The following is a 144,179-nucleotide window of genomic DNA, read 5'->3' on the forward strand; positions in this document are numbered from 1 at the left end:
GATATGAATATTTTTTTTGAATTTAACAGTTATGATGGAGTAGTAAGAGTTGGTAAAAAAGCACCATAAACTATTAAGGGAAAATTATCTATTACACTTGATGGTAAATCTAACACTAAATATGTCTATTTTGTTGATGGATTGAAATGTAACTTGTTGAGTGTTGGGAATCTTGTTGATAAGGTATATATTTTGCAATTCATTGAGAAGACATGCATAATCAAGGATACTGATGGTAAACTAATAGGAATAGGTAGAAGGACTAAAGGTAATCTTTTTCAATTGAATCCTACTGAGATGACATATTTGTTGCTAAAGTGGATGAAAATTAGTTGTGGCATAAAATATTATGTCATATAAACTTGATAATATTGTGTAGATTAGTACTACAAATGCATGAAGAGATCTACCTAAGATTATGAAACCATCTAACATGGTTTTTAAGGAATGTGTAATGGAAAAATAGAAGAACTCTTTTGCAAGAATGGTATTCATTACATTAGGTAAATTGGAGATTATGCACACAAATTTATGTGGTCCTATAAGAATAAGAGCATTCTATGGTGAAAGTTACTTTATTCTCTTTATTGATGATTTTACAAGAATGATGTGAGTAGTGTTAGAAATGTTTAGAATAACTGGTGGGGGGGGGGGGGGTGTGAATCAGTTACTCAAGGTCCAAAAGTACCATTTGAACAATTAAACATGAAACATTCACTGTTATGCTTATCTTGTTGTTGCTCAATCTCTACTGTATTGATTTAAAAAATTATTGTATCAAACATAACATACTTTGTTGAATGTAAACATTATCAAATGTAAAACATATAAAGAATTTAACATAAATTTGAAACTAGGATTTTATGTGGAAACCCAATTTGGGAAAAACTACCAGCAAGATGTTGTTAGAATCTGAAAAGATTAACAACCCATAAAACTAGTGCAAAGAGTAAATATCTAAACTATGAATGCAAATGATACAAAATCAAAATAGCAACACAGAGTTAGTCTCTAAGAGAGTAATGCAAATGCTAGAAGCAAAATAGCATTACGAGGATGTAAAAATAAGAGATGCAAATACAAGCCAGGTAGCATGCTTATATAGGCTAGGAAGAGGGAGGAGGTGGCGACACCAACCAATGAGGAGCAACCATCTATCAGACTAAAGATAGCAAAGTATCTTCCTAAGATAGCTAATGGATGCTCACATGTAGGAAGGTGACACAACCATTCACCTAATAAGACATGCTTTATTAAACTAAGTGAGATTAATAAAAGTGTAGGAAAAACCTAGCAAAATAGGAAAAATAAAAAACTACACTAACACGCCCCCATAAGCGAAGCTTAGGTGGATGTAGAAATGGGTCCCAACAAGTCAAGATTGATGAGGTACCCATGTACATAAGATTTCCCAAAAGAGAGAGAAAAGAGACCCCCCCACACAAAAAAATTCAAGACTCCGAGTGAGAGGAAGAGGCCCCCCCAAAAGATGAAGCATCTCGCACCCCCAACAAAGCTTGCAAATGAAGGAACTTGCTCTCAGTGAAGGGTTTGGTGAAGATATCAACAAATTTCTTGAAAGTCAGAAAATAGTGAAGGTCAATGACATGACCATGGATGAGCTCCTGGATGTAGTGCATGTGGACCTCTATGTGTTTGGTCCGCTGATGATGAACTGGATTTTGTGAGATCTGAATGGCACTCTAGTTGTCACAAAATATGACTGATGGCCGTTTGATCTGGATACCAAAATCAGTGAGAAGATGTTGAAGCCAAATGGCCTCAGTGGCAGCATTTACAGCCCCCCAATACTCAGCCTCAATAAAAGACAGAGCAATAGCAGACTGCTTTTTGCTCGACCAACAAACAGGACCTGACCCAAGTGAGAAGCTATACCCTAAAGTAGACTTGCGATCCTCAGAATCACCTGCCCAATTTGAATCTGTGTAGCCCACCAAATCAAGCTCAATACCTACTGCGTAGTTAATCCCACAACTATGAGAACCCTGAATGTAGTGAAGGATCTACTTGGCTACTTTCCAGTGTAACTCATGGGGCTCCTGCATGAATCAAGAGACCATGCCTACAACATAGGAGATGTCAGGTCTCGTATGAGTCAGATAAATGAGACTCCCAACAAGTTGGAGGTACAAAGTGCCATCAACAAGTGGAGAAGAACATTGAGCCTCAAGTTTGACTCCAGAAAGGAAGGGAGTCAAAGCAGGCTTACAGTCAGCCATATGAAACCTCGAGAGTAAATCTAGAGCATACTTGGATTCTGTGATGGTGATCCAAGAAGGAGACTAAAGGATCTCAATCCCGAGAAAGTAATGCAACAAGCCCAAGTCAGTCATCAAAAAACTGTCCTGAAGGGCCACTTTGACAGCCTTAATGGTGGGTGAAGAACTTCCTGTGATTAGCAAGTCATCAACATACAAAACCAAAAATAGAAGTGAATCACCCTGTTGTAAAATGTAGACATTAGGATCAGAATGGCACCGAGTGAACCCAACTGATAGAAGGAAGGAGTCCATCTTGGCATACCAGGCTCGAGGAGCCTATTTGAGGCCATAGAGAGACTTTTGAAGATGACACACAAGTGAAGAATCCTGAAGGAAGCCCTGTGGCTGCTCCATGTAGATCTCCTCATGAAGGTCACCATGAAGAAAAGCACTCTTCACATCCATTTGATGTACTTGCCAACGATTAGCTACAGCAATGGCAAGAACAATTCGAATAGAATTCATTCGAGCAACTGGCGCAAAAGTCTCAAAGTAGTCAATCCTCGAAACTTGGGAGAATCCTTTGGCGACCAAGCGAGCCTTGTGTTTGTCAACTGACCCATCTACTGCAAATTTTGTTTGATAGATCCACTTACATCGAACAAGTTTTCTTCCTTTACGAAGAGGGACAAGATCCCAAGTGTGGTTCCTCATCAAGGAACTATACTCTTCCTGCATAGTTGTATCCCACTCAAAAATACCAGAAGCCTCATGAAAGGACTGTGCATCTGAGGCAGTAGCAATGAAGACATGTGGAGCATCCTGGAATTGTGAACGAGTTCGCCTGGTGTCTGATGGATCCCCAACCCAATCAGCTGCAGACTGCAAGTTTTGTCTAGCCCAAAGTGGGCAAGAAGACGGAGAATCTGGAGGGGAATCATTAACCTCTAAATGATGACTAGGAGAGGAAGGAGGTGAGTTCTCTGAATCACTTTCTGCATCAGAAGTAGGGGTAGAAGACTGTTCAGGTGAATCTAACTCATCAAAAGATTTGTCATGTATTCCAAGTGACTCTAATGTCAAGGTAGAAGGAGTTGGAGAAGTGATAGAAAGTGAGCTTGAAGATCCCTCCTCAAACTGAACACTCCTCTCAATGAATAACTCATGTGTAGTAGGGTGGAGCAACCGATAACCCTTCACACCATCAGGATAACCTACAAATATGCAAGGTCTGCTTTGCGGATCCAAGGCCTTATGTTTCTCTATAGGAATGTGGGCCCATGCAAGGGAGCCAAAAACTCAAAAGTGCTTAACTGATGGTTTTCGACCGCTCCAAGCTTCAAAATGAGTAACTCCCTCCAAGGCTCGATGAGGAACACGGTTCAGGATATAACAAGCACAGTTAATGGCTTCTGCCCAATACTATGGTGCAAGAGATCTAGAGTGAATCATAAAGTTTTCCATTTCCTTCAAGGATCTATTCTTCCATTCTGCAACACCATTTTGCTGAGGATTGTATGGAATTGAATGCTGTAAATCAATCCCCTCTAAAGTGCAAAATATTTCAAACTGATGGTTGACATACTCACCACCATTGTCTGTGCGCAAAACCTTGATGGCTTTCCCAGATTGCTTTTCTACAAAATTTTTGAAGTCTTGAAAATGATCAAATACCTCTGACTTCTATTTGAGAAAGTACACCCATGTATATCGAGAAAGGTCATCAATGAATGTGAGGACATATCGGGCCCTGTTGAAAGAAGGATGTTGAAATGGACCAGCCAAATCACTGTGAACTAACTCTAGTATCTATGAAGCTCTCCATGCCTTACTTTTGTTAAACTTTTCCTTAGGATGCTTACCAAGAATGCAACCTTGGTAAACACCTCCTGAGAATTGAACCGAAGGCAATCCTATGACCATGCTCTGTTGGTTGAGCTGATGCAAATAGCGGAAGTTAAGATGGCCAAACCGCTCATGCCATAATTTACTCACATCATTAGAGTGAGTGAGCAAAAAAAATGAAGGAGGATCAAGAACAAAGTGAGAAAATAGATAGAGCCATGACTGATGATCTGCTCTCCCAACTACAACTATAGAATCACTATGCAACTCACGTATCTCCACTGAATCAGGAGTGAACTCAACTCGCTTGCCTAAACCTGTGTGAGTGATTTGTTATATTGATAGGAGATTAGTTGATAATGAGGGTACATAAAGAACATCATGGAATGTGCCATCCCCCACATCAACAAACCCTCTCCCACACACCTCAATAGGAGTGTCATCACCCAGCAAAATAGAAGGCATAGTACATGGCTCCAAGGATGCAAGTTCTTCCTTAGATGAAGCCATGTGGTGCGAAGCACCCGAATCAAGAACCCGAGTGGATGGTGAGGAAGCAACTGCAACAAGAGCTTTGCCCTTTCCTTTCCCCTTGTTGTTTTCTTTTTCCTTGTTAGACTCTTCATTAGAACTTTGTTTGATAGACTCAAGAACACTAATATTATTCTTCTCAAGAATGTATTTCAAGTGATCAATTTGTTTCTTCAAACATTTATGTTCATCATGACCGGGTCTTTTTTAATAAGCACATTTAACCTTTTCTTTCTTAGGTTTATCGCCCTTAGAGGATGAGGTATCAATAGTTGCTTTTGAAGCAATTGGTATCTAATCCTTCTTTTCCTCACTATTATTTTGTTTCTCATCCTTACTATTTTTGTTACTACTTTGTCCTTTTTGTTCTTTTGTGCCTTGGTTGGTTGCTAAGGCATGTGACTTAGAGGACTTAAGAGTGCCCATTTGGATTAGCTTGTCCTGTTCTTGAGTGAGATTGATAGCAAAATCATCTAGAGATGGCATGGTGAATTGAGTACCAAGTGCACCCTTAGTAGCATAGAAGGTAGAGACAAACACAGAATATTCTGAACTTAGCTTAAAGAGAATATTGAGAATCAGTTGTTCATCTTTCTTTTCAATTCCACATTGTTTTAACTGCAGCCTTAGTGATTTCAATTTGGTGAAGAAATCTTGGATTGTGTTGAAATTGCCTGGACTCAAACTAATTAATTCATTTTCCAACATATGACCCCTCATTGAATCTTGTGTGCCAAATAATATTTCTAGCTTTGTCCATACTTTATTTGGTGTATCCAAAGACTCAATGTGAAATAGCAAGTCAGGAGAAATAGACAAACACAATGTTCCATATGCCTCATCACATTTGTTAAACCACTTAGGCTTGTCTTCATCTTTAGTAGGTTCAGTTTCAAGTACCATAGTTATCCTATTTAATCCAGCTTTTCTTAAGTGAATTATCATGCATGATTTCCACTCAAAGTAATTGTATGGAGTTAGGATGGGCATATTTGTTTGATCCATGATGAAGAAATGCAAAGAAATGCCTCATCACATTTGTTAAACCACTTAGGCTTGTCTTCATCTTTAGTAGGTTCAGTTTCAAGTCCCATAGTTATCCTATTTAATCCAGCTTTCCTTAAGTGAATTATCATGCATGATTTCCACTCAAAGTAATTGTATGGAGTTAGGATGGACATATTTGTTTAATCCATGATGAAGAAATGCAAAGAAATGACTCAAACTAATTAATTCATTTTCCAACATATGACCCCTCATTGAATCTTGTGTGCCAAATAATGTTTCTAGCTTTGTCCATACTTCATTTGGTGTATCCAAAGACTCAATGTGAAATAGCAAGTCAGGAGAAACAGACAAACACAATGTTCCATATGCCTCATCACATTTGTTAAACCACTTAGGCTTGTCTTCATCTTTAGTAGGTTTAGTTTCAAGTCCCATAGTTATCCTATTTAATCCAGCTTTCCTTAAGTGAATTATCATACATGATTTCCACTCAAAGTAATTGTATGGAGTTAGGATGGGCATATTTGTTTGATCCATGATGAAGAAATGCAAAGAAATGCTAAAAAGAAGAGAACCCAACCACGATAATGCCCCCCCCCCCCCTTTTTACTCAATCAAAGAACCCCCCCCCCCCCCCCCCCCCAAAGAAATATTATTTGGCACTTTATTTTAGTGCATTTACAACTACCACTAGAAAGAAATACTTAGTGGTCTTGATTTCAATGCATTACAAACCCTCATGAAGAGCATATGCTAAAAGTGAAACTTGGGCACAATAATCAAGGAAAAAAATAGCACCACTGTGATCTACCCAAAAAATCATGCACTTTCAAAAAAAGAATCGCCTCGATACGAGGTTGTATGAGAAAGTTATGATCCTCCGAAGTTTCCAAAACGAGAACTGTGCACAGTCATAACTGAGAATCTGTAATTTCTGAAGAATTCATGCATGAAAATCAAAAAACAACTCCACTAGTGGATAAAGCACAAAAAAATAGCCAAGTTCATAACAAGAATCATCAAAATCGGAGTCCGTATGAGGAAGAATGAGACATTTGAAAACTACATTCAAATCTGCGACTGCCAACGGAGAGGGGAATGGTTGTAGCCTTTCATGCTCGATTCTGCAAAATATACATCTTGCATGCAAAATCTAAAAGATACCTAGATGGTTTTTCAGGGCTGCGAACAAAACCCAAAAAGCGTTTTCCTTGCTGATGTACAAAAGATGTTGTTGTAGTGTAAATCAGACGCCTTTAACAGTAAAAAAATGGCTCCAAAAATCAAGAAACAACCCCAGCAAACAAAATATGACATGCAAATGCTGGATCAGCTTCCTAAGTCCATTAATGGCATGCTGGAACCTGCAATATTGATTGAAAATTCCAAATATGCAAGTTGGTTGTCAGATTTGAGATTGAAACCCTAGAAAAAAAATCGTTTTTGTCAAAACTTTTCTGATTCTCAAGATCATCCAAAGATGCAAGAGAAGAGCATACTTCATTTTTTAAAAACTACAATAAAATTTATTAACCCCCCCCGAATCTCTCAAATAAGGAAACTAAAATCTACTCTTGCACATAGAAAAGCTCTGATACCATGTTAGAATCTAAAAAGATTAACAATCCAGAAAACTAGTGCAAAGAGTAAATATCTAAACTATGAATGCAAATGATACAAAATCAAACTAGCAACACAAAGTTAGTCTCCAAGAGAGTAATGCAAATGCTAGAAGCAAAATAGCATTACGAGGATGCAAAAATAAGAGATGAAAATACAAGCCAGGTAGCATGCTTATATAGGTTAGGAAGAGGGAGGAGGTGGCAACACCAACCAATGAGGAGCAACCATCTATCAGACTAAAGATAGCAAAGTATCTTCCCAAGATAGCTAATGGATGCTCACATGTAGGAAGGTGACACCTCACAACCATTCACCTAATAAGACATGCTTTATTAACCTAAGCGAGATTATTAAAAGTGTAGGAAAAACCTAGCAAAATAGGAAAAATAAAAAACTACACTAACAGATGTCACCACTTTTTCACTCTTTCAAAGTAAGCTCTATTAGGGGACAACCCTGTTAAAGGTTTACAATACACACTATTAAATGCGATCTAGTTAGAGGATTTAATCACCATATTAGGAGTGGCCTTGTCAAAGGACATTGATCATTCCATTTAGAATGTCACCTTGTAAAAGGATTTACATAGACTATTAAGTCTTTCAAATGACTGTTAGGTCAACCTCTATTAAAAGGATTTCAATACAAACTGTTTATTGTGATTAGAAAAAAAATAGTAGGTTAATTTGATCTATATGATTGCAACTCACTTTTTAAGTTTAGATCATTGTGGTCCATGTGTTGATTCACTGATACACTTCCCATTGTCATTTCTATTCTTGATTTGCTTGGCAAATCTTCGAGCATTCAAACTTCTTCTTTCAACAAACTTAAGCTACCTACTCATATTCACTTATCAATATCAACAATATCTGTGCAAGAAATCTCCTTGTGCTTCACTTTCACTCTCACTCACTTGTGTTCACCCTTGTGCATCTTTGATCCACCTTTCTCTCTATGTCTCTTCCTTCACCTCTTCCTTGTTCATCTCTCTGTCTCTTTAAATAGGCAATTCTTGCTTTACCATTTTCCATGATCACCATAGATCTTTGAGTTTTTGATCAGGTTGAACATGATTCATTGTATCTATCCATCTTCTTGATCATCCTCTAAAAACTTCTTTGGAATCCATCTATTAGGTCTTTACCTAATCCTCACCTCGAATTTAATGATCCAACTCATCAATCTTATCTTCAACACATTTTACATCTCCCAAGAAATCAACTGAGTTAGCTAGATTTCATGATTTCCTCAAATTCATTCTCAATACTATTTCTCAGCAATCACTAAATTTTGACACTTGACTAAATTAATTGATCACTGTAAAAATTTTGGCTTGGCATCAACGATCTTTCTCGATCAATACTAATGCTCGGTCAACACTAGATTTGGTCAATGCTTGTTGTGGCTTGGTTGACACTAGCATCACTCGACATTCCTTAACCTTTTACTCTATTTCTCAACTTAGCTTAAATTTCTTGATATAAAGAATCACTTTTCTTTATCAAAGTCTAGCTAATCAAATGTCCATTGTAGCTTCCTTTTCATAACTCAACCTTTCCTCTAGATTCTATTGTTATGAACAATTTCTCAAATCCTCTTCATCAATCAAATAGATATGACATTTAAATAAGGTAGCAATATGTCTTATCATTAGATTTGACATCAATGACAAAACAATAATTGTTCGAATTGTAAGTTTTTGACAAGCATTTCTTAGAGAAAAATCAGAAGCTTTTGAGAAATTCAGGTTATTCAAGAATAGAGTAGAGAATGGATCAAGATTAAAGATAAAATGTTTAAGATCAAATAGAGGAGAATTTACATAAATCAATTCAATAACTATTGTGACAACAATAGGATTAAAAGGAAAGTTTCAGATCCTAGAAAACCACAATAGAATGTGATAGAAGAAGTAATGAATAGATTGGTGAGTGAAGAAGCTAGAGTTGTCATGCTTGAAGTTAATGTATCACATCTGTATTATAGAGAAGTAGTAAACATTATAGTATACACCATGACCATAGTATAGATCAGACAAGATATTGGTAAGGAACTTTATGAACTTTGGTTTGGACATACACCTATGGTCACAGGTTGCAAATTGTCAAGAAAAGATGAATCTCCTAGTGCAATGCAAACAAAGTACATATCAATGATAAGAGGACTATAATATATATTACATACAAAATTTTATATAGCTAATGTAGTTGGTATTGTGGAAAGAACCCAAGTAGATCCTAAAGAGACACACTTAACACTACTAAAGAGTATTTTTAGATATTCAAAGGGCACATTGAATTATGGATTATGGTATGACAAATCATACGATTTTATCTTACATGCATACACTTATGTAGATTAGGAAAGAAATGTGGATGATAGAAATAACACTAGTGATGGAGCATTCTTCTTGGGAGGAAGATTGGTTTCATGGCTAAAAAAGAAATAAGTTTATATATCACAATCTACAATAGAGGTAGATATGTAGTAGAAACAAAAAATAGTAATCAGATAATTTTGATGAAGTAGGTGTTGAAGGACATAGGTGTTGAGTTTCCAAAATCTATTATCATTCATTATAATAACACAAGAATAGTAGTATGTGAAATATTCCAATACTACATTCAAAGAATAAACACATTGCTATAAAGTTTCACTTTTTGAGAGAGAAGGTAACAGAAAAGAAAATTAGATTGGAGCATGATAGCAAAAAGGAATAGATAGAAAATATTTTTACAAAACCATTTACTAAGAATATTTTTGAGTATCTTATAGGCATGATTGGGGTAATTCCCCAACCTTATTCATAGTAATTGATGGAATATTGATCTAGGGGATAAAAATCCGTGGAATTTGAAGTGTCCTCAATGCTCCAAGAATCAACACCATTACAAAGTATTTAAAATTCTGACTCCAACATAACTTAAATAGGTGAAATAAGAGTTCAGATGCCACAATTATGGCTGGTCAAACTTTGGTCAAAATATGTATAAAGGCCAATTAGAAAAGGAAAAAAAAATTCATCATCTCAAAATTGATCAAAACCAATACCAAATTCAAGAGCTAGGGGAGAGCTTTCCAATGATGTTCATTTCATCCGTATGTGGAAGTTTTGGCAGTTTGAAGTTTGAGGTGAAAATGGTGGTCCTAATGATATTAGCATGACATCATCATGTTGACATGGTAGATAACAATGACATGGATCCCATATGACATGTGGATAAAATAATATATGACACATGGCAAGTTGGTGATGTGGAAAACTAGTTAATCATTTCCAATCATTGGTGGACACGTGATAATTTTGTCATCAAATATTTCATAGCATGTGACATCAACAAACATTGACACATGGAAAATCAAAGGATAAGCTTGAGTTTACAAAAAAAATCCATACATAGTGGGATTCAAACCCATATCCATCTTGCAACTGGCCACCCACCTTAGTTGCTTGACCATACACCCTCATTTGGTATATTTGGGCATTGCTTATTTAAATTATATTGCAACCACTTGTGTCATTAATGAAACCCATATCCATCTTCCAATTGGCCACCCACCTTAGCCACTTGACCATACACCCTTGTTTTCTATATTTGGGTGCCGCTTATTTAAATTTCGTTACAACTACTTGTGCTATTAAAAAGTAGTGATCAATGGGAGTTGAACTCTTGACCAACAACCTAGTAAAATCACTCTTGACCAGTGCATTATTAATATCACTTGGGATACTTTTGGAGGAGTTTTTATTTAACCTTTACCTATTCTACCTATCCTTAGTTAAATAAGGATATGGGTTAAAAAAAACCCCTTAAATTACATGATGGAAAATAAATTAGAATTTGTAAAAGGAATATTGATGAGATTATGTGTTTTAAAGAGGCATTTTCTAGTTTTGGGGGTTTTAACTTAATCATGGCTAATTTTATGTATAAAAGGGGGTACTAGGCCTCTGAAAAAGTATTTAGGTGATGAGAAGGAGATTATGATCTTGAAGACTTGTTGATTATTCTCGCACATTGGAGAACTATTCTTCTATTGTGCTTGAAGGGAAGATATTGTAAATACCTTTAATTATTTCCTTGGAGCTAATTAGATTTGTCATCTTATTGGAGAGGGACCTAGAGATGTAGTTGGACACCTGGGAAAATTCTATTATCAATTATGTTTTGTCTTCTATCTCTCTACTCTCTTTCTTTTAGTTCATTATCTTATTATTCTTTATTCATGTAATTCAACAGGATCTTGGATCTAACTTTGGAGATAAAACAAAGATTGTTTCTACTAGGATCCAGGGTAAAGGAAAAGGTATATCTCTTTCTTTAACTACAAATTCCTCGATTATATGTACAAGTACAAGTAAAGAATGTTCTTCTAAAAATTATAAGCAAATGAATGAATTAGTTCATATTTGGGTTGTTATCAAACATACTAAGGTTGATACTTTGTTTAATATGGGTTCTCAAGTTAATTTGATATATGAAGAAGTTGTGAAATTTTTTAACTTGAATACAATGCCTCATTGAGAACCATATCCTCTTAGATGGGTTTGCAATGTTGCACAATTATAGGTAACTAAGAAATGCAAATTAAGATTTGCTATCACTACAAACTTTGTAGATGAGGTAGAAGATGATATAGTCCCTTTAGATATTTGTGGTCTTGTTCTTGGGAGTCCGTATCTATATGATCGACAATATATATTTTATAGGGGGGAGAACAAGTATCATATTTTTAAAGATAAGATTGAATACATTATATGAGCACATAAGATAAAGACTAATCTTGCACTATATAATGCTATTCAAATGCAAAGTTTAGTCAATTTCAGTGAGAACTTTGTATTAATTCTTGTAAAAGCCAAAGAAGATGAAACATCTGAGGTATTTGGGGGGTGTAATTCTAAACATAAGTCTAAAATGGTCAAGGTTGTTTCCACTTATTATGACTTGTTTCAGGAACTAGAAGGATTGCCTCCTAAGTGAGAGATACAACATGAAATTTAGTTACAATAGGATGTGTCACTTCCTAATATTGGCATGTACCATTTATCAGTTCTGCAAAATGGAAAAATTAAAAAGTATGTTCAAGAGCTAGTTGAGAAAGAAGTTATTCATCCAAGTACTTCTTATTTTGGTTTTCCTATTATGTTTATTCCAAACAATATGGGACTTGGAGAATGTGCATTGACTATAGCGCTCTGGACAAGATAATGGTAAAGAATAGGCATCCTCTTCCAAGAATAGATGATTTACTTGATCAGTTGAAACATGCAATTTATTTTACTAAGTTAGACTTGTGTAGTGGATATCATCAAATTCAAATTGCAGATAATGATAATTGGAAAACTACTTTTAAGAAAAAACAAGAACTATTTGAGTGGTTGGTCATGCCCTTTGGGCTTTGTAATGCACTGAATACATTTATGAGATTCATGAATGATGTCTTTCACCCCATTATTGATGGTTGTGTCATAGTATATTTAGATGATATTGTTGTATTTAGTAAGTCTTGGGATGATCATGTAATTCATGTAAAAAGAGTCTTGGATGTATTTAGAAAAGAAAAAAATTATGTAAAGAAGTATGAATGCGAATTCATGAAGACATCATTAGTGTACTTAGGCTATATTGTAAGGGGTGGTTAATTGAAAGTAAACCATTCAAAGGTTGAATCTATTGTAAAATGGTCTAATCCACGTGTAATTACATAAATTAGGAGTTTCTTAGATGTAGTTTTGTACTGGAGAAAGTTCATTGTAAACTTATCTTATATTGCATCACAATTGCATGCATTAACTAGTATGAAGGCAAATTTTTAGTGGGGAGTTCCATAGAAGAAGGCTTTCAATACTTTGAAGGAAAAGTTGAGCACAATATTGGTCTTGTCTTTATCATATTTACTTCAACCATTTGAGATTGATATGGATGCAAGTGGATTTTCCATGGGAGTTGTACTAATGAAAGGAGGTAAACTAGTCTGCTACCACTCTAAAATTTTTTTAGGAGTAGTAACTAACTATCCCACTTATGATAACAAACTTTATTCTTTAGTTCAGAGTGTCAAGAAATGGAAACACTACTTAATGGGGAAAGAAACTACAATCCATACTGATCACCAACCACTTCAATATTTGCACTCACAATCTAAGTTGCAACAAAGTACACACTTTAGGTGGATAGGAGTTTTAAAAAATTTTCATTTGGTAATTAAGTATAAGAAGGGAACCCATAAGAAAGTAGTATATATGTTCTCTAGGTCTCCTATTAAGAATGCTTTGATAATCCTTTAGAATAGTTCTATGGTTCATGAAATTTTTCACAAACAATATGATAATGATGAGAACTATAAGGATATCTATGCAAATTTAATCCATGGTAAACATGTTGAAGAGAAAGATTACTATGTGTGGAATCACTTGGTGTACCACTTGGAAAACTGTGCATTCCTAAAGATGAACAAGCACATGCAATCCAAGAAGCACATACCCCTTTGATTGTAGGAAATTTTGGGGTAAGTAAGATATTGGCTCAATTGCACAAATAATGTTACTAACCTTGTATGCAAGAAACTATCCCTAAGTATATAAAAGGATGTGTACTGTGTGCAACTATCAAACCAAGTAACATAAAATTGGGTTTGTACACACCTTTACCTGTACCATCCCGTCCATGGGAAAGTATGTATATGGGCTTTGTGGGGGGCTTACCTATGTCTAATAAGGTTCATGATTATTTATATGTAGTAGTTGATTGGTTCACAAAATGTGTATTTCAATGCCTTGTAAAAAGTAGATCATTGTTGAATTGACAACTCATTTGTACTTTCAATTTTTATGGGTTTATTTTGTGTTACCTACTTCTATTATATCATATCAAGATTCTTGATTCTTGGGGAAATTTTAGTCATCTTTGTGGGGACTCGTGGTCACCAAGTTGAAGAAGAGTACAAACTTCCATCTGTAGACTGACGGTCACAGATACGTAGTCAACATGACAATTGTTCACCTACTCAGAGGTTATTGCTATTAAGCATCCTAATTTATGGGATAAAAATCTTCACTATATGCAACATTCTTATAACCATGTGACACACTCTTATATAAAGTGGTCTTCTTTTGAGACTAATGTAGGAGCATCTCGGGTCTATGAGCAATCTTGCATCAACCAAAAATATATCTTGTTTTCTACACCAATTTGTTGTTCATGAAGTAGTTGTTGCTACTATCAATGACATGTTATGTGTAGTTAACATAATGACAAGGACATATCCTTGATCCTTCTGTTAAGAGTGCAATCTTTGATTGTTTGTATTTATTAAGTTGTGAACCATTCTTTGTGGTCTCTATTTTGGTGTATTTCCTTCTTGCAAGGCATGTTATTTCATTTGGTTTGGTTTCTTATGTTAACGTGATGTGTTGCAAAGTTAGGAGCCAAATCCTAGGACATGTATGGATTTTTCCTCAAGTGCACATTGTCTTATATTTTTTTTAGCAATAGTTTTGGTTTTCTCTTCTTAGGTTGGACCTATAATGTAATTAAATGCTTGACTAACCGACTTGTGGCTTAGTTGGCTATATAAGAAGCTTGGTTAGAGAAAGAAGGATATGAGGGAGAATGAGATAAGATATTAAGAAGTAGGATAGGATGAAAACTTGGATTCTAACTTTGAAAACTCCTTGTATATGGCCGAAACCCAAAAGGCCTCACAGCCGGGCATGTTAACAAACTTCTTTTAATTATTACACCAGTGTGGCGGCCAATTAATGAGCCTTATGTTCAATGTATTTCTTATTAATTACACTCAAGTAAAAGTCTAAAATATTGCCTTCTGTAGATTGGTTTTTATGTTTCTTTTGTGTGTAACTATAAGCAAGGTTGTTTGCAAGATTAAGTTGACTTGATTTTGCTTGAGTTTTCCCTCTCCCTATATTAGAGACTTACTTTAGATACTTGCCTAAGACACCAATAGATTTTTCTTTTGGAAGGACAATGTTGTAAAAAGGGCTTTAAAGTTCATCCATAAGCTCCAAGCTATTCACTAGGTAGTAGAAGCATAGTTAGAGTAGAGCCAAGAAAAATACAAGGCTTGTCATGACAAGCATTGCATTGATCACCTTGGTGATAGATTTTGGTTACATATTGTCAAGGAAAGAATGCAAGGTGAAGGAAGGAAGCTCAAGCCTATTAGGTATGGTCCTTTTGAGATCTTAGAGAAGATCAGTACTAATGCCTTGCACCTTAATCTTTCTCCATGCATATAGATTTACTCGGTTGTCAATGTTGAGAATCTGAAGTTGTATGAGCCTCCATTGATCTTGGATGAAGACACTAACATTTAGGTTCCATCTATTGATGATATTTCATTAGAGTACATGTCATAGTTTCCTGAAAGTGTTATCCTTGATAGGAATGTTAGAAGCTCATGAAGAGGACTAGTTGAATACCTTCGAGTGGGAGGGGGATGCATCCAAGAAAGGCAAGATGGATGGATATTAGTAAAGTGAGGTAAATTTACCCTCACTTACTTTCTAAGTAATCAAAATTTTAGAGGTCTAAAATTTCTCTAGTGAGAGGCTTGATTGAAGGGATAAAAATTAGTAAAATTTGAAGTGTCCCCAATGCTCCAAGAATCAACATCATTACAAAGTTTTTGAAATGTTGACTCCAACACAACTTGAACAATGAAAATCAAATTTTAGATGCCAAAGTTATGGATGGTCAAAATTTGGTCAAACTAAGTACAAAGGCCAATCAAAAAAGGAAAAAAATTCATCATCTCCAAAGTGATCAGAACCATTACCAAATTCAAGAGCTAGGTGAGAGCTTTCCAAAGACATTCATTTCGTTAGTATGTTGAATTTATGGTAGTTTTAAGTTTGAGGAGAAAATGGCGGTCTTAATGATATCAACATGACATCATTATGCTAACATAATAGATAATGATGATGTGGAGTCCATATGACATGTGGATAAAAGAATGTATGACATATGAAAAATTGGTGATGTGGCAAACTGGTTGATCATTTCTAATCATTGGTGAACATGTGGCAACCTTGTCATCAAATATGTTGTGCCATGTGGCACCACCAGATAATGCCACATGGCAACTGAGAGGATAAGCTTAAGGTTATAGAAAAATTCATACATAGTCAAATTTAAACCCATATCCATCTTGCAACTAGCCACCCAACTTAGCTGCTTGACCACACACCCTCATTCACTATATTTGGGTGCTGCCTACTAAAAACACTCTTGACTAATGCACTATTAATATTGCTTGGGATATTTTTAGTGGAGTTGCTATTTTTGGTTGATGCAAGATTGCTTAAAGACCCAAGATGCTCCTCTATTAGACACTTGGGGTAAGAAAAGAATTAATGTGCACATCAAGAATCAAGAGCATTCTGACCTGAATTATAAAGATCTAGTTCAATCTGTGATATCCATGAACTATCTTCAACTGGTTCTCCTTTCTACTAAACAAGGTATTCCATGTGATTCTTTCCTATGGTGCTTCTTCTTAGTCTAGTATTCAATATCTATTCAATGTCCTCCTCTTTCTTCTTTGGATAATCTAGGTTATTAGTTAACTTACTTTCATGTCCATGGTACTAAAAGATATCATAAATGTTGAATATGGGTGAAATATCCATATCTTCAGGAAATTCAACTTCAAAAGAATTTCCACTTTCAAACTTTTTGAGAATTTTACAAGGTCTAAATTTCTTCATTTTCAATTTTTTGTATGTTCCAACTCAAAATATGTGTTTCTTCAAATGAATCATTACCTAATCAACTTCATTAAAATATTTATGTTTTCTCCTCTTATCAACTGGCAGTTTGTATTTCTGAGTAATGTTCAACAAAGTGTTTCTTACATCATCATGCAAATCTTTAATGAAACTTACAAAATCTTTAGTGCCAACACTACTATTTTATTCCTTACTCAAGTTTCTTAGCTCTATAGTTCCTCTAGGGTGTAACCCTTTTATGATCTCAAAATATATCTTCTTAATACCTCTATTTATAGAGTTATATGCAAATTCAAACTGTGTCAAGACCAAGTCCTAATTTGTAGGCTTACTTCCAACTAAGAATCTCAACAAGTTACCCAAGCTTCTATTCACAACTTCAGTTTGTTCATCATTCTAACGGTGAAATGTAGAACTAAACTTAAGTTCAATATCCAACTTCTTCCAAAGTGGTTTCAAAAAGTATCCAGTGCACTTAGTATCTCTGTCTAAAATAATTGTCTTTGACAATCCATGTAACCTCACTATCTCTTTGAAAAATAGTTCTGCTATGTGTACTGCATTAGATGTCTACTTGCAAGGTATGAAATGTGTAATTTTATAAAAAAATTCTACTACCACAAAGAAAGAATCGAAACCTCTTTAATTTTTAGGCAATCCAAGTAGAAAATCTATGCTTATGTCTTCCCAAGGTCTCCTAGGAATAGGAAAAGGGGAATACAAACCCAAATTCTGACTAGTTCCTTTTGCTACTTGGCAAAATCCACAACTTCTCACAAATTTTTGAACATCCTTATATAGCTATGACCAATTGTACCTTTCAACAACCAACTTTAGTGTCTTATCAATTCTAAAATGCCTAGAAATTCCACTACTATGTTTCTCTTTAATGATGTTACTTGTCGTAGATCCTTTAGGTATGAAAAATTGAATTCCTATAAACAACATGTTGTCCTGAATAAAATAATCAATCCACTTATCTTGTTCAACTGTCAAATGATACATACAAGTTTTCCAAGGTTCTAGAATCTCAAGATAAGTTCATACAAGGTCTTTAAATCATCAAAACCAAGCACTTCAACCTTCATTTTTGTTAGCTAAGTCCTTCTACTCAAAGCATAAACTTTTTTGTTTGATTGTCCACTTCTATGTTTCAATAAAAGGATGAAATTATGCAAATATTCTATGCATTTCATATGTCTTTGATTGAGTTTTTTCTAACTTCCAATGTAGTTCAAGGCCTTATGATCTGTTTATAAGAAAAAATCATTAGGCATCAAACAATGTCTCCATTTCTCCAAGGCTTGAACAATAGCATAGAATTATTGATCATAAACTGAGTATTTCTTTCTAGCACCATTCAATTACTCACTAAATAAAGCTATAGGTCTTCCTTCTTGACTTGAAATAACTCCAATTGCACTCCCACTAGCATCACAATCTTCTTGAAAAACCTTAGTGAAATCCTTTTTTATCCCCTCTCATAGTCTATGTCATAGCATCACATATTGAACTAAAATTTCTAATAATTTTTTTGTAGAAACTTGCCAAACCATGGAATTATCTAACTTGTCCAACAGTTGTAGGTGTAGGCCATTCCAATATAGATTTTACCTTCTTAGGATCCATCTTCAAACCTTCAACTAAAATTACAAAACCAAGATATAGTCTTTGTAACACTTGTCTAATATGTTCAAGATGTTCCTTTTTAGTATTACTGAAAATAAATATGTCATCATGGTATTCAAACACAAATTTTCCCAAAAATCTCTTCAAAACTTCATTCAACAATCTCATGAAAGTACTAGGTGTATTAGTTAAAACAAAAGGAATAATCAACCATTTATATAGGCCTTCATTAGTCTTAAAAGAAGTTCTCAATTCATCACCTTTTTTGATTCTGATATGATAATATACACTTTTCAATCAATTTTGGTAAAGTATCTAGCTCCAGTCAAACAATCCATGAAGCCATCAATCCTAGGCATAGGCAAAGGAAGCATATACTTTACTATGATATTATTCATAGCTTTAGAATCATTCTCCATTCTCCATTCTCCATTCTTCTTAGATGCTAATACAATAGGCACTACACAAGGACTCAAAATTTCTCTTATCAAACCTCTCTCAAGAAACTCTTGTAGTTGTCTATTCAATTCAACATTCTCCATAGGGGTTAGTCTATGTGGTGGTTTATTCAGTAGGCTAGCTCCTTATAAAATCCATAGAGTGACTAATACTTCTCATAGAAGGAATTCCTCTAGGTACATCCTTAGAAACAACATCTTGAAATTCATCTAACAAAGTTCTTATCTTAGGTTCATGTTCAATTTCATCTTATTTTTTAGTCTTCCTAGGAATCAAGGCAAGAAATATATTTTGTTCCTTCATATCTTTAACAAATTTATTTCTATTTACTAAACAAACTCTTACTGTAGTATAATGTTTCTCATCACGTTTCTCAATCAAAGGTAACAAAATATGCTTCTTCCCATTTTCTCAAAGAAGTATACTGATTCAATCTACTATCATGCAAATCTTGTCTATCATATTGCCAAGGTCTACCCAAAAAAATGTGACAACAATCCATAGGCATAAATATCACACAAGACTTCATCATATTAATTCTCAATTTTGAATTTCACAAGGATTTATTCACTTACTAGTAATTTATGTTCATCTTTAATCCAAGTAACATGATAATCTTGGAAGGAACCCACCCTAATTCTTTATGGATTTGGGCTCTCCCCCATCTCTGGCTGGGGGTGTGGAAGGAGAGAAACAACCACATCTTTAGGGACAAAGAGGCGAACGAGCTGGTTGTTTTCCAAAAATGCTTCCACTCCCTTATGGAAAACCACACCATTTCCAAGGGCCCCTCCCCTCCCCCTCTCAAGATCAAGAATAACAGAGAGAATTGTTGCTGGTCCTTCCCCCCTGCTGGTTGGATCAAGACCAACTTTGATGGGGCTGCTAAAGGCAACCCAGGCAGGGCTAGAGTTGGGGGGAATTATTAGGAATGAACATGGCAAAGGCATTGCGGCTTTCACTACTCCCATTGGGTGACAAACTAATCACTTTGTCGAGGCCCTATCTACTCACCAAATTATCAAGTTGGCCAAAGATGTGGGAGTCAAATGTCTCTAGTTAGAGGGAGACTCCAAAAACATTATTGACTTCCTTAAGGGGAAAACTAAACCAACCTGGACTACGGAAAATATTATTGGGGAGAGCATCAAAGACCTTCAAACCTTTGATAAAATTCACATGGCACATGAATTTTGTGAAGCCAACAAGGTGGTGGATAGGCTAGCAAACTGGGGGATAAAAAATGTTGAGGTGGCTAGATGGACGGATGGAAGTGACATTCTGTCAAAAATTAATGAAACCATCGATATGGATCGAATCCCAGGCAGATTGGGTATTATTAATGATAATAATGAATATTAGTCACCCGCAAGTTGATTTCAGTACACACGTGTGTTCTCAAAAGGGTAATCACTTTCTTTTCGAGAATGCACATATCTATGAAGTGAAAGCTCACATCATCAAAATCTTTCACCACAAGTCGAGCATCCATTATGACAAGGAAAGTGCTAGAAACATGAAAAATAGAGGAGTCTATAGTTGGAAAATTTTGTAGGTTTTGGCTCTCAGAGGTAAAGGAAAGAAGAGAGTCATGGTGGGAAAATGACACAGACGGGAGTAAGAGGATGAGGCCTTGAAATGGAAAAAAAGAACTGAAGTCTGGAAGATCCTAAAGAAAGGGGAGATCACCAATTACATTAAGCATCTCCATGGCTGGAAACCTTTGGTCACCAAAGCTATGGTGAAACACTGGAATGAGGGAAATGTGGAGATTGATGGGGTGGACTTCACTATCATGGAGGAAATTATTTCTCATGTAACTGGCATCCCCATTATTGGGAAATTTTTTTTCAGAGACCGCAAAATCTCAGGGCAAGCGGTGATGGAGTTCACCAAAGATTTGGAGGAGAAGAAAAAGTTGGCAAAAAGTGGAACCCACTATCTCCCGATGTCTATCAAGCCCATTTGGAGGTTTGTGCTGAGAGATATTATCAAATACATAACTCTGGACACTAGGTTTGATCGCCCATCTGCACCTACCACTTCGTACTGCTAAACCACTTTAGGTACGAAGCTAAAATCTCCATTCTTGTTTACCTCTATTTGTCAATGAATGATAATATCCAAGAATTTCAAGATAAGAAAATGAGGAACCCTGCTTTCCACGAAGGGCTGCTCTTACTATTATATGAATATTTCAAGTCTAAAACAATAAGGAAGCAAATTAAGGGAAAGAAAGAGGATAAAAGGGTTAAAAGGGATTCTGGTGATACTGATGTAATTTACTCCCCCTCTAAGACTAAGGAGGTGGAGTTGTACACAGATTTAGAAGATTATGAATCCCCTCAGACATGTCTCCCTATTTTAGCAAGGAGGTTTCCACTCCCCTTGAGACTGGGAGAGATAGCTCTTTAGACAAAGGGTATAATGAATAGGATGATGGCATGGAGACTGGGGGTGACAGTGCTGATGGTGAGGAGATGACTAAGGCTAAAAAAGGAAAAGATAGCAGGAAGAGCAAGTGGAAGATTATTATCAAAGTGCCTTCCAACAGAGACAAAGAAGCCATGGAGACTGCCAAGAATAAGAGGAAGAAGGAAGAAGTCAACAAGGAGAAGCAGGGAAAGGGAAGTGCAATGATGGAGGAGAACTCGATGGACAAGCCTGAGTAGCAGCCTGACTTGGAAGTTGACCAGGGTTACGATGATGTGGGCACTTCCACCTATAGGTGCTCCATCACTGGCAAGTATAGGAAGGTGGTATGGAGAAATTTTGACCACACCATTTCCAATTTGAGGATCAAGAGAGAGATAATCCGCACCCAGGTCCATGAGAATGAGGAGGGCAGGATCCAGATAGAAGAACTTATAGACCCTTCCTTAATCATCCTCAACGATATTGCTAGGGACAAGCTGGAGATGGATGTGCTGAATAATGCTAAGAACAACACTTTGGACAGCTAAAAGACAACTAAATGGATTTACGATGAGATCCTTGATCTCAAACATAGACTTAGTCAGTTGGAAAGGGATATCTAAAACCTTAGGAATAGGGTTAATGAGGATGAACTCAACACAAACAAGAAGTTGGAGGCTTTCAACACTACCTCCCTGGATATGGTGAAGACCTTGCAGGGCATATCTGAGAAAAACCTCAACATCCTCAAGGATCATGATAACATAAAGAGGCTCATCTACTGTGCAAGGTTCAAAGTAGCAAGGAGAAGGAACAGGGTATAAATTAGAAAGACAAGCCCCTAGAGGAAGGTGTTTGAAAAAGAACTAGGGCCAGCACCAGAAAGAAAGACACCACCGCCCTTGAGCAGGACACTATGGAAAAGAAGGAGGAGATGAGCAAGATGTCCGAGCTCAAGATCAATGTTGCAGAGATTCTCAGAGACATTGGTTGATTTTCCCTGGCCTTTGGTGGCCTGCCCTAGTTTTTGGCGCTCTTCCTTGGCTTTTTCTTTCTTTATGTTTTAGGGAACTGTTGTTTTTCTTTCTGGCTCTTGGTGGCCTTTTTCGTTTAAACTGTTGACTTTCTTTTCTATGTTTGAGGTTTTAGGGCCCTTTTAAAGCCTATTTTCCTTAATTAAAAACATGATAAGGGTTTGGATGTCTCAACCTCTTTAACTTTAGCTTGTTTATCAGTTCCTTAGAAGCCAAATTGTTTGAACTACCATTGTTAATAATCACTTTACAATATTTACCATCAATTTTACATATGGTTTTAAACAAACTTCTCCTCAAAATAGGTCCTTCATCTGAATTTTCATTCCACAAGATGCTTTTGATCATTAGGTTCTCACCATTCTTAGGTTCATTAGGTGTTTCAACAACATTTTTGTAAGATAAAATATTTTTGCTACTTCCTCCAACCTTTTTATCAGAATTAGTACATTCAAAAGCTCTATGTCCCTCTTCACCACATTTATAACAAGTACCCTTAAACCAAGACCTTTCACCCCTTTTACTATTATTACTATTCTTATAGTAACTAGTATAGATACCTCTAGTGTAGTTACTTCTCTTTCTAGTATTGTCATCTTTCCAATAAGGTTTTCCTTTCTCTTGTACTTTAGGTTTGCTACTTTCTCCAAAGGTTATGCCTTTGTTTCTTTGAAATCTTGCACCTCTTCCTCTCTATATTTGATCATGTTTCTTTTCCAATCTTTATTTGGCCTTTAGAGCATATTGATATGCTTCATCTACACTATCCATCTTCACATAACTAATCTCATCTTGAATTGATGTTCACAAATTATTCAAGTATCTAGCCACTTTCTCAACTTCATCATTCACATATCTAGATATGATATTCAATCTATAGAATTACTCACTTTATTCCTTCACACTCATGTCTTTTTGCCTTAAACTTTGCATTTTCTTCAACAAATTCACCTGGTAATCAGTAGGGAGAAACTTCTTCTTCATCTTTTTAATAATCTTCACCTATGTCTTGATCTTCTCTTTTCCTCATTTTTGTCTTTCATTTTATTAATGATCCCACCAAAGTGAAGAATGACCCTTCAACTTTGTGATTGTTATCTTAACCTTCTTATTATTAGGAGTACCTTCATACTCAAAATATTTATCCATCTCAAAGATCCAATCTAATACAATATTTGTCTCAAGTCTTCCATCATAGCAAGAAACTTCAATAGTAGGTCTGGCATTCTCCCTAGACACAACTCTCAGAATCCTTTCCTTATCTTGTTCATCCTTCAATTTAGGGTTAGGGTTAGGTGTTTCCTCTTCATCATCACTAATATCTTCAAGATGCACACCTCTTCTTTGTGTTGTCTCCACAACTTCATGTTGCTGCAATCTACCTCAACATGTTTATAATAACATTATCAACATTTCCTCTACCACGAATCATCTTGACAGCAGTTCCTATAAGATCATAACCTTCTGCATATTATAGGTTAGATTTTACATCTTCCACCCTACAACCAAATTCAACAAGGTTCTCCATGATCGAAGCCTCAAGAAAGAACTTGCTCTAATACCACTTGATGTAGCAGAGAAGGGGAAATGAAAAACATGTGGAATAAACTCAACTTAAACCTTCCAACATCCTCTGCTCAAAGTCACACATGGAAGAGAACACAAGGCTAGATGCTACATATCTATAGGTGTAACTATTTCAGTTCACATATAAAGAAACCAACATGCCCATTTGTTAAGCCTTCTGGGTAGAGGCCTTAAATAAAGGAAATTATGAAACCGGAGTCCAAGCTCATATCTCTCTATCCTCTACTATCTTCTAATACCTCTATCATCTTCCCCACATCTAACCAAGCATCTTATATAGCTAGCTAAGACACAAGTCAACTAGTTAGGCATTTAATTACAATTTAGGTCCATTCTTGGAAGAGTAAATCAAAGCCCAAGAAAAAGACAACATAAGATCATAAGCACTTAAGAATAGGTCCACATGGGAGCTAGGAGTCAGATCCCAATTATGCAAGATGCCATGTACGCATGGGAAAATAGACCAATCAAAATAGCATACCTTACTAGAAGGAAACTCCAAGAAATCAAGAGTGCAAAGAATGACAGCGAACTTGAGAAATATAAAATATTAGAATGTGCACACTTAGGACAAGAATCTAGGATAGGTCCTTGACATGATTCCAATTGTGCACAAAATGAAACTAGAAGTAGAAAGAACTACTTTGTGAATAACATAATGACATAGAAAATAAGGAATATTTTTGGTTGATGCAAGATTGCTTAAAGACCCAAGATGCTCATGCATCACCTTATATATGAATGAGGGAGAGTAATAGTATATAAGGGAGGGTAACACCTATGGGGGAAAGTATTAATAAGATAGCTTGATATCTATGGGAGGGTGTTCAGATTGATGTTTTTGTATTTATGTTTTTTCATTATATATTTCCATAAAGGCCAAAAGGGGAGATTTTTAGATTGAATTTTGAGGGTATTCCAAAGGGGGGGAACTATTAGCATATTTGCAGAGATGATTGAGTGGCTGGAACCTGTATTGATTTCTTTTGTGTTTCATTCATGACTTGGTTTGTAATTGATGTCAACATCTATGTATTATGATTAGGATAGTCAAAGTTATAAAGGAAATTTTTTTCAACAAGGTCAAAATATAAAGAGGTTAGTTTTGCGAGCTTAGAGTTGTATCATCTTAAAACATACACACTTGCATTTTAAGACCTTTTATCACCATTTTCCATAATTCCCTCTTTGGACCATGGATGTGTTGGAAATTTGTTCATGGCTCCCCTCAAAATTTGTGACAAGGGCTTAATCACCTCATGTGTACTATAAGTTGAGTGGTTGTATCAGGCATTGATAGTTCAATCTTTTGGTGCAATGACAACTCCACTCTAATAAGTGGTATCAAAGCTTGATCACATGTTCTAATCTTTAGACCCTCAGGTAACATTGAGGGGGAGATTGTTGCAAATTCATTTAGTTCTCCCCTATAGATTTGTGATAAGGGTTTAATTACCTCATGTGTACTATAAGTTGATTGGCTGTATCAGGCATTGATAAATTGATCTCTTGGTGCAACAAAAACCCCACTCTAATAAGATAGACCTATGCTCAATATCTCTTTTTCTCTTATCCTCTTCCATTTCACTCTTCTTTGTCATTTATTTCTTTCTAATATGGTCTTCTAGATATTATTTTACTACCCTTTTGACCATATCAGTCTGTTATTTTCTTACACTCTTTTGGCACTTTTTGTGGCATGTCTAACCTATCCTCTAGGACTAGGTGGCCCTAGTCTAAACTAGGTTGACCTAGGTTGACCTAGTCCTCCTAGGCTGACTTAGTCCTCCTAGGCTAACCTAGCCCCTAATGGGGCCAAAAGTCCTCAACTTTTCCAATTAGCTAATTCTACTCCCCTGTTAGCCTGAGTTATTTTCCCACCAAAAAATAGTATATAAGGAGGCTCAGGGGATTCATTTTCATATCTCATCTCATTCTCAAGAAATTCAATTATTCAAGGCAAGGAGTTCAAGCATTCAAACGAGCAAATGAAGTTTCTTCATACATTCAAGGATTCTTTGTGTGAGCTTTTCCTCTTTAAGATCTAGCTTATTATTGACCATCAATGGAGGAGATCTACATTGAGGCATGCATTATCTTCTTCATTGATGCACATTTACATCCATGGATCCATGATGTGGTTATGGTAGATCTATTGCAATTATGGAGATATCCTACATCCTTCATACCAAATTCAAGATCTACAACATACATCATGATAAATCCTTATTGACAAGGTTTTCTACTTGCAAGGCGAATATTTACATTTATCTTATTTCCTTTACATTGAAATTTATCAATTATGGTTAATTACTTAACCTAAGGCTTGACCAAGGAAATCCCTCTTGCAACAAAACCCCCAAAACCCTTCTTTTCTATGTTGATTTGCAGGTTGGGAGCGAAAAGGATTACATATCTGGAATCTACTATTTGCAAGCTTTCTGGAGACATCAGATCACCAAATTATGTCAACTTGGTTGTAGGACATCTTCCCAAGTCAAGCTAGTCCTTTAGTCTAATATTGTGAGGAGATTTCTAGGTTTTGTTCCTTTCATCATTTTATTCCAAGATTCACTGATGGATATTCAAAAATAGTTCAGATCTATGAGTCTTGGAGTGAAAATACATCTTCCTCTACATGTTTCAAGGTGATTATTCCATATTTTATTTCCTTTCATATCTTCATCCTTGATTTAAATCTTAATTGGGCTAATTTTCTTTATATAGCATCTAGATTTACTTTATTTAAGCAATTAGTTCAATTTTACATTCACATTATCCTATTAAGAGCCAAAGAGAGTAGATTTCCTTGTATTGCATTCTTCTTTATAATTCAAATTTAGTATTAGCTCCCTTCTTCCTTTGGGTCTTAGGTAATCTAATTTGGATCATAAGTGGAATCATATTTAGAAATTCCACTCTTTTCCTCACACACATATTTGGATGACTTAGTTATCCCATAAAGTGGAGGCCTACATCTTATTAAAGTGCTTCCATTTTACCACTAAAAATTTTGGTGAACACAACTTGTTTCCCCCTTCTTGTAGATTTTGGAGTTAGATCTCTTTCATTTCCTTCTTTTTATTAAGTTCATTAGATTTCTTTGTCTCTTCTTTTAGTCTTCTTTTGCATTGCATGTTTAGATCTAGCTTGTATGAATTTCACTCATGTTGTAAAAGTTTTTAAAAGAATTTTTCAACCATTCATCTTGTTGGAGTTCTTTTGGGTAAAGAACATATCAGGTAGATTTTAACCTGATACCAAGAAACAAAGACTAGGGACAAGCCTAAGGATGAGCTAAATCCTATATTCAGGAAGGCTAAATCTTAGCTCTAGGCCAATTAATAGAGTCAATAGGGCTCACTTCACTTTAGGCTCTACTAAGCCAAGGCAGGAAAACCTAAGGGATTTATCTTATTAACTTGATTTTCTTCTATGGAAGACTATCCCTTATAGCAAAAATGGTCAATAATCTTCTATGATTTTCTGACAAGTTTCCTGATTGCACTAGCTAATTACAACCAAAGAAAGTAACAACAAATAAGCCATGATGGACACTTCTAGCTCTTTAAGACATAAAATGGGAAATTGATATTGTTGTTGTGTAAATGTCCTATAGTTATATGAATTTTCCAATATGCCTTCAAACTTTGGGATGGGCCAATGCCTTATCCATTGGGCTATAGAGTCAATGATTAGCAATTTAGACCTTTTTAATCAACTTGTAATTAAGAGAGTCAACATTAAACTTTTAATTTCATTCTGATTCTTATCCTTTTCATAAACCCTAAACCTTATCAATTATAGAAAGAAATTACCTGAATATTTAAATCAACAGCAATCAATAAGAGATATATAACCATTTAGATTGCATTAAACTGAAGAGAAAAACTTATCTATTCAGTCTCAAAGCTATACATATGTGAAAAAGAGACAAAACTTCAATGATAATGATAATATATTAAGGATAAATCCTTCTATTTAATTTCAATATTGCTAATAAACTGAAAATATAACACAAGGATAAAACCACTTTTCTAGAATGTTTTCCTTTTTGTATTCAAATATGCATATAACATAACTCATTCAAGTAACTACATAACACTCTAGACAGACTACAAAATAATAATATGACATATATGAAAATTCTATAGACAACCAACCTCTGGTTCTCATCTTGGGAATCCATAAATAGGATTGTAACAAGCTACAGATGAGAGGAGGACACATGTCAAAATTTTAATGGAAGCAAATTTTTTTGGAAGATGTACATAATAAATACATAGATCATTCTTCCAAAATATCGATAAAAAAGATAAGTAGTTGAGGAAGCAGAAAAACATTAATGTTGAATCTTTGATCTTTTCTTCTCCTTGTACCTTATCTACCTTGTATGCAAAAATCTCAACTACCTCCTGCTGATAGAGCCTTTATTTTAGCCACTGCTTCCCAAACATAAATTTCTCTTTTGGTGGACCAATTAGTATTCTTCACCTCTTGTAGATCTTGAGTGGCCTTGGTCCACTTGGCATGCATAATTACTTTGGATTCAACAGTAAACTTATTCAAGTTTATTTCTACCTTAAAAAGAGAATCAACCAAAGTATGGAAAGGGGAATCATAGGTGTCTTCAAAACTTGCTACTGTAGTCTCTCGGGTCAAAAAGTCATCAAAAGAAGTTGGCCACTCCTGCTAGTCCCTTACTATATTGGTGGCACTAAGTATTGATGGCATACAAGGTTCTACTCCATCAGACAAAAATTTTAATTTACCTTGTATAACTTGCAATTTACTAGTAAAGAAACCACTTAACTCTTTTACTATCTCTAGGCTCTCCTTTACAATGAAAATTTTATCTAGTAACTCTGGCTTTTTAGCTATCAATACAATTAATTTATCCAAAAATTGAATGTAGGGCCCCCATAGGCCAAAAGTGGGTGTTAACCATGAGAGTGCTTCATTGCAAAATTGCTTAGCACTTTGTAAAGTAACAAATGAATTATGAGCCTGTTGTGATATATTCTTTAAAACATCAACCCTGTGGCTTATCATACCTTTAAGGATCTCTATCCTTACATCTCCTCCCTATTGGACTGATTGAGTATCAATGCTCATTCTCCTTGGCTGTGAGGAATCATCGCCCTTTGTTTCCTCAGTTTGAACTAAAGCCTTAGCAGTGTCCCTGACTAGCACTGAAGTCCCGTGTCCTTCTTCACCCTGAGCTGGAGCCATTCTCTATTTTTCCTGTGCTAGCTGCTCTCTGAGGGATGCAATTTCATCCTCAAGTGCCTGGGCTCTAGCCTCAAGCTCAGTAATTATTTCCTTGTATACATGACTACTTCTGAGTTGATTTTCATGTTATCATGTTGCCCTATTCTGTGCCCTGCACATCCATCAATGTTGAAACTAGTCCCTCTCTTCAATCCCTCAACACCAATTGTGTCATAGGAGATGGCATTTTCCTATCTTCTAATTTGATCAAGCATGAAAGCTTGCTCCGAGTCCCAACTAGGCACTAGCAACATACTACTTCTTTGGACAAGATCCTTGGCCTCATTTAAATTCATTATTTCACTTTCAAGATCATAGGTCTATAGTTTCTCAATCAACTCCATCCTCTATTCATCTAATTCATCAGGTTTCATCTTGAGGACAAGCTCACTTTGTTTAATTTTATATAAAAAGCTCTTGAATTCATTGGATTTGATGAATTCATCATCCTCCAATAATTGTTGAGCTTGGATGATCCTATCATCCAGTCTAGCTACTACCAATTCCGGATCTGTCAAGGTATTTTCTATTGCATTAGCCCTAGTCTGGAGGTAGTTCTATCTCATGTCAGCAAAATACTAATTGCTCCTTGGAAAAATTTGCAAAGTCCTTTTCCTGACTTGGGGAGGGATCTGCACAATTTTCTGCCTTTTGTGCCCTTTTGCCATCCCAGATGCCTAGGGTGCATCCTCCTCCTCAACCTCAAGGGTCACATTAGTTTCTGGGCTATCAGGGCACACTCTTTCCTCCTCCCCCATTGGACCTTTTGGCATCTTGGCCATTATCTTTGCATGGTCCATGACCATCTTTCTGATTCTCTAGGGGTAAGGGATATCCATGTAAAAACTTGGAAATTGGGGATCAATTCTCTTCAATTCCTTTTCCATCCTCAGAACATCATAAAGATTTGTAAGCTTGTCAGCTACCTCCCCTTTTGCTAGTATGTTTGGGATGATATATTCATGGGGAAACTCCTTAGAATTGGGAAATGCATAGTTTCTCATTTCTTTCAACGTTTCCCTCATCCATCCTTCAGGGTCATACATTCTATAAGGGCGTGTGCATAAATTATAGTGGTGTATGAAAGAATGAACAAGGTCTAGGGCCTCCTTACCAATGGTAAAGTCACCAATATTAAAACATCTACATAGGAATATTCCCCTATGCACCTTAGAGCCCAAATATTCTCTATTCACCATAAATAAATGCTAGATAAACTCAATTATTCCTAGCCTAGGAGGAATAAACTTTGGTAAGATATGGGGTGGCTGGGGGCAACCATAGACTCTCATTAGAGAAAAGGTAGGAAACAGAAAAATATCCCCCCAATTATGATCTAGCCTCTTTCCCTTAGGTAGCAAGGCTGGTCTTAAAAGACCTTTCAATATTTAAAGGGCTCTAAAATACCCTGGGTCTAACATTTTCATAATAACAACACTAAAATTCTTGAAAAAGGACACAAAATCAGAAAAGTGATAAGTGCTATCCCATACCCGTGTCCATAGCTGTACTGGAAAACCTCCATTCAAATCAAAAGTTTGATCAATAAAATTAGAGCTGATGCATCCCACGTTCTTGTAAAGAATCAAATGCATCAGCAGGGAGTAGTAGGGGAAAGTGAATTCTCTCATATCTCCAGTCCTAGCTCTAGTAATATTGTTCTTCATGATATCCAAAATATAACTAACATAGTCATATTCATAGGCATGGTAGGCATCTTGCACATCCCTAGCAATTATGTACTTTTCTCCCTAGAATTCATTAGACCCATCCTTTCCTACAACCTTATGGACACCATATATAGTCTTGAAAAAATAGCTTTTGAACTTGTCTAGGGGCATCTTTTTCTGAATTTTCTTTGGGTAATCACCCACCTTCTTTAAATCACCAAGAATATGTTGTAGTAATGAGGCTCCTATGAAAGCATTGGGTTTTTCCTCAAATCTCCTCTACAAGTCCTTCAAATCTATAGGCTGACCCATTGCTCTAGTTAATCCAAAGGCTTCAATCAAAGATTCACTGTCCAAAGCATAGAGAATAGTTCCATCCTTTCCATGGAAAGATTTGGTGGCAAGGTTGTAACACTAGAATAGGGCCTTCCTCAAGTCAACATCCATGAAAACCTCTAGGAAAATTAGCTTGGCAAGGTTCTTCTTCCAAGGATTACAAACAGGAATCTTCTTCTCCTTGTTGCAATAGAAAAAGTAAAAGAGCTCAGAATGAGTGACATCAGGGCACTTGGCATCCCTGCACTTAGCGTATGGGTTGAAGAAGCCATGATCATCTACTGAATTTGCATTAGTAGATCTTAGAAACAACTTTATCCATTCTTCTAGAAATTTGCTAGGCTTCTTCTACCTGGTTTTAACTCCCTTCAAGGTTGAAGTTTCTAATACTGCCATTTTTGAGGCTTGGATTTCTTCCACTTCTTGGTCTGACATTTTGAAAATTTGCAACTGAATTACTCAAATTTGAAAATTTTATGTCTCTTACAAGCTCTAGAAACAACAATTCAGAACACATAGAAAACATAGGATAAGCTCAAATTCTTTCTCTTTGCAATTGGTGAACTGTGATAATGAGAAAAGAAGATCTTATAAGTTGATATGTGTAGACTAATGTCTATGTTGTATTGATTTCAACACGCTTGAAAAATGATCTCAATCCCTTCTATCAACTTCATGGAGTGTTACCATTAATATACAGCTATGCACTTTTCATACTTCATTCAAATCTAATTGGTTGAGAAGCCTGCATTTTAGTTCTCATCATCATGTTTTCTATCAAGATTAAATTCTATGATATTATGACAAGGTGGATGAAAAGACCTTTCGTAACATTGCAACAATGTATTAATGGTTCTCTGACCATACAACATCCCTTAAAATTCATATCGGCCAATCGAAAATGGTGGCAAGACCCTTTATGATCTTACCAAACCCATTGTTGTCACAACATCGACAACTGACTCTATTTCATTCTATAATCTCTCGACAAGCGACTTCATAACATCACAAATCATCTTCTTTTACCCTATGATCCTACGACATGCATTGTTGTCGCAGTTAACCTCATCTATTTGTAACATTACAGAGGACCCTATTTTCTCTTATGATGTTACAATCATCTTGAAACCATTACATCATAACATCGACAATTTATCATTCCTTCTGTGCGATCTTACGATAAACCCTAGTCGTAATATTGAAAAAACCTTTTTCAAAGCCTTGAAATCTCACGATGAAAGACCTATCATAAGATTAGGGACTACAAGCTACTATCCAAATTAAAACTTTTTGGTCCCACAAATGCTAGCAACAAACATATCTAGCATATGTACGCTGGCTCTGCCCAATCAGAAAACTAACATTTTTCTTGACAACTCATGACCTGTTTGCCTTTATAACCCTTACGATCCTACGATGACAGAGTGTCATTCCATTGCAACAATGCCTTGGTCCTTTATACAATCACACAAAACACCTTTGTTGTAACATCTTAACTCTTAAGACCAAACCCTTCGATCATGCGACAAGCACCGTGGGACTGTAGATCTCCATCCTTCGCTTTACGATCTAATGATAAACACTTTATTATAGGATTGTAACCACCCTTACTCTCTGCTCTTGATGCCACAATGAACCTTTTATCATAACATCGGAAAAGACCTTCTCATGAATAAAATATAATGCCATACGATCTTACAACACAAAAGACATCGTATGATTGGGGAAGATCAAAACCCTACCTACGATAACACCATACAATGTTAGTCATGAGATCGTAAAAGGCCTTCATGCTTGCCTATGATATTTTGTTAACCCTCCATCGTAACATCTTAGAAAAAAATGTACTAAGAAAAAAAAAAACCCGCTCACTTATATGGCGTAGGGTTAGGGAAAAAATGGAGATTACACAATTTTTTAGGGTTAACTATAAATAGGAAAAATATAATCATAACCCTAGCAAAATAATTCAAAAATTTCAACACAAAAATGCAGAATTTTCTCATCAGTGAAAAAGGAGCTAACAAATCTATCCCTTTTTCTATAAAACAACATCCTCCTTTAAGATATGTTTCCGCAAAAAAGAATCAATCTAGGGTATGTGATGTTTCCTTGTCCCCTATAACATCACCCTATTAGGAACCATTAGAGAAAGATTATGATTTTAACCTTTCTATTAGTGCTCTTTCTCTTTTTGATGGAAAATTAGAGATCAGTGTTAATATTTATCCAAATATAGACCTTATCTATGATGACTCTTTTGGTAAGAATTATTTTCCACCTTATTTCAATTCCTCTCCATTTTCTTCCATGGTATGCTTTTTTGATAGAGATATTCTTCCCTATGATTATTCTTTTATTTGGGAAGAACTATTGGATGATTACATGGAATACTCTCTTCCTCATGAAAGATTTTTTTTACAAATCATGATATCATGGATAAAACCTCTTCTATCTCATCTCTAGATGACATAGTTGATATTTCTCCTTCTCCTAAAACATACCTTCCTTTTATAGATATTTTGGTGTAAGAAGAGGACATTATAAACACTTTCATCAATATGACCTTGCATTCATTTGACTCTCTTACCAGGGTTGATTCATTAATAGACATCAATTATCCCTATTCTAATGATTCCTTAGAAAAAGAGGATAATGGTAATCTCTTTAATGATCTCCATTCAAGTGACAAGTTTATGGAAAAGGAAGATCTTAATCATGTTCATCTCACTCAACCTATTCTCACTCTCAAGGGTTACCCTTCATCAAATAAACTCATCATCTTTAATGGTTGAAATTTAGTAAATCTTAAAGGGGAATCTAGTGAATCTAAGCATTATCATATGGTGTCTCACACCTATCATACAAGAAATAATCCTCAACCTACTACATCTTTCCACCTTCTCAACCTGTTCTTCCCCTTCCACCTCATCTTTCTCAAAATCTTAGATTGGATGATTTGGTATCCCAGTTACCTATTACCCCCACTAATATTTCTCTTTGGGAACTTCTTCAAACATATCCTCCATACCATGAAGCCTTGAAACAAGCTTTATCCGCTCTTCCAACTCCATCTCCTAATCAAGATAATATCAATGCCTTTTTACAATGCATGAATACTACATCCATCCCACCTCAAATTATGTTTATTCATGATGACCTACCTCCTAAAGAGATTCAAGATCATTATGATGCTCTTATGGTAGTTGTTCTAGTAAACGGTGACCTTATTCATCAAACTATAGCTGATAATGGACCCAAGCTTAATATTTGTAGCATGAATATTCTCAAAGTAATTAGTGTCAATCTTTCAAATATCAAACCCGATAGTACATCTATTCATGGATTTGATAAATTTTTTAAGAAAAATTTAGGAACCATGAATTTACCTATCAAATTAGGTCTAGTTCTTCTGAATACTCATATTCACATTATGCTTGGACTTCTCACATTACAATCTTCTTTTGGGTAGACCTTGGTTACATGCTATGCATGCTGTTTCTTCAACTCTTCATCAAAGAATTAATTATTCAAGGCCTAAACATAGAAAGAAACATAGTCAAAACTTATGAATCTTTCATTTTGCATGTACCAGTGTTATCATAATAACTCTACTAATGATTGTCAAGCTTTACATTACATGATCCAAGAACTCATTAATAATGGGGCTATTCACATTACTCCTTACAATGAGCTCTCTTTTCCTTCTAATTTCTTCAAATAACATTTAAGTACCTATTATGTTTCTCTGTGCCATGTAACATTGCTGGCTTTCTTTTTGGGGGCTCATTGTCATACATGGTTTCCTTTGTGATTAGTATAATAGGTTTTTTCTTCTTCTCATGTTCCTATACTTGAGGGGTGGGGAGGGGGGGGCGCAAGGGAATCATTTCCTTCTTTTTCACTTTCTCACAAATCCACTATTTCCTTCATTTGACTGTTATTTATTTATATTGTCACATTCAATATTATATTACTAGCAAGTGGGCTTTCATGGTAGATAGATTACTTACCTTGGAGACTCATAATATTGTATCCTCTTTTAAAGGATTTTATTTTCCCACTTCTTGCATGGTGTCTCTACATTCTACCCTTCTATGACCTCAAAGGAGCTGTAACCTCTTTGATTTGGACTGGGTGTTGCTTGTGGATACTATCTTGATGCTAGACTTACTTTATCCTTCTTCATCACTTCCTTAATTTGCAAAAATAAGAAATTATTTTTCCATCTTAAGGGGGGGAGAAGGGGGGTTATACATGGTCCCCTATTTTTATTTTTCAAAGCACACCATATAGAGTACACTACCATGATACAACTTGGTAGGGCCAGTAACTCTCTCTCTTTATACATGTCTTGGTTTGGTTGACTAGCATGCCACACACACTTTCTACAACATTCAACATATCCAAGTTCATACACAAACTATGTTGGAATTAAAGGTAGAGTAACTAAGAGGGGGGGGGGGGAAGGGGGTGAATTAGTTACTCACAAAAATTAATCCACAGATCCCTTAGATTTCTTAAAGATCTAGTTACTACTGATACTTGGTAAACATAACAAAACTGCTGTAACTCGGTAAATTAAATTATTACTTATCTTCAAGAAAACATGCATGCAACTAAAAACAAAATGAACACAAGAGACACCAAATTTAACGTGGAAACCCAATATGAAAAAAACCACCAAGTAACTAGTTACCAAATTTTCACTCTTTTGAAGTGAGCCCTATTAGGAGCCAACCCTGTTAAAGGTTACAATACACACTGTTAGGTGCGACCCTGTTAGAGAATTTAATCATCTTGTTAGGAGTGGCATTGCTAGAGGTCTTTAGAAAAATTCAACTAAAATGTCACCTTGTTAGAGGATTTACAAAATGGCTGTTAAACCAACTGTATTAAGAGATTTTAAATCACTGCTACAATGGTTAGAAAGCAACAATGAATTGACTTGAACAAGATACAACTGAATCTACAGATCTTTGTTCAGCATCATTATATCCTCCTTGATCAAATATGGCTCTGTTGCTCCTCAATGATCTCTGATCATCCTTCAAATTCACTTCCATGATAATCAGTCCTCATATCTCATTAATTCCACACTTCCATCTCACACACTTAAAATTTGCAACTTGACCTCTTAATTATACCATTCAGATTATCAAGTCAACTCATTTACATGTTACATTTACCAATAAATCATACATCAGTTGGCTACAAATATTACTCTAAACAAATAAATGTTATTTCATAAAACAATGAAATCCTTTACTGGCCGACCTTGCTCAGTAAATACTGTTTCCAAAAATTTCCTAAGTTAACCTTCTTGACTTGGTTAACATTGCAATATCTGTAAAATCCCTTGGTTGTCAAGTTTACTCGGTAAGAACTAAATTCCTTCATGAGAGCTCAGTAAGAACTGCTTCTACCACATTTCCTTTGATGATCGAATTAACTCGGTAAGAACTATTTTTGCCACATTTCCTTTGATGACCAAGTGAGCTCGATAAGAACTGTTTACTCCATAGATACTGCAAGTTTTCTTTACTAACCTTCTAAGCTCGGTAGATTCTATCTTTTTCCTTGCTGACCTTCTGAGCTCGGTAGACACTATCCTTTGCCTTGCTGACCTTCTAAGCTCGGTAGACATTGTCCTTTGCCTTGTTGACCTTCTGAGCTTGGTAGACACTGTACTTTGCCTTGCTGACCTTCTAAGCTTGGTAGACACTATCTGATGACTGATATGAAATTTGTGTGACATCAAAGACAACACACAATTGAACAATTGTATCCAACAATCTCCCTCTTTGGCATTGATGGCAACACAACATGTCAAAGCAGAATGAAATTTGAAAACAAGTCTTTTATTGATAGAATACTTCACTTTCTTCTTCAAATATAGAAAACTCCCTCTTTCATAATAATCTCTCCTTTTTACACAAACTCTTATTATTTTGTAAATTTCAGATGGATATGACAGTATACTCTCCCTCTTTGACAACACATGCAAAGACAACTCAAAACAATTGAATGGCATTATACCTGATGTACTTATTCATATGCAATGTCTTCATTGGTTTGCTACATCAACTGATAGATCTTCAATTCTATTTCTGTTGATGCATCACTAGAATTGTATTTTAGTGAGCTTCAAATAGGGAATGACCCCTAACTTACCTCTTAGATACAAGAATGCATCCTTAGGTAAAGGCTTTGTGAATATGTCAGCAATTTTTTCCTTTGTATGGACAAATTTTCAAATTTATTTCCTTTTCTTGCACCAATTCTCTAACAAAGTGATACTTTATGGCAATATGCTTGGTTTTTGAATGCATCACTAGATTCTTGGAGATGTTAATTGCACTTGTGTTATCACAAAACATAACAATAGGTTCCTTGATTTCTTGCTTCATACCTTCCAATAATTTTTTGAACCACACAATGTTTGAGCAATTTACTACTGCTGTAACATATGTAGCCTCTATTGTGGATTGAGATGTACAATTCTGCTTTTTTCTTGTCCAAGAAACCAACTTTTTTCCAAGAAAGAAAGCTCCTCCACTTGTGCTCTTTCTGTCATCAATATTTCTTGCCCAATTTGTATTAGTGAACACCTTTAAATCTAGATTTCCCCCAAGTTTATACCATAATCCATATTCTTCAGTTCCTTTTAAGTATCTCATGATTCTTCTGGTTGCCATCATGTGATTTTCTTTTGGTTTTGCTGAGAATCTTGCTACAATTCTTACTGCAAAGGCAATGTCTAGTCTTGTGTGCACTACATATTGCAACTTTCCAATCATAGATCTATACAATGTCTGATCCACTTCCTTTGATTCATCATCATTGGTAAGTTTTAATCCAGTACACATAGGAGTACCAACTAATTTGCAGTCTTCCATACCAAACTTTTTTAGTATCTCCTTGATGTATTTAGATTGAGTGATGTAGATACCATTCTTATTCTATTGAATTTGAAGACCAACAAAGAATTTGATTTCACCAAAAATTGACATTTCAAATTCCTTGTTCATTTGTTCTGAAATTTTTTTGCAAAGATCATCATTTCCTATGAACAAAGTATCATCTACAAATATTTCTACCAAAACAATCTTATTATCTGATCCTTCCTTTATGTACAAACTAATGTTGTCATTAGTTCTTTTAAAACCAATCTGAATAAGATAGTTATGCAATCTTTCATACCATGCTCTAGGGGCTTGTTTCATACCATATAATGCTTTATGTAATTTGCAGACCATGTCCTTCTTGTTTGGATCAACAAAACCTTCAGGCTGTTTAATGTAAACCTCTTCATCTAATATGCCATTGAGAAATGTTGACTTGACATCCATTTGATAAACTTTGAATCCTTTGAATGCAACATATGCAAGTAAGGTTCTGACACCTTCCAATCTTGCAATAGGGGCAAAAGTTTCTCCATAGTCTACACCTTCTTGAGAGTATCCTTTGCATACTAGTCTAGCTTTGTTCCTTGATACCTTACCATCTTCATTTAGTTTGTTTTTGAATACCCACTTTGTTCCAATCACATTTTTGTCTTTGGGTCTAGGTACAAGAGTCCATGTTTTTTTTTCTCTCTATCTATTCTATCTCTTCATTCATAGCTTCAATCCAAATTTCATTTTCTAGTGCATCTTTGACATTTCTAGGTTCAAAATCAGCAAATAAACAAGTGCCTTTCAACTTAGTGCTTGTCATTGTTCCTTCTAATTTATCTCCAATGATTTGATCTGGTGCATGATGCTTTCTAACATACTTGGCTAACATGAGCTCCTTGCCTTTTGAATGACTTGCATTGTTATCCTTCTATGTCTCAACTTCTAGTTCTGATTCTGGTTGCTCGAGCTCAGTAGATGCTAACTCAGTAGCTTCTGTTTGCAACTTAGGTTCTTGTAGCTCTGTAGGTATTGACTCAGTTTGAACTTCTTATGACTCGATTAATGAAGACTCTAGAGTTGAGGATTCCTAATTAATAGGTATACTTGGCATTGTGTTAGGTTCCATGTAAATGAATCTTTTGTAGTCTTCAGGTTCCTTTTTGCTTTCTTCTTCTGTTCTTTCTGCAAACTCATCAACTTTCACATGTGCACTTTCTATGACTTTGTGAGTAGATAAGTTCAAACATCTATATGCTTTGCTTTTGCAAGAATATCCCAAAAATATTCCTTCATCACTTTTAAAATCAAATTTACCTTTTCTAGAGTCTTTCAAAATGTAACATTTGCTTCCAAATACTTTTAGATAACTTACATTGGGTTTGTAGCCATACCACAACTCATAAGGTGTTTTGAATGAGTCATTTTTCAGTTTTACTCAGTTCAAGGTATGAACTATAGTACTGATAGCTTCCTTCTAGTATTTGATAGCAATGCCTTTCTCAATCATTAAGGTTCTTGCACAATCCTTGATAGATCTATTCCTTCTTTCTGCTATTCCATTTTGTTTAGGAGTTCCAGGTGTTGAAACCTATCTTTTGATTCCCCTTTCAATGCAAAAGTTATTGAACTCATGTGAAATGAATTCACCACCTCTATCAGACCTTAAGCATTTCAGTATTTTGCTTGTTTCCTTTTCTACTCTGGCCAAATACCATTTGAACTTTTCAAATGCTTCTGATTTCTCTCTTAGGTACATTAAAGTCATCATTCTTGAATAATCATCAACAAACAGAATGAAGAATTTTTCACCAGTATAACTTTCAATGCCAATAGGTCCACACAAATCAGTATGCACAATTTCTAGAACATCTTTAGTCTGATAGTTCTTGCTTTTAAAACTAGTCTTTTTCATTTTACCAATTTGACAATTCTTGCATAGACCAACCTCAGGTTTCTTTATGTTAGGAATACCTCTTACTTTCCTGAATTTATTGATCTTTATCAATTTGTTGAAGTTTACATGGCATAACCTCTTATGCCAAAACCAAATTTCTTCAACTTGAGCAATGAAACATGAACATTCACCAAGTTCAAGATAAAATAAGTTACCTTTTGTTTGAGTGCCTAATCCAATCAGCTTTCCTTTGCCATCTAGAAATCTTTCTTTTCCATGCATAAATTCTACTTTGAATCCATTATTGAGTAGCTATGCCACACTCAAAAAATTATGCTTTAGTCCTTCTACCCAATATTCATTATCACATACAAGTTCCTTGGTTAGTGAGATTCTTCCTTTTCGTCTTATACAACACAGTTCATTGTTACCAAATCTTACACTGCCACCATCATAGTCTTCAAAGTATTCCAACTTAGTTTTATCACCATTCATGTGATGAGAAGAACCACTATCTATGATCCATGTATCATTTCTGCTCATATGAGAAATGAGTGCCATTTCTTCATCATTGTCAAACTCATCTTTCACACCAATGTAGACAATTTTATCTTCTTCATCATCATCATAATCATTGGAATATTTAGCCATGAAACATGTTTTCTTACCTTTATCCTTGAATGATTTGAAATCTTTCTTGCCATTGTATTTATGGCCTTTCTATTTATCTTTGTTCTACTTATTTGGGCACCAAGCTGCAATATGTCCAATTTCTTCACAAGAAAAGAAGATTAGAGGAACCTTACCTTTGTATTTCCCTTTGCCTCTTGATTATTTTCTTGATAGTAGAGCTTCAACCACCTCAAGATCACTGTCTAAACTTTGTTCTGATTCTTCATCACTATCTGATTGTGGATCCTTCATCTTTTTCCCTTTTTCTTTGAGTGAAAGCTTGGCTTCAAATGCTTATTCAATGTTCTTGATAGCTGGAAGATAATTGTCATAGTTGTCTAGCTCAAATGCAGTCAATCTTCCAACTATGGCCTCTAAATTTATTTTATGATTTGCCTCACATCTTCTTTCTTGAATTGCAGAGACTTTGATTGCATAAATGGGAAGTAGAGTTCTAAGAACTTTATTTATAACTATCTCATCATTGATATCTCCTCCAGATGCTTTGATTGAACTAATACATGCTTTAACTCTTTCAACATACTTTGCAATGTTTTCATCCTCTCTCATCCTCATTTGATTAAATTGTCCTCTCAAACTTTCTACTTTGGCTCTTCTCACATTATTATCTCCTCCATAGATCTCTTTCAGCTTGTTGCACATTTCAAAGGTAGTTTTGCAATCTTTGATGTCATCAAATTCTTCATAACTCAGAGCAGATGCAATATCTATCATCATGTTGTTGTGAGTCTTCTTTTTAGCAATATCATTAACAGATAATGTACTAGAAGGTTCTTCATATTTTTCATCAAGGTACTCTAGCCCTGTATCACCAATAGAAATCAAATAAAACCTCATCAATCCTTGCCATGCTGAGAAGTTGTCCTTGTTAAGTCTTGGAATTTCCCTTTTGTAAGACATCCTGATCTTTAGCTTAGATCCTTGAAATATTTTCCTGTAAGCACCAAAAGCTCTGATACCAATTGTTGGAATTAAAGGTAGAGTAACTGAGAAGGGGGGGGGGGGGGGAGAGAGGGGGTGAATCAGTTACTCACAAAAATTAATCCATAGATCCCTTAGATGTCTTAAAGATCTAGTTACTGTTGATACTCGGTAAAAATAACAAAAATGCTGTAACTCAATAAATTAAACTGTTACTTATCTTCAAGCAAATATGCATGCAACTGAAAAAAAAATGAACACAAGAGACACCAGATTTAATGTGGAAACCCAATATGGAAAAAACCACCAAGTAACTAGTCACCAATTTTTCACTCTTCTGAAGTGAGCCCTTTTAGGAGCCAACCTTGTTAAAGGTTACAATACACACTGTTAGGTGTGACCCTGTTAGAGGATTTAATCACCCTGTTAGGAGTGGCCTTGCTAGAGGTCTTTAGAAAAATTCAACTAAATTGTCACCTTGTTAGAGGATTTACAAAATGGTTGTCAAAACCAACTCTGTTAAGAGATTTGAAATCACTGCTAAAATGGTTAGAAAGCAACAATGAATTGACCTAAATAAGATGCAACTGAATCTATAGATCTTTGTTAAACATCATTAGATCCTCCTTGATCAATTATAGATTCTGTCTTTTGCCTTGCTGACCTTCTGAGCTTTGTAGACACAGTCCTTTGCCTTGCTGACCTTCTAAGCTCGGTAGACACTATCCTTTGCCTTTCTGACCTTCTAAGCTTGGTAGACACTATCCTTTGCCTTGCTGACCTTCTGAGCTTGGTAGACACTATCTGATGATTGATATGACATCTCTGTGACATCAAAGACAACACATAATTGAGGATTTGGGGCTTCATTTTCATATCTCATCTTATTCATGACATCTCATTCTCAATACATTGAGGCATTCAAGGCAAGGAGTTCAATCATTCAAGCAAGCAAGAGATTTTTCTTCATGCATTCAAGGATTCTTTGTGGGCATTTCCTCTTAAAGATCTATCTTATTATTGGTCATCAAGGGAGGAGATATACATTGAGGCATTCATTATCTTCTTCATTTATGCACATTTACATCCATGGCTCCATGATTTGGTTATGATAGATCCATTTTAATTGTGGATATATCCTACATCCTTCATACTGAATTCAAGATCTACAACATACATCATGAAAAATCCATATTGACAAGGGTTTCTACAAGCAAGGTGAATATTACATTTTTAAATTATGGTTAATTCCTTAACCTAGGGCTTGACCAAGGCAAGCCCTCACCCAAAAAAACCCCTAAAACCCTTCCTTTTTTGTGTTGATTTGTAGGTTGGGAGTGAAAAGGATTACAAATATGGAACCTACTATTCACAAGATTTTTGGAGCCGTTAGTTGCAGATTACCAGACTATTCCAACTTGCTTGTAGGATGTCTTCAACAAGTTGACCTAGTCCTTCAATCTCAAATTTTGGGGAGATTTCTAGGTTTTGTTCCTTTTATCATTTTATTCCAGGATCCATAGACAAATATTCAAAAATAGTTTAGATCTATGAGTCTTGGAGAAAAAATATGTCTTCTTTTACACATTTCAAGGTGAGTCTTTTATATTTTATTTTATTTCATATCTTTACCCTAGATTTATATCTTAATTGGGCTAATTATCTTTACATAGCATTTAGATTTACTTCATAGAAATTAGTTTAATTTTACATTTACATTGTCTTATTAAGGGCCAAAGATGATACATTTCCTTGTATTATATTCCCTTTATAATTCAAATTTAGTATTAGCTCTATTATTTCTTTGAGTCTTAGCTAATATAATTTGGATCATATTTGAATGGCTTAGTGACCCTATAAATTGGAGGCCTATATCTTATTAAATTTCTTTCATTTTACCACTAAATAAGAGTTTGATCATGGATATGTATAGATGCTATACCTATGTTCACAGGATGTTATTTGGAGTATTGCATGAGTTACAAATGAATTTGTGAAGATCAGTCACAACGAAATACACTGAAAACTATTCACTAGTAAATCAACTATATCTATTAACCAAGATGGAATTTAGTTGAGTAAGCTTGAATTATGGTTGAAGTCATCTTTGTAATGATGTGTTCATGGTAGTAGAATCTAGAGTTCACTTGGAAAATTCCAGTAAAGGATAACATGTGATTTATTCACTATCAACCAAATTTTGGTTATATTATTTTGGGATGTGTAAATGTAATGTAATGTGTATTTTAATATCTTAGTGAGGTACTATATTAGTCATTATACATCAGGGAAGCCTCTAGGATAAATCAATCAGCTACTAGGACAAGGTATAAAGAAAATATGTTTCTTGGTTGCAAGTGTGACATTGTAAGTGTGATTATGTAATATTGTGATATATTGATGCTGAGGATGCAAATTTTATCAGAGCAGAGAAGAACATGATGATGAGATTTTGTTAAAAAATTCAAAGGAATTGCATTGGAAAAAAATTTGTTGTATTGGCCAGTCCACCCTTAGATATGCTATCCTAGAGATATGTTTTGTGTAACACTTTGAAGAAATTTGGACAATGGGTTTAGTTGACTTCCTATCATCTCCTAGCAGGGTTGGAATAGCTCCTAACAAGGTTGGAATCTTTTAATAAGGATTTAAATTATCCTAACAGGGACTCACATGTACTAATTACATGAAATTATCTCCTTACATGGTCATATCTGTTGGTGTAAATATGTATTTACTATTTACACTTACTTAAGTTTACTTAGGTTAATGCATTATTTTATTATTTTATTTTGTGACACACTTAGGAGTTTGCACACCTTTTTGAGTTGTCATGTTGACAATATAGAAGTATGCAACTCTATTTCAGCACATGGTGTCTACAACACTAGAGTTTGCATTATTCATTGAGTTGTCATGTTGACAACACATTCATTCACACTCCTTTTTAGCACATGTTGTCTACAACACTAATTTTCATAATACACCTTTGTAGGCTTATCTTCTCATCATCACACTTACTTCTATGCTTAATGGAGGATAACCCATATGTGGTGGACACGTGCCTGGTTGTATGACTTATCATGTAGCTGATTCTTAGGCATTCTAGATGCATCTCATAGGCCTTTATATACAGGCACTCCTAGCGTACTTTGAGGTATATTGAATTGAATACATTGTTATTTTGATCATACTCCTTTCTAGTCTATAGTTGTGCTTGTGTTTGAGTTCTTAGTTCCTAGGTGAATTTTTCCCTAAAGCAAATTCTTACATGGTATCAGAGCTTGGAGATTTTCTCTTCACATAGCCGTTTGAGACCATTGTTGCTTCAGCACCTTGGCTCAAATCTAGAGTACTGTAGAAATTGGGAGTGTTTAGAACTAGAACAAACCTTGCCATTGCATCTAGAATGTCGATTCAGTGCAAATCGGCTATAAAGTTGCCTACCCTAGGCCAAAGTCAACCGTGAGGCAAAATTAATTTGCAAATCGGCACCTAGAGGCCCCAATTTGCAATTTGGGTATGATCATTTTGCAGATCTAATTAATTATTTTTGGATCTATTATTTTATTTTTCTCTGCATTTTTTTGGATAGAATTTTCTATTTTTTTTGGCCAAGCGGCCCTATAGAGATTTTTTTTTTGCAGGAACCGGGTAGTGATACCTTAGCTACAACAAAGAATATTCCTTGTAAGCATTAGAATATTCCTTATTTATTTGGTGGTTTAATTCGGTGGCTTAATTCATTATACTGATCAAATATTCCTATTTCGGTGACATATTCTACAGAGTTCTATCCAAATTGCATCAACCGACGCACAACCCTCAATACACCACTAGGCTACCTCTTTGTTTTATTCATTCATGAACCTTCCTTATAAACCCTACCGTGTCTCCCTTGAACATGAATGTGGGATTAATTCCAATTCTTTGATTGTCAAAAATCAACTCTTCTCCCCCACAAACTCATCGCCAATGACTCTTCAAAATTCTGGCTCACTACACGTGTTTTAGCACTTAAAACATTTTTCGATGCCTTCTGTTCCCTTTCTCAGTGCTGCATATTCCTCATTGAATATTTTGATGATCACAAACAATAGTCTTTGGAAATTTGGCACTACCTTGCAAACTTTTTAGTGCCAGTTGTGATTCTAGCTGCTTCTGCTCGCCGATGCATGTCCAACACACCCACACAAACTTTGACGCCCATTGCACCCTGCTCCAGTTCGTAGAAAGAACTACCATGTGAGAGTCAAAGTTATAGTCAACTTGGTGCCACCTCTACAATGACCCCTCCATGTGGACTGATATACCTCCTACCACTTGGACATGTGGAGCCTAGTTAGTGCCTACTCGCCAGTACATGTCAGCTCTATGTAGGAGATACGACATGTCATTACTACCACCTAAGTAACACGTGGCTTGTTCATAGTGTGCCACATTAATTGGACCCCAACCTCTCACATGTTAGTATCCATACTTTTTCCACTTCATTGACCATATGGTTCAATCACTTGCCATGTCACCTAGGCCCTATTTTTTGCTGACATCAACATTTTACAAGGTTAAATTTGATGGTTGTCTAACCGTCAAAACTAGGCATTTATAACTATTGTGATGACTGTTTGATCATCAAATTTAAGCACACATTTTTTCTTCCAGACCCCTCTTCAGATTGCTTTTTGATTTGGTAGCTTGACTTTGTGAGGCCATAACTTGGTCATCCTGACTCCAAATCAGGTGTAATTTTTTTTTGAAATCGGGTAGAAATTCTTGAAATTTTTAGTGGTGGTGTTTTTTTCTAGTTTTGGTGCAAGGATTTTTTAGAAATTATATTTTATAGTGACTATATATATTCAATCCTTCATTTTGCAACTTCAAATGCTTTGTACGAGCTCATCTAGATATGAAAATAGGTTTCATTTTTTTGAAAGTGCATTATTTTTCATCTACTTTCTAGATCTGTAGATAGATTCTAGGGTTGTGTGGGCAAAAATCTCATTTTTAGAACTAGGTCTTTTTCTGCATTGTAATGCTTTGATTACTTTTCAAAATTGTTGTACATTTGAGCTACAATGCTTAGTGACAGATTTGGGACTCAAAAGGTAGTCGTAAAAAGCAAAACCAAATGTCCACTTTGTTCATTTTGACAAGCGGCCTCTTGTACACACACTACATATAAACACACACTATATATAAAGTGCCAAAAGAATCTTTTTTGGGGGGGTCTTTTGATTGAGTGAAAAGGAGGGGGGGTGTGTAGTGTGCTCTTGTGTCTCTCTTTTGTGCTATTTTTATTTTATTCATCATGGGTTCACTTAAATGTCCACTTCTAGCTTCATGTAATTATTCTACATGGAAAGATATTGCATGGAGTAGATTAATGGAAAATGGTTTAAGTCTTTATGCTGATGGTACAATCACAAAACCCACTGATGCTAAAGAACTCATTGATTGGCAAAAACAAGACCAACAAGCTTTAGGAATTATAAGTATTTGTGTACATAGAGATCTCTTCTTTCACATTGCCAATTTCAAGGAATCCAAACCTGCTTGGGACAAACTTGAATCATTGTATGGTAAGGTGGATGAGGAAAAGGGATTTTAGATTGAGGACGATCTACTTCTCTTGGATCCAAAGAACTTTGACACAATTCAAGATTACATCAACAAAGCCAATGAGCATAGGGCACTACTTAAAGATTGTGGAAATCCCATGAAGGATGACAAGTTGATTCATCACATCCTAAAGAGGCTACCTTTAGAGTATGCTTCATTTGTTTTGAGTTTTAATACTCATAGGTTAACCATGGGAAGTGCTTACTAGAAGCCTACATTTGATGCATTTGTACAAATGTTGATTGTTGAACAATCTCACTTGATAGATTTGGGACTTCTCACATCATCAAAGACCAAAGCATTGGTGGCTAGTAGTGAGCACCAATTAAGTCAAGGAGGGAAAAGTTCTAGCAAAAAGAAGAAGAAGCAGTGGAAGCAGAAATCACAATCTGAGACACAATAATCCTCCTCATAGCAAGGCAATTATTCTTCCAACAAGAAGGGAAGTAATGAAAAGAAGGACAAAATTTTTTGTGCATATTGCAAAAAGCCAAATCATGATGAGCATCATTGCAAGACTAAAAGAATTGATAAGTTGGAAAACCTACCTAAGAAGAACAAAATTCAAGTACTAGGTACTTCAAAGGATTCAACTCCAACCTCTTTGTAGGGAAATGGGTAAGCACTAATGGCAAATACAAGTTCTTCTTTAGAATGGATACTTGACTCTAGTGCCTCCTATCAAATGGGTTCTTCAAAGGGAGACTTTTCTTCATTGAAGTAGTCACAGGTACCACACATCTTCTTAGGAGATTATACCAAAATAGAAGTTGAAGGAAACAAACATGTGGAAATGGACAATGGAGAATTCAAAGATGTTCTCTATGTTCCAAACCCTAGCTCCAATCTCCTCTCAGTTTACCAAATCACTCACCTTGGAGATGGTCACGAAGTTGAGTTCCTTCTAGATTCAGTAATGGTGCAAAGTCTAAAAGATGATTCATTGGTTGCAATGGGGAAAGTCAATCATGACAAGAGGTTTTATTCCTTCTCCCACTTTGTGTCTAAGTCTCCTTCTCAAGCCTTGTTAACTCACTCTAATTCACAAATCAACTTATGTCATGAGCGGTTTGGTCATCTTGCCTTTCGCTATCTTCAACAGCTTTGCTCAAAACACATGGTCAAAGGTTTACCTAACATCAAATTTTCTAAGGGTGAGTGTTCATCATGTTTAATGGATATTTATCTTGAGAAGAAGTATGATAAAGGGAAGTCTTCAAGAGCTCTAGTGGTTCTTTAATTAGTTCACATGGTTTTAGTAGGTCCTTTTGCAATGACATCACTTTTCATGCTTCACATGGGTCTACTTCCTTCATCACAAGCATGAAGTGGTTGATAAGATTCAAGCCTTTAAGAGTCATCTTGAAAAAAAATTAAGCAAATCCATCAAGGTTCTACAGATGGGCAAGAAGCAGATATGTGAAAAGGAGACTTAAGGACTTTTGAAAACTTGAGGAAATTAATCTTCAAAATCCACTAGCATTCAGTCCGCACAAGATAGATGTTGTAAAACTAAGGATTAGAACTCTTAAGTCCATGGCAAGTTGCATGATTAAAGCCAAGTCTCTTGATCCTACACTTTAAGTTGAAGCCATTAGTAGTGCTACTCACATACTTAACAGGTCTCCTCATAATGTCCTAGATGGGAATATTCCTTTTGAAGCATGGTGTTGTTGGTATTAGGTTGTATTTGTCATTAGTGACAACACTTATTCAATTCTGAATGGCTATTGAGCTCATCACTTAGTCCATAGCATTTATCAAGCTTATAGTGTTTACTGAACAAATAATGGTCACTAAGCTTCGTAGTGTCTACCGAGTCATCAGTTTGTGTGAAATGAAGTCAATTTCTATTGAGTGATGGATGTGTAGTATTTACTAAGTGACAGAAAGGTAAACAAAGGATTCAATATTTACTGAGTGATTCTATATCTACCAAGTCTCCAATGGTTATCGATTTCCAAGCTACGTTGTGTGATTAGTATGGACTAAGCTTCTACTTCGAGTGTATGATGATATCGAGTAATGCAGTGGATGTCGAGTATCAGAAGGTCACCAAGTCAGCTTGAAGAGCCCGAGTTTTTCTACTATTTGGTTGACTCAGTAATATTTTGTTTACTTGGGTTTTAGTCAACCTTGTAATTCTAACTATTGAAATGGTATATATGTAATGTATTGCACCATTTTCAATTTATTATCTTGAGTATGTTAAGGAATGTACATGTAATGTTTTGAGAAGAGTGAATGCAAATCAGCAACAGAGCAAAGTATTCAACAAGGTCATTAAGGAGTAGCATAGACATATCAGTCACAAGAGGTGATCTATACTTCAAGATCTATTTAGTAATCAAGTTGTAAGTTAGATCTACTATTTCATCCTGACAGGTGAATCAATTTTCTAAATCCTTTAACAGGGTAGACTTAACAGTCTTTGTATAAATCTCTTAATAGAGTGCATACTTCATTGTATGTTTGTAAAAACTCTAACAAGGTGGACCTAGCAGTCCTAATTGCTCTTAACAGGGCAGATCAATAGAAGTGATCAATGTAAGCCCTAATAGGCCAACTTTATACTGTAGTAGTGAAGTTTTGTGGGCATCATCCCCACCCCAGTTTTACTTTCTATTTGGAAGGTTTTTGGGTCACCAAAATATTATGTTCATGTGTTATGAATGTTTATCTTTTCTCATGCATGTAGTAGATTAGAAGAATGAATGGTGAATGATTTATATGGTTAAGTGCTGAATTGATTTAAAGTTTTTGAGATTACTGATTCACCCCTCCCCTATCAGTAACCTAGCTAGTCTTGATTATTTCCAACAATTGGTATCAAAACTTTGTAGTTCTTAGGATAAAGTTTGATAGCTTGAGCAAAGATCAAGGACAACGGAGATATTCAGACTTGACAAAGCTATTAAGAATGAGAAGCTAGATCTGGGAATGGCCATAGCTCAACTCAAGGAAGAAAAATAGTATCTTTCCCAATCCCTGAAAAGAAGGAACTTGCAAGACAAATGAATGACCATTAGTACGTTGAAGAAAAGATTGAAGAATTTTTCCCATCAAGCAGTTCAGATGAAGCTAATGAGACAATCAAAGAACTCCTAGCAAAGAATGGCTCTCTGCAAGAAGAGGTAAGAAAATTGAAAAGAGAACAAGAACTTCAGTCAATAAGAATGTGTGAAATCTTGCAACAAAGGAATAAGGCAAGGGAAGACTTGGAGGCAAGGAAAAATGCAAATCAAAATCAATCCCTTCAGCAAGAAGGTCTTATCAATCAGCTCTCCAATGCAAATGAAGAAATCATGAATCTAAGATTTGAAAATGAAAGCCTAAGGAATGATCTGATCACTGAAAGACAAATCAATGAGAGATTGAAAGCTCATCTAATCTCTAAAAAGAAACTCAATGAAAGGATGATGAAATCTCAAGTAGATATGGATCAATTGAATCAACAAAGTAAGCAGAATCTTCATAGGCAAAAAGGTAAAGTAGGACTTGGTTACAAAAAAGAAGGTGACTCTTCCAAACAAGGTGCCCTAAGGAATCAAAGACCTACTTGCAATCATTTTGGTAAGTTATTTCATACATCAAACAAATGTTGGAGCAATGGAAATAAAAAATTCAATGGAAAATGCTACAATTGTAGTAAACATGGTCATAAAGCTAATGAGTGCAAGGAGAAACCAAAATTTGAAGATAAATGTTACAAATGCAAGAAATAAGGTCACAAGGCATCTAAATGCACATCCAAACCATTCAATCCAACTGAACAAATTGTCAAAGCAATATTTGGTTGGGATTACAATACTTGGTGTAGATGTCACTATTGTGGAGAATATGGACACATTGGCATAGACTGCATAAGGCATCACTTAAGAGAAAGAGATTCAATAGTAAGATGTTATACATGCACTGAAATTGGTCATATAGCTAAAAACTACATGAACATAGGAAGAATTGAAGATAAGAAGAAAGCTAAAGTTGATAACATCAAGAAGCAGATGAGACAGCAGTGGATTCCTAAATCTATGAAGTAGAATAGTTCAAATGATGGAAATGTCACTCAAGAAGTGGGTGACTCCACCATTTCCAATTAGATTCTTTGAAGGAGGGACTGGAACTGTATCTTCAAGCTATATCTCGAGTAGTTCCAAATGAAAGAAAGTAGAAGATCCAAATTAGTATTTTAGATACAAAAGGATCACATGAGATCAGTTCATACCGAGTAAGTTTAGTCACAGACTCAACCAAGCTAGGTCAGGAGCAATGTAAGCTTGTTTGATCGCTGAGTCACAAGTTTTTACTAAGCTAGTAAGTGGATGACAATCTGTCACGCACTATGTTAGTATGGTACCTAGCATTAATGGTGAATTTTCATCAAAAAGGGTAAAATTTAACTTCATTTTTCATCGCATCTTCAGTATTCACAGACCTAAGAGATTTCCAAGTGCACATAAGCAATTCCAAGCGATTTCGAGTGAATTTCCAGTGAAAAATTTGTTTGAAAATTTCCATCACTTCTCAAGAAATGATGGCATCTGAAAGAAACAACAATAACAAGGCAAAAAGGATTTCAAAAATGTTGGTTAAGGGTGTGGAGTGGAAAGCGCCAAATTTCAAACTAGTTCTAGCAGTTGCAGAGGCACTTAACCCTAATGGTGCGCAATCTCAAATTCCACCAAAGGTACTTTTGATTAATGATATATGCACTCATTTTAAGTGTTCTATTTAGGATATAGGAAGCCTAGAAATGGATAATTCTTTAGAGGAAATGCGTGTTGATGGTTCACTTAAACCTGAGCATAAGCATCTTGAAACAAAAGGATTGACCCATATCACACACCTGCCAAGGAGTTTTTAGATAAAATGGATTAGATATATTCTTAGTCAAGTACATAATGGTCAATTATGGTTAGATCAGCCCATGTTGATAACCAAAAAGATTATTCATAAGATTACTGGTCTTCCCGTGCTAAACAAAGAAAAATCTACCAAAACCCTAGGTCGGGATGAACTCCAGAAGAAAACCCTAGCTGAGTGGGATGGTAGAGGCTTGAAAATTAGCACTATTTTTGATGTGGAGTTAAGGTTTTCTATTCATGTAATTGCCCATAAGATTTATAGCTCTAGCCATTTAAACAACATGCCATGTGAAGCAATGGACTTAGCATTTAAGGTTGTAAAGAAAAATATGGAATTTGACTTGTCAGAGTTACTACTAAAGCAATTAAACAAGAATATGGATAGCATCCAAACATCAAAGAACAACCCTTGTAAATTTGGTTCTTTGTTGACGTGTCTTTTCTTTTATGTGCAAATTTTTTTCCCATCTAAAGGTTCTGTTGTGTGGAGAAAGGATGTTCCTATTTTATATCAGATAAATGAGTTTATTGCAAAAATGGGTGTAAACTTTGATAGCACAATGGACAATTATTTTGAAGATTTCAAGGAAAGGATAAATAACAAGTTTAGGATTCCTCCTAAACTTGTTAAGGATTATAAAGATGATGTGTGTTTCATGGTTGACTATGATAAAGTATACATTTAGGTAGTCAGGCCTTGAGTTTCATGGGTGAAACCTCTCCCTTATGATGTCAATATTGATGAAACCAGGTACATTATTGAAGCACTGGTAAATGAGCCTGTAGATCCCAAGCAACCAATTTTTGGCACATATGATGAGGCAAAAGCCAGAATTGAACTAGAAATCAAGCTACCTCAAGCAATCAGCAAAGGCAAGAGGAAAATAGTAAAGATGAAAACTGCCACTGGCCCTCTAATGCTTACCAAGGGAAAAGGAGAGGATGAAGAAGAAGAAGAAGGAGAAGAGCAAGAATTAGAGAAGGAGGCAGAGCCAACCAAGAAGAAAGGGAGGGTAATCATTACTAAACCTGCAAAGGCCTCCATAGCTATTGTCACTAGGAGATCAAAAGGAAAAGGCAAAAGTGAAGTTGTGCTTAGCAAGCCCCCACTTACCTTCTAGGAAAGACTGAAATAGATGGAAGAAGGAGATGGCATCACAAACTTCAAGGCTCTAAAGTTTTAATCAAGGAATGATGCCGAGAAGATGTAAATTAAGGAGCTGGTACTCACCAAAATGGGAAAATGGAAGTATTCCTCGGACCAGATTGCTCCTCAAATCTCAAAAGAATTGTTAGTGAGATTGCAGCCAAGGTGGGAATCAACTACACAAATAGCTAAAGATATTTATGAACAATCCTTGAAGAAATTATTGCCTAAACTTATAGATGCAAAAGTGAAGGTAGCCATGAAAAATAATGAAGGTAAAATGATGATCAAATTCCACACATGTTTGATTTGATCAAAGATATTGAGTATGCTGTTAGAGATGCAACAACCATGTGGAAGAATATCTATCATCTACATAAGCCTAGTGATGATCTAGTGGAGATCAAGGATGATGATGATGACAGTGATGGTGATGAAGAGGATAACACTCCATGTGTTACATTTGATGTTGAAGATTATTAGGCACTAAGGGTTGATGCTGAAGAGAAAGAGGAGGAAGTTGAAGAGGCAGACAAGAAAGAAGATGAAGAAGATGATCCAATGAAGATTGCAGAAAAAGTCATTGCTTTCCTTCCTCACTCTCCACCTAAGCCAGTAACATCATCAGGGTTGGAGTTAGCTTCAACAGGAATGATTGCAACCACATCAGAAATATCATTTGCACTTGCTACCTCACAACTCTAGGTATCTACAATGGAAGTGTCTACTACTTCATCTATTGAGCTGCAACCCTCTTCATCAGCTCCTGAGAAATCTACTTCAGTGATATGCACAACTGCCAGTTCTCCAATTGTGTCAACTTCTACTATAGCTTGTTCAGTAAGTTTGCCAACATGTTCTACAATTTTGTGAACTACAACTTTAACAACACCAGTTTTTGTTCCAGTTAGCTCTTCAATTGTAAATATTCTAGTTTGTACATTACCTATTGGTACTTCATTTTTGGGAAGCACATCAATTTTGGATATAGCTAGTACTTCTTTCAATTTTCCTTTAGTTGGATCAATTCAAGTTTTTACTGCTAGTCCAACTACTTCTACTATTGTTTCCATTTCTAAGTCCAAGGAAGTAAGCACAGAAGTAAAACCAAAGACTCCTCTAAAACTTCTGCTTATTGGCAAAGCAATTGATGAAGACATAGACTTGGACAAAGAAATTGTTATTCCTAAGATAGATCTAGATACTACCATAGCTAATGAAATGAGACTGGTCAATCAGCTTTTAGAGCAAAAGGCAAGGCAGATACAACTTAGAGATGAGAAAGACAGAGAATTTACAATAATTGAGAATGCCTAAAACATAATTACTAAGGCTATAGGTGTTGAAGTTGATTCATCTCAACACATTTTGTTACAATTAGAAGAGGTTGTGAATAAGTTCAATGAGGACACCTCTAGCCAAGAGAAGCTCATTGAGAAGGCAAAAAAGAAATTTAACAATAAGGTGCTTGAGCACATTGCTCACCACATTGCAATAAATCAGGTAGAGTTATCTACAATTTTGAGCAACCTTGAACAATCCTTCACAAATGTAACATCACTTTTTGGAAAGCTTTGTGATGTTACTGAGTATACTAAGGAGATAAAGGAGAAATTAAATAAGATTGATGTGGACATGAAGGCTAGTGCTCAAAGGTTAAAACTTGATCCTAGTTCAAGCTCATCACATCATGTGAAGGTGAAACTTTTGCCAGAAATGCAGGCAGAGTTAAGTAGAGAGGAAGCTAGGATAAGGTCTACATTGATTGATATCCAAAATATGATCCTTTGAGTTATGGACCCAATGTAGAAACATATTGCATATTCAAAAACATTGGTCCAAGATAACAATTTTTCAATAGAAGATCATACGATTGAACTTTCTACAAAAGTTCAAGTGGCACTCTCCACCTGCAAAATTTTGCAAGATAATTGGGATAAGACATTGGCTCTTATTCTCAAGGTACACTTTGAATTTCTTGCACATTTTGATGTCTCTAGTTGAATATTTTGCATATCTCTTTGGCAATATTGTCAAAAATGGGGAGTATGAGATAATAAGAACAGGGGGAGTAAAGAGATAGTAAGAGACTTGTGGAGAAATAAGGGAGAAAAATAGATTGATATATGTATAGATAAAAGCTATGTATATATTATGCCATATGTATGGGGGAGATATGTAAGATATGTATATTCAACAGCTTTATAAAGATCAATTTTGAAAAATTAAAAATCAGTATGTTAGTGTACATAAGTTTTGCCTCATAAGTGTTTTTGTTACTAATGCCAAAGGGGGAGATTGTTGGCATTATGTTGTATTTTTCATTAGTGACAACACTTATTCTATTCTAAATGGCTACCGAACTCATCACTCAGTCCACCATGTTTACCAAGCTTACAATATTTACCAAATAGATAGTGGTCACCGAGCTTCATAGTGTCTATCGAGTCATTAGTTTGTGTGATATGAAGTTAGTTTCTATTGAGTGATGGATGTGTAGTGTTTTTTGAATGACAGAAAGGTAAAAAAAGGATTCAATATTTACCGAGTGACACTATATCTACCGAGTCTCCAATGGTTACTGAGTTCCAAGCTATGTTGTGTGATTAGTATGGACTGAGCTTCTACTTCTACTGAGTGCATGACGATGCTAAGTAATGTAGTGGATGCCAAGTATCAGAAGGTCACCAAGTTAGCTTGAAGAGCCCGAGTTTTTCTATTGTTTAGCCGACTCAGTAATATTTTGTTTACTTGTGTTTTAGCCGAACTTGCAATTGTAAATATTGAAATGGTATATATGTAATGTATTGCACCATTTGCAATGTATTATCATGAGTATGTTAACAAATGGACATGTATTATTTTGAGAAGAGTGAACGTGAATCAGCAGCAGAGCAGAGTATTCAACAAGGTCATTAAGGAATAGCAAAGATATATCAGTCATAAGAGGTGATCTAGACTCCAAGATCTATTCAGAAATCAAGTTGTAAGTCAAATCTACTATTTAATCTTGACAGGTGAATCAATTTTCTAAATCTTTTAATAGGGTAGACTTAACAGTCTTTGTATAAATCTCTTAACAGAGTGCATACTTCATTGTATGTTTGTAAAACCTTTAACAAGGTGGACCTAGCAGTCATAATTGCTCTTAATAGGGCAGATCATTAGAAGTGGTCAATGTAAGCCCTAACATGCCAACTTTATACTACAGTAGTGAAGTTTTGTGGGTACCATCCCCATCGCAATTTTACTTTCTGTTTGGAAGGTTTCTGGGTCACCAAAATATTGTGTTCATGTGTTATGAATGTTTATCTTTTCTCATGCATGTAGTAGATTAGAAGAATGAATGGTGAATGATTTATATGGTTACGTGCTAAATTGATTTAAAGTTTTTGAGGTTACTGATTCACCCCTCCCCTATCAGTAACCTAGCTAGTCTTGATTATTTCCAACAGGTGTGGTAGAAAAATAATTGTGAGTCATTTCAGAGTCTTTGGTTGTCTAGCATGGGAAAACCTATCTTCCAGGGGATGTAAGGCACTAGCACCTAGGCCTTATACTTTCATCAGATATGAAGATGGTGCTAAGACATACAAACTTATGAATCCTGAGACTCATGAGATCTTTGTGGAGAAGGATGTTCACTTTGAGGAAAGCTCACCTAGCTTATCTTCTAATCCTCTTCGCACTTCATATACTGTGGAAACTGATAGTGACACCAGCGATAGTACTTCAATAGATTTAGACATGCGGGGTTCTATTGACAGTTACAGTGAGAGGTCACGACACTAGTCTAGTTCACATGCATATATTGCCACAGTGATAGGTCTAGCATAGCAGGGTACACATCATCTTCTAGTTTTAAAAAGTTGATGACTACATGATTGACATTGGAGGTTTGTTCATGGAGTCACACACTATAGATTTGGGAGACAACTTAGATGATTTGCATCTTCTCTTTGATGAAGATGATCCTTCTACAGTTGTTGTGAGGGCTCACTCTGACCCTCATGTCCATTCTCTACATGATCGATCTTTACAGGTTGGCGTGATTGTGGATCCTTATGTACAACAACTATCAAAGGTCTCTTTATTAGTTGAGGAGATAGATGGTTCATTGGAACAGGTTCAACAGACATCCTTTCCAGATCTGCATTCATTCTTTTTAGCATAGTTGGAAGGAGCAAACATCAACATCAACACAAGGAAACTTGAGTAGGTTTCAGGGCCACTATACATCTTCAGGATTGTACCTTTGCCTTTGTTTCTTCCAAAGGGGAGGAACATCATTCTGCACTCTTGGACTACCTTCTTCCTTGGAGTAGCACTCACTAGTCGATATTCTTCATTGGGGGGAGGGACTACCTTGTCTCTCTTCCTCTTCTTTCTTATGGGGGAGACTTTTTCCTCTTATGAGGATTTGTTCTTCTCATTCTTCACTATTGTATATACTATGTATGTCATAATGGGGGGGTCTTGATTACTCCATCCATCCACGCATCTTTCTTTTCATCTCTCTTTTTGGAGGAGGGTTTTTCGCATGAGATTTTCCCTCTTTCTTTGCTTTATGAGAGATTGTATTTTCATTATGTACATGGGTACCTAACATGGCCTAGTAGTTGGGACCCATTCTGCATTTTATCCTAGTTTTGTAAGCTTAAGGGCATTCCCCTAAGTTGCACTTAAGGGGGGATGTTGGTGTAAATATTATTTACTATTTATACTTACTTATGTTGACTTAGGTTAATGCATTATTATATTATATTACATTGTTTTATTATTTTATTTTGTGAGAGACTTAGGAGTTTGTGCTCCGTATTGAGTTGTCATGTTGACAACACAGTTATTCACACTCCCTTTTAGCACATGTTGTCTACACTGATTTGTGTGATACACCTTTGTAGGCTTATCCTCTCATCATTGCATTTACTTCCATGCTTAATGGAGGATAACCCATGTCTGGTGGACATGTGCCTAGTTGTATGACTTATCATGTTGCTGATTCTTAAGCATTCTAGATGCATCTCAGAGGCCTTTATATACAGGCACTCCTAGTGTACTTTGAGGTATATTGAATTGAATACATTGTTATTCTAATCATACTCCTTTCTAGTCTATAGTTGTTCTTGTGTTTGAGTTCTTAGTTTTTGGGTGAATTTTACCCTAAGGAAAATTCTTATAATATCCTTTTGTAAGGAATTTTTATATTACTACATCATCTTGTGGGCATCATTCCCATATGAGTTTTACCTCTAATCAAGGGCTTCGATAGTTAATAAATATTTTGTTTTTGTACAAGTTTCTTATCTTATGGTTGTTACATACATTTGTTACTAGAATTCAATTTAATAAGATTAATTTAAGTTTTTTAAGCACACAACTAATTCAGCCCTCCTCTCAGTGATGTTAGTGGACTTTACTTTCTAACAAGTGTGTCAGACCTTAGATATTTTATGAGAAAGAATGGGCTTTTAGAAATTGATCTCCCTATCTAGGTCTTCCCTTGGGCAATTGACATTAAATATGAGGACACCATCCTTGTTATGCTTGATTAGCTATTAATTTATACTAATTGGGACACATGGTTTAACTCTTTTCTAAAAGTATTTTTGTACACTATTTTGAACCATTGCCACATCCTCCTACAATGGATCCCTATAATCCATAAGGTTTTATTCTCTTTAGATATAAAATAATCTGGAACCTTTACCCTACTTTAACAATTTTATTATCCAAGGCTATAACATGTTAATCTAAGGGATTGAAATGTTAAGGGTTTCCCAAAAGTTGAAAATAAATAAAGAAATTCTTGGTTCTTAGAATAGGATGGTGTTTGGGGATATTTTTGACTTGAAGGAAATCTATGCAAATCTCAAAGAATTCCAAGATTCAATGGCTAATGTATTTAGGTATTAGGAAACTTCCACTAAGGAGGATAATCTCATGAGGTTATGGAAAGCAATATTAATTAGGGAAGAAATATGCTAGAAGCAATGATCCCAAGTTCAATGGTTTAAAAAATAGGAGAGTAACTTTGCATTCTTCCATAAATTAGCCTACAAGCATAGAAAATAGAACATTATCCAGGGATTTTAGGATGAATAAAATCTATCAATCACAGATGGTACTAAGTTGGAAGAGATGGTTATGAATCACTCTCACAATGCTTTCAAGGATAAGATTGGAAAAATAAGGTACATGAAAGATAAACTCATTCAATGTCTTCTCACTTGGTCACACAAAATGAAAATACTTGAATCCTCACCTGACTCACTAAGGAATAAATTAAAAATGTTTCTTTCTCCATGGGAGACTACAATTCCCTTGGCCTTGATGGCTTCCCCTCAATGTTACACTATCAAATATGATGTTGTAATGGATAATGGGGACTTCCTATAGATCTTGTAAAATCCTTGAACTATATGTACCTATTCCTTGTCCCCAAAGTTGCAAAGTTGAAACACATCTCTAATTTTAGGTCAATTAGCCTCTACAATATGTTATTTAATATTTTCTCCAAAATATTAGTCAATTCTTTAAATCCCACTTTAACTTCATTATTAAAATCAACCAGAATGATTTTGTCCGTGGCCTCCATATTATTAATGTAATCACTTCTACCCGTGATATTATTTACTTGATGGATAATAAAAAAAGGAATGCATGTGACTTTAAATTTAGATATTTCTAAGGTTTACAATAGATTAAGATGAGACTTTATGCATCGAATCCTCTTTAAATTTAGATTTGATTATGCATTTATGAAGACTATTAAAACTTGTACCGAATATTTGATATTTTTGGTAATGGTTAATAGGTCTCATAGGAGCCTCTTTAGGATATAGAGGGAGATCAAGTAGGGGAACCCTCTCTTTCCTTACCTTTTCATTATCCTTGTTGAGATTTTAGGGAGGAATTTCCTTAATATTATTGAAGAAGGCCACATCCAAGGGGATAAGATTAATTTTACTATCTTTGTGATGGTGATTCATGATTTTGTAGATGATCTCATCCTCTTTAGGAGGGATTTGAGGCTTTTTCTTTGGAAAGTATGATATTGCTTTAAGACAATAAATAAATTATGAGAAAATCAATTTTTATTTTGTCAATACCAATGAGGACCTCCAAAATAAAATATGTAGAATCCTTTGTTGTAGGGTTGTAGCTTACCAAGAGTATATCTTGGCCCCATTTTGTCTATAAAAGAGGTATGACCTTGATTTTTAGGCTCCATTTTGGAGAACCTACAAAGGAATATGATAGTCTAGAATAGTAAATTCCTTAGCATTGATGGTAAAGTGTAGCTACTATGGGCTTTCCACCAAGATATTTTGATTTAGTTTCTTTCAATTTTTCAAATATCTTGGACCATGACCTCTAAGGTTGAGCCTAATAAAAAATCCTCAATATGGAATGGTATAGAAGAGAAAAGGATAAATTCTCTAGTTAAATGATAGAAAGTCTACAAACTAAAAGAATTGGGGGGTATAGGCTTAAGAAGAGTACCTCATTTGAATAAGAACCTCATTTCTAAGGTTAGTTGGAATTTGGCTTAATGCTCTAAAAAATGGTGCAAAATCATGTGTGCTAAATATTTGAACAATGAGAATTTTGTGGATAATCTTTTTTGTCCATCAATTCCTTCAAGATTGAAAATTTGGAATGATATGGCTAGAGGCAAAAACATATTACATAATGGTATAATATGAATCATGGTGGATGGAAAATATATTGAATTTTGGGAGGAGTGGTGGCTTATGTATTATCCTCTTAGTGCCAATAATCATCTTAAGAACTTATAGAGATTTATTTCTACCCACTGTGTTAAAATGGTATTTGATTATATTTCTTCCACCAATTCTTGGAAAGATCTTACCCAATGTTGTACATCTCATCCTAATCTAAAATTTCTTGCCAAAGATCTATATAAGGCTATCCAACAAGTAAGGTAACCACTCTTCCTTGTCATGATAGATTTTTTTGTAAATTGAGTCCTTCATGGAAATTCTCCAAGAAGGTATCCTATATGTAAATTATTGGCGACAAAAAACCTCTTGAATGGTTTAAGGAGGTGTGGAACCCTCAATTAATCCTCAAGATAAATTTATTCTAGTGGGAGATAATTCATAATAATATCCTAACCTAGGATAATCTTATTAGGAGGGGATTCAAATTCCCTAATAGATGTGTTTTATGCAAAGGAATGAAGAATTATTGGTTCATATGATGATTCATGTGGCTTTTCTAAAAAAAATTCGTAAGAGCTCCCCATTAAAATGGATTTATCTTGGGTTTCCAATAATGATATAAAAACTCTCACTAGAGGGGAAAGGTCATTTCCACAACTTGGTAATATCCTTGCTCTAGAGATAGATTCCTTGACACCTTACTTAGAGTATATAGAAATAAAGGAACAATAGGATATTTTTGGAGATGGTGAGTACCACTTAGGAGGCATATGATTCCTCTTATAGAAGGATAAATGTTAATATTTTGGTCACCAAAACTATTTTTTTCTACTCACGAGGATATGATAGCCAGAAGTTGGGAGCTTCTTGATAGATATTCAAAGTTTGATAAAACAAAAAAAATTCTAAGAAAAAATAATATCTAGAAGGCTCCTAGACAAGGGTGACTCAAATTAAATTTTGATACTGCAACTCAAAAGAAAAAAGCTATAATTGGAAGCATAATTATATATGGGTGTGCTAAGTTGTCCTATCTTATATTGAGAATATTAATAGTGACACAAATAAAATTGTTGAAGGCTTGGCTTTGTTAATGGGTACGAGTTTTTCCTTATCCTTTTCTATTAAAACTATTATTATTTAAGGGGATGGCCTCCTTGTTATTAATATTGTCAAAGGTAAACATGTCCTAAATTGGTCTCTTTCAAACATAGTTGCAAATATTAAAACTCTTCTTGTAGGAATGGAAATGATATAAATTAGCAATATTTTTAGAGAAGGTAACCAAATTGTAGACATTGTGGTTACTCTTGGTTTGGAAAAGGTTGGTGATAAATATTTGTGGAGAACAAATGATGTTCTTCCACTGGTTAATTCGATCATAGAGAAGTATAAAATCTCATTATACTTGATAGGGATGGTTTCATACATGTCATAGTGGTTCTCTTCCTTATATTACCCACCTTAGAAGGATTATTTGGTACATTATGTTTTCTAACTATCCTCCTACAATTCTATATATCTGCAAAGTATAAAATTGTATAGCTAAACATTGGGGTAGTTTTTACCCCATTAAGGTCACTAAGTGAGACATCACTTTCTCAAAGGGGAAGCTTGAACACTATACTTTGTATTCAAAATTAGGTAACCATCGGGTGGAAACACTTACCTCTAAATTGAGATTTTAAAAGTCTTCTTGATATGCTACAACAATTTTGTTAGAAGTGACATAACTTCCAACCAAAGTCATCTTTAGAATTAAGAATGGAACAAAATTTTAGGCTACCTTATGCTAGGAGAAATAAGAAGGACCTAGGTAAAGGCATAATGATTTAAGAGTGGTAGAATGTAATTGACAATATAGATGTGGATTGTCAAGATGAAAGAAACAAAATAGATATAGTTTGGTAAGTGGATGAAGGGTCGATGAACAATAGAAATCAAAGGGGAAGTAGGTATCCTATGACCCAATAATTGTATGACTCTCTATATGGGCTATGTCAATGTTCACATTACGACTAACAATGGACCAAATACTAAATAAGATGCTCATTTCTCTAACAATTTCCAAAATAATGATCTTGAAGGAGGGGAAGAGGGTGAATCTAACAGATCCAAGACTTTTTTCTTTGGATGCACTAATTTGACCTATGAGATCAAAGACCTATAGGTGAGGGTAAAATAATTGCAACATTAAATCAATAGCATGAAAGATAAAAGAGGGAAATCATAAATATAAATGGCCTTTTTCACCTACTATAGTTAGTGGTCATGAGATAAACACCACTACTTTCACTCTTTTCCATCAAAGATTTGGTCTCCTATGGATTAGACCCATTAAAATTACCTAAGGAAGATTGGGAGAAGATTGGAGACCCGTCCCCATTCTCCCCCCCACCCCCGCCCCCCCCAACTCCCAAAAAGAAAAAAAAATGAATAAGGAATTTTATTTATGCTTATTAGAGGTACTGAAACACCTTTAGGCGTCTACCTTCTTCCTGAAGGGTTTTTGTTTTGTGAGTTATTTAACAACCCTTTGTTGTTGTTGGTTTAAGATTTCTTCTCCTAGATCTCTCGTGTATGTATTGCCTCTAGAAGCTATTTAACTTTGTCATCTTGTTGTAAGGGGAACCACCCTAGTATCTTGTTGGTTTTTAATAAAAAATACTTGTTCTGATTTTATGATAACTATATTTATATATATTTTTGAATGATCTATCAGTATGATTAAAAATAATATGTTTCTACAATAGTTATAGTACCATATCATATTGTATAGTGTTATATTATATTATATTAAAGTTTTTTTAAGACTAATTTTATTTATTTAAAGTAATTATATAATAATTATATATTGTCATGCACTTAATAAAATTCACACATTCAATATTTAAAAAATTCATATAATATCAATATTATATTTATAGTTTTCATTGCATGTTTATGCAAATACATCTATTTACTTTCATGGTAAAATTAGAAGAATTTTATCTATTTAAACTATCTATGCTTTTCATCCTAAATAGTTGTTTCATTTTCTTATAATTTATACAGTTATATAAATATTTTGATTAATCTATAATTATGATTTAAACATAAATATTTTTACACTATTAATTTTGTATTAGACTATATTATATTATATCATCTCATCTACCTATAAGTTCATAAAAAAAAACTTTATTACAATACTAAATTTTATCAAATACTATAAGGAAAGTACTCGTCATAATGTCACACTTGTTTTAAATGGTATGAATGATAATATGAAATTAATATAGTTATGGACTAGTATGCTTTAATACACACATTGGTTTGAAGGATTTGAAATCGTTCCCTTTGCAACATGGTTAAACAAAATCCCACTAAATTTTAGATGATGAAAGAATGTAACTCAATCAATAAAATGGGGTTGATGATGATGAATATGATGAAGGTAAATAACACAAGTAGGCATTCTATGACACATAAAAGAATGAAGATAGAATAATAGAATATCTGGAGGAGGATATCACAAGTTGAAAGTGTCAAGAGGGAAGGTGTTGGTTTTACCTTGAAAAATTCTTAGATGAAGATAAATAATAGGAAAGGGCATTTGTTTACTATTGAGCTATCATTTTGCATGATTCTTAATGGTAGGAATCCTTTTAGACTCCTCTCTTTGAAAAGTCAATCTTGGGGATCAACTCCAAGGTTCTGGGTGATCTTGTGAGCTACTGGAATTTGGTCAATTGAAGATAAATGTGAGTGTTCATGAGGAGGCCTTTACCGGTTTTGATTACTTTGGATAAGATGTAAAATCTATTTTCTGCTTCAAAAGAATAAAACACACAAAATAACTATATTTTTAATAAACCTTCATAATCCACATAATCCTTCATGACATGTAATAAAATTAAATTCCCTTGAATGATTAAAACACCTTTCTCCGCAAAACTTTACCACCATTGCTGATAGGCATTAAAAAATGGGTCCAACTGAACCGCTCTGTTATCCCTTCTCTGAATTGCTCCATTTAGAGTTTCTTTAGGGTTAGCAGGATCTAATGGGCCAAAAAATTCACTCAAATATCCATTTAGGATTTCATTCTATCGTATCCAAGCTTCTAAACACCTCCTTCATCCCTATTGTTACCATTAGCTTTGTAGTTTCCAAGGTTGGCTTCCCAAGCATAACCATCTAGATCTGATAGTCCCTAGGAGTTAGTTCTTCAACATTTGATTCTGGAGGTGGGATAGCTACATGAGAAAATAAGTCCTAGCTCTGATCACTCATGATGAAGGCTAATGTGCTTGCATCCTTTGGTGGTGAATCAGGCTTCCTCAGAACTTCTATCAATTCCATTCTATCCTCCTCTTTAGTGGTGAACTATTGCTTCTTGTTTCTTCTCACTTCTTTTCCAAGCCACCTTGGAATATGCTGCATCAAGGATTTTCCTTTAGAGGATGAAGGAGTTTTTTTGTAATGTCTTTCCCCTTATCACTCATTTCTAGAGTCTTCTCCTTCTGTGAGGGATACACACTAGGAGTTTTTGTTTCTATGGAGTCCACAGTCCTCACCTATGTGTCCTGAGAAGTTTACTATGGCTATTCACCTTCTTGTAATTCTTCTGATACTTCCTCGGTGGATACTTGTTGTGGCTCTTCTTGATTTTTTTCTTGGACTTGTTCAATTTTTATACCTGGAGGAAGAGGGGTAGCCAATCCCTTTTTTACACAAAATGTGACTTGCAGCTGGGATTTTGGAACTATCTTAGGTCCTTGTGATTTAGGGGGAATTTGAGTCTAATCCTCATGTTGAGGTTGATTGGTGGGTGTGTCTTTGATCTTTTTCTCAACCAACTTAGTACCCATGGGCATAAAGTCAAAATATGACATCTTAAAGACATTAGCGCCCTCCGCATCCTACTCATCTATCCAATGTTGCATTTCATCCTTTAATGTAGTGGTCTACGTGGGTTCATCAGGGATAAATGAAGGTGTGATTGTGGAACTTCTCCTTTGTTCTTGCTTTGTGGCTCTGCCTAGCCAAGTCCTCTGACTCAAAGGTAGATCATCCTCTTCATTCTCATCACCCTCTTCTTCTGCCTCTTCTGGAATAGGTTTAGGAATTGATGGGAAAGGGATTACTTTCATGATTTCCTTTTGCCTCCTCTTCAATAGAGTCTTAATGAGGCTTGCTTTGTTTTTTGAGGTGGGGAAACCTCTTGTATCTTAGTTTTTGTTTATTCTTGTCTTGGTTGCAACTAGCAGCACTAGGGGATTCTCCGGGGCTTGTGTAGCCAATACATTTTTTGGCCCCTATATATTTTCCTCTCCTTGCTATGGAGGTGCTATAATTTCTCCCTATTTAGGTTTAGCTTGTTGAGGAGAATTCCTCTTCCTCTTGCCCTTACCTTTACCCTTTTGAGCTCGATGGTAACCAATTGGCCTATCAAGCTGGTGCACCATTTCTAGCCTTACTAGTGACTAAGCTATAAATGTAGGGACAATGACTTTTTTCCTCTACCTTTGGCTAGATGGACTTGTGCATGAAAGATCATTGTCTTTGGAATTGGATCAAGTCTAAATGGTTTCTTGATCCAATCCTGTGTCAATTTGACGACGTGCCTTACCTTGTGATTAATATTTGAGTTTTCTTCTCTATTAATCTTGACATTCATAATAGGCCATTCACTAATTTTATCCCTGTTGAACAAAGGATCAAGCAACTCCTCCAAGTCTTGTTGCACAATCTTTAATGGAACCTTTATTTTCAAAGCCTTCTTTTCTAGATACAAAGTCATCTTACAATAATCCTTGATGCAGACATCATAGTCATTTGTCGCATTCATCCAATGATCTTCAATGGATTCTTCATGGTTAAATGCTTTGTCAACTAAGTATTGCACTCTCCCTATATTATCAAAATATAGTCGAGGAGAATTATACTCTTCCAAGGGATACTGATCCCATTAACACTCAAAAGATAGAATGTCTTGTCTCTGATCCACCTGAAAAGGTCCTATAGTCATAGGCCATGCCCAACATATCTTATGCCACTTTCGAACTATGTCATATGTGAACAAGAGTTTTTGGGAGATCTCCAGAAGGATGAGTGTATCATTGGGATATGTAGGGAGTTTTTTAGGGTTAATAGTTGTACTCGCTATCCTCAAATATGTGAATGTATAGAACTAGATGTAGTAGGCTCCAACTAGTGAAATCTGTGCAACATCCTCCTCTAATATTCTTTTTGCATAATCTCCTTCTATAAACTGAATTATGGTGAAGATGAAAGCATCATTCACAATTCTATATTCTTTGCTTTGCTCTGAAAGCCTCTTCTTCACCAGCTGAGGGTATACAATATATGGCCATGTGTTTGCATCCTGCATCTTGCCCCTTTTATAAAGCCCTAGATAATCTATGGCTCTCGTGTCTAACAAGTACACTGAGTATGATGTCATGTAGAATTTCCTATTGTTCTTTTCTGCCACCAACTGCTCACACAAATTCTAGCTATGAGTAGAAGCCCAATCTAGTGGCATCTTCACTTTCTTTATTATTTCAATAAAGTGCACCATGAAGATGTTCAAGTGTCCGGCCATCGAAAAACCCATTACCCCATTACCCAATGTCTTCTTTCATGTATCCTCTAGTCATGTCCACTTTGCAATTTTTCTTTCTCAAAGGAGTCTTCTCTATGAGGTACAATGATTGAATGATCTCAGAAGCCTCTACAATGTGTTCTTGGTGCCACCTCTCTGGTTGCCCATAGGTTAGCGTGTTGAATTAATTTTCCCTCGGGAGATGGAACACTTGCTCAATGTTCTTGGGTTAGAGATCTAGAATGATCTCTCCCATTATTCTCTTTACAACCCTCTCCTTGGGGACAAAATATTCTGCAAGTGTCTTAATAAGTTCTCAAGACTACATCGATATCGAGTGTGATGTTGCATTGACGAGCCCTGACCGGATTAGTGCAAAGATCATCTAAGATCTCTCCATTGGTTTGTTGCATATCTTTAAAAATTCTCCCAAATATGTATCCATAATCTCCAAATTATCATCTTGAGAGAATGATTTTGTCAAAATGCCCTAGAACTTAAACATTACTGGTTTTGGTGCCATTTTCTCGCCAAGGGAAGCTGAGGAAGACACCATTGTATTTGGAAAAAAAGACATTCATCAGTTTAGATTAAGAATAAAAATGATTAAAATAGCACCTAGTCCCATCCCCAAAAAAACCCTAAAATTTAGACACCTTGAAAACACAAAAAAAAACCCAATTAACCCTTAGAAAGCCAAATAGCGCACTTGGTGCACTTGATAGGTGTACCTAGTGTGCCCATTTTCTGAACAAAATTTCAAATTATGAGGTTCACATCAATGCACCTCATGGGGTGTGCTAATGTGCACCTCATTTTAACTTAGGAATTTTATTTTGTGTTTTGAGGATGCGCACCAGCGTACCTAGTGAGGTATGCTAGTGTGCACCCTAATTCCTATTAGGCTTAGTTTATTTTAAAGTTTTTGGCAATTTTTTCACAAGGTAAAAATGGTGTGCATCAACCCACCACTTTTCTTTGTCTTTTCATGTTTTTGTGTAGGTGGAGGGAGGAGGAGTCGCACCTGATAGGGTGCAGAGCTGCATGAATGAGGCTTGAAGGGTGATAAATGAAGACAAGGTGAGGAGGGAAGGGGACCCCTTGGGTTATATAGCTTGAGTGAATTTACACTTTTTTTGCTATATAGGTGCACATCATAAAAAGTGTGTCTCTTTTTTCATTCATTTGTTAGGTGCACCACGCACACCTAATTAGGTGTGCTAGTGCACCTTTTTATTTTGTTAAAAAGACTCCCAATCCTAAAAACTTTGAACTTCATCAATTGGGCTCTTTAGTCAAGACCCAAAAATGAACTAGGACACAAGATAAAACCTAAAAAGGACTTGGACCCCAGACTAGGGTTTGAAAAATTGAAAAAAATAAAGTAGGGGGTCCCTATTTCTGGACGAAATGGGGCGTACATTGTGAAACCACAACATTTACCAAATGGGGTGGTCTATGGTCTATAGAAATCAAAATTATCAATTGATGAGAGTATAAAATATGTATTATGGATGTACATAGTTATGGTGTGTAAATTCTTATGCCATGTTAGCAAAGTGAAAGGACCTTCAAGCACAATCCTAACAAGAGACTCAAACTAGGTCGACACAACACAAGGAAGGGTGCCAATACCAAATCCAAGTCCCTAATCAAGATATATACTTAGAGGATAATTTCTAATAAGGTATTTTCCATTATTATAATTATGTAAATTTATTTAAGTGATTTTTAAGTGCAAGTAAATTGACCAAATAAGATGTAAGCAATGAAAAATCTTGTATGAAAGAAAAGAGACATTCAATGATCATATTTGAAGCATCAATATAGAATTTATGAAATTTATAATATAATACAAAACTCAAGTTGAAGGTCAAAGAGGAGGATTCACTCATATTTATAAAACTACAATAAGAAACAATTGTAAATTAAAACTTTTCATGATTTAGGACCTATATACTAAGATCTATGGATTCTACAAATCTAGGGGCTAAAGCATAGGGACTAATTCCTTGGTCTAAGTTAATATAGGTCAAGAATAACCTAGGCAAGGGACAAGATCATCCCTTACCTATTTTATATGAGGTTCAAGGCTCCATATCTAAATCACCAACATGAACCCCTAGTCTCCAATTATTGATTCTGTAGCTATGAAACCTATAAATCTGTATGTACAATCAGGAAAATAGTATTTTTGAGGGAAAGAGGGAGTTTCCTCAATCAATCCCTAGTTGATAAATCAACCTCAAAGATATAGAGCATGTAAAAAACAAGACAAATGTAAGTATTTATCTCACTTTTAAAACCTTTATAGAAGGATTCAAATTGATTCTCTGCAAAGATGTGTTGATGCTTATAAGGAAATGGTAATGATGAATGATGTAGGATGTCTTTGAAAAATTAAATACATAAATTAATGACAAATTATAGATCCATAAATGAATATATTCTCTTGAAATGATCCTTGAAAAATCACTTGAATAAATAATACCTTGAATTAATCTTGCTCTCAACGAATGCTTAAGGATGATAATGGATGCTCAAAGATAGCTTGAAAATGTAATGTATGGATTGATATTATAAATCATGGATGGAAAAATGAAGTATTATGCATCCTTTTATAGCAATTTTGGAATCAAAATTGAAAGGAGTCAACTGCACTAGGAAGTAAAATAAATATAAAAACCGGGATGACCTCATCCCTTATCTAGGGGAAAGGAATGACCTTATCCCTTACCTTGGGGTAAGGGATGAATTCAAATTTTATTTTGAGGTTTTAGGCCTCAAAATGACCTCTAGGGTCTTGGAAACGCAAAAAGGGTCACCAAAAATAGGGAAGAAACTTGAGAATAGGAACAAGAAAAGCATAAGTGCATTCATGAATCTAGGAGATGTTTAAAGGGAGGGATAAAATTTGTTATCAATGAATTAATTCTATTTTTAGATGTTACAAGGAGGAATATTTAGTGGATAGAACTTGAATGAGGATGATCCAAAGGAGATGAAGAAACAAATTGTGAGAGGAAGCTCGTTAATGATGGGAGATGTGGAATTTTCTATGAAGGAATATAAAATACGTCTTGATTTAGTTAAACACAATATAATGAGTAATCCAAGTGCATCGAGCCATAAAATATACCTTTTGAATATGAAAATAAAGAGGTTTTAAGATAAATTGGTGAGGAGTTGGTTCTTTTATCACAATAGATAAGGACTTAGCATTGAGGGAGAAAAAAGTATATTTAAGAGTTTGCATTAAGATTTGTTTGGGTAAAGGATCTTATCAAGAGCTAGAGATTTTGGTGGACAAAATCTCTTGGGTTTAGAAGATAGTAGCAAAAAAACCATATTGAATGGAGGAGATAGGAATCAAGAAAGTGAATTTGGAGATCTCTGACTTAGAGCAATAAAGGGGCTTTTTTGTACGACTAAGATACTTTAAAAAAAGTGAAAAATAACCAAATATCTAGAGGATGGTATTTACATGAATATGGAGATGTTAGGGGATGGAATTTTATTCATGATACTCAGATTAGAGTCTGAAATATAGATTTTTTTTATGGGATCACCAACCTACAACATTTAGGAGAGGAAGGAGAACTAAAAAAGAGGATCCATAGGAAATAAAGGAGGATATTATAATTTAAAAGAAAAAAGTTAAGGAAATATGATAAAAAAATTAATAGTAAAGATCAAGAACCAATAATAATGGAGACTCATAAAGTACCTAGGATATTGGGCACGATCCAAAATAATCCTTCAAGTCATCCCTATATTGTAGGGACATTAAGAGAATAGTAAGGAAAATAAATCAATTTATGGGTATGTAGGAGGTTAGATAAGAAATACCAATTTTCTAGCATCAATGAAGGGTAATTTGAATGTCTGTATTGCTAGTTTTAAGAAAATGGAGTCATGGAAAAATAATAATAACTAATTTCCTAGTTAGACAATAAGTTATGGATCTTGTGGGGGAGATTTCAATGATAAAGATGAAAGAGGGGGGATACAAAGGAAGTTGCGATCCCTACTAGACCATGAGAAATAGTTTAAACACAATTAGTTAATCTTTCCAATGTGTTTTTAATCTTGGCTCATAAGAAGCCATGGAAATTCTTATTTAATTTTGAGAACATATACTTTTAGAACTTTTAGAACCCAAACTTCTTTGAACTAATTGGATATTAGGTCAAACAAATACATTTAAGGTGGATATCGAGCTTAAATGCTAAAGAAACAATTAGAAAAATGAAATAAAAATAAAATTTAAGTACATCCTTAAAAGAAATAGGAGGTTACAAGAAGAATCAAATGATCTTAGTGAGGAGGTGACTCTTAGGGATGGTCCAAGCCATATTTTGGAATATGAAGAAACAAAGAAATGATTATGATGAGATATTGGCAATAGAAGCAATATTTTAGTGAAAAGAGTCAAGAGAAACTTGAATAAAAGATAGGGTTAATTTTTTCCTTTCATATTAGTACCAGGCATTATAGGAATATAAACTAGAAATTCTAGCATTACTTTTACTAACATAGGCGTATTAGAAAGTCTTAAAGAGATTAGGGAGTCAACAAATGGCCTTCTTAGGACCTGATTAATAACTAAAATTCATTGACTATGTTGGCCCATTAAAAGCTCTTGGGATATATTTGAAAGTTGGTTAAAAAATATTAGAATAAAACATTGACAATATAATTCATAAATGAAGAAGTAAAAGTGTAGTAGACCAACTTCATTTGGACAAGATCTAGGTTGGGATAAATTACTAGCTTCTTTTTTTCAAATATGTTGGAACATTGTGTGGAAGTAGATGATAAGGATAATTAAATATTCTTGATCTTTATAAAAGGTGCCAATGAAGGTTAGTAAAAATATTATTGTATTGATTACAAAGACTAAGAAAGGTAATGAATGAGATGACTATATTCCATTAATATTAATTTGATTGGTAAATATTATTAGTTATAATGTATTAATAATTTTAAAAGGATAATTACATAATTTATATCATTTACAAGACTGACTATCTAGTACAAGAGACAAAGACAAAAAAAATGAGAGAAAAACTTATGCCCAACTAGCTATGAACAAAAATCAACCAGACCCATGACTTCAAACTATACATGTATTATGAATTTTACCATGATATCCCATCTAACCAAATATTATTGGAAAACTATAGACAAGATGCCTATGAATAGGCATGAACTATATACAATACCTATTTTATCAAAATTTAATATAATGTGCTACCATAACCTAGAGTATGATTGTGTTGACTAAAGAATGATCTATTTCTTCCTCTTTATTATTTCCTTGGATGAGTTTTTTTGTCACATATACTTCACCATCCTAGTTAAGAATTTGCCTACTTTGACCCCTAATATTATACCTCATCCCCATGATTCTTGGTCAAAAAAATTCAATATGTATCCTCCCACCCTTAATATCTTTATTCATCTTTTCACATCTTCACATCTAACTTAGTATTTATTTATTTAACTTATGAATCCTCTATTTGTCTTTCATTTCTTTCCAAACACCCACCAGTTAAAACCAAATTATTTCTAGATTTATTTGTTTCCTCATTAATCTTATTCCCATCCCTAAGTCCCATTCATGCATAAAATTCACTACCAAAGCCCATGCTCCATGGGAATCCATTTTCCTTTCAATTTTGTTTATCATCCCATTATTCTAAAAAAAAGGTTGAACAATATGAGTCCCACCAAGCAAACCTATCCAATATCCTCTCCCATGAAAAATCCTTTTCCAAGCACTGTACAATGTAGAATGTCTTTCAACTATACCCAAAATTTAGGGTAAACACTTTTGTAGTGCCTCTCCTATTTGATTGAGTAAGATCTCTATGGATATGGATCAATTAAAAAAGAACCTAGAAGAGACTCTTGAAGAAATTGATGTACTTACAAAAGAGAGAGATAATCTGAAAGACAAGTATGAAGATGCTAAGGACAAGATAGAACATATAAAATCTAAGTAAGAGTCTAAAGATTATACCAAGGATTACAATGAAGTTTTAAGGCTTAAGAAAGAGAATTAGATCCTAAAGAATGAGCTACAAATTACAAACCTAAATTTGATCTTGAAGGATGCTGACAAGAGGATTGAATCAGATATGAGATTTGAGAATGAATACTTGAGTCTTCAAAGTTATAGTATTTAGAACTTGAGAAATATAATTCAATTGTAAAAGGAGAGTTAATCTAGTAGCATTTTGAGAAATTATATTCTAGTAGTGAAAAACTTGATAAAAAGATCTATATGAAAATACATTTTTATAATAAGACTGGTCTTGGATACTTTCAAGGAGAATAATCTAATAAAAATGAGGTTACAAAGGAATCAAATATTGTGATCCAACAACCTGAGCATGAAAAATAAGATCAGAACAAGGTTGAGTCAAATCAATTTGAAGATGTACCTAAGAAAGCAACCTGAACTAGCCGAATCACCTAAAGAATTAAGGAACCAATTTAGAGGAATATTTTGTGCATGCAATGAATTTGGTCACATGAAGAAGGAATCTACATGTTATAATTTTAAATCTATTATGGGTTATTGTTATAATTGTCATGGTTTTGGTCATAAAGCTATTGAATGTAAGAAACCTATATTTAATAATGATAATAGTAGAATGTTTAGAGGTACTAACCCAATAGCTAATAGACCTATTGGAGGAAAAAATATTGTAAGGAGTGATATCATTTGTTATAAGTGCAATAACTTTGGACATATTGCTACAATTTGTAGATTACAAACCAGTCGGTCAAGACCTAGATATAGAAACAATATTATAGTTTGTCAACTTTGTACCAACATGGGACATACAACAAGATATTATAGGATGAACAATATGAGAATTCCAAAAAACATTAGGAACAACATGAGAAACCCCAATCCTAGAAGGAATATGAACAACAATAGAAGAAATGAGAATAACAATAATAGTCAGAGAGAAAATGTGAAAGACCTTGTAGGCAATCTTGATGAATCATTTGTTAAAGATAAGGATCCATCAAGTTCACATGTTGTGCTAGAAAGTCAGTCAAGTGAATCATCCAAGAATAGATTGAATTTAGTAATAGTTGCTCCATCCCAATCAAATTGAGAAACTTATTTCATGAGGAAAATAACATAAAAAAGTTATTTGCACCTTTAGGCAAAGAGTTAAGGTTTGTGCAGTTAATAGGAAATAGACATGACTGAGTAGAAGCTATGGTTAAGTGTGCATGAGTTCTAATGTCATTTGTGAACATGTGAAAGAAAAAAAGTTTATTGGAAATTAAGGAACAACTTTTTATGATTTTTTATTTGTGCAATCAATGCAAAAGTCAATTCAGGAAGATTTAAGGATCAAAATTGAATTTATGAGGACCATTTGATTGTATGTGAAGTTAAGTAGTGAATTGAAGGCTGTCAAGGTGAATTTGAAGTGTGTGCAATAACAAACCCTATTTACACAATATTTGAGATATTTTATGATCTTTTGAAGGTTAAAGTATGGACTTCTATCCAATTGATATGGATAAGTCCATGATTCACAATGCGAAAGATGTACCTAGACCTAAGTTGAAGTTAAAACCCATACAACCCTTGGTAGATGACCCTTTGACCATATTTTTGCAAACCCCTAACAATATCTTGTAGTTGGAAGATACCAGTAGTTACACCATATGTAAATTTGAGACAATAGGTGAGGAAACAATTTCAAAAGAGTTTGACAAATTTTATAACAAGGATATGTCATTTAAGGTAGGTTTTGAACACCTAAGTTAGAATGATGTAGAAAGGTATCTATTCTTCTATGAATTTGACAAGGAAGAATGGACCAAGATTATTTTGAGTAGGATTCATGATGGTAAGTTCTGGATAGAAGAAAATGTTGTGGAAATTTTAGCTAATTTGATACATGAGGTTACTAGTTTGAGAAATGAAGGCTCTATCCCATTAAATTAAAATAATGTGAAGAAGGTTGTGCTTGAAAACACCCAGTCAACTTAGAATCTAGAAGAGGAATTGTGATTTGTAAGAAAAAAACAAGATCATGTAAGGTATGTGAGAAAAATAATGGCAATTAAGATATGTTCAAGTTCTAGGGAAGATGACATGGAAAAAATCTTTATCCATGCAACATATAAACTTTGTGTTGAAAAATCCAAGGTGAATTTATGTGAGATATTGAGAGTGCAGTTGGTAGAGAATTAAGAAAGTGAGAAATGGTCAACTCAAGTTTTAATCCCTAATTACCTATATGTTCTTCATGTTGATCTCTAGGCCTATGTTATCTATTAGTTTTCAAACACTTAATCATTTACAAGGTCATCACTATGATTGAGTTATCTAGTAAAGGTTGAGTATATAAAGCTTATGCCAAGAAAGTTAGTGATTGTTGAGTACTCAGTAGCAACTAAGTGGATGTACATGCCAAGAAATATAGTGATCGAGCATATTTTCAAGCTATCAAGAATCGAATAAGTAGGTATATGGAAGCCAGGTAACAACATGAAATTTTATACATGGCTAAGCATCGGGGCATTCGAGTGTCGATTAGTTGAGTTTTGACATATGGGTTTTTAATGACACAAACACATATGTAAACCATTTATGGACAAATTTTTCATAAGATTTAATATTTCTAGAGCCAAATAAGATGTTGATTACATGCCATTAAAGAAGGTAATGATCCCAAGGTGTACAACTCAACCAATCAAAAAATAGGATATAAATGATAGAAGATGATAAAGTGTGAGTTATTGATCAAGATACTGAACATTCACAAGAATGTCTATTTAAGGTAGATTCTAACCCTATAATTTGTGTGTATGTGTATGAGATACATAAGGAGTGTATATGCATGTGAAGGAGAAGAACAAAGTTTCAAAGATAGAGTAGACAGAGAGCAATTAGAGAAGTGAAGGATTGAACAAAGTTATAAGATTAGGATATCAGATCAGAGATAGAGCAAAGAGGAGACCCAAGATCAACTTGTAGATAAAATTGAGGGTTAGGTACTAAATTGGTTATTATTAATTGAGACAGGGTAAATCTCTTAATAGAGTGGTCCTATAGGCCTATGTAAACCTTCTAATAGAGTCCTTACTTCATTGTACGTGTAAAATCCTTTAACAAGGTGAGACTTAACGGTCTCTTAAGCTTTTAACATGACAAACCTTTCATAGGGTAGATCATATCTTATGATAAAATATTATAACCTTAATAGGTTAACTTTATTTTTGCAATAGTGAATATTTGTGGGTTTCATCCCCACCCTAGTTTTACCTTCATGTTGAAGTGTTTCTAGGTTACCATATCATTGTGTTATGCATTGAACTTTTATGGATGTGATGTATTTCATTTATGTTTCAGCATTACAATTTTATGGTAGATCTAATATATGAGATGAATTAGGTATGAGTTTATGAAATTAGATTTGTAATCAAAAGTTTAAGATCTTGATTCACCCCCTACTTAGTATCTTGTTTCCCATATATACTTTCCAACAATTGGTATTAGAGCTCAGTTCTCTATTTAAGAAGGCTAACAACTTGAGAGGATCATATCATGGAGATGGAAGTATATAAGTTAGGGAAAATTATTGAGAATCAGATGATTGAAATCCATATCATGTTGCAACAATTAGAAGTAGCAAAAGAAGAGCTACGAAAACCCAAAAAAGAAGAAAAGATATAGCCATTCATGTAAATGGAACTCAATGCATAGAAGTTAACACTAAAGGATTGCTGGATAGTAGAAATACTAGTAAAAATGATGGAACATTGACATAACTGCTAGAGAAGAATAGTACCCTAGTAAAAGAAGCAAAAGATCTCAAGACATAACCTAAAAATCATTCAGTTACACTATGTGAAGCAATCAATCAAAAGAAGAAATAAATGGAAGACAAGCACATGGCTTAAGAAGAGAAAAGAAAGATGGCTAGAAAACTCAAAGAAAGATCATTTGAAGTTCATACCTTACAAATAATCAGTTGGATATGATAAATTAGTTGGTAATTGCAAATGAGGAAGCAAACAGAAAAGATGTAGAGATCACAAAACTAAGGCTACATAATGAGCAATTGAAAAATGAGTTAAACAAGTTAAGACATGAAAAAGAACTCATGGAAAGATTGAACAAACCAAATGAAGCAATCAAATACTTTGAGGAAATGATGAAGTCACCTAGAATAAAGAACATCGCTGGACTTAGATACAACAAAAAAACTTCATCTACTGAAGAAGGAGAATCATCCAAAAGTGGAGAACAAAGGAATGAAAAACAAAAAGGAAAACCTAAATGTCATTGCTATGGGAAAATTGGTCATACAACCAAAATTTGTAGGAGCAAAAATGGTAAGAAAATTCCTAAATCTAAACCAAGTGGTAATTGTTTCAATTGTAAGAAAGTAGCACATCAAGCACATGAATGTGGATCAAAGAAAAATGATTCAAATAAGAAGGTATCTAGATTACAAGGTCATTTCTAATTTTTTTAAAAGTATGGACATAAAGCTCATTAGTGTAGACTTAAGAAAAAGTCAAATTAATTACCTGGAAAACAAACTCATTCAGCAAGGAAAGGCAACACCTACAATTGGGATTATAATACATGTACAATTGTTAATATTATGTAGAATGTGGATACATCCCAGAAAATTGCATCAAAACACATTTAAGAGGAACTTAGAAGAAATTGTTAAATGGAGAGATAGTATGTTTTAGTTGTGTCAAAGTTGGACACATTAGTATAAATTGCAAGACAAGAACACCAACACCAGCACCAAGTAATGGAAGTGAAAAACTTGAAGAAAAGAAAATATGGATAGAGACAGTGTGAGGTGGAAGTAGTAGAGAAAATGCAACTGTGATCACCCAATATGATGGATCATGTGATCAGACCACATCTCACTAAAGAAAGAAGGTATGTAGGAACTATATACTTAATGTTATATTTTACATCAATTCCTAGCATAGAAGTGATGAAAAGTCATATCTACATAAATAAAAATGCATTAAGAATGGTTAGAAACAAAAAATATACAATACCAAGCATCAGTGGTACAATCTATATTGATCAAGCTTTGCAGTATAGATTGAGTAAATTGGTTATGATCGAAGGAAAAACCTTGACTGAGCTGGAATAGAAATTGAGCTCGTATCATGCACCAATCAAGTACAAAGACATTAATTATAGACCTAAAATGAAAATTTTGAAGGTATTTATCAAATTTGGCGATTCATTTTCACTCACCAAGAGATCAAAGAGCTCACAAGAAGAATTCAAGGTGATCGAAGCGATTTTAGCAACCAAAGTAAAGAAACTTATCAAATTGTCACCATATTTAAGAAATGAAGTACCACTCTCAGTGCCAAGTTGAATATTCAGTGAAGATATTTATGAAAAGTCTTGTTTAAAATCCTAGTACAAAATAGAATCTGGAAGTGAAATGGTGAAGGATAGAAATGCACAAATCATTAGGAATGATCAAGGTCCTCCACCCAATTTTAGAAATTCAATTAACATTGAAAGCACTGTTGATGATATTGGAGCTTTGTCATCAAGTCCACCCAAAGTTTTGATTGTTCAAGACTTAAGATCATGCTATTCATGCAAGATTTAAGAAATTAGAGATTTTCAAATAAGGGAATCTTATGAAAAGCTATGTATTGATGGAATCCTCAAGGACAAGTATAAGATTATTACAGAGAAAGGGCTTACCTGTGCCCTAGGATTTTTGAAAGTTTTCAAAGTCAAATGGATAAGTATTTTACTCAACCACATTCATATTATGAAGGTATGGTTAGAAGGTGGACCAATCAAGATCAACAAGGCTATCATTCGAAGGATAACTGGGTACCCTACCTTGGATTGACCTAAGAGCATCAAAGGTAGAACAATAAATAATATTGAAAACTAGACCAAGGTTAAGTGGAATGGTCATGGAATGTCAATTGAAAGAATTTAGGATCCATTGATTGAATTTTCTATTCGTGTGATTGCACACATTTTATCAATCTAGTAGATTGAACAACATACCCTATGTAGCAGTGGATTTAGGCTACAAAATCATGAAGAAAGATCATTCATACTATCTTCCCAAGTTACAACTTCCCCAACTTACAGAGAACCTAGAGACAGTAAGAAAATAAAAGAACACCTCTTGTAAGTTTGGATCATTATTAGTTTGCATATTTTTCTATGTGCATAACTCTTTTCTCACCATTTCAAAAATTGCATGGGATGGAAGCAGGACAACTATGGAACACATCAGTGACCTAATAAGAAGATTGGGAGAAAATTTTGAAGCAATCATGGATAACTACTTTGAATAATTCAAAGCAAAAATGAGGAATAGGATGAGAATTCCAAAATTAGTTGTGGAAAAATAATATGATGAAGTATGTTTCATTGTAGACACTAATTTGGTGTATGCACATGCAATATTACCAAGGGTAGCATGGGTGAGGCTGATTCCCTATGCTGTAAATGTAGATGAGGTAACTGCAACAATTACTACACTTCTAGTAGAAGACATAGATGCTAATGGCAAGTAGTTTGGCACATATGAGACTATTATTACCGAGCTAACTGTTGTATCTAGCACACTTGAAGAAAGGAAGAAAAGAAATAGAAAGGATGTCAAGGTTAATAAAGATAAACAAGGAGAAGGGTCTAGTCAACACATGGAAGCTGAGGAAGGCAAAGGAAAAGAACTGACTTTTGTGAAGCCAAAGACCACTAAATAGAAAAAAAGGTTGTTATAATAGAACCTAAGGTGAAGGCATACCTCAACAAGGATGTGCAAGAATTGGTGACACCTTAGAGACCAAAGGGAAAGATGATCATCACTAGAAAAAGGTTAGCACAGTCTTTTATCAAGATATTAACTGAATGCCCATCAAAGAAGAGGAAGTAGATAGAAGAACAAGAAAAAATGAAGAAAAAGTCAATCATTGCACAAGAGGAGGAGGAAGATGATGAGAAGATTGAGTCTAATGAGACTAATAAACTTTGAGTAGTGAAGAGACTCCTTCTAATGACTATTGATCAGGTATGTGCAAAAATGATAGAATCAAAATGCATAATGGGATTCAAAGAAATTGATTATGATTCTTTGAATAATAATGATCAAGTTAAACTTGAAGGCATAATGATTGACATGATGACCAAGTTCAGGTGTACACCCCTAGAATTGGGAGCTAGATTTCCAGTGGGATTTTACAAAAGAGTGGATGCTAAGTGGAAATGGGCATTGTCCATTGAAAAACAAATAAGAGAGACAAAGTTGGCACAAGTTATGCCAGATATGGCAAAGAGTCATATGTCTATAACCCTAAAAGATTTTGTGAAGAAGTTTATGCTGAGGGATTTTGAAAAATAAAGCTCATGAAGTTGAGCAGGATAGTATTCATATATGGAAGGATGCATTTGGAATGCTTACTCTATTTGTAGAGGTGAGGGAAGGCCGAGATGCTATTGAACTCAAAGATGAATATAAACAAGAAATGTCTAAGATGATATATGAGATTCAATAACTTGTCAATACGTGTGAACAAAAAGAGAATTTTACACGTGAATATGGCACTGATACCCCTCCACCTAATCCGAATGTATTGATAGAGGAAGATATTCAAGGTTTAATGAATGACTCAAGAAAAATCTGTACTAATCCAGTTCTATTGCAAATAGTTGAATATCCAAAGCTTGAAGTCAAGAAGACTAATGAAGTTACTGTCACATTAGTAATAGAGGCTACAAGTGTTGAGAAATTTGGTGAGGCATTAATTATATATACACCATTGAATTGTATTCTATTTTACAAAAGGATTCAAATTTTTTTAAAGATTCATACACACAATCGATAGAAGTTGAAGTGAAATAGAAAGAGAAAGAGGAAACTCAAACTCTTATTCAAATTTCGAGTGCAAAGGTTGTAAACCTACACATGTAACGCCTATACAAGAGGTGATATCTACACAACTATAACAACCAAACTTGATATCAAGTAAAAAGGGGAAACAATTGCAATTATCATGACCAAGTGATACAACCTCACGACCTCAAGTTGTGACTAATGTAGAAGAGGAAGGTGATGAGTTAGTAAGCCGTAATAAGGTAAATACATTACCTAAGTATGAATTGAATAATCTTACACTTGATAAAATGCAAGAGTTGCAAACCTTGTTGAGTCATAAGGCAAAATAAGAACAATTGAAAAAGAGAGTAGAAAAGAAGACATGTATTACATACTATTAAAGATATATTTTTAAATGTGTTTGTAATCACAAATGTAAAAAATTAACATACAACATTGGACCAACTAATGTATGTAGTTGATCGAATCTAGATAGATGACATAGAGACAAATGAAAAGTTATTACAATGGACTGAGAGAATAATGGAGCATAAAGTGTTATAGAAAGTCTCATAGGAACTTGTGTAGAGACAAGATAAAATTTCTACATTTATTACATAGTTGGAAACAATTTTGAAGACCATCAATTCTTTATATTTGAAATTGTGTGATATTAATTTCTTTACAGTAGATACTAAATGCTCATTAAAGCTATTACATGTAGATATTAGAGCAAATTTTATTAATAACATTGGGTAAGAAAGAAAGTTCAAGCTCATCCTGTTATAGTGAACTAACATTTAGTCAAAAGAGGTTAGCTAAGCTCATAGCTATAGATGCAAATATCAGGTAAAAGTTAAAACTAATTCTATTAGCATGAGTGCTGATGATACTAAATTGGGGGAGTATCCTAAACATTGTAGAGTATTGATATATTGCATTCATGACTGTATTTGTCATTGATGTCAACATAGTAATAATTTTGTTAAGACTGGAAGAATAGTAGTCAGTAATCTTAAGATGCACAAAAGCTGAGGAAGTTTTAGATGATGCATAGTGGAGGAAATGTTCTCAAGGTTGTCCTAATTTTTTGGTTTAAAGTACTAAGTCTAATTCGATGTTGTATGGAAGTTACACTTGTTTTACTAGAAGCAGGACAGAAACATAGCATTAGAAAACAAAGTTATGATGATCTATCACTATCTTTCATCTAAGATGTAATGAAGATGATGCACAAATAACAATGATAGAGGATGATCATGTGGTGAGGATAGTGTGTGCACAAGATGTGGTTTTACACATATGAAGTTTTGTATAGATTGTGAGCCGATAATGTTGTTTACAATTGTAAATTAATTAATTATCTTATTTTAATTAATTGGGAAAGCCTCAAGGTCGACTCAAGGAATTATTATGAAGATATGGTATAAAGGAAAGTTATTTTATTTATTTTTAAGAGAGACTTGAATTAGAGGATCAAGTGGAATGTGAAGTATTAGTGCGCAGTGTAAGAAGGAGCAAAATGCTTGCTAAATGCATGTAAGTGATCCAAGGGATCATTGGATGCATAGCATGAGATTTGGTTACAAGATCTAAAGAAGTAGAAGTCTAGTTGATAGGATAGAGATAGAGGAAGGAAGTACATTTCAGTTCTATTATTTTGCAAGGAATAATACAAAGATCATTTGGACAGTGGGTTCTTTGGTCTTAACCTTGAAGCTATTTGAGTAGTGGGTCCAGCTGTCTTCCACAACTTGTAACAAGGTTGGAATCTCCTAACAGGGATTCAAAGCCTCCTAATAGGGACTCATATCTATTGAATGTTGTAATAGAATCCTAATAGGGTCTATCCTCTAACAAGGGATATTTATATTCATACATCATCTTATGGGTACCATCCCCACTAGGATTTTCCCTCTAATAAAAGGGTTTCCCTAGTTAACATATCTGGTATTAATTGTGTATGAGTATCTTGTTGTGGTTTCAATTTATATTACTCATATGGTTAAGTTTGTTTAAGGTTAATGTTTGTGATTATAGTTGGATAACTGATTAACCCCCCCCAACACCCCCTCCACCCCTCTTCCTTGTTATATCATTGAACTATATATTCTAACATATTCAACTTCAATTATTGCCACATATAGAGATAATTTAGAAGGTAATCTCTATTGCAAAGGAAATTTTGAAGAAAGAGACAAAATTTTAACACATTGTAGGATTCATTAACCTTACAACCGAGCTAGAGATTCAATTTCAAATTTTGGAACAAGTATATGAAAGATGGTATAAAGGCTATGCCAACATTGTGACAAGTCATTAGCAATTCTTTGATAAGTATAAATTATCCCCACAAGCTCCAAGTTCCATTAGTGACAAAAATAAGGGGGAATGATGAAAGAGAAAGGGGAAATGAAATAATAAGAAAGGGGGAGTTATGACATAAAGGAGGAGATATAGAGATATGAAATATTAGAATATTAGATTCTATAGAATCAAACTAAGGTCTCAAGGGAAGTATTCATTCTGAGAATGATTTAATGACAAAGTATTTTTTCCACTAATGTCAAAGGGGGAGATTGTTGATCTCTAAGTCTATGTTGTCTATTAGTGTTCAAACACTTAGTCATTTACAAGGCAAGATTACAAGGTCATCACTATGACCAAGTTAGCTAGTAAAGGCCAAGTATAAAAATCTTATGCGAAGAAAGTTAGTGATTGTTGAGTACTCAGTACTGAACAAGCATACGTACACAGAGAAATATAGTAGAGACCACACATATTGCCAAGCTATCAAGAGCCAAGTAAGTAGGTATATAGAAGATGAGTAACAACATGAAAGTTTATACATGGCCGAGCATCAAGGCATTCGAGTGCCGAGTAGTTTAGTTTTGACATATAAGTTTTATATGACACAACCACATATGTAAACTATTTTTGAATGACTTTTTCATGGCATTTAATATTTATGGAGCCAAATAAGATGTTTATTATGCATCATTACATAAGGTAATGGTCCCAACGCATACAACTCAACCAATAAGAAAATAGGATATAAAGGAAAAAAGATGATGAAGTGTGAGCCATTGATCAAGATCTAGAACCTTCACAAGAATGTCTATTTAAGGGGGTAGAATATGTGTGTGCATGTGTGAGATGCGTAAGATGTGTATATACATGTGAAGGAGAAAAATGAAGTTTCAAAGATAGAGCAGACAAAGAGCAATCAGAGCAATAAAGGACTGAACAGAGTTATCAGATTAGGAGATCTAATTTAAAGATATAACAAAGAGGAGACCCAAGATCATCTTGTAGTGTAAATCGAGGGTCAGGTATTGAATTAGTTATTATTAATTGAGATAGGGTGAATCTCTTAACAGTGTGGTCCTAATAGGCCTTTGTAAACCTCCTAACAGAGTCCTTACTTCATTGTAAGTGTAAAATCCTTCAACAAGGAAGGACCTAACAGTCATTTATTCTTTTAACATGGTAAACCTTTCATAGGGTAGATCATATCTTATGATCAAATATTCTAACCTTAACATATTAACTTTATTGTTGCAACAATGAAGATTTGTGGGTTTCATCCCCACCCCAATTTTACCTTCATCTTGAAGTGTTTTTGGGTTACCAAATCATTGTGTTATGTGTTGGACTTTTATGGATGTGATGTATTTCATTTATGTTTTAGGATTATAGTTTTAAGGTAGATCTAATATAGGAGATGAATTAGGTATGAGTTTATGAAATTAGTTTAAGATCTGAATTCACCCACCCACCACACCCCCTTCCCCCCCCCCCCCCCTCTCACTATCTTTTTTCCCATATACATGAAAAATGCATAATGGAAAAGATAACTTATTCATACAAGAGACATCACATAGAAAAAGTTGACAATAGTGCAGATCTAATTGTTAAGATATTCTAGAGTGAGATCAAACAAATATTTAGGATTCCACCATCACTTGTGAGTAGACACAAGGAGGATTTTTTTTTTATGGTTGATACATATTTCACATACATTGAAGTAGTAGAATCAAGAATGTTGTATGTAGATCATCTTGGATATGAGACCACTGAAAATGAAATTGAGTTTGATAGGTTTAGAACCTTTAAAGAGAACAAGTAGTTGGTTTATCAAGACAATATTGAGAAGTTTGCAAAGAGAAAAGTCGAAAGCATAATGAAGAAGTTAATGGAGTAATCTTAGATGACTTTGCAAGGAATTTCTACATTTTAGCAGATAATATCTAGCATAAAAGAGATTGGTTAGAAAAATATAATGTTTGTGCCACCATTGGTAGCAACATGACCCTCACCATCAACCCCAACATTAGTAGAAGGTATTGTAGTTGCTAAACCTTTAGCAAAAACATCCACCATTCCATATGCAACAGTGTCACAAGTGCAACCTTAGGTTACTCCACCACCAATAGTTCAACCTAGCAAAGATGAAGAGGAAGAATATAGAATCACTGAGGTCAAGTTAGCTAAAGAAATATATAAGTCTACCAAATTGGCAGAAGTAAAAAAAGAAGACGTTGTCAAGCGCAAAAGAGTATATATGGTTGCCACTAGACCAAACAAAAAACCAAAAACAATAATGAAAACACATAGGAGGAGAGCACACATTATAGAATCTGAATCTACATCTAAGGAATTAGATAAAAATCAATAAGAAGGAACATAAGAAAAGATGGTAAAAGAAACAGAAAAAAGAGAAAGAAAAGGAGAAGGAAAAGAAAAGTCAACTAGTAACAACAAGAAACAATGGAAACCAATGATAGAAAAGAGAAGTTGCATAGTTATTGATGAAGGAAGATTTTTGCAATTAAATAAGTATTTTGATTAGTACAATACTTTTGAGAGATTTCAGCTAGAAAATATTGTAATTAGATATATGATTGTAAAGAATAAAAAGTTCATTGACATACTAGTACTTATTCCTAAGGACTTGTATACAAGACTTGTAAATAGGAAGATAAGAGTACAAGAAGAAGATAAGAAAAATAAGAGAAAATGTGATAATAAAGTTGTGTGAAGTAAAAAGTGAAGAGTACTTAGAAGGTTTGATGAAAAGTCTTGAACCTTATTTGAGGAATAAGAAAAGAGCTATTCTAATTATGGGAGGAAACTATGAGGAAGTAAACAAAGAAATATAGGAAACCATAGTAAAGATGATGGAAGAACTTATGACTTCTAGCCCTCAAAGAACATCAACAACAATACCTTCAACCATAAAAGATGTAGAAATGAAAGGGGTAGAAGAAAATAGAGTAGAAGAAGCACCATTATATACTTGGTTTTAAGAATTATTATGTTATGTTTGATTGTTTACCTATTTTAAAATGCATTACTTTGGTTCTTTATGTGTATTGTTTCTTCTTTTTTATTTTTTGAGTTAATCTTATGATGTAATGATTTCTACCATAGTATGCATTTATGTTGGCACTATAAGATATGTTGAGTTCAATTTAGACCTTTTCTAATTTTGAGATTACTATTGTGGTTGTATTTAGTATCTGGTTTATGATGTGTTTGATAGTTTCACTAAGGCTTGTGCCAATGGTTTCTTAGATCTGGATGGTGATGGGCATCATTTAATACATCTTTTTATTCTTGTTTCCAATAACAAAAAAGACATCTTTTGAAAGTTAATGTGTATAAATAATAGAAATTATATGCATTCATACTTAGATTATTGACTTTTAGAGTTAATTTTAATCTAATGGATTAATGTTGATATTTGATTGATAAATGTATATTTTTCCTTATTCAATCTAAATCGGGATATATAAATCTATGATATTATTAAACACTTTATCATGTCCAAGATGCTTGTAGATTTTTAGGTAGAGATATTTGGGAAGTATCAAACTATATACACCAAGCAATCTAGTCAACTAAAGAACTGCATGATAGAACTGAAGAAAATAACCAATCAACTAAAGTATGAACGTGTACTTTTATGAATGATTGGCATGCATTTGATGGACTTATTCTACCAAACATAACTCATAGTTATGTCCTCTTTTGTTTCATTCAATCCTGTACATGCAGATTGACTGTTTTGCTTTTTGAAATAAGGAATGCTATATGGTCCACTCCTACTTTGTTTTAAGGAAGACACCGCTACTCTATTTTGGATATGCAAGTTATAATAGTTTCTAGGAAATTATTTGAAAGTTTGACAGTATAGGAATCTAGTTTAGGAATTGTGTTAGTATTTCATAGTTGTAAGGAAAGGCTTGATTTGAGACTCAACACAGAAGATTTGATAATGGAAGAATTCATTTTTGACCTTATTCATGTTTCAGAGGCATTGGAAATAGGAATAATTTTACTCAAATGGATCATGATGATAAGGTAGATTCTATTACAATATTTTAAGAAAGATTGTTATTCTTGTTAATAGAAATTATTTTCTTCTTGGATAAAGTATGGAACATATTAAAATAGGAACAAGACTTAAATGGATAATATTCAGTAGATAGAGATATAATAGAGTTGATAAGAACTATTTAGGATTATATTTCTTGTTATAGTTCAATTAAAAGCATTTTTCTCACTAGTTAGTATCATTTCTTTTTGGCAAAGAAATGTCTTCAATAGACTAGATCAAAATTTTACTGTTATTTTAGATTGGTAATATAGGAAAGAAACATGTTAGGAATCTATTTTAAGTTTTAAAATAGGAGTAAATCAAAACTTAGAATGTTAGCTAGCGAAGTTTTGGATTGTTCTGGATTAAGTCACTGGTTAGTCACTATTTATAGTGCAAAAACCCCCAATCATTAAAGTCTTTTTGAATGATCCTTATAGCATACAACCTTGTACATGACTTGGTCAAAATTTGAATAAGAAATTAAATGATGCAAATTGACAAAACAATAACTTTGCACATCAGATGGTATCACAATGTTATTCTGTGAGTACCCATGTGATGTGATTAGTGGTTGCACTCTATGATACATTTGATTAATATACTTCATTTTAGTTTTGGAAACAATGAAAAGTTATATGTTAGATTATGTTTTTGATATTATTTTGATCACATCTTCATTATGATGATTTTGTTTGCCCAAACTGATAACATTGTTAATGTATGTGAAAGATTCATATCATCAGTTATATTTTCATAGATGTCCAACCTTAATTGGTTAGATATTATGCTAATTTAGTAGAGTGCCATATCATTTGATTGATGGAGAGGATTTGAAGAAAGTATGATGATGTAAGTGTATGGTATCCAATGAGAACTTAAATGAGTTACACTTTGATAGTATAATGTTGGTTTGACAATATTGTTTTTAGGGAAAAGAGAGACACTTTAAATAGGTTATAGGTATTTGCTTATCTAGAACACTAAGCCATTCAAATATGCATGAAGGGAAAGAGGGGAATTTCCAAATATGATTCCACTTATGAGCCAAATTAGATTGGCTAGAATCGAAAGGAAGAAGGGCACCAATACTAAATTCAAATTATAAAGGGGAATAGAATACAAGGAAATATACTCTTTGGCCCTTAATAAGATAATGTGAATGTGAGATTTAACTAATTGCTTAAATAATATGAATCTAGATGCTATGTTATACAAGTAGCCCAAATAAGATATAGGTCTATGGTAAAGTTATGAAAGGATATAATATATGAAAGACTCGTTGTGAAATGCATAGAGGAAGATGTATTTTAGCTCCAAAAGTTACAGATCTAAACTATTTTATGAATATGTGACCATAGATCTCAAAATGAAATGACAGAAGGAACAAAACCCATAAATATCTTGACAAAAAGGCATCGAAGGACTAGGTCAACTTGGAAGGACTTTTTATGACCCAGTTGATGTAGTACGATGAATTTGTAATGAACTTCTCTAGAAAGCTCATGCGGAGTAGGTTTTAGATCTATAAGCTCTGACTGATATCCTATAAATAAACACATAAAAGAATGGTTTTTATGGTTGGGTTGGATGAGGGCTTACCTTGGTCAAGCCCTAGGCTAAGGAATTAAATATAAATGATAAATGTAAATGTAAATGTAAATGAATGAAAGACAAGATAGGTGTTAGAATTCACCTTGCTCGAAACCCTTGCCAATAAGGATTTTGTATGTAAATATATTATAGATCTTGAATTAGGAATGTAGGGTATCCCCACACTTTGTGATAGATCTACCATAATCCGATCATGGTGCCATGGATGTAAATGTGCATCACTGAAGAAGATAATGAATGCTTCAATGTAGATCTCCTCCCTTGATTACCAACAATAAACTAGTTCTTGAAGAGGGAATGCTCCCAAAGGATCCTTCAATTTTAGATAGAAATATCCTTTCTTGATGTTTGAAAATCTTGAATACTTGAACTCCTTAAATGAAAAAGGTAGAAATCTTGACTTGAGAGAAAGAGCTCTGATTACTTGAATGTGTGGTATTGGAATTGAATTATGAAAATAAAGTCTCCAAGCCTCCTTATATATAAGTTTTTGGGCATGAACTAATACAAGATGACTAGAGAGAGAAATAAAACTAATTAAATACTCAAGGCCTTTCAAGCCCTGATCAATGGAATCACTATGGACTAGGTCAACTTGTGTCAACCTGGTCTAGAATAGGTCGACCTAGTCCTATGGATCAGATCCAAAGTGCCAAAAAAAGAAGAGATAGATACCAAAAGAAATAGGGTAGAAAGAGGAAGAAGATAGGAGAAAAGGGGATTGATCATGGGTAAATCCATGGTCCAAAGAAGGCATTATGGAAAGGGTGCTAAAAGGTCTTAAAAGGAAAGTGCATCCATTTTAAGATGATACAAGTATAATGACCATACTAGAGTTCATAAGGTGTCTTGTTTGTTCCTTTCTTTAGTTGACTTGGCTGAGAGTGTTGACTACAATGCTAATAGCTTCTCTCCAAAAATTTTGGTCAATTCCTTTTTCAATTAGTAATATTCTGGCATAGTCAACCATTGATCTATTCATTCTTTTGATAATCCCATTCTATTGTAGTGTCCTTGGTGCTGAAAACTATCTCTTAATACCATGCTTAATGGAAAAATTAGTGAAATCAATAGATATAAACTCACCACCTCTATTAGATCTTAAACATTTCAATTGTTTACTAGTCCCTTTTTCAACTCTAGCTTAATACCAATTGAACATATTGGAAGCATGTGACTTCAACTTCATGAACATGACTAACATCATCATAGAATAATCATCAACAAACAATATGAAATTTCTATCAGCATAATAAATTTTTACTCACATTGATCTACATAAGTCAATATGTACTAATTCCATAATGCCATCAGAAGTATGGGTCTTAATTGAAAAACTTGACTTTGTCATCTTACCAAGCTAATATTGTTTGCACATAGCATTCTTAGGTTTTTGCAAATTTGGTAAGCCTTTAACTCTTTTATTTCTACTAACATTAACCATATTCTCAAATCTTACATGACATAACATTTTGTGCCATGACCACACATCTTCAACTTTTGCAAAAAATCAAGTATCAATTGTAGGATCAAGATGAAGCATATTAACTTTACTTTGTTCACTAGTGCCAAATAGATTTCATGTATCATCATAGATCTTGACCTTGCTATTTTGGAATTCCAGCTTGTGATTTGTATTATTCAACTAAGCAACACTGAACATATTATATCTTAATCCTTGCACCTAATATGCATCATCACATCTAACCCTATCATTCAACATCAATGAACCTTTACCTTTTAGTGGACATGGAATCTCATTCCCTAATATAATAGCTCCACCCTCACATTTCTCAAACTTTTCAAACTTACTAAGATCGCTAGTCATACGATGTGAGCATTTATTATCAATGATCCATTTATCATTCTTACGTATGTGTGAAATAAGAGCTTTATCATCTTCATACCTTTCCTCAATAGGATCTTCTTTCAAAACAACATACGCCACTTCTACTCCATATTTTTCATCTTCAATATCTAACTCAGTGCACTCTTCCTCAATAATGTAGCATGACTTCTTCCCTTTGTCCTTGTAGTCTTTATTCTTCCTATACTTATGATCCTTCTTATAATTTCTATCTTTCTTGTCATCCCTATACTTATTAGGACATTTTGCAGAAAAGTGACCAACTTCATTACATTTAAAACATATTAGAGGTAATTTACCTTTAGCTCTCAATAACCTCCTTGTAAGAAATGCTTCAATATCATCTATTTCATCTTTTGATTCTGATTCACTTTCTTCTTTATTGCTTTTCTCTTTCTTTGAACTACTAATGGTTAGTGAAGTATTGAAAGTATTCCCAATTATAGGTACACTATTATCATAATTATTCAACTCAAATGCAATCAATCAACCAACTAAACCATCAAGTGTAAGATTATTACTAGGCATAGCTTTGACTTCTTGAACTACAAAAAAATTAATAGCATAGACATGTAAGAGATTTTTTATAAATTTGTTTATAACTTTAAAATTGTTGATAACTCCTCTAACAACTTTGATTGCACTCACAACTTCCTTGATTCATTTTACATACTGCACAACATTTTCACCTTCCTTCATTCTCATGTATTTTCACGTTCCTTCATTCTCATGTCATCATTTTTGCCTCTCGTACTTTCTTCTCTATCTCTCATCACATTCTCATCACCACCACGTATACGTGCCAACTTGTCCCACATCTCTTTTGCATTAGTGTATTTATTGATATCATCAAACTTAGCATCATTTAGGACAGATGCAATCTCAATCATCAAACTATTATGCTCTTTCTTCTGTGTCATCTCTTCTATAATCATAGGAGGGGTAGGAGAAATATATTCATTTTAGAACTAGTGTAGAGTATTATCTTTGATACCAAATACATTTAGCCTCGTAGATCTTTAGCTCAAGCTTTGATACCAATTGTTAGATAACTAAGTTGGGGGGGGTGTGAATAAGTTATCTCCATTTATTCTACAGGCCTTCCAAAAAATAGTACCAATTCAAACTTCATAAAATTTCACAACAGTAAATCGGTAACCACATTCAACATCCCAATTCACACTTACAATCTTTTTACTTCAAATTGTTGTCTCACTGTTAATTACTTTATCGAGTATTAAAGTATTAGCTTGACTTATACCAAGTTGTAGAAATAAGTAAATAACTCAAAAATCAACTTGCAACACATAAGAATTCACAAATTTTGACAAAAATATTTAACATGAAAACCCTCTAAAGGGAAAAAACTACTCAGTAAACTAACAATCCAAAAATTTCACTCTTTTGAAGTGAGCTTTGCTAGGATCCAACCTTGTTAAATGTTTACATGCACATGTTTAGTGTGACCTAGTTAGAGGATTTTAACCAAAGATCATCTAGAACTTATCACTCCTTGTGATTACTAAATAATGGCCCACTTTATAGGACTTACAAACATTATTAATCGACGTTACCATATAGGATTTCACATAATTATTAGGTACAACCGATTAAGAGATTTTATTTACTATAATGGTAAGAAAGTAATAATCAAATGATCAACCAATTTTAGCACTACCTTTCTTGTTCAGATCTCTATTCTTCTTAGTTTCTACTTTCTTATCTCTTTCTGGCTAATTCACACTTTCTCTTTCACCTTGCACTTTCTCTACTTGAACTTTCTTCCTCTTTTCTATTATGTTCACCTCATTCTTCTTTCTCCTTCAATAGTCCACACTTTATCATCAATATCATAAAATAATCAAGAACCAAAAATGGTCTCAATCATCTTCTTAAATAGTTAATTTTTTCCTTACAATCATAGAACTTAGATTCATTGCCTATGGTCATTCAATAAATACTAGTTAGCTCAAAGTTTTTGTTCATTCTAAAAATAAAAAAATATTCTCCATACAATCATCTTTGAATTATTCTAGTGGTTGATCTTGTAACAAACTTTATCCTTATCGTTTATGCTTCTTGAACATTCTTAACTCTCATCATTTGTCAACCTCAAATTAATCTTTTTTTTTGTTCTTAACTTGATGATCATTGCAACATCACTCAGGAAATACATCATTTAGTTAACACTATAATTACTTAGTTAACATTGAACTTGAACTTTTCTTTTCCTAGATGATTGATGATAACTATAATCACCTAGTTAATACTATAGTACTTCTTTCTCCAACTCAATAATTATGATCTTATTCACAACATGATATGATTTTAAAAAAATCAAACCAACATTATACTGTCATAGTCCAATTCATTCAAGTATACATTGAACACTAATACTCATTGACAATATCACCATTATACTTTCTTCAAATCCTCTTCATCAATAAAATGATATGGTACTATAAATTAGCATAATGTCTAACCAACTAAGGCTTGACATCAATAAAAATCTAACAACTGACAAGACTCTTTTACATACAATAATAGCATTCTCAATTACATTATCAGTTGAGGATAACACTATAGAATTTATATGAAAAATATGAAGAACTCATAGGTTCCCTTATCACATCATTAGGGATATTCTTGGCTCCTTTATCTCGAGACAAAAAATCCAAGAAACTAAAAGTTAGCACAATCCTTAACCAAAAATAGCCATAATCTAAACTAGTCCTTGAAAAATATCAACATCCAACAAGACCTATAAGGAAAAAAAGAAAAGGGAGATGGACATGTGCATGGGGATTTTGAAAGGCTCCCGTAGCCTTTAAATTGGGAACTTGGGGTTTAGAAATGCTCCTCCAACCTTTACAATCAACCTCCATTATTGCACATTACAAATCCAACAAATAAAAAATTGGGAATTTACCATGGGATCCAAACTCATCATGTAGTTTAGCTGGATCCCCAAACCATGGGAATCTTCTACAAGAGAAATACACGTCCAACCTGAAAACTCCAAATGAGGTTTTGAAAGCTTCCTCAAACCCACCATGTGGGTTTTGACTTGGATCCCATAACCAAAAGGCACAAGCTAGCTTAAAAGACTGACCATAATAGTACTAACTTTGAAAAACTTGAGCAAATATTCAAAACAAATCCACGAAGCCCTCGAATACTTGCATGTAGAAAACCTGTCACAGAGAAGAAAAAGAAAAGAAGAGACAAGGGTTTTCTTTGAAAATATGCAAATGTATTCTCAGATAAAGAAAAGATACAAGATACTTACAAATGATCTATCCTCATAAAGAGATTGAAACTCGAAAAGGGTAACCTAAAAGGTAAAAGCCATTTAATAATTACTAAATAATTATTAAATGTGAAATGAAAAAAGTGCATGATGTGAAATATTAAGAAGGGAGAAAAGATAATTTAATTAATGAAATGAAATTAACCTTTTTTTCTAACACCCCCCTTGAAGATGAGCAACAATGTAGTTATAAACAATGTAGGAAGAGAAAGGAAATTACAATGCAATGTTGAAAGAAAACTTGGGTCCCAAAAACAAAGCTTGAGAAGGTACCCAATCACAACCAAATCTCTATGAAACATAGAAATAGAGAAAACTGAGTGGGAAAAACTCTACTTCAAAAAAGGATAGCTAAAAACCTAGTGAAGGACAACTAGAGGAATGTTCCAAAAAATAGGAACAAAGAGTGATCATGAAGAAACATCAGTGAAGCATGAAGAAGTTGTAAACTTTGTCAAAAAGATACTGCTAATCTTTAGAACCTCCTCTGAAATGGAACTTGACCAGGTAGAGAAGACTATAATCTACATTGAATTAGGAGGCAAACACTTGAACTCAAAGATATAGATGACATGAAACACCAAAGCCTGAAGAGTTAATCAATTGAACCAAGGAAGCATGAGAAACAACAAAAGAACCAACCTTATGCAGACAAGGGTGAGGTGATAGGAAACAGAGAAAGTGGGCCAATAACTCCTATAAAATAGAAAGAACCAAGAACATCTAAAGTGAGGAAGAGGTATAGACATTTATAAAGACATGTGCCATGAACACACCATGGGGCTAATATCATGCAAGGGACACTCACTTGACAAAGGAAGAGGGCTCTAAAAGGCAAACAACTATCCTCTTATGGCACTTTATAATGTAGTGTGAGTACAATAAGTCACAATGATGAGAAAGATCTCAAAAATGCAAGGAGTGGCACTTTATTTGAGTGTGTTTGCATAAAAATTCTTACAAATGATATAAAAAATGATCAGAAAGGGCAAAGAGCTATTACAACAGATAGTACAACCCAAAAGAAGAAATCCCATGCCAAAAATATGATCCCTAGACCTGAAACACCCAAGATATCCACCATAGTGCAATAAAGAAAAAACCATAATAGAAAGAGCTTGGAGTAGAATCTGGAAGAAAAATCAGCATTTTTGGAAAGAGTACTGAACAAGCTTTCCAAAAATATAGCATTTTTGAAAAATAGAGTTGGGATGCTCAAGATATGCCCTTCAAAGTGAAATAAAAACACCCAGCTTTGTCTACCCAAACAGGAAACCAAACTGCATCAAAACCAAAAAAAACCTGATCCATCATCTTTGCCTCAGAACCAACTTTTGAACATTTTTTTCAGATTAAAAAAAGACCCCTGTATGCTCAAGATACGGGGAAAAAATTGATAAGACCTCTATATGAGCAAGAAAAATTTTTATTTTAAAAATAAAAAATAAAAAAAATCATTCACCACCCAAAGCGAAGTGGTAGTGGTGGTCCGATGGTAGGAGGGGGGTAGTGCTACTTGTAGGAGGTAGAGCGGTGACTGGTGGGTGGAGCAGCGCGCAAGTGGTGGGAGGGTGCTGTCATGACCACTAGCAGAAGACTACAACGGGTCAAAAACCTTCAAATTTAATTTTTTTTGTGATTTAAAAAAAAAACTCAAATTGGAGTGCATACAAAGGTTGTATGACCTTCTGGGAAAATTTTTTTTGCCTTCCAGATCAACGTTGTCCAAAATGGACAAACTTTATATGGGAATAGGGGTTTTGATGCCTTCTGAATCTATCTGTGAGGTTTGTTTGGCCTCAAGCTGCTCCAAAAATCATTGACCCCCAGTTTTCTCAAGAAATACCTAAAAAACACTAGATATGATCTATTAAACTCTCATTCTCCTTTTTCTCCAAATACTGAACAAGCTACAACAGATCTGGCTCTTATACCATGAAGGATTTGAGTAAATATGAAAACAAATCCACGAAGCCCTCGAATACCTGCATGTAGAAAACCTATCACAAAGAAGGAAAAGACAAGAAGAGACAAGGATTTTCTCTAAAAAATATGCAAATGCATTCTCAAATAAAGAAAAGATACAAGATACTTACAAACGATCTATCCTTATACGGAGATCGAAACCCGAAAAGGGTAACCTAAAAGGTAAAAGCCAATTAATAATTACTAAATAATTATTAAAATGTGAAATGCAAAAAGTGCATAAATACTAAATAATTATTATATTCTAATCAATATTTTAATTTTCAATAGTCATCTCTTATTTTATTATAATTCAATTATAAATATTGTTGTAATAAGATATTATACAATAAGGAACTAGTTCATGAAAACATTATTTAGAACATGTTTCATGTTCTAAATATAATTTTCTGAAATCTTACATGACATAACATTATTTAGTATAAGTGCATTGTATTTACACTATAGAACAATGCATTCTTACAATTCACAAAATATCAACTCTTTTTCAAATATTATATTAATGACAACAATTTAAAATGGAAAATAACACTACTTTTATATTTTAAAATAACTTCAAAACCTCAATATTAATATTAAAATGGAAAATTGAATCTTGGAATTATCCTCTCACTAGAAACCAAATGTATAAAATTACATTTCCATTACATCTAGAAATGGGCCCTTTTCCACTTCTCCTCCTCCCATTATGGTTATTGATTCAACATCATGGGATGCATTTTAAATTGTTTTTATTCCTTTAATGGACAATGGACTTCCCTTACCAAACTTTGTTTGTATTCTTAAATTATTTTTAGCCTTGATATTGATGATGCATTCCAACAACTTTTACGTAAATAAGGTTCACAAGTCATATCATTTCACATATCAATGAGACTTTTGAACTTTTACCTACCAAATGATGTTTGAATTTATCAAAGGGAGGCCTCCTCTAGGTAATAAATCACTACATATCTAACAAGATTCTTAACTTTGTCTTTATGATTATATAGACCAAATTTCATTGGAGAGAAAACAATGAACTCACCTACTTATGTTGAGCATAACACATATATTGGACATATTTTCTTTAACGTTTTTATTAAAATAATTTATATATGAAAATTATAATTATTATATTCTAATCAATATTTTAATTTTCAATAGTCATCGCTTATTTTATTATAATTCAATTATAAATATTGTTGTAATAAGATATTATACAATAAGGAACTAGTTCATGAAAACATTATTTAGAACATGTTTCATGTTCTAAATATAATTTTCTGAAATCTTACATGACATAAAATTTTGTGCCATGACCACACATCTTCAACTTTTGCAAAAGAATCAAGTATCGATTGTAAGATCAAGATGAAACATATTACCTTTACTTTGTTCACTAGTGCCAAATAGATTTCATCCATCATCATAGATCTTGACCTTGCTATTTTGGAATTCCAGCTTATGATTTGTATTATTCAACTAAGCAACACTGAACATATTATATCTTAGTCCTTGCACCTAATATGTGACCCTGTCATTCAACATCAATGAACCTTTACCTTTTAGTGGACATGGAATCTCATTCCCTAATATAATAGCTCCACCCTCACATTTCTCAAAAAAATTGAACTTAATAAGATCTCCAGTCATATGATGTGAGCATTTATTATCAATGATCCATTTGTCATTCTTACATATTTGTGAAATAAGAGCTTTATCATCTTCATACCTTTCCTCAATAGGATCTTCTTTCAAAACAAGATACACCACTTCTACTCCATCTTTTTCATCTTCAATATCTAACTCAGTGCGCTCTTCATCAATAATGTAGCATTACTTCTTCCCTTTGTCCTTGTAGTCTTTTTTTCTTCTTGTACTTATGATCCTTGTTATAATTTCTATCTTTCTTGTCATCCCTATACTTATTAGGACATTTTGCAGAAAAGTGACCAAATTCATTACATTTGAAACATATTAGAGGTAATTTACCTTTAGCTCTCAATAACCTCCTTGCAAGAAATGCTTCAATATCATCTATTTCATCTTCTGATTCTGACTCACTTTCTTCTTTATTGCTTTTCTCTTTCTTTGAACTACTAATGGTCAGTGAAGTCTTGAAAGTGTTCCCAATTATAAGTAAACTATTATCATAATTATTCAACTCAAATGCAATCAATTGACCAACTAAACCATCAAGTGTAAGATTATTACTAGGCATAACTTTGACTTCTTGAACTACAAAAAAATTAATAGCATAGACATGTAAGAGATTTTTGATAAATTTACTTACAACTTTAAAATTGTTGATAACTCCTCTAACAACTTTTATTGCACTCAGAACTTCCTTGATTCATTTTACATATTGCACAACATTTTCACCTTTCTTCATTCTCATGTATTTTCACCTTACTTCATTCTCATGTCATCATTTTTGCCTCTCATACTTTCTTCTCTATCTCTCACCACATTCTCACCACCACCATGTATAAGTGCCAACTTGTCCCACATCTCTTTTGCATTAGTACATTTATTGATATCATCAAACTTGGTATCATTCAGGATAGATGCAATCTCAATCATCAAACTATTATGCTCTTTCTTCTATGTCATCTCTTCTACAATCAAAGGAGGGGTGAGAGAAACATATGCATTTTAGAACTAGTGTAGAGTATTATCTTTGATACCAGATACATTTAGCCTCATTCTATTTTTCCATGAGGAGAAGTTCTCCTTGTTCAACTTTGTTACCTCTCTCTTATACATCTTTAGATCTTTAACTCAAGCTTTGATACCAATTTTTAGATTACTAAGTGGGGGGGGGGGGAAGGGGGGGGGAGTTGAATAAGTTATCTCCATTTATTCTACAGGCCTTCCAAACAATAGTACCAATTCAAACTTCATAAACTTTCACAACAGTAAATCGTTAACCACATTCAACATCCCGATTCACACTTACAATCTTTTTACTTCAAATTGTTGTCTCACTATTAATTACTTTATCAAGTATTAAAGTATTAGCTTGACTTATACCAAGTTGTAGAAATAAGTAAATAACTCAAAAATCAACTTGCAATACATAAGAATTCACAAATGTTGACGCATATATTTAACACAAAAACCCTCTAAGGGGAAAAAACCACTCAGTACACTAACAATCCAAAAATTTCACTCTTTTGAAGTGAGCTCTACTAGGATCCAACCTTGTTAAAGGTTTACATGCACATTTTTAGTGTGACCTAGTTAGAGGATTTTAACCAAAGACAAGAAGAGACAAGGGTTTTCTCTAAAAAATATGCAAATGTATTCTCAAAATAAAGAAAAGATACAAGATACTTACAAATGATCTATCCTTATAAGGAGATCGAAACCCAAAAAGGGTAACCTAAAAGGTAAAAGCCAATTAATAATTACTAAATAATTATTAAAATGTGAAATGCAAAAAGTGCAAAAAGTGAAATCTTAAGAAGGGAGAAAAGTTAATTTAATTAATGAAATTAAATTAACCTTTTTTCTTTAACAAACTTAACCTATGGGGTTTTGGATGGATCCAAAAATCATCGCCATGGCTCCGAATATGAGTAAATAGCCAACCCATCTCCCACCAAAAATACTCCTATCAACCTACAAAGAAGAAGAGTCTACCTTTTAAGATCAACAGAGATAAGGTTGGTCGAATAACAAGTCCAAACCCAACATCAACTAGCCACCGAATAGCCAAAACAGAGAGGAGACCCCACATAACCAATACACAATCCTTTCAACTAAAAATAATCCACTTCTATAAGATGCACCACCACCTCAGTAGGAGTTTCCACCTCTATTAAAAAAGAAAGGAGAAATAAGGAGCACAATAAATCTTAACCATCACATAGCCATGAAATGGAACCCCACATAAATAGGGGTTATCACCTCCCCAAAGAGATCCATATGGCGAGGGACCTATCGAAAAGATTAGCCTAATGAGCCTTTGAAGAAAAGAATCAATGAAAGAGCATAAAGAGAGCCTCTAGAAAAGGAAAACCAACTAAACTAGCTAGGTTCTCAAGCACACAAATAGGAAACATAGGAAACAGAGGAACCAGATGAACCAAGAGACCAAGCTACTAACACCAAAGGAGACAAAAGGATCCAACCCACTCGATACACCCAAAAGATTCCCCTAGAGACACTACAAAAGACTAAGCCTCTTGAAGATACAAAAAGAAAAATAATGATGGCTCCCAAAGAAACAAGGACCAATCAAGATGAGGAGAACGCAATCCTCTAGGGAAACATGACATAGATCCAACATTGTAGGGACTGCAGATCTTGCAAAGGGAAGATAAACATCCTTGAAACTCAAACCTAGCAAGCGAGAGACACGACAACTAAACTCCAAACTATGCTAGGAAAATCCAACTAAGACAACTGCCAAAGTCTTCTCTCAAACTACAAAGACAATGAGGAAGAGGGAGGAGACCCACTCAAGCAAACACAAATCACATTTACATAAACACCAAGAATCTTGAGCTCTACCCACCAAAAATCATCAACATTATCATTCATTGCATCCTCTTAGTCTCCTTCATCCAAAATTGACACAATAGGGCCTCTATGAAATATATAAACCCTAAAATTTAAACTTCCACCACAGACACCATTAGTTAATATTTATTAGTCCCTGTAGGAAACTAATGCTTTCATTGAACACACTTTATTAAAATAGTTTCTAAAGTTTGAAATAGTTTATTTAACAAAAAAAAAAATTTACATTAATTTCTATTTGGCTATTGGTTAATACTAACTTTGATGGGAATATTTTTTTAACATGGCTTTTTCAAAAACTATTACTGCAAATTCAATTTGGAAAGTTACATTACAATAAACAAATTAGCTAATGACACTTGTCGGCTATTGTTTGGATTACGACATATAATAAGTACCTAGGGATTAGTGATTGGTGGAGAATAACAATGAACAAAGAATGTTTTATCTATTACGTGGGATACTTTTTGGTAAATGGAAAGTTCTTGTTGCTTGAAGTGACCCCATCTCTTCATGGGCTACTACATGTTTTATTGAAGTATTAAAAAAAGAAGAAGATAAAAGTATTTTGGGTAGTGTATCATTAGTCCATTTTCCTTGAACTTAATTTATTAATTTTTATTATAAAAATAATTTAAAATCTAATCTTTAAAGATTTTTTTTTTCTTTTATCTTTTTAAAATCTACAGATGAGATGTCCATGTTCCATTAAACCTTTTTTTGTATAGGCACAAAAATCATCAGTATGCATCATATGGTCACAGTAATTCATTGTTTTGGATGTAACGTTGTGAAGAACAATACCAATAGCTAGTAATTTGATTTTAGAATATAATATTATTCTAAATTCACCTTAGTTCTAAATTTTTTTTTTGAAAATTAAATAAATTATTTTATCTGGATTTCTATATTTGAAAGATGATAATTGTAGAAATTATTTTTATCTTATTTTTAACTTCTAAAATTTTCGTAAATTTCACTCCTAACTTTTTCTCTTTTTACCCCCAACACAAGGGAGGGGCTCCATCTCAACAAGAGCTCTTGTTCTTTCCAACTTTTTATCTTCTTTTTTTTAATAGCTACATTGATGATAAATAGATTAAAAGAAGATAATTAACACAATCTAAATAAAATTTAAATAATAATAAATATCTTGTTACATAAAGTTTTAGAAGTTAATATGATTACATTTAAATAATAATTTAGATTTTTAAATAGCAAATTTAATAATAATCTCTTTTTCAATTATATAATTTTTTATATAAATATATTTAACTATATGTTTATCTATAACACATATACTCTACTCTTATTTCTCACCATTGTTAAATAGTCAAACAAGTGTTGTCTAATTATATAGAAAATTTTAATTGATTATATATATATATATATATATATATATATATATATATATATATATATAAAATTGAATCATTATTATTATTGATAAAATAACAATAAAAATAAAAGGACCAAACAAATACCAAACACGAGTGGAGAAATCTCACCTACAAATTGAAAAGCACATTATTACAAGCCAATGGCTAAGGGGCAACATATGTGCATCCTATTCTCTTATTTTTAGTATAAGTGCATTGTATTTACACTGAACAATGCATTCTTACAATTCACAAAACATCGACTCTTTTTCAAATATTATATTAATGACAACAATTTAAAATGGAAAATAACAATTCTTTTATATTTTAAAATAACTTCACAACCTCAATATTAATATTATTACACACAACGTAATATTTTTGTTGTTGAATCTTGCAATTATCCTCTCACTAGAAACCAAATGTATAAAATTACATTTCCATTACATCTAGAAATGGGCCCTTTTCCACTTCTCCTCTTCCCATTATGGTTATCGATTCAACATCATGGGATGCATTTTAAATTGTTTTTATTCCTTTAACGGACAATGGACTTCCCTTACCAAACTTTTTTTGTATTATTAAATTATTTTTAGCCTTGATATGATGATGCATTCCAACAACTTTTATGTAAATAAGGCTCACAAGTCATATCATTTCACATATCAACGAGACTTTTGAACTTTTACCTACCAAATGATGTTTGAATTTATCAAAGGGAGGCCTCCTCTAGGTAATAAATCACTACATGTCTAACAAGATTCTTATTGTCTTTATGATTATATAGACCAAATTTCATTGGAGAGAAAACAATGAATTCACCTACTTATGTTGAGCATAACACATATATTGGACATATTTTCTTTAACGTTTTTATTAAAATAATTTATATATGAAAATTATAATTATTATATTCTAATAGATATTTTAATTTTTAATAGTCATTGCTTATTTTATTATAATTCAATTATAAATATTGTTGTAATAAGATGTTATACAATAGGGAACTAGTTCGTGAAAACATTATTTAGAACATGTTTCATGTTCTAAAAATGATTTTCATGAACCATTTGTTTTATATAGAACATCCAAGTCGGATGATATTTTAATTATTTCTTATACAATTGAATTCTATTAAAATAAGTAATAAATATTAAGAATTAAAGCATAGATTGAAACATCTAAGTTTAATATACAGAATATTTAATAAAGATAACATGTCATATATATATATAATAAAAAACTTGTCATCATAATCCTAATAGTAATATGTACTATTTTCTTGTTTAGGATAATGTGTTCATTGATTTAGAGATTTTTTTTTAATGTTTCTAAGAGTTGAGGAGATAATGACTCACTGATTAAAAAAAAGGAGACAATGACACAATTTGTTAGTATATTTTAAATTAATTTTTAGATATTATAGTTTCCAAAATAAAAAGATAATTAATAGATACAATTGAACTTCTCATTTTTTTTTATATAAATATTAAATGATAGCATGTTTGACTTAATCCACAAACATGACAGTTTGCAAACCCATTTCATTTTTAAAAATCTAATAATAGTTTGGCCCCTGGTTCAACTATTCGATTGTAAAAAACCTTTTGTTATCAACAATATCTCCTTTCAACACCACATTGGAATCTCCAATATGATTGGCAGTGGATTCACCATGGGGAAGTTTTTAGTTTTTTAGGAATTCTGTTTGCCTTTCATGGTTTGACAACTGAGCTTTGGAATGTAGTGCTTTCAAAGATTCAGACAAAATTGGGTTAGTAGTTAACAAAGTCCTTTTCCCTTGCCAAGAAATTCCAAATCTATTCAAATTTCCTTTCAACTACACATGTTTATTACTCCTCTTATTGGTTACCTGCCAAATCTTCCTCTAATAAGCTTGAGAAGCTATTGTGTAATTTTTTTTGGGCCTTGGATACAAAGAAACATTGTTTCCACAAGGTTGCTTGGGATTATTGTTGTCTTCCCAAGAACTCTGACAACCTTAGTCTCATCTCCACCTAGAAACAAGCTCAAGCCTTGTGTGTTAAATGATTTTCTTGCTCCATTTTAGGAAATGAGGCTCGGAAAGTTCCCCTTTGTCATTGCCTCTTCCTTGGATTTCCTTACTTGGAAAGGGATTGGATTTCAAACCCTTTTACTCATGTGAGAATTATTACAAATACAAGGATCCTTTGTTGCTAAAAGCATTTGACAAGATTGGGAAGCAACAAAACCATGGCTTCACTTGCATGGAGATGGATTTCAAGATGACTTATCTTTCAAACAACATAATCTAAGTAGTTTTATTGTCTAGGCTCAAGGCCTTCCTCTGGCCTCTCTTTTAGGCATGTCAACAATATTCACTTTCATAAACAAGGCATTTAGACCCATCACAACCTATGCTATAGGTCTACATTGTCTTTACTCACTTGGAAGGATATGGATGTCTAATTCCTCTTGACTAACCAAGATCATCTGAATTTTGACTTGATTATCTTGACATTTCTAGTGGAATTATTGTACAAGATTGGTATTTATAGCATCAAGCCCTGGTGGAAGCACTGGTGCTAGTAAATTCAGACCATATTTTCCAAATATCAACCTTGGTAGGGATATCATTAGATTATCCTCATTAATGGTCTAGGTTCTTAACCATTGATGCCATTTACGGTCCTCACATTCAGCTTGGAGAATCCAATTTTCTACTATATGCTCTGCTATAGTAGAACCCAAAATAACACATTTTTCTTAGTGTGTTCTTTTCTAAGGATTGCGTTTAGGCTTCCAAAGTCTCTTTCCCTTTCTAGGAAATTCCTAATCTATTTCAACAATCCTTGCAACTACACATGTTTATTACTCCTCTTGTTAGGTACCTTAAAAATCTTCCTTTAACAAGCTTGAGGAGCTACTACATGATTTTGTTTGGGCCTTGGATTCAAAGAAACATGGTTTCGACAAAGTTGCTTGGGATTATTGTTGTCTTCTTAGAGGCTTTGGCATGCTTAGTCTCATATTTACTTAGAAACAAGCTCAAGCCCCATGTGTCAAATGAGTTGTTTATTCCATTTCATAAAATGAGGCTTGAAAATTCTCCTTCACCATTGCCTCTTCCTTGCATTTCCTTTAGATCTTCTCAATTGGAAAGGTATTATATTTCAATCCCTTTTACTCATGCGATAACCATTGCAAGTACAAGGATCCTTTGTTGCTAAAAAAATTGGTGAGCCTAGAAAGAAATAAAACCACGACTTCACTTGCATGGAGATGGATTTCAAGGAAATTTATCTATAAAACAACATAATATATGGTTGTTTTATTATCTAGGTTCAAGGCCTTCCTCTTGCCTCTCTCTTAGGCATGTCAAGTCTCTTCACTTTTATAAGAAAGACATTTAGACCCATAAAGACCTATTCTCTAGGTCTACACTATCTTTACACACTTGGAAGGATTTGTAGGTCTAATTCATATTGACTTGTCAAAATGATCAAACTTTTGACTTGATTATCTTAATTTTTCTAGTGGAAATATTGCACAAAATTGGCATTTCTTGTTAGAAACTACAATTAGAATAATTGTTATGTTTCCATTGATGTCAAACCTAGCAAGTGAGATATTTACTAACCATATAGAGTACCATATTAGTTGATTGATGAAGAGGATTTGAAAAGAGAGATAACTAGATGAACTAGTGAAGTTGTTGAGTAGAGAGGAGTAAGTATGATAGAATTACAATGAGCACTTGATCAGTTAGTCTTTGGCAAGATAATGTATTATTTAATCATTACATGAAGTGAAGCAGATAGTTGAGTTAAAGTGTAGAAGAATTGTTGAGTAAAACACTAAGCTTGACCAAGTGGTAGTTTATAAGGTCAATGAAGAAGTTGAAGAAAAAGATTAAGGAACTCAAGAGACAATTGAGTAAACAATATCAATTGAGTGTTAGTTATGGTTGAGAAAGATGAAGAAGGAAAATGAAGTATTGACTGAGCATATTGAAGACTAAGTGAGCCATAGTAAGTTGAGCGAAACATAATAGTAGAGATCATGCTACACAATGATGACTAAGTAGAAGAACATAGTGATGACTGAGTGTTGGAAAAATAATAGTTTATGAAAGAGTCAAGTTTTGAGGTTGACATAGTTGAATATTTAGATTGGTCAAAACATGTGAATGATGATCATTGATGAGACGATGTATTTAATGCAAGAATTGAGTTTGTTAAGTGATCAAAGGTGAGTATTCAAGGAGAAGTTTCTAGAAATTTCAAGAAAGGAGTAGAAGGGAAAATGATGGAAAAATTCAATGAATCTGATCAAACCCTAAGATCTAGGGTGATGTTTAAGTGGAAAAAGACCAAAGGAACCTATTTAAGGAGGCACTAGAGATGTCTATGTTGGTTCGCTCACTGTTGATTGGTAATTTTGTGAAGGACAGTGGAGAACAGAGTAGGAGAGGAAAAGTGAGAAGATTGGTGAAGTGCAATTTCTTGAAGGGTTGCCAAGCAGACCAAAGATGGAGAATATAATGAAGTCTAGTTAATGAACCAACAAATGAGTCGACTAGAGATTTGAATTTACAAAGTGAGTTGTATATTAACATATCAAACCTAATTGTTACTTTCTAACCATTGTGGCAATGAAATCCTTTCATCAAGGTGACATTCTAACATAATGATCTAATGACCTCTAACTAGACCACTCCTAATAGGGTGACTAAATCCTTTAACAGGATCACACCTAATAGTGTGTTTTGTAACCTTTAACGAGGTTTTCTCTTAACTGAACTCACTTTGAAAGAGTGAAAAGTGGTAGCATGTTACTTGGTGTTTTTCCCAAATTGGGTTTCCACATTAAATCTTGGTGTCATAATTGTGTGAATGTTATCTTCATGATGCATGGTATTTACTTTTGTTTATTTTTGTTTGTCGGCATATACTAAACAAAGAGCTAAGTGAAGAATGAATATGTTAAGTTTTTGATGAGTTTCTATAATATCCAAGTTGGTTTACGAGTTTGTTTAAGTTGTTTGAAGTGGTTAAAAGTTGAATTGGTATATCTAGACCTAGAGATAACTGATTCATCCCCCTCTCAGTTATTCCAATCATTCTAACATTTCTAGCATCTATCCCTAGTGGGAGAACTGGTGATGGTAACCTCAGACCATATTTTTTAAATATCAACCTTGGTATGGGTATCATTAGATTATCCTCATTAATGGTCTAGGCTCTTAACCATTGATGGCATTTATGATCCTCACATTCACCTTGGAGATTTCCATTTTCTACTATCTTTGATGCTATCATAGAATCCAAAATATATAAAAAATCTTTGTGTTTTTTTTCCTTAGGATTGCCTTTAGGCTCCCAACTCCACCATTTAGGCATACTAGATCCCATCTTCTTTTTTGTGGCCCGTTCGAATCCTTCCTTCATATTTTTTATAGAATGATTCAACATTTCTAGGTATGGATTCATGATTTCTTTATCCCATTTTGACCATAAATCTTCTCTTGGCATATGGTTGTCTTGGGCGATTCCCCTAGATTCTCATCCCCTTTTCTATAACTTTGACATACTTTCAAGATGGAAACCTTATTTTCTATATGGAAGAACATGAATGCGACTATATCTACACACACTCATATGAATGCTAATGTTTTTTTATTTTTTTCTAAATCTTTCATATGTAATAATATAATGTTATAGATCTAAGTACAAGAGGACAAGGTAGCTCTTGAGGTGGCTCATTCACAAGAGATTTTTCAATATTGGAGGTATGCCTCTTGTACAGTTTCAAAGGTTCTACAAAATGGTTTGTATTGGAATCCTTTTAATAGAGGTTGACCTAATAGTCATTGAAATAGTTAGCAGTCTATGTAAATCCTTTAAATAGATGACATTCTAAATGGAATGATCAAAGCCCTCTTACAAGGCCACTCCTAACAAGGTGATTAAATCCTCTAACTAGGTCACATTTAATAGGGTTGGCTCCTAACATTGCTCACTTCGAAAGAGTGAAAAAGAGTGACATATTGCTAGTGATTTTTTCCAAATTGTGTTTCCATGTAAAATCCTTGTGTCAAAATGTGATGAATGTCTTATGAATGTTTTACACATGTTGATGTTTTTCATTATGCAATACAAGTTAATTTTATGACAATTTTACAGTACATATCGAGCAACACCAAGTTAAGTAGGATGAACAATAGATTGATGTGTTTAATGTTTAATAGTTCAAGTGGTACATATAGACCTTGAGTAACTGATTTATAACCTAACCCCCCCCACCCCCCACAAAGTTATTCTAAACATCTCTAACAGATAGATGCCATAGAGAATTACTTTGAGTATGAGGAGATGAGTGAAGAGAAGAAGGTAAAGTTTTCCAAAGAAATCTAAGAGGGACAACATTGACATGGTGACGTATTATATAATAAGAGGGGGTTTCTAGAGGTGGAACAAAGATTATCACATGGATTAGAATGGTGGACATGATAAAGGATCAATTTCTACCATCAGATTATGGAATCCACACAAAAAAGTAGACAAAAAACTTAAAGAAAAAGTACCTTGATGTGATGACCTACACAAATAAATTCCACAAACTAAGAATAAGAGGTGGATTAGATAAAGATGAAAAGTTTTATAGTTATCTTTTAATGGGCTTGATACACTTTGCAAGATGAGATTGGATAAAAAATTTCTAGAACACTTCTAGACTGTTTTCACTTGTCTATACATACAAAAGAGAGGGTCAAGAGGAAATAAGAGAGACGCTGAGCTGGTATAGACAATGTGAATAAAGGAAGGGGTAACAAGCCCAACAATGAAGGAAAAGGGCAAGGCAACCATAACAAGGGAAATGAGCCTTTTTATAAGTATAGAGGAGTCTACAGAGATGGAGAAATATTTGTTTCAGGTAGAGGAACATGGGTATTTAAAGGTAGGTGTTATACATGCAATGAGGTAGGTCACACATCAATCAAGTATCCATTGTGTTGGCATTGCTTTGGCACCTAACTTTTAAACTTTTGAAAATCGGCCTGATGAAATGAATTCCTAAATAGTCTTGATATCTTATTGATTTTATTTACAACGCCCCTCTAAAATTTAAGTTGTAAAAAATAAAATAAAAATGAGCTATTAAATTCCAACCCCAACCCGCAAAGTTCAAAGTTCAGTTCGATGATTCAGACTTACAAATCTGAAAGTTTAAGTTTAGAGTGCAGGTTGACATTTTACTTGAGATCTCCAAATGGTAAACACAAGTTCAAAGTCCAAAGATGAAGATGTAAGTCCAATTTAGAGGCAAGTTCAAATGCATGATGGTTTGAAAAGCTAAAGAGAAAGTGCGCAAAACTTCAAGGATGCCAACGAGGGGTAAATTATAAATGTCTATGGTTAGCGCCCGAATTCAAAACTTGCAACAATAATATGAAAAGGAATTTGATGATGTTTTACAGATAAATAGTGTTTCTAGAATCTTGAATGTCCCAACTGATAGAGGAAGCTATAAAAGTTTGAGGCCTGAATCTAAATCTCCCTCAAAGCATATTGGGCATCATAGATATGTGTTAAATTTAGAATAAATATGTGGTACATATTTCAATAAGACTTTAAACTAACTATGACACACTATTGGAAGTGATCAAGACATGTTACCCATTGTCATGAAACTGATATGGTCACTAACTGAACCAGATCGATGGGAAGCATTCATTCATAGTGGACTGATAGCAGGTATCTAGACTTGCTGCACAGTTTGTCAGGAAATAGGAAAAACAAATTAGAACCTAACATATATTAAATATATTAATTTTTGCATAATAATAACAGCCACAATGTTTCCCATTCATTTGCTAAAACACATTAACAGATCTCTAAACAACGAGATCCAATATACCTATCAAGCAGGATACTTGAGACAATGATAACATAGATGAGTATCCATTAATGAGAATTTGGCACTTAAAAAGAACAAAGGTTTTGCAGGTTTAGTGTTGGTGAATCATTATGTAGTAATAAATTTGACATGGAAACTTCAATAATATTAATGGAAGGTAACATCCAACAAAGATTATCCAAAGTGATTATACGCCTCATAATTCCACCTCTAAACACTCTCATGTTGAATTAATTGATGCCACTCGAAGTAGGAAAATTTGATAGCACCAAGATCAACAATAATGCCAATCAGGGTCATCATGAGCATAGCAATCTGCATAGACTATATGTTTACAAATACACTCCTAATTGACAAGGATGATTACTAGAATGCCCAAATTATAAAATCAATTATGTGGAACATTTGGCCACCACCAAAAACAGACAACATAACTAGTCCCTCGTGATTAGAGTATTTATCTACCACTTGCCTATAGATGTGTGCATGAGCTGATTGAAGATACATATGACAAACATAATCCTTATCAAGTGTGGGATTTGCATTCTAGGAGCAATATTTTTTCATTGTGGAAAAGGGATCCCACATGATATTGAATATTTATAGAAAAATAAAAGGTTGCTACTACAACTGATAAAATGAAGAGGTTTATTAAAAAAGAAAATGATTTTATAATATTTATTTCCAAGAATTGGTTAGGAAGCACATTTGCTAGGGAAGAGCTTTTATATATATTGGTAAAATCAAAGAAAAAAGGGTTCAACTTCTGAAGGTTACAAGGCTATGGAGAGGGCAGGATACATTTGCAGGTATAGATTGTAACAGGGATGGGCAATCAGAGTGTTGGGTTTCCCCCTTCATCTGAGACCATTGAGTGTGTCTTGAAATTCATAATTTTGAGTTGTTGATTCAGCGAGATCATTTTCAGAATTGTATGTTGTAAATAGATAAATAAAGGGGAAAGGTCAAAGGGCCCTTGGTCTAGTGGTGAAGTTGAATGGCTCACAAAGAGCCCACCAGGGATCAAGTCTTGCTGAGTGCAAGGTCCAAAGACATCAAAAAGGGATGAGGTCGGGATCATGCCATGGGAAAATTTGGCAGCGTGGATGCTCCTCAGTCCTTGGCTCTTAGCCGAAGAGGTTTCAGGCACGCATGGGCCCGTATCGGGTACCTAAAATGTGTTTGTGGATGACCTCCATCAAAAAAAATAAAGGGGAAAGAAGGAGTTCATTATTGGTATCAAATTGTGAGTAATGTTACCTTTCTATTCTTTCATTTGTTTATGCTTTCATCAACAATCTTTAATTTGTGAGTTTAATTCCTTCATTGATCCTTCACGGTTGTGGATTCACAATAGAAGGATTTTTGCATTAATGTGAGTTGTTTTTTTTTCATGGTCGTGGAATATTGGACACACCTTACACTTTTCAGCATTATGGATATTTCATGGTGATGGGTATCCATTAGGTACAACTTTTTTCCTCTCTAGTTAAGAGCATGTCCTATAATTAAACATTATTCATTGCACATATACAATGGGGGAGATTCACCTCTAAAATTCGAAGGAAAATCATTAGTCCAACAACGATTTCTCCAACAATTGGTTGCACTGGTTTCTCAGAATTGGGTTTAAAAGAGTCGAACTAATTAGTAATTAGAAGGAGACAATATGTCAACCAACACATTGAATGACCAAGGGCACAAGAGGGTTAAGGAGAGTTCAAATTGTGCAATAATAGGGTGAAGAAGTTATAGAGCATGTGGGGTGTAGATCCTTGTATAGAAATAAGTTTAGAGATTGGTGGAGAAATGTTGATACTCAGAAGAGGACAGAAAAATACGTGCTAAGAAAGGTATCCATATTTAGAACCTAGTTCAAGAGTCAAGGCAAGGTATGTAAGATGATTATTGATTCATGTTGTCATAATAATTTAATTAGATTCGTATAAAATGGTGAACTAGTTACATTTAGAAAGGTTACCCGCAATAGGCTCTATAGAGAATCATGTGTAAGTAATTATTATCAAAATATTTTGATTGAAGAGAAAGTGTATGTATAATTTTATATTGATTCTTATAGTGATAAGGTTCTATGTGACATCATATGCATGGATTTTTGTCACATTCTATTGGGGAGACCATGGTAGTACATGAGAACAACTTTGCAGTGAGAATTTCATAACATTGACTATACCATTCATAGGGATAGAACAAGTTTTACCTTACTACCTGTGTAGGGTGATGAATCTATTGAGACAAGGATAACATTATGTGGGAGTAAAGATTATTTGTCTGTCCAAGTGGGAAATAAATATAGAGATCAGAGTTATGTGGAGCAATGTGTGGAGCAACACAAAATTTGTTTTAATAATGAACAAAAATATGGTGATTGGTTTGTGCTATATTATTGCTAAGATTAGACAAGAAGTTGAGATAATAGGGGATATACTGTGTCCTTTGAATATGCAAGTTGAGGATAAAAAAATCCTCCAAGAGTGAGTAGGTTAGAAGGTCATTTGGACTCTACAAAGTAGGTTGGCAAGGAGCATCTACAACCAAGATAAGAATGTATATGGAAGAGATATAAAGATTTTTTTTAGGACTAATGTATTAAGAAAGCATTTTCTAGGTTAAAGGTTAAAATGGGATGAAACTTGTGATGATTTGTTATTATATTAGATGCTTAGAATAAAACAAAGTTGCAAAATACCCACAAGAATATTGAATGGATTGAATGGATTGAATGTGTACTTTGTCTTGAGAGGGTGATCCCACACTAATGGGTTCCACTTTTTGACCAATTTTGACACTGAAATCAATATTTTTGAAACAAACCTCACATTCGAGTGACTATATCTCTAAAACTATGGATAAGATGATGTAAACTAGTGATTTCTAGTACTATGCTCCTACTTTGTAACCATAATTTTAAATTTTTTTAAAAATTATTTAAGTCAAATTTTTCTTCTCCTCTGAAAAGTGGTACATATGAAAAATCAATATTTTCAAAGAGTGACAGTCCATTTGACACACATAACTTTTTTTTTTATAGAAATGATAATGAGATAATTCTTTCAATGTTGGATTTGTAATATCAATATCTAGAGGATGCATTTAGTTTGATTCAATTTGGTTGAACATTGTATAGTTTATGAAGTTTTGAAGTGACATCAATTGTAATTCAAACATACGTTCATTTTGACACAGATAACTTGAACTCAATTTATCATAAATCTATTTTTTCTTTTTTTAATAGAAAGCTATCTCAACAACCTATTTCCTAAATATTTTTCAAAATTATTTTAACCTAATTTATAATTTTTTCCGAAGTGTCGAAATCAGTTGATGTTCAATTAGTAATGAACCTATAATGAGTTAAACTCATATTTGAACGTCTTCATAAATATAATATGTATTACAATATAGTCATTGGAAAGCTTGCTCTGAGCAACACAAATTGGCATTTTTTATTTTATAGTAGGAAATCTTTCAATCTCAATTTTGGGGTTCAAAAGAGCCAATTTCATTTTTTTTTAAAGAAAAGAGCATCAAAATTTTATAAATTAACATGTTCGCATGAACACTATGTTCACGTAAACATATTTTATATGTTTGCACGAACATATGTTCGCAAGAACATACAAGCCTAGTGGAAAATGGAAAAACGGCTCAAAATTGCCATAACAATACGTTTGTGCAAACATACAAACCTAATGGAAAATGGTAAAATGGCTCAAAATCATTGTAAAAATACATTCCCATGAACATATTAATAAGGGATGTTTGCACAAACATCCCTTATTTAAACTAAATATGTCACATGAAGATGCAATTCTCTTATGTTTGTGCAAACATCATTTATGAGTTCACGCGAACATACATAAAATTGAATATGGGAATTTTGCATCATTTTGCAATTTCCTTTGTGCCACAAAAGTGGTACCCAGTATTGTGGGTTCACCCGAGATAAAAGATTTTCATGGGGAGGAAGGGGGGGAGGGAAGCGGGGCAGGGTGAGAGCATGGTGAAAGAGAACCTAATTGTTGGCATTTGGCATAAGATTGTAAGGTGAGAACATCTACATAAGGATAGAGTCAAATAAGGTTGTCATTGATGGCAATATGGAAATACATATAGAAGAAACTGACATGATCAGTGATACTTAGTCATGATCAATAATGTAAGGTAACATTGACCAAATCAAAGACAAGGTAATAATGGTGAAGTTTCTATAAATTGGAAAGAAGAACATAACAATTGAAAGGTAGAATCTAGACGAGTATAGAATATTTGACAAGGAATCTCAATAGGTCAAACATGTTTTGACTTATCTAGGGAATTACAAAAGAAGATCTAATGATGATCAAAGGCAAAGGTTGTAAATATATCAAGGAAATAGAGATATGCAAAGAGAGAAAAGTTATGTACTGAAGAAAGAAAGTAATTCAAATGAAGCGATGAGATCAAGAAACAAAATAGGTTAACTGACATAATGAATACATGTAAAAGGAAAAGCAGATAGTGAAGCAATAATACAAGTATAGAGAGAGAATTGTACATGTAACAAAGAATAAGTGAGCGGTGAATACAAAGTGACAAGTAAAGAAAAATAGAGAGAAGTGATTGTAGAAGTAAATATCATGTAGAGGGAAGCTAAAGTGAGAACAAAATAGAAAGGATCTAATCGGAAAGTAGTGCCAATGATAGGTCAACCAACTTATTGTTTCCTAATAGTAAGAATGAGGGAAATCCCTTAATTGGGTGGATTTTGACCAATCTTGTTACAATAAAATCCTTTAACAACATGGACTCTTGGAAGGAGTTCTAAGTCCTCTAATTGAGGTAGATCCTAATAGATCTTATTATACTCCTAATAGTGTACAAAAATATCTTAACATGGTGAACCCACATAACTTGTATTTGTAATCTTCCAATAAGGAGACCTTTTTACTGCAGTAAATGGATTTATGGGTACCATATGCACTGTAGTTTTACTTATAACAAGATTTTCTATGAAACCAAAAAATAGTGTTATGTGTTGTAAATGATTGGAGAGCTTGGTTAATTTTATTACAAAAATAATTTGGTTGAATAGTTTAACTAGTGGTTTGAATTAGTAGATTACCTATTGTACTAATTCACCCCCCTCCTAGTACCATTCCACACCAATAATTGGTATCAAACCATAGGTTTTTTGAAGAATAATAGCCTAACAACTAGAGGAAAAGTTTTATTAAGATGGAAAGATACAATTGTCAAAAATATCTTGAGAAATAAGTGGTTATGATTCATGAACTATTAGATAAGATGAAAACATTTCTAGAAATAAGAAAGGAAATGGCTTCAAGGTTCAGTAAAAGTTAGGACTACATTGATAAAATGGAAGAATTTTTTATGGATATGCGTCTAAAGAATATGAAATTCTGTAGAAGATTTGATGGAGAAAAATTAAAAAACTCAAGGAGAAAGTAAAGAATATGAAAGAGAAACTTGAAGGATAAGCTATCCATAAATATGAGAATAATGAAGCTAAGAGAATTGCAAAATATGCAAGAAAGCATGTTGAAGATACAAATAAGTTAGTTGAAGATGCATTGAAGGAAAAATAATAAGAACTCAACCAGCTTAAGTAAGAATTAGAGCTGATGGAGAGAGAAAAAAGGACATCATTGATGAGATCATCAAGTTGTGAGTGAACATTGAAAATTTAGGAATGAAGTTGAAAAGCTAAATGATGAACTAAAAATTAAGAAAGATAATAATGAAAGACTAAAGAGGTATAATTAAAGTTCAATAAATATTGATAAATAACTAAAAAATCAAAGGAAACACAAGGACATAATTGGTTTAGGCTATACTTCTCAAGAAATATTTGAAGTTGGAGAATCATTAAAGTCAAAGGAGACTCCCTAGAATCTGAAGGAATAAATTGGTGCTACTTATTTCAATTGTGGAAACATTGTTCATATTGCTAATGTTTGTACAAGCAGATCGATGATTACCAAACCAAAATTATTTAATGGTCATTGCTACAATTGTGGAAAGTATAGTCATATGGCTTATGAATGTAGATCCAACATAAGAAAAAAATAAAATAGAAGTAAAATTGATGGTTATTTCAAATTCTTGCAATAAATATAGACATAAAGGTGAAGATTATATAACAAAACCAAAATTTGCTTGGTCCCCTATCAATTAGGTGATTACTATGGATAAGGAGAAATAACTTGATGTATTTTGTATAGTGTGTGGGTATAATGGATATGTGGAAATCAACTATGGAATGAGAAACATGAGAGGTGATGTAAGACCTTGGAGCTTATTTAGTATGACATGTTTTATGTGAAACAATATATAGAAAAAATAGGTTACACTTCCTTAAGACATTCTATCCAAGGGATCCAACAGATTAGGAACTTTGAATGGCGACTTAGAGTTCCCTATGTATGCGGTGCAAGAGCTATGAGAGTGGCTCTCAAATGAACCTATTATGCAACCCTCACTAGGTCCATCATAGAATGGGAGATTCAAAGACAAGAGCACGTATGCTAGTATCCAAGAATCAAAGATGAGATGAAATGCAGAATGCAAGAAAAATGAGGGATGCAAGAGCTAAGCTAAGAGATGCAAATGCAAGCTAAAGATAATAAGAATGAAAGTATTACAAATCCTCCTAATTAAGCTAGGTGATCTATGCTAGAGCATAAAGGAAACTAAGCTAAGAATGCCATAAAGCCACAATGCAAGTAAACCAAGTAAGTGTAAAGTGAATTCAAGATGAGTGCTCTAAATGATCCAAAATCACCAAGAAAACATGTGGCATAAAATTATCATAAGTGGAAAAGATATAAGAGAGTGAGGAGAGAGCCTACTTTCAAAGATAAATGGGTGGTAAAGATTAAGAGGCAAAATCAAGGGTGGCGAATGAGTATTGAGTGAGCCATGTGCACAAGAATCTCACCTAAGCAAGATCAACAAGTGACTTTAAGAGGCAAAAAATGTGTGGAGGATAGTTAAAGCTATTTAAAAAATAAAGATTCCTCTTACATAGAAAAGTGTGCCCCTCATGTGAGACAAAAATGCCTTTTCTTTTCTTTTTAAAATAAGAATAATGTTTTTCGTGTGCATACTCAAGATGAGCTAGAATTTGGAGATTTTATTTAAATAAAAGAGAGCAAGTTACTTCAATTAAATAAAAGACTTAGGATAAGGTGGCCAAACCATAGGTTATAATCGAATAAATAACAAGGTGATGATTTGTATGAAGAATAATAAATGAGTAAATTATGTTAAATTGATAGAAAGGCGGTTCATAGTCTAGATGACCATTTCTAGGTTTAAACACAAGATTGGTCACTTAGAAAAAGATTGCAAGATGAACAATCAGTCAGAGGAAAATAAAGGGAAGAAAACTATTGATGTGGAAATAGTGAAAACTAGATAAGTAAGATGTGGAAAAAGAAGGAAGATAGAAAAGAAGAAGTCAAGAAATAGGATCAAGATCCATCAACTATAGGTGTGGTGGTATCTTCATAAAAGTAAGACAAGCATGTACTTAGTGGGATTACTTAAAGGATCAAAATTAATTGATACCCAAAAGGTATGGGTAGACATTTAAAATTTTCATAAGGAGATGTAATGTGATGACTAGGCCTTGGAAATTTGTGATGAAAACTTGATAAGAAATTATGAAGTGGTAGCATTAAAGGGTAGATACTTTAATTGGTGTAAAATAAGGTTGGTGTGACTACTAGCTTTAATCGATGAGAAGTACTATTAACCATTAGAAAAGGTGTAGTGACTATTTCTGAGCATAAATAAAGGTAGATAGTGATAATTTCTTGCAATGCTATTTTGAAACTCTTTTGAGAAACTATCTATTGAAAATATTGTGATTGTCACTGTATTTGGTGAGAATAAAAAGTTATGCAAAGGATCTAATTGAAGATAATGTGAATTGGTGAAGAAGAAGTATTCCTATGAATAGTGAAAGGGTTACAAGGTTGAAATCTAGACAAATAATGGAACACAACATCAATAACCCCATTCTTATTGATGTGATTGAGAAGCCACAACCAAAGCTCAAGTTGTATCCAATGAAGGTGAGTGAAATTGACATCGTCATTTTTCTATCTTTAATACCCCCAAGTATATTTATGATAGAAGATACCCAATTTCTTTTGCTCCATTAATTTTTCAACCATATTTTGACAAACTTTGAGACGAAAATAGGATCTATGTCCCTTCTATTGTGACGCGTCAAAAAATAAAACATGAATATTCTTCTTAGTAGAGGTTTCTAATGTCAAACCATGTAGTGTTTCATCTTTTAAAATGCTTCCCTTATACTCTAGTGTGAGCATGACCTAGACTAAGTAACAAGATACAAATTTAAAAATTACCTTATAGAGCATCAATGTATTTTTTGAAGAAAGATGTCATGGGGAAAGGGCCATGAGGTTTCTCTATTACTTTTTACTCCTTAGACTCAAGGAGATTCTCTTCCTCATCTTCTAGAGTATCTGTCAATGTGGCATCTCTAAGCGATGCACAAAAATTCTCTAACTCCTTGTAGAAGTGCATATCATTACAAATTCTCTCTCCACACATCAAAATAATGATTGTATCTTCTAATGTAACCTTCGATACATCACAATGAAAATTATGAGAGAGGACTTGGTGCAAAGGGGCCTCAAGAACCTCTATATTGTGTGTGAAAGAAAAATCCTCCTCCACAAAGTAGAGGACCTTAGAGAAAAGAGAAAGTAGATCATCAACCTCTAATAGCACTAGAGAAAACTTCCCCTCTTCAAAAGTTGGGCACAGTTGTATCTATTGTACCTAGATTTTGATTTCACTATGATGATGTTCTACAAGTACCTATATGATGTGATCAGTGGTTGCATTGTGTGATACATTTTATTATTGTACCTTATTTAATTACTACATCATTGATGATTCATCTACTAGATAATTCTATTGTTAGTGTTTTGATCATATATGCATGATGATCCTTTAAGATATTATGTTACAATGATTAGTATAGATGTTTGATTATTGTACCTTTTATGCTATGGATATTTATTAGCTATTTATTTTTAGTGATTATGCTTAGAATAGTCATAAATGGTTTCCTTAAGTTATTTTAATTTAAATATAATTATTAATTTTTGATATAATGCATATTTCCTTACCACAAAATTGAATGCATTTTTCCTTTTGTATCGATGCAAAGTGAGATCATTCATCGTCACTCACTCATGAGATCTACATAATATACCATTCACTTTCACAGTTATTAGAGGTTTTATGTGCTTAGGTTATTATATTGTGAGCATATGCAATTGATTTTTTTTGTTTCTTTAATCAGGTACCAAACACATTTTGCTACATTTTTAGTATTTGAGTGTGTCTATATCCTTGAAAGTGGCACAATAGATAGTAGTTTTGGTTTTGCATACTAAGTTAATGTTGCACCTATATGGATGATGTATCCATACTATTATATTAGTCTCTCCAATAGGTATTGGTAAATGTAGATTTGTTATGCATTTGTGTTAGACATGTGAGCTTACCTATGCATTAGAGTTTTTATAGTTGTAGAAGGATTTAATTTAAATGTTGATTTTAATGTATTTTGTGATTTTAATATATACTTTAATTACTGTCTAAATTTCTCATAGCTAGATTTTATCTAATTTAAATTAATTTTATTTAATTTTGGATAAAGGTAAAAAATAAATTTAAATATTCTATTTTGAAAAGTCACTTTACAAATAAGCATTATAATTTTAAGCAACTTATTTTTATTGACTTCCCACTTTTGGGTTTTGTGAGAAAAATGGATTTCACTCCATACCTTATTGGGGAAATTGCTCTTTTTATTTTTGGTGAAATTGGTCTATCATAATTTTTCAGGGAGTAGCTTGTTTCATTTGTGTAAGAATTGCTTTAGTTCACTGAAGGTTTCATTTCATCCAATTCAATATTGTCTTCCTTATGTTAAGGTTGTAGCTTATGTTGGATTTATTTTAACATGAGATACCTTGTCGATGGTAAATAATCTTTAAGATAATATCTTATATATAATATATATTATATATTATTATATAATAAGATAATGGTTAACATATTAATATTACATATATGCTTAAGATGAGTTACATATATGGTTATTTATATTACTATTATATTAATATGTTAATTAGTGATGTTTAACCATAGAGAAATGTCTCTTCATGAGACATGTCTCCTCCTCTCATATTTATATGAGATCCAAATCTTCATTTGGATATCATTAATAACAATGGCTATGATTCTAAATTTGTAAAAATGATCTTAGAATTAACATGGTATCAGAGCCAAACTACAAATGTAATTAAGTAATAATGACTATAAATAACACCACCAATGGTTGTATTGTAGAAAAAGTTGGGAGTTTTTATGGATATGAAAAGGAGAGAACATAAACTGCAAATCAATCATCTCTATGAGACCAATTGCATATATGAATCATAGAATATGAGGATCAATAAGGAAATCAAAAGTACTTCAAAACAAAATTCAAGTTGTCTCTGCGGAATAATTGAACTTGCATCAAACAATAATGATAAGTCTTATGGTGTGGTTATAATACTAGAGTCAGAAATTAACATATATATGCCATGTTTAGTATTTCTTAAAGGCACTGATATAATAATTAATGCCAACAACAAAGCATGTGGTTTCATTCAATCATATCAGTATATTGCTAACAAGCTGTTATAATGAACCTAAATGGAGTTCAATTAAGTTATGCCAATTACTAAGTTAACTATTAATCATGAGAGGTGACAGTTACAAAAATAAAAAGGAATTTTTTATAATAGATTCAATAAGGAGATACGATTTGGGGAGATCAGAAGACATGCAAAATACCTTGACAATATTCTTCCCAAATATACACTCTCATTCTCAATTTGTCTATCAGATTCCCTAGGAGAATAATATGTCTTTAAGAAGCCCTAAGAAGAATATATCTTCGAAGATATATATTTAGGGGGCTCTAAGTTTTAAGGATTTCATAAACTTCAAACATTTTTTTATGATGATTCTTATTCCTCTAACGTAGCGATACACAATCTATTGAGTGATTCTAATTAAAAGTGATTAGGATTGAAGACTAGAAGCAATTGTAGCAGACCAGACATTAAAAAAAAAGCATTGAACATAGAAGGAGGATAGGAATTGTATCAGATTCAAGGAAGTAAGAAAATCAATAGATAAGGAATGGATCTATAACATATAACATCTAGGTATATCACGAAAGAAGATGTTAAAGAAAGACAAGGAATAATGAGGGATTATTATGGAATACATGCATAGAAATTGTTAGATGTTGTGATTCAATACTGTCAGAACTTATACACAATAGTTGATAGATTCATCTAATTGATATAAATATCATCGTATATGAGCATAGAAATATCTATGCAAGTCTATACAATTTGAGAGTAGATCAAATACATGGAGGAGAATAACTTGATAAATGAAAATTTATCATTCCAAAACCGATTGAATTAGATAGTGTAGAAAGTATCACATATACGACCAGAGGAGGAATATGGATGATGATTAGAAGGTCAATAGAATAACAAGTAGAGGAGAAGATGAAATAGAGTAACAAATCAAAAAAGGATAGAGATATATCTCTAAATGAATAACAAAGTTGCATGTTGAAGGATATGTAAAAATTAGAAGTCGTGTCTGTAACATATGCTTCAATTACTCAAAGTGTAGGGTTATTTTGATGGGATATCCAGACAATATAGATAGAGATATTTTCACCAGAAATAGATCCAAATCAAATAAAAGGAGATTTCTAGCATGTGTGACATCAATTATGTAGATAGCATTCAAAATTAGTAGGAAAGTTGAAGTTACATGTTGACAGGCTTATCATGAATGCGAGTTTTGTAGTATATTAAAAGGATTCTATTGAACACACATTTGGTATAATAACGATCAACATAATTCTACTCAAGTTATAAGCACAAGAAAAAAGTAAATCTTATGGGTGAGTGATGTAAGAGTGAGCATTTTACATTGAAGGGGGAGAATAATAATCAATGTTCCATTCCCACTTGAACCATAGTCAAAGGGGAAATGTTTTGTTCTCAAATAATCAAAGAAGGAAATTTCTAATATAATGGACCTTCATTAAATCAACTCGTATCACAGATGTATAGATAAGCATTCATTATCCTTGAGTATTACATTTTTTTCTACTTGTTCTAGAATCTCTCTCTTATTTTTTATTATATACATACTATAAGGGTTATTTGCCTTGGTCGATTCCTTTATGTTTGATGATATTCTTGCAAGAAAAGAAGGTTGGTACTTTACACATGCTACCTAATATTGTGTAGACTCAATCTAATGATAGTAGCTCCAAAGACCCTGATGATCAAGATCGATAAAAGGGTGACTACAAGAAGTTGGGTTCGAATTCCGCGAAAGTCAAATTCACAAAATTGTACTTCTTAGAAATGGGTACCTAATTTGCTTAGAAATGGGTACCCATTTCTAAAACCGTGCCACAATTCACAAATTAGGTACCTAATTTTTGAAAATTGGATCAGGTGCTCAAACCGCTTAAAAATTGGGCACCTGATTTTTTTACAAATCGAGTACCCAATTTGTTAAAAAATGAGTACCTGATTTGTAAAATATTGGGTTCCCAATTTGTAAAAGTTACAAATACTTGTTTTTAGGCATTTTGGGGTCATTTTCATCATTTGAAAAATGGGAGCCTAATTTGAGAGCAATATGAGAGCCCGTTTTTTACCTCTATTGACCGCCCCCTGCTGCTATTTTTTGACATACTAGATATTTTAATTTGTTTTGTAGTATTTTACTTAATTATTTTTAGTTTTACGTTTTATATGTACATCAATTTTATTTTATTTTCAGTTTTAATATACGTAAAATTGTAAATTTACATTGTTAATGAGTATTATCTTTAGATTATTGTATCTATTAATTTAAATAATAGTTTCGTAGATGTTCATTTAAAAATTATTATTTTAGATGTTTTGAAATGTATTTAATTTATGTATTTATTACAATGTTGAATGATTAGATTAGATGTAAATTCATTGTTTAAAAATGTAGTTACAAATAAATATTGATTTCAAATAACTAGTGATTAATTATCTAGATTAGTTTGTAAACCATATAACAAAGAAAGTATTTAAACTAACTATAACCTTGACCTAACCATATAGTTCTGTATAATAAAATCCTAAGCATATAACTAAGTATTTAATTACATAACACCCTGACAAGGGATCCAAACACAAAACTTAGTATTTAATGATTTTACTTATTGTATTGTACTTTGTTTCATGGATCAGAAATGGATGATGTAAACTATTTTATAAATGTATATTCTTTCAGCCTTTCATACCCTATGACATGTACAGTGGATGATTGTGCATTCCGAATTAATTTGCCAAGTGGCATTCGGAACAAATGTATACTATTTAAATGGATTGAACTCAAGTAGTTATTCTTTCATGTGGATGTGTTATTTATTTTACTTCTAATACTTATAATTATTTAAAAATGAAATGTAAATATGCTCCTTAATGAATCATTAAGGAATATAATCTCTTATGTTTTTTATGTAAATTATTGTACATGTTATTGCTTGCTTAGTAAAGCTTTAGATTAGTTCTTTGGATCCCTTGGTTGGGCATCATTTAGGATTAACAATAATCCTGATTTAACCAAAACTCTAATCATAACCCTTACTGTCATCCTAACCATAATCTTAATTTGCTAAAACCTACACCCTAACATATAAATAATTGAATAACTATCCTAAGAACCAAGTACTAATTATAAATGTCAATCCATAATCGTAAGCTTAAATGATAAACTATTATCCTAGAGGAGTATCATATCTACATCTACATGTCATATGAATCTAAAAACATTTACATATCTAATTACATCATTTATTGCATAGGAAGGATTTAAAATTTTCATTATATTATCCATGCATATCATATCAAAAGAATCATATAGAGACATGTCATCCACTACATCCATCATAGATAATCAAGAAGGGTACTTAGGTAAATTTATATATAACACGATATTATAAGAAAATAAAAACACCATATAGGAGCATCTCATGTATAAACTAGAATAATTGATCATGACACATGTAATGAGATCAAATAATATTTGTAATCATCACATATACTATCAATGTATGGGGGTGATATAATAAATTATTAAATAAAAATGAGTGATATCAGAGCATTATCAATATCAAGGTCTCAAAATGATACAAAGACAATGATACATCATAAAAAAATTAGAAGAGAAGAAGGAATCAGGCATCTAATTAAATAACCCTCCCTCACCATCAAGAGGTGGAGGTGGAACATCAGTGTGAGTAGAAGGGACTACACCCTTGGATGCCTAAGAATATATAGAGAAGTGAATAACTTGTCTTTCCACTAGAATAGTTGTTGAGTATTCGTCATAATAGTAAGCCTCTCTAGAGTTATGATAAGTGGCCTCACCCTATGTAATCCTTAGTTGAGAAGTTAACTCTGCAATCTACCTGTCATGATCAATTACCATGCTAGCTCAAATGACGACCTATGTCTAGACTATCACCTAGTACTGTGCTACTCTCAATATTCTCTAAAGTCCCCTAATGGCATCTTCTTATGTGGGCTCTCCTTTGGCTTCCTGCTGCAAGGGCCCATGATAAAGAATCAATAATTTAATATACAAAATCAATTTTAAAAAAGGGGCATTGATTCATTAATTAATCCTAACATAATTAATCAAATCAAGTTTTTAAATCCTATGGCTAGAACTATTAATTAAATAAATTAATTAAAATGATCAATTATCCATATCATTACTAATGGAAAATGAAATTAATTCCCACCAATAAAGCTTAATCATGTATTGATCAATCAAGGATTCAACCTCCACCACTCATGGAGAATGAATCCAAACCATTGAACTCCTAGAGATTTCTATAAATTTGTCATCAACTCAAGCTTTTGAGATATCTACATTTTTGTTAATAAGGCTATGCAAATCATTTTGATTTGCAAGTGCTTCTGAGTGAATTATGGGCATTTGAGAGCTAATTTGTATTACAAGATCATAATCTCATCACATTTTATAGCTTTCTAGCATCATGTAGGGTTTATTTAGTGTGACTTGAGTTCATGATTATGTCCATTTTATGATTACATGCGCCTAATTTACTAAATATTAAACCTTGAAATTAAGTTTTAAATTCTAATTATGTCAACTCTAACCCTTATCCTAAACCTTTATATCCTAAATTCTTAACCCTTAAACTAACTAAGTTATCCTAAATGTTAAACCTTTATCCTTGATGCAGGAGCATCCAGAGGTATAAGGGCAATCCTGTGTCACCCAAAAAAATGTACTTAGACTTAGTTTATGTTTCATGTCTTTACATTTTTGAATACCCATTTGGGTCAAATAAAGGTTCCAACTCTCACAGTTCAACTATCAGTGTGCTAGAAAATCCTGAAAAAATAGGAGCATGCAATTTGGCCATCATTTTGGTGACCTAGAAGGTGTGAATTGGCTAGATGAATGTAAATTTGATTTAGAGCATTCCAAAAAAAGAATTAGGTCAAAAGGCCCCACGGTTTGAAAGTTATTACAATTTTTTAGGTTTTGGAGACCTCCTAAGAATGCTTCAAAGTTAGGTTAGGGGCATTAAATGACCTTGAAAAGGGCCAAAAATTGGGGGATGAGCAAAGCTGGTCCATAGGTCTATAGAGCGCTTCAAGAGCTTTTCAAAAATGTAAACGGTTCATCAATCGAAGCTACGGTTTAAAAGTTATGCCTCCCGAAAGTTCGGGTACCGTCTCTGGATTCTTCTAGATTTGCACCGACTTCTAACACAGCTTCTGGAACCTTCTATTTGGTTGGTGGATGCCTACTAGCACTTTCTAGAATGTACTCCTAGTCCTTAACCCTCCGGGGTCTATTTAAGGAGATTTTTGGCATTGTAAAAGGCAGTTCGGAGTGGAGTTTGAGAGGAGGTATTGAAAGGAGAAATTATCTCCAGATTTATGCTATTGTAAGCCCTTAGGGCATGTTTTGAAGTTTATTTTCTCTGTACTATTTGTACTAGCTTATTTTCTCAGTTAATACAATTTCCCTTTTCTATTGTGTCCATTCTGTTCTTGGGTTGTGTCCCCATCAAGTGGTATCAAAGCGAGTTTTTCTGAGTGTGTAGACAGAGCGCCAACTGTGAGGCAGTTTGCACCAGGACTGTGTGGTTGTGGGTTTGAGTTAGAATATGCCTCCATGAAGAGAGCATGGTAGAAGGGCCAGAGCTATTAATCCTAAGGAGGTTAGAGCCCTCCAAAGGCAGGTGCAGGCATTGCAAGAGGAGCTTCGTAGAGGAGAAAATGTTGCCGCAGGTGACAACAGTGAGGATGAAAATGAAGAAGAAGTAATGGGACTAGAAGAGGAATTTGATGGGGAAGTTTTGAATCATGCAAAGGAAAGGCTTTTTAGGGCCATTACTAAGTTTCGGAAAAGACCCACAATTGAAGTGGGTATATTTTTAGGAAATTTGAAACTAGATGAGTTGATCGATTGGATAAATGAACTGGAAGAATACTTTGAGTATGAGGATATCAGGGACCCAGATAGGGTTAAGTTTGCAAAGGCCAAATTGAAAGGCCATGCCAAAATCTAGTGGCAAGAGGTTCAATTGGAAAGAAACAGAAGAGGAAACGAGAAGATCACAAGATGGGATCGCATGGTAGACAAGTTGAAGAAGCAGTTCATTCCTGTGGACTACGAGCTTGATTTGTTTAAGAAGATGCATGGGTTAAAGCAAGCAGGAAGATCAGTCCAAGAATATACAGAGGAATTTTACCGACTCTTGATTAGAGCGGGGTATGCAAAAGCAAATAAGGAGAAGATTTCTCGTTATATCAGTGGATTGCAACCTAGCATCCAGGAGGAATTAAGTCTGGTAAGAATGACCAGCGTTGAAGAGGCATACTAGTTTTCCCTACGAGTTGAAGAGAAGCTGAATAAAAGGTTTGAAGGAAGAAAAAGAGGGCACGGTCAAGGAGGAAGGGGAAGCAGTAGGTCATCTGGAGGCCGCAATGAAACCCAAAAGAAAAATGAAGATGTGGGTACTAGCAGGAACCAGAGGAATGAGGGTTTCAACCGTTCCCATGATCAAGACTTTGGAAATCAGAGAGGAAGAGGTAGAGGACGTGGACAAGGAAGAGGAGGCTTTTGTGGTACCTGTTTCCATTGCAATGAAGAAGGCCATCGTGCCTTTGAATGCCCTCAACAGCAAGGAAGGATAGATAGGAGAGCTGAGGGCCAAGCTAGGGTTGCTCATGTGGATGAGGATGTACAATCATCACATTCAGAGGATGCAGAAAGAGGAGAGACCTTGGTAAATGAAAGAGTCCTACTAAGTGGTGAGATTGAACCAGGACAACAGAGGAATTTTTTCCGTACTAGATGCAAGTGTGAGGATAAATGTTGTGATGTGATCATTGATGGTGGTAGCACTGATAACTTGGTATCAGAAGAGATGGTCTCTAAGCTGAAGCTCAAGAGGGAGACACATCCCCAGCCCTATCAGATTGCTTGGGTAAAAGATGATCATAAGGTCCTGGTAAGTGAACAATGTTTAGTGAAATTCAAAATTGGGAGTTACCATGATGAAGTTCTTTGTGATGTTATTTCGATGGATGTTTGCCATCTATTGTTGGGTAGACCATGGTAGTTTGATAGACATGCAGTACATGATGGACATGCAAACACATACTCTCTGACAAAGGATGGAGTTCGCCACAAATTGAAGCCCATGAAAAGGGAAGGTGAAAAGGTATGTAGCAGTGCTAGGATTTGTCTTGTTGATGAAAGGAAGTTTTTAGATGGCATGAAACATCAGCATATGTGTTATTCTTTGATTCCTAGGAAAGATAAAGAAGGTAGTAGTGAAATACCAGTTGAAGTTTCAGATTTACTAGGGGAGTTTGGAGATATTATCTCTGATAATGTTCCAGATGGATTGCCACCAGTAAGGCAAATCAGTCATCAGATAGATCTGATTCCAGGAGCTAGTTTTCCTAACAAGGCTGCTCACAGGATGACTCCTACTGAAAAAGAGGAGCTAAATAGACAGGTTCAGGAGTTGTTGAGGAAGGGCTTGATTCGAGAGAGCCTGAGTCCATGTGCAGTACCTGCAGTACTCGCACCAAAGAAGGATGGAGAGTGGATGATGTGTATAGATTCTCGAGCTATAAATAGGATCACCATCAAGTACCGATTTCCTTTGCCAAGGATGGATGACCTTATGGACTGCTTGAGTGGAGCTCAGTACTTCACAAAGATAGATCTGAAGAGTGGTTATCATCAGATACGGATTTGAGAAGGAGATGAGTGGAAAACAACCTTCAAGACCAAGGAGGGTCTTTATGAGTGGTTAGTCATGCCCTTTGGATTGACGAACGCCCCAAGCACCTTCATGCGGCTCATGAATGAGGGAAAATTTGTTATTGTCTATTTGGATGATATTTTAATTTTCAGCAAGACTTTGGAAGAACATTTACTGCATATTCGTAGTGTCCTTGAAAGGCTAAGGGAAGAGAAACTATTAATTAATCTAAAGAAGTGTAACTTTGCAAAAAGGGAGTTAGTCTATTTAGGGTTTGTTATATCACCTGAAGGTCTCAAAATGGATCCGGAGAAGGTAAAAGCCATCTTGGAATGGCCTACTCCAAGGTTTGCTACTGAGGTAAGATCATTCATGGTCTGGTTAGTTTCTATAGAAAGTTTATTAAGAATTTCAGTGGCATATGTGCACCCCTAACTGATACAATAAGAGGGGATAGAAAAGAGTTCAAATGGACTGCAGCAGCTACGAGAAGTTTTGAATTACTGAAGAAGAAGGTAACAGAACAACCTGTGTTGGCACTTCCAGATTTTAGAAAAGTGTTCCAAGTGGATTGTGATGCTAGTGGCAGTGCTATTGGGGCTATATTAAGCCAAGAAGGTAAGCCTATTGCATATTTTAGTGAAAAATTGAATGATGCAAAGAAGAAGTATTATGTTTATGATCAAGAGTTCTATGCAATAGTTTAGGCCTTAAAGAAATGGAGGCATTATTTATTGCCAAAGGAATTTTTTTTGTATACTGATCATCAGGCATTACAGTACCTAAATAGTCAAGGTAAATTGAATCAGAGGCATATGAAGTGGGTAGAGTTCTTGCAAAGCTATACATTTGTGTTGAAACATAGAAGTGGAAAATCTAACAGGGTTGCAGATGCACTAAGTAGGAGATAGTTGTTGCTTACAGTAATGCAGGTTGAAGTAGTTGGGTTTGATGAACTCAAAAATTTGTACCCTGAGGATCTTGATTTTGCTGAAGCATGGAAAGCCTGTAAAGAACCTGTTGCTGTAGATAGAACCAAGTGGTTAGACTATTTGATTCAGGATGGCATGTTGTTCAAGGGTAGTCAATTGTGCATTCCAAGGAGTTCCATGAGGGAAAATTTGATTAAGGAGAAACACAGTGGAGGGATGGCAGGACATTTTGGTCGAGATAACACCATTTCCATTCTTAGAGAACATTATTTTTGGCCTCAAATTTCACAGGATGTGAAGAAGTTTGTACAAAGTTGCCAGGTTTGTCAAGTTGCCAAGAGGTTTAGTCACAATACTAGCCTACATCAGCCATTGCCTATTCCATCAAGGCCATGGGAGGACATAAGTATGGATTTTGTTCTTGGATTGCCAAGGACACAAAGGGGTAATGACTCAGTATTCGTGGTCATTGATAGGTTCTCAAAAATGGCACATTTCATTCCATGCCACAAAACTCATGATGCTGTCCATATTGCAGACTTGTTTTTCAAAGAGGTGGTAAGACTACATGGTCTTCCAAGGAGTATAGTTTCTGACAGAGACACTAAATTTGTGGGGTATTTCTGGAGGACATTGTGGAAAAAGTTGAGAACAAATTTGAAATTTAGTTCCATGCATCACCCACAAACTGACGGCCAAACAGAAGTGGTAAACAGAAGTCTAGGCAATTTACTGAGATGTTTAGTTGGGGATAAGCCCAAGGGATGGGATTTGATTCTACCACAAGCAGAGTTTGCTTATAATAAATCTATAAATAGGAGTACTAGAAAATCACCATTCCAAATTGTATATGGGAATAGCCCAAGGACTGCACCAGAATTAAGGAAGATAGAACAAGGAGAGAGGACAAGTGCTGAAGCTGAGGAATTTGTTGAACATATTAAGCGTCTACATGAGGAGGTTCAAGCACACATTACCAAGATGAATCAAGAGTATAAAGCTAGGGCTGATCAAAGGAGAAGATGTAAGGAATTCCAAGTAGGGGATCTAGTCATGGTACACTTACAAAAAGAAAGATTTCCAGTTGGTACTTACAACAAGCTGAAAATGAAAAAATTTGGCCCCTGCAAAGTTTTGAAGAAACATGACTCAGGAAATGCATATGAGGTGGAACTGCTAGATGGCATTCACATTTCTCCCATTTTCAACATTGCAGATTTAACAGAGTATCATGATGATGGTGCAGATGATGTTAGAGCCATGTCTAATTCCTGCTTCTAAGAAGGAGGAGATAGAAGACATTCTAGATCATCGTGTGGGTAGGAGTACCAAAAATAGGCAGTATGAAGAGTATTTGGTCAAATGGAAAGGACGGTCGATCGAGGACTCAACTTGGATTTCAGCAGCTGAGGTTCCCATTTGGGATTTCCTCTACCATCCATAAAGTGACAGGGTCACTTTTCAATCTACCCTGGGTGTCTGATGCAGGAGCATCTAGAGGTATAAGGGCAATCCTGTGTCACCCAAAAAAATGTGCTTAGACTTAGTTTCTATTTCATGTCTTTACATTTTTGAATACCCATTTGGGTCAAATAAAGGTTCCAACTCTCACAGTTCAACTATTAGTGTGCTAGAAAATCCTTAAAAAATAGGAGCATGCAATTTGGCCATCATTTTGGTGACCTAGAAGGTGTGAATTGGCCAAATGAATGTAAATGTGATTTAGAGCATTCCAAAAAAAGAATCAGGTCAAAAGGCCCCACGGTTTGAAAGTTATTGCAGTTTTTCGGGTTTTGGAGACCTCCTAAGAATGCTTCAAAGTCAGGTTAGGGGAATTAAATGACCTCAAAAAGGGCCAAAAATTGGGGGACAAGCGAATCTGGTCCATAGGGCTATAGAGCGCTTTGAGAGCTTTCTGAAAATGTAAATGGTTTGTCAATCGAAGCTACGGTTCAAAAGTTATGCCTCCCGAAAGTTCGGGTACCGTTTCTGGATTCTTCTAGATTTGCACCGACTTCTAACACAGCTTCTGGAACCTTCTATTTGGTTGGTGGATGCCTACTAGCACTTTCTAGAATGTACTCCTAGTCCTTAACCCTTCGGGGTCTATTTAAGGAGATTTATGGCATTGTAAAAGGTAGTTCGGAGTGGAGTTTGAGAGGAGGTACTTAAAGGAGAAATTATCTCCAGATTTATGCTATTGTAAGCCCTTAGGGCATGTTTTGAAGTTTATTTTCTCTGTACTGTTTGTACTAGCTTATTTTCTCAGTTAATACAATTTCCCTTTTCTATTGTGTCCATTCTGTTCTTGGGTTGTGTCCCCATCAAGTGGTATACCCAAATGGGTATTCAAAAATGTAAAGACATGAAACAGAAACTAAGTCTAAGTACATTTTTTTGGGTGACACAGGATTGCCCTTATACCTCTGGATGCTCCTGCATCAATCCTAAAAATAATCATAAATGTTAAGCCCTTCTCCTAATTCTAAATAAAAATATTAAGCTTAAATGTTAAACCCTAATCTTGACCTAAACTATGATTTACATGTATAAGGTTAGGGTTTAACATTTAACATTTAAGATTAGGATCTAGTATTAGGATTTGTATTCAATTCTAGAATATAAATAGGATCTAAGTATTATAGTTTAGATTTTATAAGTATATTTAGATTTATGATTAAGGTTTATAATTAAGGTTTATATCCAGCAACTCATTCAAACACCTTAAGAAAAATGATAATTTATGAAGTTGCTTCCACCTACAAATCAGAATTACAAAAATATATTTTATTAATTTTGAAACTACTGAGGCTAATGTTTGGATGAGCCAAGAGTAGTTTGTAGGTGGAAGACAAGTAAGCATCCAAAAGTAATTATAAAAGATGTGATCAAGTAATATAATACAAAGTTTTCTAATAGTAAAAAGACTTTGGTCATAATTAGAAAATGCAATTAATATAACACATGTCATGCCTGACCCTACTTCTTCCTGTTTCTCTTTATTCACTTCAGATGTTGTTTTGACACAAGTTCTGTGGCTGGGAGATTTTATATTTTGAACATTGTTTTGTTATATCAGATAGGTTAGTTTTGGTTTATGACATACATTTTTAGATGGATACTGCTTTTATGTTTCAATTGGACTGTATTCAGGTTTATAGTTGTTCAGTTGTAGTTGTAGTGTTGATTTTGAAATGCATCACTTGACTTCTGAACTGAATCAGTTATTGTCTAGTACTGATGTTTTCTTGGAATTCTGTTAAAAGGATGTTGTAAAACTCTTTTGAGTTTATGTGACTAAGTATATGTTTTCAAGAAATTCATTTCATGCCTTTGTAAGTTCTTGACTTGTGAATATATATGGATATAGGGATATTTTGATTAATCACACACTCAATTCATATAACCATGGGTGTGAAATAATGGCGCATATATTTACATGGTTTCTAGTGTGGAGTTATGGTTTTGGAGTTTTCAATGTTTAATGTTATGGCAATTATCTATTAAGGTGATTGTGTTATGCTTATTATACATATTTATTTTTGAATAAAGCCCATCAACCCTAAAACCTTAGAGGGTTTCGCATGCTTTGAAAAGGTAAAAGATGTTTATTGTTTTATGGCCAATTTGGTGGAGGCTTAAAGGGAAGCCGTATGCACGACTCAAAGGGAGTTGCAGTTTTATTAGTTGCTCCTTTATTGAGGCTTTATTATCCTCGAAAGAAAGTCGACCATTGCTATTTGAAAATGGATTTCGATGGTAATGACCAGTATTTGGGCCTTTTTCCTCTGTTTCGAGTAACACCTATGTGTTGTTGCTGGGTTTTCAGAAAGATGTGGGGTTTCTATTGGAAGGGTTTTCTTACTTATGTAATTGAGCAAAAGGCAACTCAGTGGAAGTTTTCTTACGGTTGGAAATTTGGTTTCTGTTGTTTTGCATTGTGGAGATTTTGTTCTGATTGGGGCTTTGGAGTCGAGCAGAATTTTGGAGCTCTGAGTTGAATGTTTTTCTTCATCTACTGAGTTTTGAGGTAGGGGGCATTTCTAACTCAATCCTTTCTATTTATGAAGTGTTAATTTGTGGAAGGAATAGAGATCTGTTTGTTTTTAAAAATACATACCTATCAATACCCAAGTATGGGTATTCACAGGATTGGGCATTTGGAAGTGTCGAGCTCTGTAAATATGCATATTTGGCTGTGGGTAGGGGTGTATTCTTGCATTGTGTGTGTATTTGGGTTTTTAATGTTGTTTAAAATGGGTTTTCCATTTCAAGTTTTATATATATGAGGATTACTTGTTGAGTGTTCTTCTCTGTGATTGTTGTTGACATTATGTCATACAGATAGCATACAACATGGGATATAGTTACGAAATGAACTGGGTTTTAGTTTTGAACTCGGTCTATGGTAAAAATAGTTTATAGATATATATTTTTTAACTTGTGTTTAGTTTATTAGAAATGGGTTATAGTTTTGTTTTATACTCGTAGAGATGAGCTATGTGAGAAATCCATGCTCTCGATAGTTAGTATGTGGGAAGATTGTGTAATAACATATCTATGTGTTTATTTGTAAAAAATTTATCAAAGCTCACTTGAAACTATATATATATATATATATATATATATGTGAGAGGCTCGGCCTCAGTCATGGGTTCAATTAAAATTCAAGCTCGTAGTCACAATCTAGAGTCGAGACATTTCGTCAAATGGATGTCAGGAAACTTAATAGTATCATTCTTTTTTATTTTACATCGTCATTGATAGCAATATTTTTTCAAAGTTATAGGGGGAATGATACTTTAACAGCATTGTAAACAATAGTTGTTGTATTGGTATGATTAACCGTAGCTTAGGCTCTTTGTTGAGTAATGAACTGGAAACGTTAATGAAGTTAGAGGTTCTTGGTGACAACATGATTTGAGATATGTAATTGTCATTTTGTTTTTAAAATGTAAGATGAACAGTCGACACTCATTTACATTGCATAGGAAACACAATTTTTGTGTGAGTTAAGTCTTTAAATTAAACTGTTAATCGACACAGTATATGTTCTTTAGGTTTTATAGTTGGTGTGAACTTAAGTCGATAAGGAATTAGCTGAAACAGACAGTTTTTTTTTTACCTTAATGATTTTGCATACTTAAATCATTGGTTATGTAGAGTTTCAAGCGTATAAGTTATTCTATGCTGGGATGAAAATGGATTATAGTAATCTGTCAACGGTGTTATGTAAAGGCATAATTAGGATGTTGACTGTTACAGTTCGAGATACAAAAGTAATAATGTAATGTGTTAAGATGATTCTATAATGGGTAATCTTGCAATTAAATATTGATACTTGGCTGAGATGTAGATTTTGGATAAACACGAATTCAGTCCATTTAGTACCATGTGTTTGATTTTAATTCAAGGTATAACCCAGTCTGAATGCTGATTGATTGTAAAACTTACTGAATGGCATTTTTGTTAATGACTCTTTATTAAAGCATTAACTAAATCTGGATATTGTAGAGATGGTCAGTTGTTTTAAATTTTGTTATGTAGTATTTCAATACGTATTATGATGTCTGAAATGTAATAGAAATCTTTTGAAGTTATATTCAATTGTTATTTGATTTCAGAATTATTTTCGTTTATTATTGATATAAAAGTTGATTTCAAATAAAGATAGATTTATGATATTTGTGGATGAAAATCATTTAAAGCAAGAATATCATAATTACTTTGATTCTATTATCTTAGTTATCTTGAAAGATTAATTTAGTTATTACGACAGCAGGATTCAATTTTATAGTATTAAGATTGGTAAATATTACTTAAGGGTTAAGTCAGTTTGATTATATTTATGGATCTTAGTATTATAATTTGCTTCTGTTGTCATAAGTACCTAAGTTACTATCGAAAATTAACAGCAGAAGATAAGTTACAAATAGATGAAGAATGTAGTATCATGTAGTATACTAAATTGATATTTATTACATCTACATTCTTAGAATATCTGTTTGTTGTGTATTTTAAGAATAGCTATGATGAACGTATATCGAGGTGGCTAAATTTGGTTTATCCTATTCAGTTAATTAATTTAGTGAAAACTTTAAAATGTATTGGGTGGGTTAATTACGTATAAAAGATAATTGGCCTTACCTATGACTTAAACCTATAAGGTTAAGTACGGAGAACAAGGCTTATCTCTATTCTGTCGTTGGCAAGTATAATGGAGAATTTTGTTATGTGATTGACTATGAGCATACCATTCATGGATGTAGTATCTTAGTGCCATAACGATGACACCTCAGTATATATATGTTTCATTTATGAGTTATTCTTAGTGTGAGTTTAATTTAGCATTGTAAAGTAATTGTTTACTTCTTGCATATTAATATCAGATTTGCACTATATTAGATGGAGTAGAAATCTGCATTTTGATATGTATATGTTGGTACTAACATGTGTGCAGATGGATATCTCTTTTAAATCTCAGTGTGTATTGAGCCCCTTTTTGTTTCATGTTGAAATGTTGTGTGTGCTCACAGCTGTAACAAGTTATTTAACCAGTAGCTAAAGACGTCCTTTGAAGTTACTACTTGAATCAGCATTTAGGGTTCCTAGGTTGGACATAGGTGTCTAGAGATGAAATTGTATTTCATGATAGTTCTAAACTCTTTATGTATTCTTATTGTAATGAAAATGTATTTAGACGATATTCTCTTTCATTGGGAATTTTTCTGTATAAAAATTATTGCAATCATTGTTCGTCCTTTGTTTCAAGTTTTGTTTTGTTTATGGTAGTGAGTTACAACACATTCCAACATAGAGATTTAGAGGGAAAAAAACTTCTATTAGCAATTCATAACAATTGTTAAATGATAAGATAGGATTTAAATTACTAAAGAAGATATTAAATATAAGTTTAAGTATTATGATTAGAATTAGAATTATTATGGTTAGGGATAGGGTTCATGTATTAGAATTAGGATGATCTAGACTTGTAGTTTGCATTAAAGTGGATAATATTTAGGATGAATTATAATCATAAATAATAATCAAATCATAATTCTATCTCTAAGCTTTCATTCTAATTGTAACCTTGACTCTCATCCTAACACCATCTATTATATATCCTTTAAACAATAGCACCATAATAAATATCTGAAACCTATTATATAATTCCAACTAAAACCATAATCCTAGGTAAGTTCCCTAACATTAAAGTCATAATCATTATAATAATATTAAGACTAGCCATCATGAAAATTGTAAACATAACAAAATTGTAAACCATAACCTTGCCATAATCTTAACTTTGTTTGATCCTGAGATGAATATATAATCCATAATGAGAATACAATCCCCTAGTGTCACAAAATAAGTTTACATGAAAGCAATTGGCTAGGTGGCTCCTATTTTTAGAAAAGAAACCTTGAAGTAACCTATATAATCTTTTTGGAGTATTATTTTATGATTAGACTTAAATTCAGTATTTAATGTTCAATTAGACTTAATTTTTTAACTTTATTTATTTAATTGATATGATTTTAAAGATATGCACATTTATATAATTGATATTTTAGATTTAAATTTTATTAAATAGTAATTTTGTCATTTTTTATGTTGTTTAAACATATATGCCAATTATATTTGATGGACCCACCGCCACCTCCTCCCCCTCCCACACCCCTACCTCTACCCCCTCCATCTCCACCACCTCCACCTCCACCCCCACTTCCACCACCCACTGCAGATGATCTTTGTGAGAGCATGAAGTGTAATCTTAACAACCTCATGCATGATATTGAGGCTATCTGACGCAAGACCCACCCCCCTCCTCACCTACTATGCCTTGCAAATAGCATGCAAGGCGTCATTCACTCTATACAGCATTTAGATTCTGATATTGGTTCATTCAAATTATGGAGGCATAACATGCGTGTCTTTTATTCTGACAGCTTATCATATAGAGAGGTTCATAACCTCAATATAGGTAAAAGAAATTTCAAAATTTATTTTGTAAACCCTAAGACATGTGAGGAGATTAATGAGAAGAAGCCTCACATTTCTATTAGGTGGTGCACACATCCACGTATAGCAACACATTTTTGGGAGTGATGGTGGATGGTATTTGATCATCCACCACATGCTAATCATGAGGTGCCCATGTACTTTCATAGGAAGCTATGGGCTGAGTTTGAATTGGGTTTGAAACCCAATTATTTTGATATGAAAGCATTTCAATGGGTTGGTGGAGGGATGCCTTAGGATAGGCCTAGGGAAAAATTGAGTGATAGAATGAGAAATCGCAGGTGACCTTAGCCCCTTGTACCTCTTCCTGCACTCGTACTAGCTCCACACCATCATCGAGCAATTTCATCTGCTCTTACCTCTTTGAGTGCCCTTTTGGGCAATTTAGTATAGCAGTGGATGCATGCGACCCATGTTTGTCCACTTGGACATATTTGTACTAGTTGTGGAGGCATATGCACAGGCCCCTAGAGTGATACTGATGCAATGCATGATGACCATTATGCTGAGGGTGCTGATTTTGATGATGACATATACACTACCCATGGTGATAGTAGTGACGAGATTGATGTGTCATCATTTGTTGACCTCATGTAGGGAGAGCCCGGAGACAGTCAAGAGCAGTAGGTAAAATTTTAATTTTAATTTTAATATAAAGTACACATAGTTATTTACTTTCTACATATGTGTAATTGTATTAACCATATTAATTTGTACTTTTGAAATAACAGAGGATGGATGATATTGTTCCTCCTAGGAGGTAGTATAGTCTTTTTTTGAGCCCTATAGATGTTGGTGTCCCTCATACAGTATGCACTTTGAATTACACTATAAAAATGTACATTCAAACTCAAATTTAATAACATGTGTTCATATGTTCTTTTTATTTGATTTTGTAGAGATTGTTCGCAACTACATAGTTTGATGTCAATACAAGTCCTGCTTCAGTTACCACTAAGGCACAGCCTCAAATACATACGATATGAACTTTTGACTGAAGACAAATAATTTGTACTATTTTTATGTATGTACATTGTTATTAACTTATAATTTGAATAATTTTGACTCATGTATATATATTTTATGTGTTTTGATTTGACGAACAAGAGATGGATCGTACTCATCCATACATGCCTTGATATAGTCTATTTTCGAGTCCATCTTATGATCATTGTGCTAGCATACCTGTAGACACATCTATGACATTGGCTACTACTCAAGTATGATATATATACATGTTAAATTTATAGTGTATAAGAAATGTAGTGTACAAATTATGTACTTTTTAGTTTGCTTACTTTGTAATTATTCATGTATATATAATTTTGACTTAACATTTATGTATCCATAATTTTAGGACTATGTCACCATGAGTGTTGTTGAGAGCATAGGACTTAGCCAGATGGAGGTACCTACATCATCCTTAAAGGTTAGTATTGTGATTTATGTACATAATGTATAGTTCATTATGCTCTAAAATCAAATTTTAAAAATGTATGTATTGTAAATTATAGGACCTCACCACTGCTACATTTGGTAGTTTTCACAGTGCGCCTCCTCTCATTACTGGGGTACACTCATCTCATGTGGTATTTATTTTATTATGTAGTGAATATTTAATTTATTTGCAAGCTAAATTTTGAAACCCATTTCAATTAAGCATGTACATGATGAGACATGCCTCATGTTACACAAGGTGATACATCTACCTCACAAGGTGTCCCACATGATGAGATAGCTCATATTACATAGGATGATCCATCTAAGTCCTCTTCACGTGAAATAAAGAGGACATTCAATTAGATAGAGTAGGTCTTATTGGCACCTGTAGATTGTGTTTTTATGACATATATTGTATATTTTGATACACTTTGTGTTAGGACAATTGAAACTGTATTATATATGTATTTTTTAACTTCATAGATCATGTTATGATGTATGTTAGACCATGTACTATTTTTTTATGACTTCTTATCATGCTTGTGTATGTAGTATATATTATTATGTTTCATCATTTTTTAAGTATTCAAACCATTTTCTTTATTGCAACATATTTTATTCATGAACATATGACACATTTTTTCTTTATTGCAACATATTTTATTCATGAACATGTGACACATTTTTTAAGTATATATGCTAGATGAACAATAATTTTAACTATTTATAGAGCACTACTACTGATATAAAAACATATTATTGGATAAATATCACATCAAATTTATGCATTGAGATTCATACAAATAAAATTGACTAAATAAATATTTTTCATCCTAAAAATTCAAATTTATAAAATTTAGGTAAAGATTAAAGATTTTTTTAATGAAATGATGGATGATACCCTTCCTTTCACACATTATGACCCCTTATGATACATTACAATCATTAACATCCCATCTGTGTGTCCTATCATAGTTAATGTTTTCTAAGGGGTCCCAATAGGCCCTAAGATGTCCTAGGACCACTAAGAACCCATTATGACCCTTCATGATATATTAAGATCGCTTAGGAACTATTATAATGCCTTTGGACATTAGGACCTAGTAGGACTCCCTAAGTCCTATTAACATACATATGAATCAGAGTATCTAGAAATGTATCATAAGGAGTCCTTATGTGGTTTATGCTAATGTAAGACTAATTATTACATATTAAGATATGTTAAGACCTATTAGAACCTATAGCATATATTAGGACCGAGTAAGACTCTTTAGGTCCCCTTAATACAAATATGGATCTAAGTACCTAGAAATGTATCATAAGGGGCTCTTATGTGTTGTTGGGTAATGTAAGACCTATTATATCCTAATAATACATATTAAGACTTATTAAAACCTATAAAAAATATTATGACCTATTAGGACTCCTATGTCCCCTTACGACACACATGTATGGATAACGTACCTAAAATTAATCTAAAATTAGAACCTAAAGTACTAATCCTAATTGACATAATTTTAACTATTTATAGAGCATTAGTACTAATATCAAAAAGATTATTGGATAAATATCACATCAAATTGAGGTAGTTTTAATGTGTCCTAATTGGTCCTAATATATTCTAAGGTTTTGTAATGTGTCTTAGGGCCACTTATAATCCATTATGACCCCTTATGATACATTAAAATCATTAACATCCCATTTGTGTGTCCTATTATAGTTAATGTGTTCTAAGGCATCCTAATAGACCTTAAAATGTCTTAGGACCACTAAGAACCCATTATGACCCTTCATGATATATTAAGACCACAGTTTAAATCCAAGAGGAAACATTAGGACTGATTATAACCACTTGGGAACTATTATATTGCCTTTGGACATAGTAGTGTATCGTATGATGGTGAATGTGTTCGGAGGGGTTATAATTGGTTCTTATGAGTCCTAATGGCCCCTAATGGATTATAAGGGATCCTAATGGGTCCTAAAGGGTCATGGGATCACTTAAAACACATTAGAACCCCTTAAGACACCTTAGAACCCATTAGGGCATACGATAACCCATTAGTGTGTCTTAAATGCCCCTTAAGATTATCTAAGAGGCATTAATGGATTTTAATATGTTTTAAATGGTCATAATGTGCATCCTAAACAATATTAATGGGCTTTCAAACCACATAGGAGCAAGCATGATCCGTTGTGAGATATTAGGACCACTTAGGACACATTACTATGTCTTGCAATGATTAATGTGTTATAAGAGATTTTAATAGGGTCTAATGGGTCCTAATGTGTGCAAGTGGATCCTAATGTGTCCTAATGAGACCTAATGTGTACTAATGGGTCCTAAAAATCCCTAATGTCCCCTTAGAAAATGTGACTAATATGACTATAAAGGCTCATAATGGGTCATAATGGTTCTTAGAAGGTTGTAATTAGTCTCAAGGATTCCTAGAACCACCCACTAAAAATCCTTATGAAAAAATAGGATTGAATAGGACACATTACAACCCTGAAGTCTATCCTATGATGATTAATGTGTTCTAAGGGTTCATAAAGTGTGTTAATGTTATGAATGGGTTCCAAGGAGGCATAATGGGTCCTAAGGTTTCTTGTGACCACATATGACCCATTAAAACCTCTTGGAAATATTAGAATGTACTAGGACACATTTAGAAAAGATTACTTTTAGGACTACAATAACTAATGTGTTGTAAGGGGTCCTAAGAGGTGCTAATTTTTCCTAAGGTGTCATAATGGGACCCCTTTTTGATAAATTACAAGCACTTATAACCCTCCCCATATCCCTCCCTCCCTCTCTCTCCCTCTCTCCCTCCTTCCCTCCCTCTCACTTAAGATGGTTAACATGGTTAAATATACATGTCAATTATCAACATAACAATAGCATATAATCAATACAATGAGTAATGATCTTTAAATTATCATGTACAAGTGAAGGGTTATTAATTACAATCAATAATAATTTGAAACTTTGAACAAAATTTAACTTAAACATGCTTGAATGTAAAAGTAATGGAAAAAAATAGGAGGCCATTACTTAAATTGAAAATTAATTAATAATATCAAGTGCACACCTTTAACTTTCAAATAGAAATAAACTCTTGTTTTTAAAGAAAATTGTACAACATATTTCACAATATATGTAAGACAATGTCAATGATGAATATATAGAAGTGAACTCAAAATATAAAATTGGTTCAACACATCTCTTCAAATGAGGTCCTGTAAAATAAAATTGTAAAACAAAAAAAAATGTTAATAAACACATAAATTAATGTGAGGTATCTAAACTATGTAAATATATGTGTAATTTGTATGTACTCACTATGTGGAATTGTACAAGATGTTGATGCTCGGTCCACTTTAACACTTAAATTTGCATAAATTGTAGTTGAGACCTGAATAAGAGGAATATATATAAGTTCTCTAATTTGATATTGATAGTGCAAACATACATGTAATTAAATTATATAAGCACATATATAAAAATAACACAATAAAGAAAAAACTTACATGTGTTTGATTTAAATGTAGTCATCCCACTGTACCATCTGCATCCTCTCTCTTTTGCAATGCATCTATGATTGTCTCGTGCTCATCCATTGAAATTGTCCATAATATCTTATTGGTGGGTCTCCCTTTGTATCTTTCTAATTTGATATTCGTTGCCACAACCAAATGAGAATAGTGTAAAATCTTCTTTTCGGATTGGTAGTCTTCAAATGTTGGTAAACCATTTCTTCTTGTTAGGTATCTATGTAGCCAAGTGCCAGCTACAACGACAAACCCAACTAGATACTCAAAACCATCATTGTCTACTTGATGACATATCAATTTTTTCTTAGGTTCCACACATCTAGCAAGCCAATACTCAGTTTGTTCATCATTATTATTAGGCGCAATAACAGCATAAACATGTCCTACAAGATAAGATAAAGTACAGAAACACTTTAATCACATGAGTACATATGCAAATTATATAAATTGAAGCGTGAGATCACAACAAAATCTAATTAAATTGTGCATACCAGGTTCTATGAGGTCTGAATTATGATCATAGTCTTCTGATGCAAAAGTAACATTCTGGCCTTCATTTACTATATCATCTTGAAAATGCGTGTCAATAGGTGCTAATGATTTTTGTTGCCAATCTTCAACCCATTTTGTATTCTCGCATTCTTCCCATTCACCTGCAAGACAAAATTGACAAAAACAAGCAAGCTCCCTAGTCCATACAGTCCAAGTGTTAGAATCTACACTCCTAAATGAATGTCATTTAGCTGACCCACTAATTGTATCATAGTCATATCTTGAAAAAATGTTCTTATCTTCAACTAGGTAGAAGAAATGTTTGATTGTAGAGTTTTGAGTTGATCCCATGTATAAATATTTGTTACACCATTCAAAAATCTCATGTGCATTTTTGAATTTAGCTTTTTCCTCAAATTTTAATTGCTCTCTACTAAGGGCTCTCTTCATGCATGCACCAACACCACCATGTTCTCCTTTACCATGTTTAGCCTCAGAAAAACTCCACACATGTTGGATGATAGTTTTCCTATGTGTCCTACTCAACCAATAGAACATTCTAGCATTCTTGAATTGTCCTGCACAATTATCTGACCATATCCAATGTTATGTCATTTGAATTTGTCTCTCTTTTAAATTATCATAAAGAACCTTGAAACAATATTGGACAAACCCAGATGAATGGAGTTTATTATCACTCATATAAAAATGGTACTCTCTCAATATTTTTTG

This window comes from Cupressus sempervirens, chromosome 5 (assembly GCF_028749045.1).
Source record: "Cupressus sempervirens isolate cs-2001-9-10 chromosome 5, ASM2874904v1, whole genome shotgun sequence".
In the NCBI taxonomy this organism is placed as follows: Eukaryota; Viridiplantae; Streptophyta; class Pinopsida; order Cupressales; family Cupressaceae; genus Cupressus; species Cupressus sempervirens.